General features: G+C 34.4%; 3 protein-coding genes and 1 non-coding gene across 5 annotated transcripts; 2 read left to right on the top strand and 2 right to left on the bottom strand.

The window, feature by feature from the left end:
* Window positions 1–10,375: 10,375 nt before the first annotated feature.
* On the bottom strand, window positions 10,376–10,448 carry Trnar-ucu (transfer RNA arginine (anticodon UCU)). Its single transcript has one exon. It is a non-coding gene; the product is annotated as a tRNA-Arg (tRNA).
* A 15,589-nt stretch (window positions 10,449–26,037) lies between these two features.
* On the top strand, window positions 26,038–30,034 carry LOC138333666 (uncharacterized). Its single transcript, XM_069282194.1, has 2 exons — window positions 26,038–28,986; window positions 29,367–30,034. The coding sequence occupies exon 1, from the start codon at window positions 26,129–26,131 to the stop codon at window positions 26,414–26,416; it is 288 nt and encodes a 95-aa protein (XP_069138295.1). The 5' UTR covers window positions 26,038–26,128; the 3' UTR covers window positions 26,417–28,986; window positions 29,367–30,034.
* A 10,641-nt stretch (window positions 30,035–40,675) lies between these two features.
* LOC138333665 (insulin-like peptide receptor) lies at window positions 40,676–116,614 on the top strand. Of its 2 annotated transcripts, XM_069282192.1 has the most exons (26): window positions 40,676–41,432; window positions 61,159–61,704; window positions 78,213–78,394; window positions 78,966–79,131; window positions 80,626–80,724; window positions 81,526–81,673; window positions 82,384–82,595; window positions 84,099–84,225; window positions 85,325–85,378; window positions 85,820–85,995; window positions 86,275–86,445; window positions 86,946–87,141; window positions 88,251–88,265; window positions 101,974–102,259; window positions 102,737–102,848; window positions 103,200–103,351; window positions 104,046–104,214; window positions 104,692–104,794; window positions 105,074–105,138; window positions 105,597–105,739; window positions 105,974–106,038; window positions 106,342–106,486; window positions 106,688–106,847; window positions 107,167–107,296; window positions 107,876–108,010; window positions 108,302–116,614. In XM_069282192.1, the coding sequence occupies exons 1-26, from the start codon at window positions 41,309–41,311 to the stop codon at window positions 108,864–108,866; spliced, it is 4,446 nt and encodes a 1,481-aa protein (XP_069138293.1). In that variant the 5' UTR covers window positions 40,676–41,308; the 3' UTR covers window positions 108,867–116,614. The 2 variants fall into 2 exon arrangements, with proteins under 2 accessions (XP_069138293.1, XP_069138294.1); XM_069282193.1 differs by lacking the exon at window positions 88,251–88,265.
* A 7,484-nt stretch (window positions 116,615–124,098) lies between these two features.
* LOC138333664 (D-aspartate oxidase-like) lies at window positions 124,099–139,465 on the bottom strand. Its single transcript, XM_069282191.1, has 10 exons — window positions 139,272–139,465; window positions 137,585–137,699; window positions 137,169–137,254; window positions 136,190–136,255; window positions 133,657–133,711; window positions 133,273–133,371; window positions 131,201–131,265; window positions 127,788–127,905; window positions 127,182–127,280; window positions 124,099–126,378 (listed from the first exon to the last, which is right to left on the bottom strand). Exons 1-10 carry the CDS (start codon window positions 139,463–139,465, stop codon window positions 126,265–126,267), a joined length of 1,011 nt encoding a protein of 336 aa, XP_069138292.1. The 3' UTR covers window positions 124,099–126,264.
* Between the last annotated feature and the right edge of the window lie 4,714 nt (window positions 139,466–144,179).

Genomic DNA, 144,179 nt, shown 5'->3' with positions numbered 1-144,179 from the left:
TTTTCTTCAGTTTCATCTACCTATAAAACGAATCAATAAATTGCGCAAAAATCATCACAATAGTGAATAGTTCGATTATCCCCTCGCAAAAAATATACATCTGCACCGAATGTTATCTATGGAAATGCCAAAATATATATACCACTGATTGACAGAGCCTTAAAACAATAGAGTAATATAATATTGTTTACATTCGTCGATATGTAGCCTGTCGTCAGTAAAACAATAAACAAATGACAAAAGGACCTCTCGTGCAGTCGGCTGGAAATCGATTAGAAGCAATCTTGTATCTTTCATATTGTCTATTTACTAACGTGACGTCATGGCTACAGTAAAGACCTTGACATTCAACCGTGCGTGGGGATCCTATGTACTGAACTGACTTGTATTGAATAAATTAACCTATTTGTTCGTCTGCTATCACAACCTGAGTCTGTCTATGGTGTTAAATATAATTTGGGCTGAAGAACCATTTTGTCTGTTATATGATTTCACATGTTACATTTCATCGCCGAATGAAGTTCGAGAAATCTGATAATGAAAACCTTATAAATCTCTTCTACACGAGTAGTGTTAGCATGTGGTTGTCGTATGACAGACACGTGACATTTCCTGACATGAGATCGTGTATAACATGTACGATTAGACGATTTTCAAGAATCCTTAGTTCGACAATGAGATGACAAACAACCATAATGTGTTATGTACTTTAAGTATTATGTGTAGACTGAACTTGTCATTATTGCGAAATGCACATAAACACTGCAAAATATGCTGTAATAGCATGATTTCAAGAATTTTCTTTGATTACCGTATCAGAAACAGATGACATTATATTCTGGTTACTAATTAGACAAAGAAGGTGTAAACCAACATATTTTCGCATGTGATTATTTTTCGCGGGCGATAAAAATCGCGAAATAAATCACTGCGAACTTCATTCAAGCACAAATAAGTAGATTCAGATCGCCGGAATAAATCGTTAGGCTTAAATTCGCGAAATTTAGTATCCACGAAAATACCTTGGTTTACAGTATCGTCAAAGACTATTTGTATCAGAATCTGGGTATTATCCGATTTTTGTTTACTTTTGCTCCAATTCAATCAACATCGACAAGACGAATTTCATATGATAATATTTACTAATATAAACAATACAGAAAGTTGAACATGATTTAAGTATAAAACTGATATAATTTTATATAAAGCAAACAAAAATTAAAACAAACAGGACCACGTTCTCGAATAAGAATTTATTTCATGAATAAAATTATTGATTTGTAATAAACATTCATAGGTTCAATGTAGACTTCAGATGTTAAGTTCAGGAAGACATCAGTATGTGATAATTGTTTAATTTTTTTAGTTGTTGTTGTTATTTGAGTCGTAATGTTACAAACATTGTCAATTGATGCTGCAATAGGAATTTTTTTTATTTCATTTCGATCTATGTTATTGTCATTACAAGGATTGTGCAACGTGTTACGCCTACATAAACTATCTGCTAGAAGTATAGGCATCTATATCAAATCTCTCAAAGAAATATAGGAATCTACTTAAATTTTCTCATAGAAATATAGGAATCAACTTTAATTTTCTCATAGAACTATAGGATTCTACTTATAGATGCTCCATCGCCGACAGACCATAAATGATACACATCATTTGAACAATTGGTGTTTAATCGTGTATATATATATATATGACTATAATGAAATATAGAATAATTTATTTTGCTTTTGGTGCATGCGCAATCAATAATTCATTCCATATAGGATATGGTGCCACGGATTTATTTCGGGGTGCAATTAATTATTTCTGATATTCTTATCTTGAAGCAAAATTAGAAGCTCAAACTTTCCAATGGTGGTAATGGTGTTAAGTAATTAACTTTTGTAACTGATGAAAAATACCAAATCGTCTGCTCCTGTTTTTGATAGTGAAAAAATACCATTTGTCAACGGTGGAGCATCTTTAAATTTTTTCCCATAGAAATATAGGAATCTACTTAAATTTGCTCATAGAAATATAGGAATGTGTTTGTTTATTTGTTTGATTAATTAACGTCCTATTAACAGCTATGGTCATGTAAGGACGGCATCCCATGTATGCGGTGTGTTGCGTATATGCTGTACGAGGTGCGTTTTTTGGTAGAGTGCGGTATATTCATGTAGTGTCTTCTTTCATAGTGGAACTGTTGCCCTTTTTATAGTGCTATATCACCGAAACATGCCGCCGAAGACACCAAGCAACAAACCCCAGCCGGTCACATTATAATAACAACAGGTGAACCAGTCGTCCCACTCCCTGTATGCTGAGCGCTAAGCAGGAGCTGAAACTACCACTTTCATAGTCTTTGGTGTGTCTTGTCCAGGGGACAGAACCCAGAGCCTTTCTCACAGGGGCGAACGCTTAACTCAAGGCCAAAAGTGAGGCGGTGCCAAGGGAGGCATTAGGAAAGACAAAGTCAGTTAGGAAGAAGAGAAAAGATTAGATCCTAAATTTAGTCGCCTTTTACGATCATGCAATAGGGGCAGCCTGTCCGATTTTTACGCCCTACCTGCAGGGCTCGTATATATATAGGAATATACAAAAACTTTCATAGAAATACAGCATTTTACATAAACTTACATAAAAAGCCCATAAATGGCTATAAAATACCGTCTTTTTTAAATAACATAAATCTTGAAATGTTGGTTTTCGTGACACTTTTAAATCAAATTGATCCTTATGCGAAATACAATAACTGTGGATATATGATATCCAATTCTAAAAGCATGGAATAGTTACAAAAGTAAAAGACAGGTGATTTGAATGATGTAGGAATAACGTGATGCTATTGTTCCTTAAACAGGATGTAAATTTCGAACCATGCTGTTTCACAGCGTAAGCTTCCAGTCTATTGGGTATAACGGCGGTGTGCAAGCAGACCAATCACGGTTTTCATTAAAATTGAATAAAAGATTTAAAAATCGTTCCATTATGGTAGGAATTATATAGGCTGTTACAGGCGATGCAACTTTGCTTTTTAACTGCGTAGATATTTGGTAAAGAAAAAAAAAAGCTTAAATACAGAAACGAAAGTAAGTGACAGTTATTACTGCAAACCAAATCACATTTACAAGCAATGTGCTGTGGTGTGTGATTTGGGAGGCTGCGGTATATTCATGTTATGTCTCTTTGTAATAGTGGAAATTTCCTCTTTTTAATAATGCTATCTCACTGAAGCAGTCACACAAAAGCAAAAATGTAAAGCAGTATCAATGTTAGGAAGAAGAAAGGCGGTTAAGAAGAAGAGAAAATACAATATCTAAAGTGGTGTTGAAACTAATTAAAAATCCCATATAAACCGCTAAATCAAAAATACTACAAATTTTCCCTTTAAAATGACACTAGTTTTCCTTTTGTGATTTTAAAAAGGCAGAAGGGCCTGAATTTTTCATATTCATTTTCGTCAAAACTCACTGCTCAAACATACCAAAATACCTTATCCTTCGTTAAATATTCTACATGTTTATTCATAAACCATTTCAGTAGATGGTTTACTTTATATATAAGTCTTTTTTTTCGATTTGTAACAAACAGTTTTGTTTGAAATAAAAAAAAATACGAAAATTAACACTTTTGGAAAAAACTGAGAATGAAACATTGCTCTTTGTCGTCTCATTTCACCCTATTAGGGGTTTTGTCCACAATTTCACCTCTTGTTATTAAAATTAGTTTCCAGATTAACATCCGGGGGAAACAGTTTTTGAATGACTAGAAAATAGAAAGTGCAGATAGCAACGGACCACTTAGCTATACATTTCCAGTTTATGATTCAAGAGTCTGTTGTAAGAGAAAATTAGTGTACAGTAATAATTTTAGATGCTGAATATCATGGTAATGCCTTTGAAAACATTGGTTGCCATGGTAAAAAAATTTAGGCCTGTGATTGGCCAAAATTTTAATGATTTCAAAATTAAGTGAAAATTGGTATAAATGGGTTGTGGGGTAGGCCAAATGAGTAACATTTTACAATAAAGTGTTGTCATTGTATCCATTGTGTTGTTGCTATTATTTTTAGATTAAACATAATTATATTATATTTGAAAATTAAGTGTAACTCTATTCCTCTCAAAATCATTTTAATTTCAATTTAAGATACATGAAGTTTTTATCTACATTGATAGATAATCTTAATTTGTATATTTTGAAATTGAGTTGCTGACGAAAATATATATTTTTACTAAATATTATTTGATTTCTAATATAAAAAAAGAGCTAAGTGGTTTTTTTACAGTTAATGAAAATGCAAGAATAAAAATGCATTAATTGTATAGTATATATGTTAATTTACAAAATTCTATCACTAATTGTTGTTTTATTATGGTGTTTTTGTTTGATTAATTTAACATCCTATTTACATCGGGATTCCATGGTCATGTAAGGACGGCCTCCCTTGTATGCAGTCTATGGTCAATTTTGAATTAACATTCATATGGGGCAAATTAGGGCAAATATTGATTTTTTAAAAATTCTCCTGGCTACACTTCAGCCTATAAATGCCCTTTTCCTGGATTTTTTTTTTTTTTTTTTTTTTTTGGAAAAAATATCCGATATTAAGATTATACCTATAGCATGTTTTAAGATGGTTTAAAAGTGTTAATAACATCGATAACATGCCAAACATTTCGAACAAACCCAATATCCTAAATTTTTATCCTGCCATTTTTTTTTCTAAAATCATTTTGTAGTAAAATAATTAGTAATGTCATTATAAATGAGTATAAAATAATCAAAAGGTGGACACAAAAGGTCCCCTTGCCACATACCTAAAGTATTGTTAGAAAACGTCATTTAAAGATGCTCCAACGCCGATAGAGCATGAATGATATTCATTATTTGAACAATAATTGGTGTTCAATCGTGTGTATGTATGTCTAATTAACACAAAAATAATATTTTTTTTTTTTCATTTTGCCTTTGGTGCATGCGCAATCAGTACTTCATTCCATAAAGGATATAGTGCGTCGGAATTTTTTCGGGATGCAATTAATTATTTTTCATATTTCTAACTTGACGTAGAATTAGAAGCTCCAACTTTTCAATGGTGGTAATGGCAGACATGTTAACCCTACCGATTCAGGCGGAAGTCTACCGCTTTTGAGACTGATATTCCGCCTACCGCTTTACTATCCAAATATTCCGATTTCTTCAAAACATCTTTCTTAAATTTTTTTCTTCCGATATCTGAAATTTATATAGACGGTTGGGGCTGCCATGGCGGCTTCAATATGCATACCAGACAGATAAGGGGGATTGGCTTGATAATTAAGTAAACAAAGGAGGTGTGAACACTCCCTGACCAACACCCACTGGTGCTAATTAGCAGCCTGGGGCTAGTTCCACCTTGGCTTGATGGTGTCACTTATTTCACATGTCTGAGTGTAACGATGTGTATTACGTAGGCCTACCTAAGGAAGCAATCATCTGGCCTTTCAATACATTTTGTGCCTAAAATTAGTTAGCATCATTTCAAAACCAAACACTACTTATAATTGAAATGATTTACTCACGTTTTTAATGTAAAATAGGTGTATAGTGTCTGCTGAAAGTCACAAACTTTGCAATCGTAATGGCCGCCATTTTGGAAATGGGGTGATTCTAATAGAGGAGCCGGATTCGTATAAATTTTCAGGATTTTACTAAAAAAAAAATTTGCAAGGGGATTATTTCTCTAGAATATTTGTGTAAATTTTAGAAACAAATATTTGTATTTTTTCTTGCATAAATTAAAAGAAAATGAGTCCAGTATGTATTACAAAAAAAGTGGGGGGAAAAATAAGTAAAAAAAAAGGTAAAAAGGTGATAGGCTAAATAGCATTGAAATAAAAGTATGTAATATTTTTATTGGCATTTTTCATCTTCTAAATGTAATGTAAGCCTTAATTAACATTAAAAAATGCAAAATGAGCCACCAACGCCTATGGTGATAATCAAAGTTAAAACCACATTTGTTAACAAAATATGTTTTTTGTAATTATTTTGCATATTATTGATATTTACATCTCTCTGACGCGCCGCGAAAAATGCCGCGTGCAATGCTACCGCTTTTGAGTCAAAAATCTACCTCTTTTTGGTCTCCAAAGGTTAACATGTCTGTAATGGTGTATAGTAAGTAAATTTTGTAACTGAAGAAAAATACTAAATCGTCTGCTCCTGTTTTTGATAGTGAAAAAATACTATTTGTCGGCGGTGGAGCATCTTTAAGCCCTTTATGCCTTTTAAAAAAAAATAAAAAATAGATGAAAAGCACATATAAAGAAGTTATGTTCCTAGACCATCAACACTGCAAAATCTGAAGAAAAAAATCAGAGCTTAAGCGGATTTTACAACTCTACCTTTAGTCGTCTTTAACGACATTATGCAAAAGCAGGTACGATTCTAAAGCCCTACCTGCAGGGCTGATGGAATACACGATTGTAAGAGCCTTTGATTGCTAAAAAAGTTTTCGTTGATATGTTAAAAATAAAGAAGCAAAATACTGTATACGCGAAAATAGAGTAGTGAACAGTTTATCACATAAATGTTTTATGTGGATTTATTATATCGTCATCGATATCAGCAGAAATTAAAGATATAAGTTATTACTACTTATCAACTCCATAAATGAATAGGCGTTTACAAAAAAGGGTAACAATATATTTCTCGATTTTCTAGCATATACCTTAAAGCCGGAGAGTTACGCGGATAATGATTTCCGCGATTTTACCCCCTTTCACATCAAAAACTAAAAAAAAATGAACAGAAAATTTAATTCGAGCAGTTTTAAATTTCCGCGATCTGACTTCTTCACCATTTGTTATTAGATTAAAACTTTGATAACAGATTGATAATGTTAGAAAAGGAAAATATGTGGTACAGTGGATGAAGTTGTAATTCAAGGACCAATGAGCCAAAACCAAAGTTGTAAATGCAACTTTTTGAATAATTATGAAATTACTCAGTACAATAAAAAAAATGATCATAACGAACTCTATTTAAACGGAATTTTCAAAATAATGTTGATATCCTGTATTAATTGTTTCCTGTGAATCTATGGCAAAAGTCATCATTTGCCTATAAGAATATTATAAAGTTGATGATTTGTGATACCCTATATTTGAAAGAGAGAGTTCATATTATATCATGCTAAAACATTTCAATACTGATGTCCAATACACAAAATACACCACACAAACACACACAGCTCTCAAAATATACAGACATTCACACCAACATCTCGCATGCAAGTGAGGTCAACCCACCCCGACTGTTTATCAGACGTAAGTTACCAACCAATACATAGCTTCAATTTACTCCAAATATGTTAATAAATCTTATAAATATATCTGATAACATATTAGCATGTTTGTCGCAGTTTATATACATCTCATATCAATGAATGAAAATAAACATGCATCTATAGTACAGACAGGGAATCTTGTTTATAAGGAATGGCAACGAACCTGGAAAAACAATTAGTTAAATAAATAAATCTAATTAAGATAATCAAGCATTTTGATATGGTTATACGTAATTTCGTTCTCAAATTTGACATAATGTTAAAAGAATAGAAAAGATTGTCAACTAGATAGAAACTTAAATTTATTGTCAGATAAGATTGTTTTCATAAAAAATACCTTTTCCTTAAAAACATAGATAAAAATCTAAGATATTTATATTGAAGTTGTCCTCATAAATGTATCTATAATTTTCGCGATTCGTAATAATTACTACTAAAATGAGGTCAATGGACGAGTTAGTTATGAACAAAAAATCGTTACATAAAATTTGTTATACATATGGTTATACTAATGATAGCATATAGTGGTGCAACAAATCAAAAAACGTTTTAATCGAGTTCGTTATATTCGAGTTTTACTGTGAATCTTTTCTGACTCATCAGGTATCATTATCTTCTTTTGCCATCATTATGAAACCTTCATTATAAAAAAGATTCACTTAAAAAGAATAGTCGGGCAAAGAAAACCAGTCTAAATGCGTTCATTGGCCTTCCAAAAGTTCTCATATATTAATACGACGGTCAAGGTCTGCTTACGTTTCCCAGTTCTGACCATTGAAATAAAGAAAAGTTGAAAGCATTGAAAGCGAGGCTGCGTGGAAATGTAACCACGGACATAGTCAGTCGGGAGGACGTTTTAGGATTCCTATACATTAAATTAATTTCTACATACGCAGACAGATTTTGACGAGAAAGTTTATTTTTCTATTCCATAAGAAATTATACTGGATACATTCACACCATTTTTACCGACATTAGCCATTCTTGCCCGACTGTTCACTTTAAATAATAGTTGAAGTCTTCATCAGAAAAAAGATTCACTTTCAAAATAGATTTTTACTCAACCATATTTTTAACTTTTCAATATGGAACGGATGTGTATATATCATTTAAAAATCGTAAAAATAAGTTTTTCATTTCAAATTCATATTTCCTGAAATCATTCATTTAGTAACATGTTTATTAGGAAAGTCAAATTACAATTGGACATAGTACACCCAGAGTACCAAGATTGCATAGCTGCTACATATATACAGATCAATGGGGGACGTTTTTTTTTCTACCAAAAACATCTTATTGTAATGTATTATAAAGTTGATGATTTGTTTACTATATTTGAAATAGAGAGTTCATATTATATCATGCTTAAATATTTTAATACTGATATTCAATACACAAAAAAAAAACTTCCTAAATAGATTTTTACTAAACCATTTTTTTTTAACTTTTCAATATGGAACGGATGTGTATATATCATTTCAAAATCGTAAAATAAGTTTTTCATTTCAAATTTATATTTCCTGAAATCATTTATTTAGTAACATGTTTATTAGGAAAGTCAAATTACAATTGGACATAGTACACCCAGAGTACCAAGATTGCATAGCTGCTACATATATACAGATCAATGAGGGAATTTTTTTTTCTAACAAAAACATCTTATTGTAATGTTTTTAATTTGGTAATTTTTCTATGTTAAACTAACTGTTTAATATCCATGGGCCTTTTAAAAGTCGTTGTTAAATATTGTTTGATTGCAGGAAAAGCAATCATTTCACTTTCAATGATTTGCCTTATTTTCGTCTCCTTTTTTTTTTTTTTTTTGGTTTAGAGGGCAGGAGGTTAACCCAACTTTACTAATTTTTTTACACTTTTGGGAAAGACAGACGGAAGGCCCATATGATAATGATTTATAAAAACAAAACAAAACAAAAAAGAAAAAAAGTATAACAATACAATAATTAATTAGAAAGAAGGTCAAACATTTAGTCGAAAAGAGTGAACAGCAAATCTTGTGCTATACCTATCATTTCATTATGCCGACTCGTTAATTATAAATCATAATTTAAGTATCTTTTGTCCACCACTTTAAACTTAGGGTGCGTATGGTTTTAATGCTGGTTCTATTAGATAACTATGACCTAGTAGATCTTGACCTTTGACTTATATCTCTCTTCGTGTATTATAAGGCACTTGAACCTCTTACTTCATTCTTACGGAATAATAATATCTTTTATGGAATGTATGGTCTATATAGATGCCAGAGCTTTGAAGACATTCTTCATAATGCGCTAGCACGCTTTATTTATTGATTGTCTACAAAACTCTGGCATCGTTAGACCATACATTTTATTAGAAAACAGTAAAATGCTTATATTTACAGTATAAGCTCATTTTGGGGGTCTTTGTATAAACTTTAAAAAGTTAGACCAATAAAACAGTTTATCAACGACGATACACTCCACAAGATTAGACAGCCATTATGAGGGTGATAAATGGACGTTACCATGCCATATTAGTGACGTCAGAATGGTCACTTGTTTGGTGTCTTTTGTACCCACATAGACTTCATTTTAGCTTAGTTTGTTTATATAGTTATTGTGACAATGTAATATTGATATATTGGTCCACCTGGTGTTAGAGCGATGTATCAAAATCTTTAAGGCTCTCCGTTACAACAAGGCACTGGATCTTCATACATGGAAGACAGGTCAACCCAGGTGGGGGAAATGAACCATCCGGTACAGCCTTTAACGATTCTTAAGACCCTATGTTGAAAAGTTTTTTTGAATTCAACCATCCTGAAGTGAACCAGAAGCAAAATTGTAATAGTGTGAAGTTTTAGACATAAATGGGAATAGACATATTATTATCAATGTCTTCCAACATTCGCAATTTCTTCTACTATTTTATATTCCAAAAACATGTTAACAATTACCTTCAATCAATACTAATAGCGGTTAACTTCAGAATTCATATAAGTTCACACTTGTGTATGATCTCAGCAATATGAATTTTATTTTAACCCTAAAAATAAAAAATAATCAGCATCCCCGGCGGGATTCGAACCCGCGACCTCTGGATTAGAAGTCCAGCGCGCTATCCGCTGCGCTACGGGGACCTGTATAACTAGTGACATTTACAGTTAGCGGAAATACGTGGCGCCCTTTACTCGCAATGGATAAGGCTATTGTTGACATTGGTGTTTTAAATGAAGAGTTACAGCCCAGGTTAAAACTGGGCAGTTTTCGATTATACGGTTTCACTGGTTGGACCAAGTTGTTCGTTTATGGATTGTTGTTCGTTCATGGATTAAAGACAGACCTGATGATTTTATATTGTTTTCAGACGAGTCTTGACAAAGCCCTCACAGGTCTGTAAGAAAAACTGCAGGTCGGTCAGGATTTAAACTTCAACAAACGGTCGAACCGGTTGTTCCGACTAAACGAAAACGGCCCTAGAGTTATATACCTACTATATCTAGTCTTATGTAATATTATGGAATATTTATTAATTATTTTTTAGTTACAATGTATAGTATTTTGTATTTTCTTTGACATTCATGATACTTACGTTTTGAGGAACTCGTTAGCTTTGTAACAAGCATGCTCCTCACATACCTTTGTTTGATTAAGTTGACCAGGCTTACAAAAATTTGCAAAGCATGCCTTCCTTACCGAAATGAAAGCCAAGTATACAAAAGTATGGTTATATTTAATGATAGTAAAGTATCATCATCCAACACTAAAATCTGCTTTAAACTTTCACATGATAGAGCCTATCGAGGATAATATTTCATTTCTAGAAAACAAGACCTCAGTAAAAATATATTGGTATAAGTCGTTTCATTGAATGATTATATCGATGTATTGATATATGTAGTGGGTGTTATATTTAAGTTTGTGTGGTAATACATTTATCGAATTCATCTCATATATTATACAGTTGCATGTCCTCTGAAATTCTTCCATAGTACTTTTGATAACTAATTTGACCTACTTTAAGTTTTGATCCTTGATACCTCTTAAAGAGGTTCTGGAAGTCGAAGAATCATTTGACTATCTCATTATTTTCTACATAAGTACATGAATTTTGTACCAACTGGATTACAGCTCGTAGAAACTGCATAAAACCATCAATTTATCAAAAAAGAGTATTAATTTCATTAAATAGTTTGTATTTTTGTTTTCTAAATTTTAGATGATTAGTCATTTCAGTACTAAAATTCATTAAAACTTTTCAAAAAAATAAATGATAGTTATTTTTCCTACCCCTTATCATCACAAATTATAACATATAATATCCATAAACATCTTTTAAATATTTTACATTTGTATTTTAATTAAATTGAGTATAGAAAAAATGAAAAAAAAAAAAAAAAAAAACACTTTTGCAACCAAAAAAATGTCCGGGGTACAAACAAATAATAACGCAATACTATTTTAATATCTTTATTGATGTCATATATATGTAAGGCATGGGAGTTATATTCTGAATCGATTTTTAGCCAAAAATGTATAAATAATCCCAAATGATGTAAAAGTTGATAAAGACTCTTGACAGGGTGTTCACAGGAACAGGAAGGAGTATTGGTGGGGTGTTGGTGTGGGTATGGACTTAAAAAATGAAAAACAGAGGTATATTTTGGTGACAACAATGGAGAAATATGATGCATGAGTGGATCAATGCATTATCATTGAAAAATAATCGTAATCCGAACTCAACAAAATCGATTTTTCAACAGCAATTTAAGTTTTGCATTTAACATTCTTAAAGACAAAGACTTAGAGGTCCCGGAGTAGAAATCATTCTTTTCCTCAAAGATATATGCAGATCGAAGTAAAATCTGGATGAACTCACCACCTCCACTGGGTTGAAATGGATGTAAAATTCATTTCAAGGATATTACGCAACTTCTATTGTAAAAGGCTATAACCATGACTGCAAGGATTGGAGGTAAAACAGGCTATCAAAGAAATATCTCACAACCCAAGTACACCAAAACCCTAACAAATAATGAGATTTACCTACTCTGCACACATTATGCTTATTAAGCCATACGTACATGTTCTATCTTATTTGTATTTGTTTTATTTTATGCTCACCTCGCCCTTTGCTCATGTCATGGCGCGACGTCCGTCGTCCGCCAACTTTTCACAAAAATTCCTGTTAGTTATGAATATCTTTAAGAAAATAAAGAAAAATTCTTTAAAATTCAGTTTCTTCTGTGGGAATGAAGGTATTTAATTCATATGAAAAGTCTTTTTAGTTTGTGTGCTTCACCTGGTGAACTATACATGCCCAATGGACCTCATGTTTATTTCATTGAACAATCAATATAGAAATATACTGTAATAGTTTGTTTGTTCGAAATCGTTATGTAAATTATCTCAAATAAATGCTTTTCTCTATGGATTGTTTCCTTCAAAATCGACTTTCAAAGAGAGAATCAATTTCTAAAATATCATATTTTATCAAAATTTAATGTAATGAAAACTGGGATACCTTTTGTTCGTGCATTTCATATATTCATTTGGTTGATTTACAACGGGAAAACATGTCGTCCCACGTTTTTATTATTATAAACATTGAGCTGGAGTAAATTTTTTATCAGCTGTTGTTTCGTCACAGAGGCGAATGCTCACATCTAGGTCAAAATTGAGTTTGTTTGTTTATTATGTTAACGTCCTATTAACTTTGCCAGGGTTGTTGTAAGGACGGCATCAACATGTATGGTCATGTAAAGGCCTCCCATGTATGTGAAGTGCTGCGTGTATGTTGTGCGAGGTGCGTGTTTGGGAGACTGCGGTATGTTCGTGTTGTGTCTTCTTGTATAGTGGAACTGTTGCCCTTTTTATAGTGTTATATCACTGAAGCATGCCGCCGAAGACACCAAGCAACACACCCCACCCGGTCACATTATACTGACAACGGGCGTACCAGTCGTCCCACTCACTGTTTGCTGAACGCTAAGCAGGAGCAAAAACTTCCACTTTTATAAACTTTGGTGTGTCTCGGCCACGGGACAGAACCCTGAGCTTTCCTCACAGGGGGCGAACGCTCAATTCAAGGCCAAAAGTGAGGCGGTGCCAAGGGAGGCATTAGGAAGGATAATGTCAGGTAGGAAGAATAGAAAAGATAAGATCCTAAATTTAGTCGCCTTTTACGATCATGCAATAGGGGCAGCAGGTACAATTCTAACGCCCTACCTGCAGGGCCAGTCCTATTAACACCCAAGGTTATGTAAGGACGGCCTCAAATGTATGCAGTGTGAAGTGCGGGGTGCGTGTTTTGGGAGACTACGGTATGTTCGTGTTGTGTGTTGTGCCTTCTTGTATTGTGGAACTGTTGCCCTTCTTATAGTGCTATATCACTGAAGCATGCCGCCGATGACACCGGGCAACACAACCCACCCGGTCACATAATACTCATACTGACAACGGGCGAACCAGTCGTCCCACTCCCTGTTTGCTGAGCGCTAAGCAGGAGCAGAAACGTCCACTTTGGTGTGTCTCGGCCAGGGGACAGAGCCAAGAGCCTTCCTCACAGGGGCGAACGCTCAATTCAAGGCCAATATTGTGGCGGTGCAAAGGGAGGCATTGGGAAAGATAAAGTCAGTTTGGAGAAAGAGAAAAGGTAAAATCTTAAATTTAGTCGCCTTTTACGATCATGAAATAGAGGCAGCAGGTACAGTTCTAATGGCCTACCTGCAGGGCCAGTCAAAATTGAAATGGTGTCAAAGTAACCGTTAGGTAAAACAATCTGATTAAAATACACATCCTTAGTCACAACATCCCTTGAGGGGTCACGTTCTGTGACCTTTCGAAAAGACCAACCAGATAGCTGCCTTTAGATTCTTGGAAGTGAATTTCTGGGGACGAAATGGTTGTAAAAGAGACTTATTTTCGTGTGTTGTGATCTCGCCCACAGAACAGAAAAGAACTTAATGTTAATGTATTTTGGGGCGAAATGTCGTTTTTATTTCTCGTAGCTATGTGAAGGAAATGTATCTAATCTGAAGTATAGGTGGTTTATAAAGGTCACCTGAATGTGACTCCTTATGAGATGTTGTGGAATCATTTTTAAAAAGGAGTGTCCTGTAAGGATCTGTATTTCATCAGATTGTAGGAAACAGAAAATCAGTTAGGAAGAAGAGAAAAGATAGATATCCCGAATTTGGTCGCCTACAACGGTATCTAGCAATAGCAACTTTTATTTTGCAGAAAAGTCAATAAATATTTGCTTGTTTGTTTGAATCAATTAATGTCCTATTAACAGGCCAAAAAAAGTGAGGTAATTTGAAGGAAGACGTTAGGAAGAAGAAAGTCAGGTAAGAAGAAAGAAAAGATCCTAAATTTAGTCGCCTTTTACGATCATGTAAGAGGGCCAGCTGGTAAAATTCTTACGCCTTACCTACAGGACTTGTCAATAAATAACATGTTTTGTTGCATATTTGATTTAACGAATTACTAGATATTTTTGTACGTATTTCATTTCGTATTTTACATTTATTAAACTTTCGCTGTTGTGGTATTTTCACGATTAATACACCATCAGGCTTTAAGCTACACAGTTCCTGATTTACAAAAAGACATTACGCGCGGGACAAATGTTCGCGATCAAACGAATTTCGCGTAATTAGCGGAAATGCACAATAAAAGTTTGTATATTTTATATACATCTGTAGACTTAAGCTACATCAAGATATTAATTATCACAAAATTTGCAATTTATTTACACATAGATTAACTGACAAATACATAAAACCATTCGGACGTAGGGAGTGGACATGAACTTTCCAAATGAACACTCGATAAACCTCGCGATTTTTCCGCACCAACACTATATAACTGGTCCTTTGATGCAAACGTATATCATGTCAACTCCAGCTCGGAAAGGTACATGGATGCCAACAGACATACCTTTAAAATGCAACTGCGAATTTTGGATGATTTGGAGTGTGTCTTCGGACAGATCTAGATGGGAAGTATTGTGCATTCCGAGCATTGTCCCTTGACAGTCGGTTCCTGGTAGCCACATACCAGTGAACAAGCAAACAGGTTGTTTACTCTGTATGTAGTGACCTTGGGACGATGAATTGCTATAGGTTGTCCACTCCGTAGGGTTCGCATCGTCGGAATTTCTCAGCTAGCGAGCAACAGTTTTATAATGTATACATGAAACGCTGGTATATACTATTGTTATTATTTTCAGTATCACAATATCCTAAATGATTCATTATATACAGATATTTGAGAAGGTTATCACAAAATGTGTTTTAGTAATGCAAGAAAACTAGTATAGACCCTTGACTATTTCGTTGTTTACAGCACATAATACAAAAAAATGATTTAAAAGATCAAAGATATTTTTCTTATTTTGCTTTTTAGTCGCCGTTTGTAACGTTGCTTCTGATTGGCTGAGATGACGGCGTAATGACTTCATAGACAACAGAGTCCCAAAAAGAATTTTTAATATAGAAGAGATTATCTTTAGTTAATTGAATTATAATGATTAATTTAAATAGGTTTTCATGTTATGGAGATATAACATAAACATCTGAGTGTACTCTCATCATAAACAGCTTCGCGGTTTATTTAGAGCACACTCAGATTTTGTGTTATATCTCCATAACATAAAAATCTATTCAAGTTAATTCTTAAATAATGATTTCAACAAGGATAGTATTGTCTGTGTCCTTTGTAGGTAGGGGATAGAATTGTGTCTGCTCTGCTTCCCCTATTGCATGATCGTAATAGACGACTAAATTCAAGATATTATATTTTCTCTCGTTGTTTACAGCACAAAATACAAAAAAATGTTTAAGAGATTATTGTCTAAAGAATATCACACATATCATGTTACTCATGCAATCAGAAAAACATATATATATTGCGATACTTTATTTACAATAATTAAGGATTAACTTGAATAGATTTTTTTATGTTATGGAGATATAACACAAAAATCTGACTGTATTCAGATTTTTGTGCTATATCTCCATAACATAAAAAATCTAGTCAAATAAACCCATATAATTCAATTTACTAAAGATAATCTCTTCAATACTCAAAGTCATTTTGGGACTCTTTTGTCTGAAATCATTACGCCGTCATCTCAGCCTATCAGAAGCAACGTTACAAACGGCGACACCATTTTTTCCTCTATGGGCTGATAAAGTAATTTTTTAAGCCAATGAAAATGCTCGTAACAAGCAAAATTGAATTATAAAAAAATATTGATACTTAGAAAACGAAAAATACACCAATGTTGGAAATAAGAGTCCAAGCAAATGGTAATTTTGTCCAAATGAAGCAAGGAAATGTAATCAATATGAAAACACAAACAAAATAATTAAGTCATAAAACTACATCATGCGCAAATGAATTATATAATATTAATACTACATTGAAAAATATAATTACATTGCAATTTACGGGAATTTACATTACACTGCGTATTAAATTAAATTACATTGAAAGTATCATATAATGAACTATTCTATACAAAACTACACAATACATAAAAGGCGTAAGAGACTCATTCGATTAGTTCATAGCTGACAAATACAATAATTTATGTTTTGTGTGTTTCTCAAATAGAAATATCATGAACAATATGAAAAAAGGAAATATAAATTTAAGTGTTGCAACACTTTTCCAATAAACTGCCAAAAATACTTCTAACCTATCGAATGACTCATGGTGCAAACAGTCTGATATACTTTTAACAAAAAATTAATTTCAACCCATAAGAATATGATTGTCTGTTTCCTCATTAGGTAGGCGTTATGATCATTAGAGGCTACTAAATTCAGGATATTTTCTTTTCTCTTCATCCTTATGTCTCCCTTACACCACCTCATTTCCGGCCTTCGATTGAGCGTTTGCCCCTGTGCAAAATGTTCTGGGTTCTGTCCCCTGGCCGAGACACACCATAGTCTATAAAAGTGGTAGTTTCTGTTCCTGCTTAGCACTGGTTTGCCAGTTGTCAGCATAATGTGAAATATAAGAAGGGCATGAGTTGTACACGAATATACTACAGCCTCCCAATACACGCACCATACATTTCACAATGTTAGCAACATACCGAAATATTGGAGGCTGTCCTTAAAAGCCCCTTGCTGTTATTAAGACATTACATTTAATGAAACAAACAAATGTTTCAGTTCCGATGATATTACCATGCCTTAGACCAATAAAACTAGACAAAATCAGTAATATCATACAATGTATATCCAGAATATTTCAACGCCATGATATGTCCACATAGGGTTATAGTACAGGCAAGTTATTAAAACAGTAAATAGAGTAAGCATTGTAGTAGCCTGTTGCGGAATTGAACATTTATTATACTTAATAAAACGAGATTTAGTCAGCTTTTCATATGTATTCTGAATATTACAGTCACTACCGTTTTTGCGTAGGTATGCATTGTCACGTCATTTTTTGTGAGCCAATATCACGTTGTCCCTCTGGGTAGCGAGTTCGAATCCCATGTGGGGCAGTTGCCAGTTACTAACCGCTGATCGGTGCTTTTTCTCCGGGTACTCCGGCTTTCCTCAAACAACAAATCTGGCATGTCCTTACATGACCCTGGCTGTTAATAGGACGTTAAACTAATAAAACAAAATTATAACGTTACATTCACAAACGTGTGACGTCACAATCAATACCTACCCGGAAGTGCAGATAACTATGTACTATGAAAATGCAGAATTGAATATGGTTCTCATTTAAAAGGGCATGTGTTCCACTAATACTTCGAATCGTTAAGTTTGGTTTCTGTGACAAGGTATTATCGTCTTATTCGTGGTATTGATTTTGACATCGCATGCTTCAGAAGAAGAATATATTTGATCACTAGCCCGCCCAGCAATTTTCCAGTTGACTAATGTCGGAAATTGTATAAGTAATTGTACCACTTTGTGCCTTTCTTTATATTTTCTGTATTTGTATATTACAGAGGTATGCGTCCTTGCGCGAAGGGTACTGAGTGTTACGTAATTCTTATGAATGTAACGTCATATGTTTTCAGAGAAAACCACGAAAAGTTTGCCCTCAAAGTCCCAATTGATACCTTCCCGCAACAGAGATAACGCAAATATATACAATGATGCACCTTATATTTAGCATGATTATATGATGAAAAGGAAAGAGACACTAGCGCGTATACTACGTATTATTGCTCAATGTAAGTCACCAAATCTAAATATCATACAACTGTAATACACGCGTGTGTGTAGAGCGGTAAAATAAATAATCATTCAGCTACCAACTTCTTAATTAACTCGATAAATATTTCGAAACAATGATGTCTCTCTGTGTCAACTCTATTTTTTTCACAAGGCGCAAATTATTCAAAAGTTTACTATATCATTCATAATTCCTAGATTTTCGCTTGCATGATAGTCCACTACACCGTAATAACACGTTTGTCCCTTCATTTTCATTCACCACTGACAGTACTTCCAGTAATGACGGGATTCCTAACTTTATAAAGTTCACACTAACACACATTTCGATTTTACCTCAATCGTACGTGACTTATCTTAGCTGCTTTGTGGCATTTAACAACGAGTCAATTTACCTGTTGTCATATCCTGCTTGGTAACAACTGTACGCTTAAGTAGGATAACACTGTAAAATAGGAATTTATATATAGGACAGGGTTTCCCAAAGCACACACGTATAAAAAACGTTTACTGGAATTATCGGTCATAAATTACCACAATTTATCATTCATATAAACACTACTTTTATACAGTAATATCAACAGATAGTTCTTAAACAAAATTCTCACTGCTAATACATTTGGTTTGGTTACATGTATTTCCTATTAACAGCCAGAGTCATGTATAAGGTGTGTTGTGTGTATAAGGTCGAATCGCATGTTTTAGGAGCATACCATTTTGTGGTATATTCGTGTTGTGTCTTATTGTATAGTGAAACTCTTGTCATTTTATAGTGTTAAATCACTGAAGCATGCCGCCAAAGGCACCAAGCAATACATTCACCTTGTCACAATATACTGGCAACGGGGGAACCAGTCGTCCCACTTCTTCACTTCATCTTTCGTGTAACAAAATGTTACTAAAAATAATTAAGACCTTATCACGATTAGTTTATATTAAGAATTTTAACTATTCCTGATTTCCAAACGAAGAAAAGCTCCTATACTACATCTTAGCCTCCTCAATACCAGAGGTTAGTGTATTCAAAGAAATTCTGAGCAAATAAATATTATTGTTATTGTCTCAGTTGTCTGCGAAAGAGAAAGAGAGACCACGTGTGGCGTGTGACCTTGTAATCTCTCCTTCACCTGTTGTAGCTATCACTATTTTATCAATAATGCTATATACGAGTTAACTCGGGTTTAAGAACTTTCGATACCAAAAGGTATGTGTTGGTCGAGATGCTATTTAGTTAATCATTGCAGGAATTTATGTCATTCGCTGAATTAATCTTAGATATAAATAAAACCTTGGACCTTTGCCATTTTTCTATTTTTAATATCCAAAGATGTAAATAAACACCAGATAAAATTCTAAAATAGCGTATCTTGATGTTTTTATTTCGATGAATTCGATTTATAAATGTTTTGTCTGCACGTGTGTTGTCGATATATCGATTCTGATAAATACTGAGATTAACGTAGAGCTAGACTATATGAATAACTCCAACACGTGCTGTTTATTTGATCTAAGCTAGGGGAATGAGTACAACCCTTGATATCGAAAGGTGGGATAGTTAAATGCTGTGTCACCCATACGCCAAAGCTCAAGACTGATAAATGCCTGTCAGCGTCTTATCACGTGATTTGGCGGGGGATAAGTCAAGGTGACCCGTTCACAACCACGCACAGGTAATCTACAGGTAAGTTTTAACATAGTATATTGTATCACCGATTTCTAGGTATAACGACGCGTATTAAGATGTAATCTTCTATGTTTATATAATCACTATAATCACTTTAATTTGTTTATATCAGAAATACTCATGGTAATGTATGGGATAGATTACATTGCGCAACTGCGTACATCCTCTATTATATATGATGCATTATTGCATAAAAGGTAAATAAGCATTATAACACGAAATTTCGGAATAAACATTTTTTTTACATAATTACCTGTCATATCGTAAATTATTCAAATAAAAAACAACTTCTTAGCAAACATAAAAATTGATTTTTTTTATTTATTTTCTCCATTACTTATTTCTTTTTTCGTTTCCTATACATTTCAAGACAAGATATAACTTTATTTAAAATAATAATGTCTTGCAAATAATTAAATATGTAAATAATTAAGTAAAATGTCAGTGATGATATAAAATAATTAGTAAATTAAGTGAAATTGTGACGATAATCAATGTTTACATGATAATTGAATAAGACCGAACCATCATTATGTACATCTTATAGTCGTATATTTTTTTCTTATATGTCAGGGTTGAACTGTGCGGTCTTAAACATATTAAAGTATAGTGATGTCATCTGTTCGTGCGCAACCGATACACTGTTCTGTGCTGCCATAAAGTTAAAATAAAATGTTAATTAAAAGAAAGTGCGATTAATTGACATTAACATAAAAAGTAAGTTTAGCATTTCAGGGGAAGTTACTCTTACGAATTAACATTCTTCAGGTACTAAATATAATGATTATGAAGCCGGTTTTCTAGGTAACCTCCAGCTCCCTATTATGCTGAAAGACTACAAATCCATCAAATGTATAATCGCCATCTGAATGCATGGATGATTTTATTCACATTTTCGTAAATAAATCAATATTTAGTCGCCTTTATTACCATTGATACAGGATAATACAATGCAGTGCTATATGTTTACAGTTTCTTGCATCTAGCCAAATTGTGATTATCATATGCCTTAATTTCCCAATCATTTGCTTAATTATTGATTAAAAGATTAGTCATTGAATGTACTATTATCCGTTGTCAGTATAATGTGACCGGGTGGGGTATGTTGCTTGGTGTCTTCGGCGGCATGCTTCAGTGATATAGCACTATAAAAAGGGCAATAGTTCCACTATACAAGAAGACATAACATAAATTTACCGCAGTCTCCCAAAACACGCACCTCGCACAACATACACGCAACACACCGCATACATGGGAGGCCGTCCTTACATTACTATAGCTGTTAATAGGACGTTAATTAATCAAACAAACAAACAAACAAAAAAATACTAGTGGCTTATATCAATTCAGATATTATTTCAATATTGAACTGGATTTGGCTTTGATTGGCACAGTGAAATCTTTTCTATAAGACATTGAACACTCATTCGTTGAAAACGACTAATCATTTTACTTCCTTGAACAATCGTATATATCGAATACCGTAATGTCATTAACGAAACATGTATGAATATAATAAGATGAAGTTGATCTTTTCAGTGACAAAATTAATACAAAGTAAGAAAGTTTGGTGGACATATTATCTTTCTTACCTTGAATATCTGGTGATACGTTAGCCCTGCGAATGTCCTGATGTTTTCTTCTAATAAAGAAAGTCTTATATAGCAAAATAATCATGCAAAAGGAATAAACCATACACATTCTGTAGATAAACAAATTGCATTTTGAAATATCTTCAATCTTTTTTGATTCATTGGTATCCGTGTTTGGTAAAAGAACGGAAGACCCATAATCATGCTACATTCTACTGCAACAGATGCATGATCTTTTCATGTGTTTTTGTGAATCACACTTTTATCTTTAGTATAAATTAATTTTTAGCATTTAACTGCTCATAATACCAGTGTTTGCTTGATTAGAATCTTGACTATGTTACATGAAGAACAAAAATGCTTTTTGCAACTGACAAGTCTACTTCCCAAAATACTACTGATCATGACCTTAGAGTTAAAGTTATCATCTGGTCAAAGTAGTAAATACATCACAATGACCCCCTCTCTTTATTCTATATTTCCCTCTGGTGTCTATTGGAAAAGAAGGAATACTTTTATTCAAATAAAAATGATTTAAATATCAAATATTTAATGGGATTATTAGAGAAGATCAAACAGAATATTTTACCTTTGTGGGGTGGGCGATTTGTTCAATGTTGGTCTCATGGAAAATAATATCTCATATCAATTCATTGAAACATATTTTTTTCAAATGAAGGAATGAATATATTGGCAAAATAGCATATTTTCTTACAGATTGGACAAGTTAAAGATGCTCCACCGCCGACAGAGCATAAATGATATTCATCACTTGAACAATAATTGGTGTTTAAAAGTGTATATATATGGCTAATTAACAGAAAAAGTAATATAAAATAATTTATTTTGTCTTTGGTGCATGCGCAATCAGGACTTCATTCCATATAGGATATAGTGCCGCGGAATTTTTTCGGGATGCAATTAATTATATTTTTGTAATTTTAACTTGAATTAAAATCAGAAGCTCAAACTTTTCAAAAGAGGTAATGGTGTAAAATAAGTAACTTTTGCTACTGAAGAAAAATACTAAATCGTTTGCTCCTGTTTTTGACAGTGAAAAAATACCATTTGTCAGCGGTGGAGCATATTTTTCTTACAGATTGGACAAGTTAAACGAAAATTAGATTCTTGACAAAATGAAAGAAGTACAAAACAAAAATCGTGTATATTTTTTCTCAAATTAACAAACGAATTGCTTAATCGAAAATGCATACTTAAGGAAATGGGCCGTAATTGGTAGGGAGATCTAATAGCGATCGTTGACCCTATAAAAATGTAGTGAATACAAACTCGCACATGTCACAGTGTCTATGTATCGGGCCATAGTATCCTTCTGTACTATCTCGGTAAGCTCTGAGATAACATACGTTCGATACCAGACCGTTCAATATACGTGTGACCTTGACCCCTGATAAAAACTATTTTCATTCATACCTATTTGGTGACTACCCTTTGGTTTGTTTTGCTTGTTATATGATAATACGACAGCGTGGGGTAGATAATTCCAACAGTTTAAATAGAAATACGTGGGCAGCATTTGTTCAATACAAGTTTTAAAGCCATTAATAAAAAAAATCAATCCTTTGTGGATTTGCCAAATTTCCGTGGAATGTAACAAATACGTATGCACCAAACATACAGATAATAAGCTATGTGCCCACCACTGTTGTAGATTGTTTTTGAACAAGTCGAAGTATGTTCTGTCAATTCGTCTGAGGATTAGATGCAAGTTTTTGTTGTAATTTTCCTGAATGCTTTTAAGCTGGATAAAGATCAACGGGAATTATCGGGTTAGCACGTAAAGTCAAAAATGGAACATAACAGTTATCTTCTCCGCCCTTCAAGCAAGCCCTTCCTTCTTCCGGAAATATGTACAGACCATAATTTTCGAAAAGTCAGTCACCCCGCAAACAGCACGGCAGTTGGCGGGATCTCTGTGGTTGAACATATTGCAATACGATACTGGACACAGATATCGGGGTTGCGAACAGAATACATAGCAAATTGCTAAGTTAGTTGATCCAGAACAGTTTTTAAACAGGCTAAAACAATTGTTCCAGTCTCCTTCGAGATAATCATCATGATTTATTATGACGTCAGAATTAGTTTATTTCAAATGAACTCAAACTGAATGTGAATGAACGGAAAAAAAATGTTTAAGATAGTTTTGCAGATTGTCTTTTAATACCGTATAACTGGTCACTTCGCGCGATATTATTGGTCGTAGAAAAGTCATCCTATAAATAAAAGATAATGGCTAATTTATGCACATTATGATTGAAAATTATAATGAATATTAAAACTTTATCGTTTTTAATTCAAAAACCCATTTTCAGTCACGAAAACAACCGGCAATAGCTCTCTATAATGTTCGTTGTTATCTGTTCGTGCAATACAGATATTGCAATAAGACAATTATAGATGGTAATCAGCAGGGTTCGTTTCTAATGGCAATTTTATTTTGAATGTGTTTTGAAACACAGCTTGTATGTTTTAATTACCTGAATAATATAGAAAAAATACAACAACCTAAAGGAAACTCAATCAATTTATTTATTGATTTATTGTTATCCTTTGATTAATAAAAACGCTTTCAATATTTCTAAGCCAATGAAACAGCATGTTAGTTAAATGAATGAACAGTACATATGTATATGTTTAAAACCACAGTTCCCGCGCTAACAATTATCATATTCATATGAATAGACAGTTAAATCTACATTATTATTATATATCCCTATCTCATTACTGACCACAAAAACATTTACGTGACATTTTTAAAGATAGGTATCCATTCATCTCGCCTGACGTTGACCTCGGTGATCCCGGCGTACTTGTTACTGTGCGGTTTGGAGTTCGTTCCGTACGATCTGTTGAGTAGTATTACTTTAATCACATACAGAAAAATTGAAACTCATTGTTTAATGTGTACCCCACAAATTTCTTACTTACAATAGTTCACATTACGTATGTTTTAGGCAATTAAGATTATTCAGTGTTTTCACCTTGATAATATACACGGAACAACAATGCAATGACTACTTTCAAGTACAATATATTTTTTAATTGACATTTTTCAATACCAAACTTTTATAATATATTTATTTGTAACATTAAAACAAGTTTTAGGTAATTAAGATTATTCAGTCTTTTCACCTTGGTAGTATACACGGGACAACAATGCAATAACTACTTTTAAGTACAATAGATTTTTATTGACATTTTCAATTACTTTTATAGAATTATTTGGAACATCAAAACAAATCTTACATTTCCTTTTATGTACACCAAACATTTCTCACTACCAAATAGGCTTGTTTTGAACAATGGAACGATAACGTATAGTATAGTCTTGTTATTGTTATTTGATAAACTTGTATACAACCTCCAAGGCCATATATATATTAACAGGGTTGTTACAGTATTTCATTATAAGGAGGATATAATTATAATGCAGTTTTGTAATATATCCGGTTGCACTAAATATGTCTGTTGACATCAACACTCATTTTGGGTATGCATGAGGATGTAACATATACAGAATTTTTGATAATATAAATGAACATTATTGAAGCATCAATAGACGAAAATAGTATAACCTATGGTAGTGATATAGTGTTGATTGTTGAATGGTGGAAGGTGGTGGCTGTGATGGTTGTGTGGGTGTCCCAATTATTAATGAAGCTTGTGGTGGTGTAGCTAGGTAGTGATGTTGATGTGGTTGTGGTTAATGCGGTGGTAGCGGTCAAGGTGGTGGTCATGGTGGTGTGGTACCGGCGATGATGATGGTAGTGGTGGTGGCTATGGCAGAGGTGATGGTGAAGGTGGCAGACAAGTTTATTGTTGTGATGGTGGTTGTGCCAGCAGTGGTGGCAGCGGTGGTGCCTGTGGTGGTAATGGTGGTGACAGGTGAGCTTATTGTGCTGGAGATGGTGGCCCTTGTCATGGTGGTATTGTTGTTCTTGGTACCGGTGGAGGTAATGGTTTGATTGTATTGGTGGTGCTGATGACAAAAGTAATAGTGGCACTTGCGGTTGTAGTATTGTTGTGAGTGCTGGTGATGGGAATGTATTGGTTGTGTTGACGGTGGTGGTGATGACGGTGTTGACGGTGGTGCTATTGACGGTGTTGACGGTGGTGCTATTGACGTTGGTGCTGTTGACGGTGGTGCTGTTGACGGTGGTGCTATTGACGGTGTTGACGGTGGTGCTATTGACGTGCTGTTGACGGTGGTGCTGTTGACGGTGTTGACGTTGGTGCTGCTGACGGTGGTGCTGTTGACGGTGTTGACGTTGGTGCTGCTGACGGTGGTGCTGTTGACGCTGCTGACGATGGTGCTGTTGACGGTGGTGCTATTGACGGTGTTGACGTTGGTGCTGCTGACGGTGGTGCTGTTGACGGGTGCTGCTGACGTTGGTGCTGCTGACGGTGGTGCTATTGACGGTGTTGACGTTGGTGCTGCTGACGGTGGTGCTGTTGACGTTGGTGCTGCTGACGGTGGTGCTGCTGACGGTGGTGCTGTTGACGGTGGTGGTATTGACGGTGTTGACGGCGGTGCTGCTGACGGTGGTGCTATTGACGGTGTTGACGGCGGTGCTGCTGACGGTGATCGCTTGTGATGGTAGTATTGCCATGACTGGTGGCGATTGCGGTAGAGTTTGTGGTAGTGCCGTCGGTGGTAGAAGTGTTTATTGGGATGTTATTCTTAATGTAACTGATAGAATATTCATCATGAAATTAAGACAAGAAATACTCGCATACACCTGTGTTTTACGTAAGTAAAAAATTGATATATTCAACCTTGTTAAACATTTTTATGTAAAATTGTGGTAATCTTTAATGCATCTCATTATCAATATCCTAAATGGAAAACAACCTAACCACATTTGATCGCAGTTCTCACGTGTCTCTGTTCACAAAGTACAAAAGACATCTGCTACTGTTGTTTACGCAGGAGTGTCTTTCTCAATTATTCAAACGTATATTTTTATTAAAGAGAAATGTGCCATAAATCTAGCTTCAACTGCTCTTTATGTAGTTTTTATTTGTCAGTAAAGATGTGATCTAGTTTGTGTGTTTGTTATGACTTTATTATTGAAAAAATGACTTGACAAAATGCACTTTGCGATAAACCATTAGAACGTTCGATCACTGTATATTTGATGCTTACATCACATGTACACCTTTTACAACAAATCACTTCACATTCAATAAAATCACAAAGTTTTGCCACTACTACAACACGAGTTTATTCGCATCGGTTTTGTAACAAACATTAACATTTGTATCGATACAAGACATTTCTATCCTAATGGGTGAAATAAATATCTGTATCCTCACATTAATTCTGTATTTTTGTCAGTCTTAGACAATTTCGTATGAATATTGTCTAAAGCGAATTTTATGTTAACTGTCGTTTCACCAATAAGTCATAAGTATGGGACCACATAACTGATACACAACATGCTCATTATATTTACGCTGTTTTGCATATATTAATTAATCTAATACATTATGTATCTTTATCACCATTGACATAATTTTAATATAAACCAAAATTGGGGGTATGTTAAAACTGAACATGGCAAAATATCATCGTAATTTTGGTTTGCTTGGAAGGTTTGTTTGTTTGATTAAATCAACGTTAACAGCCAGAGTCATGTAAGGACAGTCTCGATGTTTTGGAAGAGTATAACAAATTCAGGTTGACAATAGTCATCAGATAAAATTCAGAAAGTGATATTAATGGGGGAGGGGGAGTCATAGTAGCTATCGCATTTAAAAAAGAAAGGAAACGTGACCCGACAAATTCACAAAGCATTTACACTGTCAAAGGTTTCAAGAACATAATTAAAGCTTATTTATGGTAAGGGAAAATAAACAACAATGTAAATATTCCGTACAATGTTGAAGTAGTTGTATTGGACTGTAAAAAATATGACTTCATGCAAATAGGATCCAGTGTAAAGGTAAGAGGTGACTAAACTAAGGAGAATTTATTTTCGTTTACCTTATCATCGTTGTTTATGGTACCTGCTTCGACATTGCCGTACCTACCTGATGTTTGATTGAGGTTTCTGCTAATTCAAAGAGTCTGAAAAGGACGAAGCTTTTGGCACTTGTCATTTTTAGATTCGGGTGACTGGTTTTCCTATTTTCATTTTAACTTTGTCGTATAGAAAGACGTTTTCGGTCCGTTTGCTGTACCTCAAACCGATTATTGCAGGTTTGTTTTTGATTCGCGAATTTGTTGAAATCTTAATTATGTTAAGAATATACTTTTCACTGTTTGAGGAAAATATATCTTTGCGATTTACTTGTCGACAAATACTTACATGTATTATATAACATTATATGCAATAGAGTTCTGACATGAAATTAAATTTCTCCCGGTAACTGATTAAGAGAAAAAAACATTTCCAGAAATAGGACGCTTGCCATATCGAGACTCATTGCCATTTTTAACGAAAAAAACTGCGCTTAATTATGTGCTAAGCATTCGATAGATAGCGTTATGAAGTTGTATTGGTGATCTATCCACCTTACGATTTTCTTTGGGAGGGGGTGGTCTTTAAGAAACAAATTTAGGTCAGAAAGAGCAACGACTAGTTTAATGGATTAAGGTCTGAACATTGAATTCCTTGTGATATTAAATGTCATCATATTTTACTTGTTTAAACCCCTGATTCTTTTACCGAATTATGCACCTCCGAAAAGTATCCTTATATCAGCATATTGACGAAAATGTTGTCTGCATATCAAACTCATTCTAGTAGTCTTAAACACATCAGTGCGTCATTGTATTCATAAAAAACTGCAGAGAATTAACATTATGAATACTGTACAATAATGAAGTGTAAATGTACTTTTTTTAAATTTAGACTTAACAGGTATTGCTTCATTTGTTTGAATTTGGCAAATGACATGAAAAGGGTATTTAAATCTTGGGAGAAGTCCCTTAGCTGCATATAAGAAATTTGTTTATGTTTATTCATATAATATACATGGTTCTGTGTGTATACGTTTCATAAAGTGGAAAGTACCAAGCGACCGAGAAATACGATATGCATAATATCCTATGTGTTTTATTTCCCCGGAGAACGACAACATCAGAGCACTGAATCTTTCATACGAACCACGGAGTTTGATTGATCTGAAGAGGAAATTTCTGAATGAAAACTCACAGGCGGTTAATATAATATTTATGAACTTTCCGAAAGATACCATCTAGTATAGCACGAGACATTTCATTCATAAAATGTCGTGTCGAGTTCGTGTGAAATAAAATGTTTTCCATTCCTTTCCTACACCGACACGGTGCCGGTCACAGGGTTCCCACATTGGGGCTCCTAACAGGGGCTTTCACTTTTTTATTTTTGAAAACTATTACTGTAATTTTGTTGTAGATGTGTTATTCATTGCCCAGGGTATCATTTAAGCTTCGTTTTTCTATTTGATTTTTTTTCATTCATAAATGCATGCTATTTTGAATCAGATGATGAATATCTCAGTAAAAGACTTTAAGTAAGATTCTGCATACACATTTTTATTGATTTATCTATGTTTCAGCATTTAAATAATCACCTGCATCAGCTCACATTCAGCTGCGCACAACCGACATGAACTTCCGCGGGAAATTCCTTTCTGGATACGTGCATTTCACAAGGAGGGGATAAATGGGTAAAGCTACAGACTAAAGTCATGGGTGGTATATGTCTGAATTTTATCAATGGAAAAGCTGGTCACCAGTCAGGCGCTTTACATATATCATACCGACAAACAGCAATTTAGTGGATTGTGTTGCAGATCTCGGTGAAAAAAATCGCTCATGCGGAACGAACACTGCGACAGGTTCAAAAAGTACATAACAAAGCTCAGATTTAATGACTTAGTGTAAAAAACAACCCTGACTATACGTGGTTATGTGGTTTATTAATAATTTAGTTTTTTTTAATTTCATTTCGTGTGTTTGAGGTTTGCCGTAGCTATAAGCGACGAAACTCCAGGCGGAAACAAAAAACTATATATACACTATTTCATTGTTTTCAAATGTTGCTTGTGTAAATAGGCTTGTATGAAATTCATTTTAAAGTCATTTTCGCTTCAACATAGATGTAGTAATATGTTATTGAGTTTATATCTTGGCATAACATATGAAATGCGTATATATTTATTGGAAGCCATTTTGGAAGTACATTGTTAAATAATATCCATGTTAGGAAAATTGATGTTTTCTATTTTGATTCTGATTTACTAATTTATTGTATTATTTATGATCTTATTTATCAAGGTAATTAACATTTATTTTTAATATTCCATATTTAACCTTTGAATTTCGATATCGCAAAAGTTTTTTTAATGATTTTACACCATTCGACATTTCACCATCTTCCTGTAATGATTCTTCAAATACTTTGCTAACAACTATCTCTTTTAAAAATTGCAGTCTTATAATTGTTATTGTTTTGTTTGTTTTTTGTTTCTGTTGTTGTTGTTGTTGTTGTTTTTTTATTTACCTTGCGAAATATTTTTTTTTTAATATTTTCAACACATATGTTTATTTTTATGAAATCATTTTATCATTTTATACGTGTATTTCACATAATATATTTTATAACTATCATTTAAATGCATTACATGTACATTTTGCATTTGTTTAATTTCTTTATCGTTATTTATTTATCATATCCTCGATGTAGACTGATTTGATCTCTAAAAATGAATTCATAAATAATTAATTTGATATAGACATTATTTCATACCCTTTCCTTACCTGTCCATATTCTTTTGATGTTATGTTTGTTGCATTTTAATTTTAGCAGTTTGACGCTTATGGACGCTGTATTGGTATTTCTGTATTATCTCCCACTTTCTGTTTAATATCATCCCTACCTTTATACTGCGATATCGTTGTATATCAATCTCTTTGCATTAAAACTAATAATTACAATCATATTGTATTTGTTATTGTATATCTCAATATCATATTTTAAACTCCTTTATTATAGCTTTATCTAATCAGTTGTTTTTGCATTTAGGTTGTATGTATTGATCTATATTGGTTTCCATAATCCGATTGATATGTTGTGCGTTACACTTATTTTTGAAAAGTAAATGTTTTTTTTTATTTTCTTATTTTATTTATTTATTTATTTATTTATTTATTTATTTATTTATTTATTTATTTGTGTGTGTGTGTGTGTGTGTGTGATACACCATGCAAATAATGATACATAAGGAAGCTAATAAAACGGTACATTTTATATCTGAAATAATATATAAGCATGCGATATAAAACTGTAATGAGATGTTGTAAATTTTCATAAGGAGAGGGTAATAAAGAATATGACTGCATGATTTCTTTAAGAATATAAATAATAAAATAAAAGCTTTATAGATTTATGATCCATTTAGCTTCGGCACAACCATAAATCTGTATATAGGTTAGTGATTTCTTATCTTTCAGAAAAAAACTACTTTATTATTTTCTAACTTTGGACTTATTTCAAATGAAGAGTTTTTTTTTTTTTTTTTTATTTTCTGACATAAATATTACTTTGGAGATTATTTCCATTTTCCTTTCAAAAATAATCCATCAGCCGTTTGAATGATTTTGCTTATTATTTCTTCATGAAATTCAAATATCCCAAGCAAAAATACATACATATAAAATTTTGCTTATATGAATATCAAATGCTAAAATCAAATTTTATGCTAAAATGCTTTAATTATTTATCATTGTTTTTATTATCTTATTTTGATATCGATTTCTATTTGATAAACCAAAAACAACACGTGATTAGAACGGTACATTAGACATAAGAGAGCAAAACAAAAAATATAGTTTTCACATATCTTGTATATAATACGTGGTTTTGCTGTCTGTTAAAAATGTGAATTCTTAGTATATGTTAAAAATATAACAAATAGTTACAAAACGACAACTCAAATTTTGTTTCTTTTGCTTTTTAAAATATTTCCTTTTTATTTTATTGACCTGACTTAAATGTTGATGTGTAGTTTATGTTGTCGTTGACCTCTGGAACAAGGATATATAAGATTTATATTCTTGGTTGAAAGGCAATCATAATTAAATCTACCAACAAGTTTCCACAAAGTGAATATTCATATTTAACGGTATTTTCATTTAACACGTATTAAATGTTTATTGATATAACACAAACATTACCGCTATGATTTTATTCAAGACTTCAATTCCACAAATAAACAAATATGCATAAGCAATGATCAATAAAGACAGATAATATCCATCAGGTTTTTCGTCTGTAATGTGAGTGAAGACTAATGGGTCAGGCCGCGTTAAACGGACCGATTTCCAGAAATAATGATAAGACTTGGGAACTCGCTTAATTCGATTTTTTTTTCGCGGTCCCTTCGAGTTCGCAATAACCGAGCTCCACTGTACAATGCTGCATGTGTTCTCTCAATATATGATGAGTACAGGCCTTGGGGTTCACATGTAGATAAATCATTGCATTAAAAATATCACTGTAACTCGTTTATATCGTAGCATTATGTTCATTATTTATTGGTTTTATAACTATTACAAATATCCTTGTAAGATACAGAGATACAAATACGTAGATTTTATGAACTCCATCTGTCACTTGTATCCGTTAAATTGGTTGGTTAGTTGATAACATAGAATAACGTCCTATTAGCAGCCAGGATCATTTAAGGACGGCCTCCCGTGTATGAAATGTGTGCCTGTTTTAGGAGACTGTAGTATGCTCGTCTCTTACCGTTTTGATACGGCACTGAAGGTACTTATATCGTCACATTGTATTACATTGTATCTAGAAATAGATTAACCATTACAGTTTAACATATTCAGCAAAGTCTCGTGCAAATAATCACGTAACTAAGTTGGGTTTTTTTTCTATGAAAACATGTTGTAAGAAGATCAAGTTAAGTGGTAGCAAAAGAAATAGAAAAAAAGAGATAGAAACTTATCTAAAATCGATGTGTTGAGCAATAAATTAGACATTTTGAAATAATTTTAATATTCTAGATGATAAGTTCCCCCATCATGAAATATAAATTAAAATAAATTTAAAAAAAAATAGTATTTGAAACTTTTCTAAAAACTGATGTGGTCGGTCATCAATTAAAACATTTTAAAATAATATTATTTTTTAATTATAAAGTTCCCCATAATGTCTTTCCTGCAAGTCTGTGTCAAAATAAATGTGCTATCAAGCTCGGGAGTTAGTTTATCTCTATTTCTTTCAAACATTTCACACTGTTTCTACAAAATACCTGTCTCACACTGTAACGTTTGCGCTAACACAGATTACTTATTTCTTTTTCAGTCAGAAATTAAAACAAAATTTGTTGTTATTTGTTTTCCGATCTGGAAACAAAACATAAATTGTTATTTTATATTCAATATATTATTAAACCTTTTCCTGTAGTAACTGACGGATCATCAGCTGCCAATCAAACCGCACGTAACTTTGCATTGTATTTCTGTTTGTTTTGACATTGAATGGAAACACGTGCGTGTACAAGCACAAGGCCTGGCTACATACTAACTGTCGATCGGTTAATACAAAAAGTAATATTATTTTCATTTTGGATTTTTTTCGAACGGTTCTATTTGTATTTTTGGCTTTGCTTTTAGAAAACAAGAAATACAACAAGTGGGGTGAGGAAGTATTGTTATCAACAATATCTACGTCACAAAATAAGACAACTGTTTAGAGAACACACCTTGACGTCGTGGTGGGTGTCGTTTAGATGTGATAAATTTGTTTACATAACAACTTAGCATTCAATAGTTTGTCACTATTTACATCGTTGTTTTCTAATTATCAGCACAGAAAGCGACTAGTGGTTTGTGCTTGTTTGTCACAGCATTAGAAATAATGCTCATAAAAATAGCAAAACAAAACCAATACTTAGTACCATTCTTAAAATGAATAATGAAATCATTCGCTTGTTTTTTATTAAAATATCTTTGAGAACCTTTGTTTTGTCGATTGTTCTATATATATAATTAGCACAATCTTCTACACGTGTCTAGGGACAAAAGCATTTTTAAATGTTTCGTTTCATGTATATTTTTTAAATAACATCTTTATAAAATACCATTTTGTATTTAACCAAATATGCAGTTTTCGGAGCAACAAAGTTGAAGTATACGATTAATTGCAACGGAACAACAGCATGTCTTAATCTGCACCAAACAGGATACAAATTACACCAATAATCAACGTTCCAGGTAGTCCATTTAGATATTGTTGCTGTTTTAGTTTGATATGAAAATTGTTTGGGTTTTTTTCTCTGAAATTTCTAAATTGTCTTAAATTTAAACTAGGTATAACCACAAATTGATAAAGTTGACAACTGCATGATATTAATATTTGATTTTTTCGCAATATCCCCATACCTGACAAATTATTATAACCAGAGGGAGAAGTATATAGATTATGGAAATTTCAGTATTAATCACATTTGAAATCAGAAGCATCAGACAAGAGACACTAGAGAATAGACGCCCTTCGTCCCCAAAAGTCGTCCTGCGTTTTCCTATCCGACGACAGCAGTATAGGATTTTTCTACAATATATCGTTATTGTTGCGATCCTCATTATATGTGTTCCGAAAGATTAAACGTTCTGCGCTACATCAGCAACATTCGCCATTCAAATTGTATTAATATTGAAGACGTCTGGATATATTTCGATGATTAAATCTATAAGAAGTATACGCTTTGTTAGTTTACTTCCATACTATACCTAATTTAACATTTAAATCTCCTTTTTGTCAGTAAATTATTTATTTTCCTGCTCTATCATGAGGAATACGCTGTCGAACCCATCCATAGCAACCAGAAAAGATATTTTAAAAAACATTTTCAAGATAAATAAATTGTTTTTCCAATAGAAGTCGCTATTATCTTTTCTTCCGTTGTGTGGTTTGTCTTTTGGGATATGTCATTCGGTATTTCGATCCGGCAGTGTTCTTCTGTGGGGTAGCACTTTAAAAAAGTTATACTTCAAAATTTCCTATGCAACACATACATCTCATACAATAGGGGGGATTTTCCATGAATGCCTTTTAGTTATGGAATGGATGAGGAGAATAACCAACCACAATAGCAGGTGATTAGATTTATGGTGCTACATTTCCAAATCTTCAATGACACCTTTGGTTTGATGTCCGCTATATGGAAGGCACTGAGGCCATCTATCTACTGATCAAGTCTTCTTCTTCTGCTTAGTGCTCCGAAGAAAGGAAGCGCGAACGAATGATTTGCCAGTTTGTGTCTCTTTGCAATAGTGAAAACTCTTGTCCATTTTATAGCGCTATCTCTCTGAAGCACACTATCAGAAATACCAGAAAGGAAGCCTGCTATCCAAAGGAAGCATGCCGACAAAGACACCGAACAAGTCATCTCACTACACCACAACTGCCTGTATACATTGGATTAGTGCAATTATCTAAACTCATTGATGTTTAATTATTAATCTGCATATAGCACAAACTATGCACGATGAATGGGTGATTTTCCTATGACTACCTAAGGTCATTTGAATGGCCTCTCCTACAAGTGCGTGAAGTTCGTATTATATCCGTCTTGTTCAGTTTAGAGAGTAATCTCTGTGACACAGTACATGTAGTTTAAGGAGAGATTAGGAAGATGAAAGTCTTGACGAAAAAGGACACTGCAAAATACTACATTGGTTTGATCCGGATTCATTTCGCTTAGGGGGTCTTATCCAATGGACACCATAAATGGCGTCAACTAAATTTAGGATTTTTAAATGTTTCTGTTCTTTCTTTGAAAATGGTTTTTCTTCTCTTACTTCACAATCAGCATAGCTTCAGTGTCAAAAGTAGAACCATTTGTCAGACCGTTGTCAGTCGGATATGACCGTGTTTCTTGCTAAAATGGGCGGCTGAAGTCTCATGCACACACTTTCCACATGCTGCACATCGCATACTCTCCTCTACGTAGGGCGTTACATGATGTATTGTAAAAGACGACTGCATTTTGGATATTATCGTTAAAATCTTATTAAAATTTAGAGGATCAGACAACGTCCCATATGGGGTCATGGTCGGATGACCTTTTACCACGTGTACTTTAATCTACACGTTGCTACGTCAATTTAAAACGTCATTTCGTCCCAATATACATAAACATTTAGCTTTGTTGTGCACTTTGGGCGAGATGACCACACACACGAAAATAATTCGGACAACTTTTTCAAACTATTTCGTCCCTAGTCAAGATTCTGGCAGTGCAAATTTGATTGGGCATTTCCAAAGGTCATCTTGACGTGACCCTTTATTGGATGTTGTCAGATCCTCTTATCAAACGTAGTGATAATAAGGATCTGTATTTTAATCAGATTGTCTTCTTAACTGACTTTATTCTTCATAACATTTCTCTTGAACCTTTCTCTATTTTGCCTTCGTTATATCCACCTCTAGACTAGGCATACCTCAAAATAAAATTGGAGGCAGTTCACGAGGAAAAAAACAACTGACCAATCATATACCTGTAGAGAAAAAGCATTGCTAAACTTCAAAGCAACACAGTCAGCCACAGTGTACCACTATTCAATTCTATTGATGTACATCAGAGGAAGATCTGCAGGCCTGTTATAGTTCAATTTTTCTTTCTTTCGAATTGTTCTCAGTTTTACAATGAGACCGTCCAGCGGTTGATATAACAACAGTGGTTGTAACCTCAAGAGTATCGAGTATTGTTGAAAATAAAAGCTTGTAAATTTAGTGGATTGACTGGTTCCCCCGTAGTCAGTATAATGTGAACGGGTGCTATATATATCTGTGTGTTGTTCGGTGTTTCTGACGATATGCTTTAGTGATAAACAGTGTAGCATTATTAAAACGACAAGACTTCAACTATAATTACAGGAGACACAACACAAATATACGGAAGCCTTTCAAAACAGTATAAAGAGAGTGGGACGACTAGTTTGTCGTTATCATTAACATGTGACCGTGGTGGGGTGGGGTGTCACTGCTTAGTGCTCAGCATAAAGGGAGTGGAACGACTGGTTTGCCCGTTGTCAGTATAATGTGACAGTGGTGGGTGTCTTGTTTGGTGTCTTCAGTGGCATGCTTCAATGTTTCGCTATGAATACGTAGGGACTGTCCTTACATGTTACTGTTAATAATATAAGACGTTAAACTTAACAAACCAAACCAAGGAGATCGTCCTTAAATAATTCAATCAATTAACTAGAGAAAGTCAACAACAGAATGTGTCTCTTATATCGGACATATTCACGATCAAAGGAGAAATTAAAAAGGAGGAAAAGAACACAGTGTGCTGAAAACAGATAATGATGAATCTTAAAATTGGTCGGCTTTTACGAACACGTACAATGAGGACACCTCAAAAGAAAAAAGATGACTAGACTACATTGCCATGGATACGACACTATTTTAACTAAGGGGGAGGGGGGTGTTCAGAAATGTTTTTTGAAAAACGTTAGTGTGTGGGTTTTTTTTTTTTAACTTGCATTGCCAGTTTTAAACACACTCTATCCCCACAAGACAGTTTCCATAGCAACCAGCTGTTTAGGAGTGTCACACGGGAATAAAGAGGTCATCTACCGCTCCTATACTACCACTATCTAGATTTAGCCTCTAACCCTTCGTTATCTAGAAGATAAAAATAAAAACAAACGAAAAATAACAATAGTGAACAATAAATAAATAACAGCACGATTATTATATGATTAATCATCACTATAACTAATAAATCGGTCATATCTATACCGCTACACTTTATCCAAGGACGTACCCACTTATAATCCATGACTTTATCTAATGTTAATCATAGTTATGTTGTATTATATCATCATTATTTATTTTGTTATATTGTCTGTGTGTGTTTCTTTAGTTAACAAATGGCCATACACGAAAGTGGTCGTTCTACTTGACTTTATTATTTAATTCCGTAAGTATTTACGTGATAATCCGTGTTTTTATTGTCCTGTCACTCATTGCATTAATGATATGTAATTGATCTATTCCTATTTCTTTCTTGCAGGTTTCTCCTCGCTGCTCTTCGTTTTAACGAAAATGGAGGAAGAGAGCTGGCAGTTTGTAAAGAAGGCACTGCCTGTGTGAACATTGTGTTCCCAAAACACAAAAAAGGCAACTATACTGTCCGTGAACTCAAGACAGAGCCAACCTACAGTAAGTATACTGATTATCAAATAAAATTGATTTTCTTGGAGCTTTAATCATTTTATTTGTCTCATCCTAAAAAATGTATATCGAAACTAGGATTCATGATCATGACCGTAGATTTTAAATGTGTTGTCACATATTATATTTATATACAATTGTATAAAAAATTCATGTATTATGGTATAGAATAACAAAGAAAAATATTGAATTTAATGTTAACCCTTGACATTTGTCTTCTTTTAAGTCTTCTGACCCGAAGGGTCAGGATGACCTAATTCATGCACCGTCCGTCGTCGTGCGCCAGATGCGCCGTGCGCCGTCCGCTCCCGTCCGCCCGGTCCGCCGTCTCCACCGTGCGCCGTGGCGTATAACTTTTTATTCAAACGACTTCTTCTCAATAACCGGAAGGCCACTAGGGTACTCATATTTGGCCTGTTGTTGCTGGGATTCACCAAAAATGAATGACACCTTCATTCAAGGTCACAGGGGTCAAAAAAGGCTAAAAAATCTGTAAACAACTTCTTCTCAAGAGCCCCGGGGAAGCGGCCCGGGTTACTGATATTTTGCCCTGTAGGATGCTTGGATGAAGGGCTACCAAGTTTGTTCAAATAAATGACCCTTGATCTTCATTTCATTCAAGGTCACAGGGGACATATAAGGCTAAAATCCTTTAAACAACTTCTTGTGAATAATACTAAGAGGCCTAGAGACCTGATATTAGGCCTGTGGCATGCTGGGATGAAGGGCTACCAAGTTTGTTTCAATGTGACCTTGACCTAGGCTCACGAGGGTCAAAAAGGCTAAAATCTTTAAACAACTTCTTCTCAAGAACCAGAAGGCCCAGGGTACTGATATTTGGCCTGTAGGATGCTGGGATGAAGGGCTACCAAGTTTGTTCAAATAAATGACCTTGACCTTCATTCAAGGTCACGAGGGTCAAAAAGGCTAAAATCTTTAAACAACTTCTTTCTCAAGAACCAGAAGGCCCAGGGTACTGATATTTGGCCTGTAGGATGCTGGGATGAAGGGCTACCAAGTTTGTTCAAATAAATGACCTTGACCTTCATTCAAGGTCACAGGGGTCAAATAGGCTAAAATCCTTTAAACAACTTCTTGTGAATAACTAAGAGGCCTAGAGACCTGATATTAGGCCTGTGGCATGCTGGATGAAGGGCTACCAAGTTTGTTCAAATAAATGATCTTGACCTTCATTCAAGGTCACGAGGGTCAAATAGGCTAAAATCTTTAAACGACTTCTTCTCAAGAACCAGAAGGCCCAGGGTACCTGATATTGGGACTGTGACATGCTTGGATGAAGGGCTACCAAGTTTTGTTCAAATGAATGACCTTAACCTTCATTCAAGGTCACGGGGGTCAAAAAGGCTAAAATATTTAAATGACTTCTTCTCAAGAACCAGAATGCCCAGCGTACTGATATTTGGCCTGTAGGTATGCTGGGATGAAGGGCTACCAAGTTTGTTCAAATAAATGACCTTGACCTTCATTCAAGGTCACAGGGGTCAAATAGGCTAAAATCATTTAAACAAATTCTTGTGAATAACTAAGAGGCCTAGAGTTTCGTTTATTATGTATCGAGTCTCTTTGTCGCTTCTGGAGCGAAATTATTGACATGGCAAAGTAATTTTCATCAAAACATTTTCAAAATCAATTTAGGTTAAATAAAAATGTGTCTCGCAAATTGTTTACATATAATTCTATCGAAACTATTGATAATAAGAATGTTAAACATTGAAATAATTAACCAATGAGGAGTTGTGTAAAAAAACGCAGTTATTCATGAATGATGTTTTACTTTTCGGTATCTGAAATTATCTTGTTGGTTTAATGTAGTTTAATGTTAAAAATAACAAAGGCCTACATTGGTTGAGATTTTAATTTCCTACGGTTGTTGATAAAATTCCTTGCCAACTCTTGTATACACAAAAGTGCTACCTAATTATTTCTGCCTATATAGTTGTACGGGCCCTTGGGGCTATTTTGTCTGAAGAAAAGATCTGGGGCCTACAGCCTCTTAGAATATTATTAATGTTCGTTCAGATTTGTCAAAAGTATTCGTGCAGCTATAGCTTTATAATAAAAAGAGTGAATTAAATCACAGTCTATAGCATTAACAGGTATGAAACATCTATAAATTAATTCTTATGTCCGCATTGACTTCGCATGATCTTGGATGAATGCACGTCTAGGATATGGGTATAGCCTATTTCAGAAAAGTTTACAAACAACTCCATTAATTTAGACGTTATTTGCTTTTTTATAATTAATACGTCATTATAATTGGTATTTTCATAGGTAATTAAAATGTATTAGCAGTAAACACTAAATCATTTATTTCAAATCAACGCCATTTGGTAGTAAACGACAAATGTGTGTCCGAACTGTGGCCATTAGTCATTACTAGCTACATAAAATGGCGTGGGCTGCTTTTGTCGACCGATATATTTGTCATTCGGATATCACGGCATGCTGTTAGAAGTTTCTCGAACATCGTGCTGCCAAAATCTTTACAAAATTAAGTGTACTTGATGTTTTGAACGATAGCCATTCTAATCATTAATACATACTACCAAACAATGAAACGAGTGATAGATATTTGGCCTTGATCACTATGGATTCGAAACTATGGATCATAGGATCTTTCTAGCTCCGACGGTGTAATTGACCAATCATTTTACGAGGTTGTTTACGTCTTGTTTTTCCGCTAGATTGTGTATGCTGTGCGAATCTGTCTGGATTATGGTGACCCTTTTCTTGATTAACTTTGGCAATTTCACATAGGAGTCGACAAAAGTGTAACGGATGGATATTAATCATTTCAGTCATTGTTGAAATGAATGAATTAGACAAACAGAGGAATCGACATGGCTATTTTCTTGGTTCTACTGCGCACAAAGTCTACTGACAGTCTCGCCGAAGTTCAAGGCCTTACTCGGTATTTCTGTACCTACTGAATCAACATTTCAAGTGGATTTGGATATTTTTACCGACTCTGTGGATTATCATCGTGTAATAATGTCTTGATAAATGTTGTTTTTATTACAATTTCCATAATGTGAATTTTTATGATCTCTAAATTTACTGGAACAACATGTCCTAGGCCTGCTGTTATTTGGAATATGGCCGATTGTGTGTGCTGTTCATTGATAAACAATCCACTTGGAATGTATCGTCATAGGCATTGTGACGTGCCATAGTAAAATAAATCTTTGTAATCTTAAACTTAACGCCGAAGTACGGCAATTACTCCACTTGTCAACAAGCAAGTTTTAATATATCTGTGATATTATTATAAATATGTGTAAGTTAACATTGAAGGCTGCGTTATGCATTTCCTGTGTGGCGTTTCTCGCGGCAACAACTGTCCCTTATGTAAACGGGCAAATTGCAGAGACCGGTGTTGGAACTAAACAAGAAATAAGTAAGTATGAATGTTGTTGAGGTGTAAAAATACATGCCGATCTCCACGTTGTATTTCAGTTTTACACAAGCGGTTTGCGCCAATTCTGATGAATGAATTCTTGAGTGACTGTCCAACTTCCGGTGTACACAAGCAGACATGCATAAGGCGTATTTTATTTCACTAGATATGTCTCGACAGTTCACGTTTTGTATACACATCAATTTATAACATTAGCATTTTATCGGATTTTTTCTTGACCAATGTGTTGAATTTTCAGTCTTGTAGCATATACATGCATGCATACATGAGAGTTTTTGGAACATTGTATAATAGCATGTGTATTCAGCCTGACCACATGGGTAAGGTTGACCTCAGCAGATGGGATGGTCTCTTGTCCATGGAGGTCAAGGATGGTCATCAAGTCTAAGTTCAATAGCATGCAGGGGTCATTGGCTGCAGCGACTGACTGACCACAACATATCAGTTATATGAAGAGTGTTTTAATTTTTAATTTCCTACAATAAGCCAGGTGCACCTTAATTTATTACAATTTTTATAAAATTCAATCTTAATTTCAATAGTGCATGCTTTCATAACTTTTTTTTTGTACTTTAATTCCATTACTGCATGGCTGTGACAATTGTGATGAAGAAAAAAATACATATTTATTGCAATGCATATCAGAATATATATCTGAAACTAAAAGATTTTTTTAGATTTTTCTACTATGATAGGTTGGGGAGATACACTAATAATAATATTCATTCATAATGTAATGTTAAATGTTAAAATATTTTGTTGATAATTGTACTATACCGGATTTGTTTGGAGATGGCTAATATAGGCTTTGCCTGTTGCCAAATCCATTTGCACATTATTTGCAATAAAATTTGTTGAAATGAAATGAAATGAATTCCATTACAATTTGGATTTTTTTTTTAATATCAGAGGTTCAAGAGTTACTGCATGAGCATATCACATATCATCTTAATTTTTTTACATGCATGAAATTATTGAATATTCAAACGATTGCTTGTTATCTTTGTTACGGTTTTTTCAGTGTGAAAAGGTATATCATATTTTCGTTTTACTTGATAAAGTACTATTTGCTAAATATAGTTTGGTTTCAGTTGATTTATTTCTAATGGTGATAATATATATTTTAACTGCTTTTTGCATATAGGTTATTATTATAACTCCTAATTTTAAAATAAAACATATAAAAATTAGCATATTCCATATAGAATTAATCATAATGTGCTATATCATGTCAGGTAAAGTTCATTTCCTTTGCATTTTCCATGTAAATATGAGTCCTTAATAGATTTTAATGTGTTTTGAAGTTATGTTTTATTGAACATTTTCATTGATGGAGAGAAATAATTCATGTTAGTGATTGTTTTTCAAAACTAAAATCACTTTTTATATGGTCCTTTCTTTGCACATAGCTTTTGATTATGTTAATATGCAGAAAAACCGTAGATTTGAGATAAAGGAAAAAGTCTTTGACTTATGATGAATATTTATGATTTTCAAATATTTATCAACAGTTATTTATATATATACATGGGTTGTTTATGTAAATTGATATTTTCATCATTTTGTTTATTTTTTATTATATGATTTTTTCCCCCAATTGTTTTGTTTATTTACAGTAGTTTTAGAGACGAAGGGTTAAAACTCCCTACCACTGACAGCAGCAATCAGTCTGTCAATCTGTACATATGCTTATGTTCCCAGAGATGTTTATGACAAAAATGCATTTTATAAATAAGAATTTCATGCAACGTTGATTTCATTTGCACATGTATTGTCTTGTAAGTCTAATCTAAAACAAATTGTGAATTTTGTGAAATTTGTTTAATGTAGTCTGGTGAAAAGTTTCAAAAAATCTGCAATCTATAACAAATGTTTTTTTTTAGTCATTTGTTTTGACTCTTAATTAATAATAAGTTGATTATTATGTGTATTCTCTATATTTTATAATAGAAAGAAGTTTGTAATTCATTCTATATATTGACCTTTGACCTCTATCAGATGCTAGATTTTTTCGTTTCTTGCTGAAGTGTTTATATATTTAGAACTTTAGTATGACATTTTTCCCATTGGATCAATTGAAAGATGTCAGGAAGATTGTGCTTTGCACCAGTAAGCTTTAAAATTGTAATTTCTGTGTTTTACCTGAATATTATTGCAGCTTTAATTAATCATGTTTGAAATTCATTGCAGAAAAAAATGTTTTTTTTCATTTCAATATTCTATTATGTCTGAAATTGAATTTGAATAGGTCTGGCTTCAAGATTTTATTGATGTTATGTTTTGCTGTTAGTGGAAAACTAGCCTGAACACATCATGGAGTCTAGATATGTGCTTTTGTTCTTTAATTTTAACTAATTGACGATTGTACGTGAAGAAGAGCTTTTTCTGTAAGGCATGATTATTTTGTATTCACAGTTAATGTATTCAGAATTAGGGTTTTTTGAAGTCAAAACTTAGAGTTAAAGTACATCTGGCCTTAAGGCTTCTATCATACCTGACTATATATATGACGTCCACACTTTTTTAAGATGCTCCACCGCTGACAAATGGTATTTTTTCACTATCAAAAACAGGAGCAGAGGATTTAGTATTTTTCTTCAGTTACAAAAGTTACTTACTTTACACCATTACCACCATTGGAAAGTTTTAGCTTCTAATTTTTCTTCATGTTTAGATTATGAGATATAATTAATTGCATCCCGAAAAAATTCCGTGGCACTATATCCTATATGAAATGAAGTACTGAATGCGCATGCACCAAAGGCAAAATAAGCTACTGTATATGAATTTTTTTTGTGTTAATTATACATATATATACACAATTAAACATTAATTATTGTTCAAGTGATGAATATCATTTATGCTCTGTCGGCGGTGGAGCATCTTTAAATATATAAATATAGAAATAATGATAAAAAGTAAATAAGTAAAAAATCCGACTGCACATGTGACAGTACACAAGAAACATATTTATTATCATTTTACAGATTATCAAAGGTTTTAGGAAATTGATTGTAGAAATTTGTATCGTGACTGCATATGTACATGCATGTAGCATTTGGTAAGCCTTTAAAAGGACATCTAGCTATAGCATGAGAACTGAAATGTTATAGGTCTGAGTCAAGATGGCTTACAACGATATATGTCAATAAAGTGTCTGGTCAATTCTGAAAGCTAGCTGTTCTGTAAGTGCACTTATATAGAGGCAGTACATGTAGGTTATTGTGAATTGTATTCTGAGCTGTTTAAATTTGGAGTCGGAAACAATCTATCAAACATTTTTAATGGTTTAGTTTTGTAGTGTTAGCAGTTCAGTACTAGTTCTGTGTGCCATGTGTTGGGTGTGTGAATGATGTCTTTTAGGAGGCTACAATATATATTTGTGATGTGTCGCCTTGCAATAGTGAAAGTCTTGCCCATTTTATAGTGCAATCTAACTGAAGAATGCTGTCAGAATCACCAATGAACAGATCTGGATCGCTCCCAGTTGCATTATACTGATCGTGATCGTGATCATGACAATTGGCAAACCGATCATCCCACTCCCTTTCTGCTGGTTCCAAGCAGGAGCAGCACTCCCTTTCTGCTGATTGCAACCAGGAGCAGAATCATAACTTACTACTAATGTTTAAAACTCTGCCAGGGGAGAGAACTCAGAAATTCCCCACAGGGATAGATGGAGCCTCAACCAGAAGACTTATCAGGTAGAGTTATGAACATGTAGTTATACATTGATCACTTAAACATTGAATCAGACTTTCATAGTTTCACACTGAGTATCACAGTTATGCTGCATGGTTTCCTTTATACCATTTGATGTGTTGGTGATGGAAAGTTAACACATGTGTACATACACATGCATAATTTGACCAGACCATAATTTGTAGTGTTGTCGCAATGTTTTATCAAAACAATTACATGGTCAATCTCCCGAAATCAGTGATTTCAGACAAGTTTTTAACTCATTTATCCATTCAATAAATATTTCATTTTCTTTTATTCGCCCACCATCATCAGATGGAGGGCTATTCAAATCGCTTTTCTTCCATGGTACGTCCGTTAACATTTCTTTTTACCTCTATTTCTCAGATAGTTATAATTAGTACTGAAGAGATCTTTCTCATCTTGGATTTTGATAGTTAAAGTTTGTTACTGCTATTTCTCAGAAAGTATGGAAGGGATCTCTCTCAAATTTCACATGTAGGTTCCCCTAGGGCCGTAGTTGTGCATATTGCATATTTGGAACAAATGGTGAACAAGATGGCCGACAGGTAGCCAGCTTGGATTTTGATAATTGAAGTTTGTTATGCTGTTATATATCTCAAAAAGTACTGAAAGGATCTTTCTCAAATTTCATATAAATTATATAGTAAAAGTTCGAAAAGCAGAGAAAAGATCCTCTTTCTATTGTCAGACGTATTTATATCATTCTTTGGTGGGCGCCAAGATCACTCTGGGATCTCTTGTTTAGAAAATAGAATATCCGTACCACTGATGGTCAGCTTGTTACATAGACATTGACACTACATAATAAGACACAAGGGGCCCATGCCTTAGGGCTTAGGCCCTGTAAATAATAATTACCATATTACAAATGCTTTCTCTTTGTTATCAATAGCACATTTACATTGGCGATGAATGATTATCATATTGTTGTATTTAGACTGACTCAAAACCTGACTCCAAAATGTTTAAACAAATCTAAATAACCAATATTAATTATAAATAAAGTAAACATTTTAAAAAGTAATTTGACAAATAGATCACTTATTTGTACTCATTACTGACATTTAGTTCTTGATGGTATATGAACAGTTACATTTGACTTGTATAAAATATTATGTCTCCTGTAAGAAAAGTTCCAACAAAATCATAAACTTTAATGTTTTTGTACATTAAATAACAGAGTTATGTAAGTTACAGTAGTTAATACCTCATAGTACTACATTTTATAACTTCATAGTACCACATTAAGTCAACTACAACTGTTTGGTATAATCTTTTATCATTTTGTGTATTTTTGAAAATTCATTGTTGCATTGCGTTGTCTCCCTATAGATGATACAGCAGCTGATAGAACAACACAGCATTGACCAGCATTACTCGATGATGATCGACTAGTTACCTATCTGATATAGTAATAACTAGCCATTGATTTTTTAAGCTATATATATATATACCTTTGCCACTGTTTGATTATATGTACACAGTAGGCTGGGTGACCTTGTCCTCTACCAGCCTGACTGACTTTAATTTCCAAAACAACTTGAGTAATCAGTGGTCACATGGCCACTTCATGTTTCTAGTTGGTACTGGTGTGGTATTTTTGGATATCTTTTTATACCGGCAACAGGTGGTGTCTGCCATTTTGTCTTTACTTTTATATATATATTGGGCCTAATAGTAACACAAACTTAAAACAGACTATTTCTAGAGGATTAAAATCAAAGTTTATTGTGGAATTTGATTCATTGTTATTAGAATAGAATAAAATTTGTTTTTAATGCTTAAAACATTTATGCCATGCACTGTTACGTTTCTATTGTAAATTTAAAAAGTCATAGTAAATTAATTATATATAAAAGTTAATCAACATTGTGTTATATATATATCTAGAAATGTTGCTCATTTAAATGTCGACTAGTAGTTCATTGTAAATGCAGATATTGGGCTGGCATTATTGAAGCTGTGATAATTAAAAATTAAAATTTATGATTATCTGTATATACATGTTTACTTTTGAGTCCAGTTGTCAATTTATTTTATGCTTAAAACTCTGTAGATGGTTCATTTTAACTCTGTTTGCTAATTGTTGTCGTACCCATTGTTTTGATGGGGAAAAAATCATATAAATTGATCACTGTTATAGGTATTAAATTTTAAATTAAAAAAAAAGATGTTTTATGTCTTATGCAGCTATGGTTATAAGGTTGTCAAAAATTAAAAAATAAAATGAGTGCCTTTGCTAGAATGTCAAACACTTTTGTCCATTTTAAAAATTTGGCCTCTATTTAGTATTTACTTAAAACTACCCATTTTAAAAATCGAAGCTGTCTCAGAAAGCTAGTGGGCTTTAAACATAAAGAGACATCATGCAGAGTCATAAATTAAAACCTGGCACAAAATTTGCAGATTGAAGTCAAATTCTTAAAAATCATATTTAATCAATATGCATATGGTTTTTATTATGAAACGTTGATGCATGACGTTTGGTTTTGTTACTCATTTGACCTCGGTAGCCTCAGTGCACTAAAGCTGATTAGTTTGCTGGTAATGGTACATACAACTTCATTCTCATTACTCGTTGAATGGTGTAAACCTTTTACGTTCGCGATAGGGAATCATATACTGCAATAATATATCATTCTGGATAGGGAATCATATACTGCAATATTATATCATTTTCGAGGGTTGATAACTCACCGTATCCACCTGAAAATAGGTCGATAACTGTTTTATTATATGCCACTTACATGATATTAAGCCGGCTCTTTAAAAAGACTTTTAAAACTACAAAAAACAAGATGATATTTGCAAACTTTCTGTTTACAAAAGCAATTACATGTAGTATATGGTAAATATCCAAATGCTTCTTGCTAACGGTTTAGACTAGTAGAACTGGAATATTGTATCAACTACAGCCCGTCTGGCATTCTTGAACGTTTTCCATAAATTGAAGTTTGCAGTTGTCACTGTTGAATGCAGTAAACTTGCTGCCTTCTGCCATATATGTTGCCGAATATAATATTGACGTCACAATAGATTATCCCGACGTCATTGAATGAGGGAAACTCCTGTTACGCTATATTTGGGTACGACTTGACGTCAAAAGTGATTATGACGTCACATTTCAAGGGAGTTTTCCTCGATCTATTTTTGACACAGGTTACTGGACTCGCGATAGGTATCTGGACTGAGTCTAGTAACCTCGCGTGCTTTTTGCCGCTGATTTCGGGGTTGATATCGCAGTTGATGAATACTTCTGAGAAACGTATTGACCAATCAAAATACAGCAAAAGCACCAGTCATATAATAAACTGCAATAATATATCATTCTGGATAGGGAATCATATACTGCAATAATATATCATTCTGGATAGGGAATTATGTACTGCAATAAAATATCGTTCTCGATAGGGAATTATATACTGCAATAAAATATCGTTCTCGATAGGGAATTATATACTGCAATAAAATATCGTTCTCGATAGGGAATTATATACTGCAATAATATATCATTTTAGATAGGGAATCATATACTGCAATAATATATCGTTCTCGATAGGGAATAGAAGGTATGCAGCAATTATATATATATCGTTCTCGATAGGGAATCATATACTGCAATAATATATCGTTCTCGATAGGGAATCATATACTGCAATAATATATCGTTCTCGATAGGGAATTATATACTGCAATAAAATATCGTTCTCGATAGGGAATTATATACTGCAATAAAATATCGTTCTCGATAGGGAATTATATACTGCAATAATATATCGTTCTCGATAGGGAATAGAAGGTATGCAGCAATTATATATATATCGTTCTCGATAGGGAATCTTGTGCTGCAATAATTTATCGTTCTTGATAGAGTATAACTGCAATGATTAATATATCGTTGAAGATAGCTATAGGGTATAACTTCAATCATATATTGTTCTGGATATAGGAAATCGTTTACTGGTGTAATATAGCATATATATATATAGTACCTGCAATGTTTTACTAGTCAATGCGACCTTGAAAATTCATCATATCAAGGTCGTGGGTAGATTTAGCACAATTAACGTTCTGTTTCTTTGCAAAATGCAGGCAATATCTGCACACATTGATAGCTGCTGTGCACAGGTATCTTCAAAATATTGATCAAGGTCACTTTCAAAAAAGACAATTTCATTTTCTTGCAATAACTTTTAAGTTAAAATCGCCAGAAACCTAGTTATATTCACCTTTGTGGAATTATTGCTTTCAATAAATCTTTAAATGTCTGAAAGTTTTTTAAACTGTTAGAAAATGTAGACCTATAAAATTTGCACGGCTATATAAAACAAACATATACTTCAATGTTGAATAGCTGTAGACTGTAAAAGTGGTTAATATTGTAACCTTGAACCAAAGGTCTGAAAACTGTAAAACAAAAAAAAGGCTCTAGATTTCAAACACTTTAATGTTCTAGGCCACTGTTGCTTTTAAACTATTAAATGTTGATACAAAAAAAACATTGTTTAGTTAAATTCAATATGAAAATCTTATAATAGCTCAATAGAACAATCTTCTTTAAGGTACAATATAATATTGATGGCAGATTTATGAGCTATATACCCGATCAACAAACTTTGTCTTGAGTTGTGGAAGTAATGATATATCAAATTGGGGGGAAAAAGTCCAGAAGGTCATTATTTAATTTGTTTATAAAATATCTTGGATTTTTTTTATCTAAATTGTTATGATTTTATTATATATTAAAACAGGTTTTCAGACTTAATGAATTTAGGAAAAAAAGTCTTGCTATTTGTTAAAGATTTAAATAATTTTTTGCTTTCAAAAAGCTATTTGTTAAAGATTTAAATAATTTTTCCTTTCAAAAAACAGCTGTAAGCCGGTAGAACATAACATTTACCTTATCAGTGATGGTGAAAATATCTCCACCACAATATGAAAAACTCTACTAGCTGTTTTTAGTAGAATAGCAGATATTTTACTTATTGATCTTCTCAAACTACAATGGATATAACAGTTCACATTATTTGCCGGGATAATTCAGATACAATACGACATGTTAGACCACCTGCGGCATTCTGATTGGACATATACACGAGACTGAATATCAGTAATCATCGTTAATAATGTATTATTGCTACCTTTGAACTAAATTGTTGTTGAATTAACACTTTACCTTAGGGTGGCTATAGTTGCTGGAATTTTTTGGGAGTACACCTATAATTCTTTCTGTGATGGATTGATGGTTAAAATTAGAAACTTAGTGAAATTAATGAACACAGGAATAACACTTTGTAAAGTTGTACTTCTGGAATTATATGATCTTGCAGCTGTACTCAGAATTTTCTTTGAGCTTTCTAATTAGTACCAATGAGTACTTGTACTCATAATCATATATATATAAGTTGTACTTCTGGAATTTTATGAACCTGCAGCTGTACAGTACTCAGAATTTTCTTTGAGCTTTCTGATTAGTACCAATGAGTACTTGTACTCATAAATCATATATATATAAGTTGTACTTCTGGAATTTTATGAACTTGCAGCTGTACTCAGAATTTTCTTTGAGTTTTCTTATTAGTACAAATGCTGCACTGGCTCTAAGAAGTTGTACTATTATACTTGAATCACTAACTACACGGAGAGGATCACACTGCACAGAAACATACTTGTGACCTAACCTATGCTGAACCGGCAGCTGTAGTTTAAGAGCTATGCTGAACGGACAGCTGCAACTACATATATATATATACTGTATTTAACTGCTGAAAAGCAGCTGCATACATACATATATATATACTGCACAGGCAGTTTTCTTCTGGGAATTCCAACCAATGCTGAAATGCCAGCAATAAGCATAGGGTGAGCTACATTTTTAGGAACTATATATATGCTGCCAATGCAGCTATCTAGTATAAACTAGAACCTATACTGCTTATATACTTATAAGACAGCTGTATATTTAGGACATATGCTGGTCAAGCAGCTGTGTTATACAAGGAACCCTATATGCTACAAAAAGGCAATTGTATAATTCAGAAGCTACGTATATGTACATGTACATATACTGATTTGTATGGAGTTGTGTAATGGAGACTTGCTGCAAAAGCTGCAGTATACTTAGTACCTATACTGCAATCATCATCAGCAGCAATCAGAACTATTTAGGCTACAAATGATGCCTTATCAAGGTTATAATAAAGTTCAACTTATACAACTTTGAAGTCATTTCCCTATCATTGATACCAAGTACTTAATTATATATATTTTCATGCCTATATTGTTGGGGGTTGTTAGAATTTCTACAGGTAGGATTTTAAGGAGTGTTAAAATTGTTGGTACTTACGGATTACATGTAATAGTGTTATATGTAAATAAAGGCTATATATATATATATATATATATATGGACAGGATTAGATGTATGAATTGATTAAACATTATCAGCATATCCTGTATACAGATTGATACAACACACCTTGAAGTTCCTGGAAAAACATGCCCGCGTGATCAATAGTTCAGAATGTAGTACTCCTATTATTTTGTTGTTTTTACCGACAAGCAGAGCTTAGCTGCACTAAAGGATGTGGACTTATGATTTAACATCAAATGTTAGTTCTTTGCAGAATTTATAGTTCAATCTTAAGGCTACTCTAGTACATAGAGATAGTGGTAAAATAATTAATCCTTTACGTATTGGCTGCAATTCTCCTGTCTGTTGTCAGTATAATGTGACTGGATTAGGCATGGTTCTGTGAGATTGCACTATAAAAAGGGCAACGGAAGCTTTAGAATTTCTTTTGTACAATGAATACATTTTAAGTGATATAAAAAAGTGAATAAATCTCAAGTTCTTTTGAACGTCAAGTTCTAAATGTAAAGAGTTGTGATAAGTTTCATTGCATATAATTTTTAGTTTTAAATCAATAAGTTTTATCATATCAAATGAACTTCTTTTTTTTTTTATTAAATGCTATATATGTATTAGATTTGTATACATAACATAGTTAGATAATTAATTAGTGCTACATTTTGTACTCTTATTAAATGTTAAAATACCTTGGCATACTGAGAAGAATGCTGCATATTTAGATACAGATTGCAAAGAAGGAAGTTTTTTTTTTCCGTGCACAGTTACATGTGCGTTGGCTTCCATTGTTGTGTGTGCAAATGATGGTTTTATCACGTCGCAACATGTATCATATTTCAGAAAACAGCATTAATTTCAAGTCGAGGTCTGCCATTAGATTATTTAACTTTTTTGTGTGAACAACCTTACAACTCAAAGGAATTTTGCATACAGTCGATCTGTACGTCAGAGTTTACATTGTTTTGCAGGCCTATCGTATATCAGCCTGGAAAATCACAAGAAAAATATAACCATTGATAAAACCTAATCGGGCAATGTTTGGTCCGGATAGCTTGTATTTAAAGGGAGAGAAAATGGCTGGTTGCAATTGAGTATATATACTGTTGAGGGTTGTACAGTGATTTGAGGCCCGCTGGAGGTACTCTTCGTGTATGTTGTCAGTTTAAATTCATGTTGTCGTGGTCAGTTTAGCACAAATGCTAGCATGTCTTTGGTATACATTTCTGATTTAAAAATGAATATTTTTTTTATTAATTGGAGTAATTTTGATTTAGAAATTGAAATTTTTATTTCCATCAATTATTATAGATATATTGAAAGAAGTGTAAGATTGGAAATTATTGTTGAAAAATAAGCTGGTAGTTATTTTCATGAAATAAAAAAAAAACGGTCTACATTATCTGCCCATTTAAACTCCACTGCTTTTCTGACATAATTGAATTATTTCTGTTTGGCTTAACAGTTTGTTGTGACATTTTGAACTTCTATAAATAGAAAGTTATGTTTAAACACTGTAATTTGATGATCCATATATAGGCGTTTTTTATTGTTCTCATGATCCAAGTTTAAAATAGATTTTTAAAAACCTCTACCAGTTTTTAGGAGTGAGCATTTTCATTTCTTTTCAAGTCTAACATGCACAATAGATGATTGCTCCTGATTTGGGATTGCTCGTCATTTGGGAATTGGATTTGATCTTGAATGAAGTCATGCTTTTATGTTCTTTGGTCTAACGGAAGGTTTGAGGTGTTTAATTCACTCTTATAATTAAACAGTACAATAGTTGATCTTATATGCTATTTCATCTTTTTGATCCCAGAGGTGCACATGTACAGTATTAGTGTTAGTTCAATGAACCATTATAAATACAGATGTCATTTAAAAAAATATGACTAATGAGTTTGATCTTTTGTAGGTTAAGGTACATGTATTTATAAGATTTAAAAAAAAAAAAAACTTGAAATGACTTGTTAGGTTAATTTTGGATAAGGGTTGATATCCTATTGGGTATAGTGGATATGTTATGGGATTTGATGGTAGCCTTTGGTCGGTATAGACTCTTCATTTTCACACTGGTTATATAATTGTTGCATACATATATATGTTTCACAAGTAACCTGAAAAGAGTGCTTGTGATCTTGAACTACGTCCATGTTGCCTAATTTTACAAAATTACCTTGATGAGAACAACAATGACCCTGATGGAATGACCAATAATCTTGTTTTATCATATGCTAGTTTTAAAGCAGATTGACTTAGCTTTAAGGACAAACCCGTCAATAATTAATTTGTATAACAGCTTGTTGCAGACAAGTTGGTCAGTAAAATATCGGCTGCTGCATGTGTACGCTTTAGTGCAAGGCACCAGGTTACACACCAGTTCTTTCTATAGGCCTACACACTCTTGCTGCATAGCGAGTAGCATTGATTGAGGACAGCATTGTTCTTCCAGCTATAACCTAACCGAGCTGTTGTGTGTGACGTAATGGGTATTACTAGTCATCAATACTGACGACTAAATACAGCTTTGTTTACATACTACAGCACCGGGTTACTGTAACTGGCAAAATGTAATCTATCTTGCTCTTTTGACTTGTCATGGCTGTTCATGTAATCCAGCTGAACTTGCCAAGATCTGAAAAAAAAGATGCAAACATTGGTACTTATAAACATATGGTCACCAATTTGTAATTTATTTCATCTTAGCTACAAAATTGTACTTTTGCTACCAATTTGCAGCTATGACAGTACACATGTAGTCACCATAGCGACCCTCATTGTGAATATCTAGTAACTATATATAACTACTGTCACTGTAAATATTTAGTCAACATATATGTAGCAATCCTCACTGTAAAAATCTTGTCACCATACCAACCCCACTGTAAGCATCTGATCACCATAGCAATTTCCTGAAAACATCTAGTCATCATAAAAACCTCCACTGTAAACATCCAATCACCATAGCAACCCCACTGTAAACATCTAATCACCATAGCAACCTCACTGTAAACATCTAATCACCATAGCTACCCCACTGTAAACATCTAATCACCATAAAAACCCCATTGTAAACATGTAATCACCATAGCAACCCCATTGATATTGTTAACATGTAATCACCAGAACAACCTCCTGTAAACATTTAGTCACCATATCAACCCTAACTGTAAAAATCTAATCACCAGAACAACCCCCACTGTAAACATTTAATCACCATATAAACCCCCACTATAAACATCTAGTCACCATAGCAACCCCCACTGTAAACATCTAATCACATTAACAATCCCAACTGTAAACATCTTATCACCATACTAACCCCACTGTAAACATCTAATCACCATAACAACCCCTACTGTAAACATCTAGTCACCATAGCAACCTCCTCTCAACATCTGGTCACCATAGCAACCCATACTGTAACCATCTAGTCACCATTGCAACATCCACTGTAAACATCTAATCATCATATATAACAACCTCCTGTAAACCATACCAACCACACTGTAAACATTTAATCACCATAGATTCCCACACTATAAACATCTAGTCACCAAAGCAACCCCAGTGTAAACATCTAGTCACCATAGAAACCCCCACTGTAAACATTAAGTCACCATAGCAACCCACACTGTAAACATTTGGTAATCATAGCAACCCACACTGTAAACATCTAGTCACCATAGCAACCCACACTGTACACATTTAATCACCATAGTAACCCTCACTGTAAACATCTAATCACTATAGAAACCCACACTATAAACATCTTGTCACCATAGCATCCTCCGTTGTTAATATCTAGTTACCATAGCAAATTTCATTGTAAACATCTAGTCACCATAGCAACCTCCACTGTAAACATCTAATCACCATAGTACTCCTCAATGTAAAAGCATCTTATCACCATAGAAATCCACACTGTAAACATCTAGTCACCATAGAAACCCCTACTGTAAAAATCTAGTCACCATAGCAACTGCCACTGTAAACATCCTGTTTTAACAACTGGCATTGTATTGTATCCAGTCAATAAAAAGTTACATCATTTTGATATATATATATATATTCACTACAACAACTTTTCCTTTTATCTCTTCTGTTTATTACCTTTGACAATATAGCTTGTGTTTGACAGAAATTGGGTGTGAGTGGGAATGTTACTTCTTGACCCCTTGATAAAATGACATGGGCTTAGGTTGACATTTGACCAAAGTGACCATTACTGTTTATCTTGGTACCCTTGCCAATCCACCAAGATCCGACAGTATCTTCACTTGTGGCCTAAGGTAAACAAACAATTACACCTCCAACTACATGTTCTGTGGCACGTAGACGATCTGACAAATGTATAGCTTCGTGGTGTTTACTCAGCTAGTGTACAGACCAGGTCTAGCAACTGATGGGTCCACATGTGGCTCAAACTTTACAGAAAGTCCATCTGTGGTCCCTTGACTTCCTGTGGGGCTGTTACACAGAAAACAAAAGGACAAGTAAACATGATGTCCACAAAGTATGTTTAGTGTTTTATAGGTTAGTTTAACAAGGAGAGGTTTTTTTATGTGGGTGTAAGGGGGGATTTTCATAGCTCAAACCAGCTTGGCTGTTTATTTCAGCCAGGCTATAAATCAAGTACAGTATGTAGGGTTTGTTTGAAGGTGTAGTGAGCTCTGTATATATATATGTATACACAGAAAATGTATGTTGAGTAGTAGCAAAGATCCGTCCCCCTCCCGCCATGGGTGATAAGGGGAGGCGACTCTGTAGCTTCTGATTATTATTAACCAGAATATTATATTATTTCTACATCAAACTTTGTCTGGTCCATTAATATTTGGAGTCATAAGAGTTGACAAAGATATTTGATATGGTTGATCGGTCTGGACAATACACATAATAACAGTACTAGTATTACAAGGTGTTAGTCAAGTAAAAATGTACCATGTCTTTGTACATTTACCACTGTACAGGTACATACATACCTGTATATCATATGTTCATAGTTTTTCACGCAGTTTTCATGTATTTATAAATAAAAAAAGAATTCATAATGTTGTTTACTGTTGAACTACTTTCATATTCAGCTGAACTGCTACTTAAAATTCCTTTGGTTGTTATGAACAAATGTTTGCTTGCCTCTGGTTAGTGGTTGAAAGCATTTATTCAAGTAAGAATATCTACATATTCATGAACATGCCGGATTGATTATAGACTGACTAACATGATTTATGAATGGGATATGAGAGTGGAAATATGTTGTTTTACATGCATATAGTTGTCATTACATTTACATATATAATCCTGCACTGTAAACTTTTTTTCGCTTGTGATTTACTTTCAGGTATTTCGTGATCACAGTAAATTTGCAAAGGTGTAATGCTTATATTTATAGACATTTCTATTGAATTTTGCAAATTCGTGACAGTTAATCTTCAGACTGTCGTTTTTTGGACAAAATTGCAAAATTTCATAACAAAGAAAGAAAGTTGATTAGAGTAATTCAGGAGGGATTAAAACTGTAGAAGGGAGAATGTCTGTAATTCAGGGGATTAAAGTTATGGAAAGGGGAGATAAACATGTCTGTAATCAGGAGGATTAAACTGTATGAAAGGGAATAAAACATGTCTGTAATTCAGGAGGGATTAAAACTGTTATGGAAAGGGGAGATATAACATGTCTGTAATCAGGATAAAACTGTAGAAAAGTAAAGAAAAACTGTTAGGAAAGGGAGATAATAAATGTCTGTAATTCAGGAGGGATAAAACTGTTATGGAGGGGAGATAATAACATGTCTGTAATTCAGGAGGATTAAAACTGTTATGGAAAGGGAGATAATAACATGTCTGTAATTCAGGAGGGATTAAAACTGTTATGGAAAGGGGAGATAATAACATGTCTGTAATTCAGGAGGGATTAAAACTGTTATGGAAAGGGGAGATAATAACATGTCTGTAATTCAGGAGGGATTAAAACTGTTATGGAAAGGGGAGATAATAACATGTCTGTAATTCAGGAGGGATTAAAACTGTTATGGAAAGGGGAGATAATAACATGTCTGTCCTCCAGCTGTCTGTTCCCTACAAACAGTTGTCCAGGGCTCTTTTCTCACAAAATTTTTAGTATGCATGTACACATCCCAAAGAACCTTCACGCAACTAACAACGTTTATAAGCGGTAACAATGTCAAGATTGTTGTAATCCATTCCTTTAATCGTATGAATTTCTCTTTTGTGATTACATTTATATTAACAATTAATATCTGTCGGTTATAACGAATACTAGGCAGTACAGTGTAGTATAGTAATCGACTGCCGAATAAATAAAATCCGGATCGTAATGATCGATATTCGGTTCACTTCTCCAAACTGAACCCTCTCTTAACCGACCAAAATTCTATGCACCGACCATGATCGGTATAGGGAAGTTCCACTGTATATACCTTTGAAAAACCATCAAATTTTCATGTTTCGTTTTAATGACTGAAAATTACCTGATGGTTAGCTTGTTGGACTTAAAAGACATGCTCTGTCAAGAATATTGATTTTGAATGGTGTCACTTTGTGCCATTTTGTTTTAATGACTCAGTGTTGTAATATCAAGTACATTGGAAAGGCATTTTAAAATGCATCAAGATAATATATATACCTAATAGTACATTTCTTTGATTTGATAGACACCCAGACTTTCAATATTTGATCAATAAGATGTGGTTCATGTCTGCATGTTAAACACTTTAACTAAACTATTAACTCATTTACCCCCGAAGATACATTTAGACTCTTCATAATCAAAGACTGGACCAGTTCATTTTGAAATTTCAGGGGTGGTGCGGTTCAAAGTTGAATCGACCTGTTCAATAATTTAATGTAAATGCCATCCAAGAAATTTGTTGTCATTTATTTAACAAATAGTTATATCATGCTAATGACTGATTTTAAAATGGTGGAACACATTAAATACATGGAATTGAATAAGTGAAAATTACTGATTAAAATTACAATAAGGGGAGATAACTGATTGATGTTCTTGTTGAGTCATTCAGATTCTTTTCATTGTTGTCTTGTATCCATCTTTTCATTATGAATTGATGATCTGATGAATGTTGGTAAAATTAACAAAAAAAATTCACAATGTGGTCAAACAAGACTCTTTATTTCCCAATGACTCAACAGTTTTCGATTTCTATAGCAGAGTTCAGTCAGGATCTGTATACTGTTTTAACTGTCGGAAGATTATTTGCATAAATATTGTGATGTTATGGCAAGTTCAATTACCGGCAAGATTCAATGCTGATCTAAACGTGTCTAACAGATAACTACAAAATAGGACATAATATAGTTTCTCTTGCTTAAATGTAAATAATTCATTTTACTTATTCACCTCTGAAGGCACATTTGAATTCTTCCACTTTAAAGGATAGGACAGTTCATTAAGAATTCTCAGGGGTGGATGAGTTAATTTAGGCAATTAATTCAAGTACATTTATCAACAAAATCTGTCTGATCATATATGACGTTGAAGAATTTCATAGTGGTTGATAATTTTCTTATGAAGAAAATTTTATTGTTATTTTTCTTGAAAATATAAAATTCACAAATGATAATTATAAATGCAGATTTAATAAACCATATGTTTAATACTGACTTAAAAATTGGTTGAGATGAATTATATATACTGCATGTACACAACACTTGAACCTTAAAATTAGCGCACACCAAATGGGACAGCAAGAACTAATCTCGCAAAATGAACCTGGATTCTGAACCTGAGTGTTGAATATGTATACGTAGTAATGATCTTACTCGATCAACATGTATTTTGATTTATTTTGGCTGGTACACATGTGTTCAAAGCTGTACTCTCATTAAATGAACTTTAATTTGTATTTTATGTTATTTATTTATGGCAGACATCACTTTATCAGATATATGCGATTTGTTATTTTAATGTGTCTTAATATGTAATAATTGTGGTTTACAAATGTGAAAATTATTCATATAAGAGTAATGTGGAAAATAGTTTCACTGACATATTATTATAAATATATAATATGCTGTTACATAATGAAGAACCGATGGATTTCATATTTTATCTACTAACAGGTTGAATGAAGCAAATATTGAAACATGCCAGTATATAATTTAATTTAATAGTGTTTGTGGTTGTGAATTTTTTGTGCTTGTTTAAATACATTGAATGAAAAAATATATATTCCCACTGAATTGTTATGCAACTTACAAAATGTAAAGCGGAAAATTATATTATCTGATGAAGCAAATGCTGAAACTGGTATTAATTTGATAATTTGTGTAGTTACCGGTATGGAACAGAGCAAACACTGAATGAAAATGTTATTGATATATTCAAACTGAAATATTATCCATGTTACAAAATGAAAAGCTGAAGAATTATTTATCCATTGAAGCAAATGTCAAAACCAGTTTTACTTTAATTTGATAATGTGTCTTAAATTGTTATGTTAATTTTATGTGTATAAAAACATAATCTATGTATCCTTTCACACATTTCATGTTCACCTATATGTCTTGAGGTTTTCTACAAAACAAGTACGTTTACATATTCCTATAACTGTATATTTATACATTATAATAAACAGAGGAAGGTTAAACTGTGGTGAGAGGTAAAGGTCAAGGTCAAGTAGAGATTCTATACCAGTCAGCCGCAGAAAGCATTCTGCCTTTTTCCCTTATCCTATATTGCGTCAAGTGCTCCCCCTCCTGGGAGGCTGTAGCCTATAGGCCACGCTCATGTGTAGTATTCAGAGGTCTCGCTCCAGCTGTTCAATTTTTCATTCATAAAAGGAACATATGTACTATGTATTACTACCGGTGTACAAAGTCACTGAGACCGAGCCTACAAAAATAAATTGTTTTGTGTTCACAGCTGATAAGAAGTGATGCTTTTTTTATTTATTCGGTTCACCACATTCTTTTTGAATTAGAAATTAAATGCATCTGTTGTAATTCTTATGTACCTACACTTGTTCAACAAAATTAATCATAAGTTGTTGTTTTTTAACACTGAACTATATACACTTAGCTTCAACAGAGCCAATAGGGCCTGTATGTGTAGTGTTTTTGGATGTGAATTGTTTATCCTTGAAAGCTAGTTGAAAAATTTTGTATATAATTATAATAGCATACATATACTGTAAAAACAGCTTCCTTTTGTAGCTATTACATTTCATGATTTTAATTTCAAAACAAGTCCACAAAGATCAACATTCGCAGATTTGAAAATTGAATGGAATTTTCTATCACTATAAACAGTAAACATGCTGATTTGCGGAAAGAAAATTTCATGAAAATATACTTGGATCGTGAAATTCACGGGAGTAAATTGCACGCTAAAGAAATTTGGTTTATATTACCGTGTTCAATTTTGTACATTTGATTGCATGAATGTTAAGTTTTTATTGGACCTATAAATATGCAGGTTCACAATTTTATATATTTATTTAACACTTTTTCTGCTGAAACTTAAATTTGTTGTTCAGATGAATTAAAGGAATGATGAAAATTATTTTAGAGTTATCTATGAAACAAAAAATAAAGATTTAATAATTTAGATTTTTCTGTATTTTCAGTTTGTGAAAGTATTGACATCAGGAACTATGTGGACAATTTCAAAGTGAAGTTAGCCAATTGTACTGTTATTGAAGGTTACCTCCGAATTGTTCTAATTGAGAAACCAAAGCACGGACAATTTGATCAACTAAGTTTTCCTGATCTGGTTGAGGTTACCCATTATGTGTTACTCTACCGAGTGTATGGATTACGCAGCTTGAGCCAAATCTTCCCAAATCTAGCAGTGATACGAGGACAAGACCTGTTTTACTTCTATTCCCTGGTTATTTACGAAACTATAGACATGGAGGATATTGGATTAATTGGTTTGACAACCATTGAACGAGGGGCAGTCCGATTAGAGAAAAATCCAAACTTATGTTATATCGACACGATTGATTGGACAAAAATTGTTCCTTCCATGCAGCTTTCCGATCATTTCTTTAAGGGAAATAAGTTGACTACAGAATGTGTTAATGTACCGCCGGAAAATTGTCCTGTGACAACTGTGAATGGGAAACGAGAACCCCGCAGCTGGAACTTACATCACTGTCAAAAACTTTTAGGTAAGTCAAGTCAGCAGCGACAGTCAAAAACTTATAGATATATAATAATAGTCAGAAGCAACTGTCAAAAACCTATATATAGGTAATATAAGTCAGTGGCAACTGTCAAAAACTTCTTGGTAAGTCGGTGACAACTGTCAAAAACCTGTGTAAGTCAGTGGCAAATTTAACTGGCAAAAACCTCGGAAGTAAGTCATGGGCAACTGTCAAAAACCTCTGGGTAATCAGCGGCAACTGTCAAGAACCTTTGGGTGAGTCAGGGGTAGCTGTCAAAAACCTCTGGGTAAGTTAAGTGACAACTGTCAAAAACCTCTGGGTAAGTTAAGTGACAAAAACCTCTGGGTAAGTCAGTGGAAACTGTCAAAAACCTAGGTAAGACAGGGGCAACTGTCAAAAACAGCTAAGATAAGACAGTGGTAACTGTCAAGAAACGTGTAGGAAATGCAGAGTTGAAGGTCCTTTCAATCTATCCTTGCTTCAAATCAAATTTTAAAAAAAGTTGTCTGGATTGTTCAAAAGCTTTGAATCATCCAAGTTTTCAATTAAATCATTTAGTTATTTTATAATCAAGTTGCCTGATTTTGGAAATTGAACAAATTGATTAATAATTTGGTTTTAATGTTAAAAACATGCATGAAGGCTTTGAGATATAATTTTGCTATCAAGATATGAAATATTATTTATGTGACAATATTTCATCATCCACATTAATTTACATAATTCCCAATCAATTGAATGATAGATATTCTGTATAGGCCTACATGTGTGTACCATTACAGAAGGGGTATTCCCCAATAACTGTTAACATGCGATCTCCACCCAATGGAGGTAAATGCAGCCCATCAGCATTTATTTCTGTAAGGTAATACAAGAGAAATAACTCGCTCTCCTTCATTCCCCTTCTCAAAGTCAGCTGTCACGCTCCAATTTCTCTGCACTTAACGTCAATATGCCATGTAATTAAACTGTTTATTAAAATCAGAATAAAAAATCTCAGACGCAGAAAAACACATCAAATAAAAATGACCCAAACTTCTGATTGTGCCTGTGATTCAGCTGAGAAAAAAACAAGAGTCGAAGCAAGTGTGATAACGCTGTTTGATTGGGAGGGTACAATTGGAAAGTACCAAATGGATCCAAGTGGAAATTGTTTACAGTTAAAAAGGTAGTATGCAGGCATGCATCTCTGGTTGGGATGACAGTGAAGCATGAAGAGAGATGTCTGTTACGTTTAATCCCTTATCTCTATACCTTGGCTGTCTGTGCATCCTTCACTGCTAGGCTGGCTCTGGTATAGGGACCTATGTGCTGAGCTGTGGGACAGACTTGTGATGTGAATGTTGGGAGGATGTCTGCTATTGGTACAGGGATAAACATATGATGTATCAGGACATTTCAAAGTCATGTCCTTAATTCCATGTACCTGGATTCTGAGTGGCCAAAAAACAAGTGTTCAATATGTCCTGACATTCTACCAGTTGCCCTCCACCTCAAGGTCAAAATGGTTGGGTGGTCAAGGTGTCCTGACATTCTACCAGTTGCCCTCCACCTCAAGGTCACAATGGCTGTGTGGTCAAGGTGTCCTGACACTATACCAGTACAGCCCTCCACCTCAAGGTCACAATGGTTGAGTGGTCAAGGTGTCCTGACATTCTACCAGTAGCCCTCCACCTCATAATGGCTGGGTGGTTATATATAAGGTTATATATTTTACCACTTAGCTCCAGTGCCTTGTCCTTAAGGTCACGATTGCGGAGTGGTCAAGGTGTTCTGACTTTGTATCACTACTCTCTGTCTCAAGGTCACAATGGCTGAATGGTCGATGTGCCCTGGCATTGTATCACTACTCTCCATCTCAAGATCACGATGGCTGGGGGTCAAAGTGTCCTAACCACGATGGCTGGGGGTCAAGGTGTCCTGACATCCTTAAATCATAGAATTCAAGAATTAAGTTATAGTGGATGGCAGCATGATTGAACTTTGATGGGAAGTATCCTCAAGTGGTCAGTCCCTGTATAGTAGGTGAGTTAGTGTGGTCAGTTCCCCCTTACCATTTCTAGGAGACAATTAGCCTCTGGTGGTCATTCTTGAAAGTCAGTCCCAATATTGATTATTGTCACTGTTTCTCAACAGGTCAAACTTTCATGGTCAGCTAGTGGTCAATTCCTGTGGTGGTCACTTCCTGTTGATCCTCAGTTCCTAGTACTATATATATAATCCTGATGTTAAGTCACTGATGGTCAGTCCCTAAAGCGATATACACACACAAACTTAATACCCTAATTTTGAGTTGATCAGTTCCTTAAAGTTATATGTGCCGTAACTGGCCGAAAATTTTGACATGTTATTTTTTCTTCAATTATCTATTTAAAACCATAAGTTTTAATGAATAAAGCTGTGAAAATCATTCAAATGATAACGTTAGTTAGAACACACAGGTTATGCACTGTGAAATTCTTGTTTTTAAGCCTTATACATGTTTTGATGAAAACATACCTTCTGAAATTATTAAGAATACTGTACAAATGTGAAATGAAATATAACTTTAAGTAGTAATTCTTTGATGGTCAGCAGCACAATTTTGTTGTCAGTCCCTTTTTTCAGTGGTCACTCCATATTGGTGACTAAAATGTGATACAAATACTGGTTTGGCATTTTGTCCTTAGACTCTGATATAAGAGTAGAATGATGTTCGCATCATAGTTGTAAGACTAGACTGCTCTGATAAAAAATCTGGTCCTATTTCTGGTTCTATAATTAATAAGCTTTTAGATTAAGACCCTGATAAAAGAGGTGTTTGGGCCATTGTCCCAAGACTCAATCTGGTCCATGATGCTAAAGACTCTGATATGAGTGTTGAGTGAACTCTCTAACACTTGAAGACACATTTAGTATCTTTTAAATTAAAGACTAGACCAGGTTCAATGTCCTGAAACAAACTGAAGTCAAAAACTGACTTCAGTCATAATGTTTGTCATAAGTTATATAAGGTTAAAAACATTACTTTTGATTTAAGTCTCAAGAAATCAGAGCTAGTCCATTATGAAATTTCAAGGGTGAATAAGTTGATACAGTATGTTTGAGATGTGGTTCATAGAGAGTTGCATTAGTGGTATAAGTGGCGTTTTTATCCCATACCTTTGACTCTCTAACACATTAAAGTGTTGTATATGTGTGTGTAGGATACCAGTGAGTGATTCACAGTAGCAGTCGCTGTCCAAGGTTAAGGAGATAGGGATGATACAGAATTCACTCCCAAATAGCAGCTGCACAAGCATGCAACTTATCTGGTATGTCCCCTTTGTATTGAGGAAACAATACACAATTACTGAACCAGCTGGTCAGGCCCACAGCTGTGTACTTGTAGCAGTGAGAGACATTTGAGGATATTAAAATATGTTTGAGATATATAGGTAACGATAAGTTAGGTCATGATTATAAATTTATAATTAAACTAATTGAATCACCATAACCCTGGCACCCTTCTAATTTGCTGGGGAATAAAATCAATTTGAAACCTGAAGAAAAAAACATATTCGGCCCTTTCCACTTTTCCTTTTAAAATAATGTATACTCTGGACCCTCTATAATTCGGATGCCAATATTTTGAAAATTTTGCAATTGGGCAGAAATATCAGGGAACAGATTTTATTGACTTTGTGTCAGTCTGGAATATGCATAATCTGGACTGGATGCAGCCAAGTGTATGCATCAATTATCAAGGGTCCACTGTATTGAAATTAAACATTCAACTAACCTTTATTAATTAATTATCATAATCAGCCAGTTAACTTTGTGTATAGATCATAAAGCTAACTTTGTGTATAGATCATAAAGCAAGGAAATGTTTTGAAAAACAGGAATTGGGTTCGTCATTTCCATGCCTAGTGTATAAGAACATGTAAATGAATGAATGAATTAAAGATATATGTTTTCAAAAAAAAGCAAAGCGTTAAATGAAATACTGACAGCCATATAATCATGCAGAACGATGCTATATATAACTAGTCAATATACCAAAAACTAGAACCACTTGGATGTGTAGAGTTTAATTCAGTCTTTTACAATTACAGCACAGTCAGATGTGGTGTTGGTATCATTGAAGATTTATTAATAATACATAAAGCGTTTAGGATCAACGATGTAGGTGCATACAGATACTGTATAACTATTGATATAATAATCGAGTCTGTATAACCATTTTACCAATATGCAATCTGAGAATGAAAAGCAACGGGAGTGGCGTGTTTAGCTGGAGTTTTCATACGCCTGGCACAATCGGAAGATGTCGCACCTTTTGTTGTTTAACAAACAAATACTTGTGTAGGACTTATAGTATAGTGTGTACTTCAAGGATACGTATTCACAGCTTTGTACTTTGTGGCTGATTATGATGCTGCTGTACACGTTTGGCCAAAGATCAGATATTTAGTGAGTGTGTGTGTGGCTCGTCTTTGATATATGGAACTGAATCATGAGACTTGTGAAATAAAAACCTATCAGATATATGTATCTTAGACAGTTCTAGCTGGTAATTATAATGTAACAGAGCTTTCAACACTATGTCTTCAGTAATGTAAATCTGAAAGTTACTACAAATGATATATATGTATTTAGATTTATAGAAATTCACATGAATTCCATGCTATTGATGCTATTTACCACACTTTTTATTCAGGATAAAATTGAAAATATATAAAATTTTGTATGAATAAACATGATATCGGAATATTATTGAAATAATATTAACACAGTCTTAAATTTTAAATGTGTTGGTTATTATGCATCTCTTGGAATATAATGTTATTGCATAAATGCAATAGCTATATATATGGTATTACTTTAGATTGCATGCAGGCATATTGTTACAACAGTAAACATTTACAGGGACATTATTTGTCTATTAGATGTTTCCTGTCCATTCAAACTCATGATTAGACCAAGATGGATGACTGCTTCCAGCAACTTTTGCTGGCCCGTGTCTGTCAGCCAAATCACCTTACTTGTTGACTTTATTGGTAATATTCTACCTGTAGTTCACACCTTTGCTACACCTGAACACCTGATGATAGATTGTTTTCCATCTGTTAGCCTGCAGCTAAATCTGAAGTGATTGGGGCCCAGCCAGGTCTTAACCAGGACCATGCCGTGTCCAGTGCGACGTCCAGTTAGCCGATCAGGTCATCTCTGTACGAAGTGACCAGCATATATAGCTATCTTGTCGGCTCATACCTTTTAATGTAACTGAAAGGAATGTGATGAAAAAGTGTTTTTTTTTTTTCATTTTATGAGATTGAATATCAATTTATGAAACCTCAAGCGTGTGAAAAAAATTTCAAGCACAAATTCACTTGACTAAACATAACTTCTACTTATCCCATGAAAATAAAATATCCAAAACATTATTGCAGTATTGTACTGTTATTTTCCATTTTGTGAAAATTGAGTTTTATTATAATCATTTATTTTAAATGATAATTTTTTATGCGTTAAACCTTGTATACCATGAAACTTGCTGCACCAACATCAAAAGGAAATTATGTTAAGAATTCACTTAGTTGTCGCTTGCCCAGGGCAAGTGCACCAACATTTTTCACTTGCCCCGTGAACTGAAAAGTTCCCTACGGGTGTTCGGCAAGTGGATTTTTATACCCCTGAACCTTCGATAGCGACCACCTTTGTATAATGACCATCTGCTGAATAAGACAACTTTCTTACAGTCACAGATGGTCATTTATAATTAACACATATCAAGATTATTTGGTTATAGAGACCACTAGTCTCTTGTCCCTTGTGTGGTCTTTATAGACAGGTATGACAATTATTTATATATAGATATATAAGATCAAACCTGCCTTATAGCCACCCCCTGTATAAAGGCCAACCTCCTAAATATGACCACTTTCTCATAGTCCTAAATAGCAATTTGAACACAATTTACCTGTACATAAAGTTTACTGTGTGGCAATTGTAACTAACAGTAACATTTTGCTTCTCAAAATATCTCTATGCAGCTGTCTCCACTTTGAACTGAAGGGGAAAAAATGTTCAGACATGGAAAAACAACAGAACAAAAGAATATCCTTATTTTATTTTATCAGTATATTTTCTGTTATTAATGCTTTTAAAAAGTATTTTTGTTGAGTTCTTAAAAGAAAATGATAAAAATTTCTATACCTGGTACCAAACCATTTGCTAACTGTGAATGTGACGTTTATTAAGTTTGCTATCTATTTAGACTGTCTCTGATATGTCATGGTACTACCATCTGTACAGTTTGTTTGTTCCAAACAGTTGACTGATTACCAGGAATGTGATTCGATGAGTTGATGAGTCCGTCATATATATATACATATACCATTGACACCCACACATCAGTTCAGTACCAATCTAATTGCATTTCCCCATTATGTTTAAAAAAAGAAGTCCTGGTAACAAGCATTTAGTTATGTGTTGGTAAATTATTTTATTAACTTATGTGGAGAAAACATCAATAGACTGTGGTTTGTATTGATTTATTTCAATTACCACCAAAAAAATCTGACATTCCCTCCATTTACATCTCCTGCATGTAATCGTGGGTATAAAGTATTTTATTACCTGGACATGAAAGCCCCTATCTACTAACAACATGGCTTTACAAAGAATTTAAATGGGTTTTCACAAAAACCAAGGTCATTTAAAGATGCAGTTTAAACTGTTTAATTTGTAGGCATTTTTATTTTAGTTTGAATGCTTCAAGCAAGCTATTACTATGCAAGAGATAAAAAAAAGGTGCTTTCTGATTACCAGGACATGTTTACTTTAAAATATAGCTTATAGATATATTTTAACGAACTTTTCTAAAGATTTTCATGTCATACCGTTTGATTGAAGAAAAGAAATCAATTAAGTAATTACTAATTTTAGTAAATCATTTCATAAAAAAAAAAGCAGATATTGAATTTATTTATATATGTCGCAGGTATACCTCCCTTATTCGAGACCAAAATCCCTTAAAATGGTTATCAATCTCCCTTACCACCCCTAGAAAAACATGGCATGTATGTAAATGCAGCATTAGATTGAATATGTTATTATAGTGAAATAGATATATTATGAACATGTTTACAAAAAATGAATGATTATATCTCATAACGTACCAGAGAAATTTTCATATCCCTCAAGTTTCCTGTAAGATGTTTGTAATACATATTCATATATATTAGGAAGCAATTTCATTGGTCCCCTGAGATGTGATTATTATAACCAATTACCATGCATATTTTAGTGTATATGTATGTAAAAATTTGCATATTGATTTAATCACAAATGTACCCTATCTACTGTATATCCAACTGTAAAAACTTCGCCTGTAACATTGAAATGGTTCACGATCAATATGCTAGTATTTATACATAAAATCAAGGAAATGTGCTGCGAAGAATTTGTTTAGTGGTCTTATATAATATCATTAGCTTGTTGTTGACTGTCATTTATGTACTTTCCCTAGACGGGACAAGATAATGTGATTTTCTTTGTGTGGGTTGAATCCCTTGCTATTTCAGGAATGTGTGACTATAAATGTTGAATTTACAATGGGCTGCCTTCCTTTATTACATTACAATAACACTATTACACATACATGTATTGTAAATATGGGGAACAAATATATTTAACCATTGCAAGAACACATATCATATTATACTGTTTTCAATAATTTAATATCATTGTTTTAGAATTTTTCTATAAACGTGATTCAGGGAGAGAAAAAAAAGTTTCTTTTATTATTTGATGGTAAAATTAATAAAGAAATGTGTAGTCAAACAATAGGAGTATAAAAAAGGAATATAGGTATAATTATATGAACGGTGGAATTTTTATTTGGTCACTGTTATATGTACCAGTGTGTAAAGTCCCTGGCTAAATACTTTTTAGAGTTATAATTAATACACATACCAACTGTGATTATCTTAAAAGTATACACTGTAGTAGTTGTTGTGTTGGCCAGTGTGTTTGGTGTTATGTTCTCACAGGCTGAACCCCTACAAACATCTCGCCCAATCATCAGCTTATAATATCTCTAACACAGCTCCCAGTTTGTTTTGATACATGTCTAGCTCTCTATACACCTAATACACACACCTACATTTTTTCTGCATACCTGTACTACTGTATACCAGGTTTATATATATATATATATAACTAGAGGAAGTCTGTGTATTCTCTGTCCAGGTAAACTTCACGCTTGACTGGCTTTTGGAAAAACATGTACAGGGGACCGGAGTGTGACCTTGATCTAGGCTTTGTTTATAATCATAAAATGTGACTTTATGATAGCCTAGTACTGTTGGCTGATAGCTTATGGTGCATCTGTTTACCTGGAGATTCCAGGGGTGTTAAACAAACAGGTGTTATGTTACCTGTGTATTGTAAGGGAGGGGTTTATAATACAGGTGTGATGTTACCTGTGTATTGTAAGGGAGGGGTTTATAATACAGGTGTGATGTTACCTGTCTATTGTAAGGGAGGGGTTTATAATACAGGTGTGATGTTACCTGTCTATTGTAAGGGAGGGGTTTATAATACAGGTGTGATGTTACCTGTGTATTGTAAGGGAGGGGTTTATAATACAGGTGTGATGTTACCTGTCTATTGTAAGGGAGAGGTTTATAATACAGGTGTGATGTTACCTGTGTATTGTAAGGGAGAGGTTTATAATACAGGTGTGATGTTACCTGTCTATTGTAAGGGAGGGGTTTATAATACAGGTGTGATGTTACCTGTCTATTGTAAGGGAGAGGTTTATAATACAGGTGTGATGTTACCTGTCTATTGTAAGGGAGAGGTTTATAATACAGGTGTGATGTTACCTGTGTATTGTAAGGGAGAGGTTTATAATACAGGTGTGATGTTACCTGTCTATTGTAAGGGAGAGGTTTATAATACAGGTGTGATGTTACCTGTCTATTGTAAGGGAGGGTTTATAATACAGGTGTGATGTTACCTGTGTATTGTAAGGGAGGGTTTATAGAGGGAGAGGTTTATAATACAGGTGTGATGTTACCTGTCTATTGTAAGGGAGAGGTTTATAATACAGGTGTGATGTTACCTGTCTATTGTAAGGGAGGGGTTTATAATACAGGTGTGATGTTACCTGTCTATTGTAAGGGAGAGGTTTATAATACAGGTGTGATGTTACCTGTGTATTGTAAGGGAGGGGTTTATAATACAGGTGTGTGATGTTACCTGTCTATTGTAAGGGAGAGGTTTATAATACAGGTGTGATGTTACCTGTCTATTGTAAGGGAGGGGTTTATAATACAGGTGTGATGTTACCTGTCTATTGTAAGGGAGAGGTTTATAATACAGGTGTGATGTTACCTGTGTATTGTAAGGGAGGGGTTTTATAAATACAGGTGTGATGTTACCTGTGTATTGTAAGGGAGAGGTTTATAATACAGGTGTGATGTTACGTGTCTATTGTAAGGGAGAGGTTTATAATACAGGTGTGATGTTACCTGTCTATTGTAAGGGAGAGGGTTTATAATACAGGTGTGATGTTACCTGTGTATTGTAAGGGAGGGGTTTATAATACAGGTGTGATGTTACCTGTCTATTGTAAGGGAGAGGTTTATAATACAGGTGTGATGTTACCTGTCTATTGTAAGGGAGAGGTTTATAATACAGGTGTGATGTTACCTGTGTATTGTAAGGGAGAGGTTTATAATACAGGTGTGATGTTACCTGTGTATTGTAAGGGAGAGGTTTATAATACAGGTGTGATGTTACCTGTCTATTGTAAGGGAGAGGTTTATAATACAGGTGTTATGTTACCTGTCTATTTGTAAGGGAGAGGTTTATAATACAGGTGTGATGTTACCTGTCTATTGTAAGGGAGAGGTTTATAATACAGGTGTGATGTTACCTGTCTATTGTAAGGGAGAGGTTTATAATACAGGTGTGATGTTACCTGTGTATTGTAAGGGAGGGGTTTATAATACAGGTGTGATGTTACCTGTCTATTGTAAGGGAGGGGTTTATAGAGGTTTATAATACAGGTGTGATGTTACCTGTCTATTGTAAGGGAGGGGTTTATAATACAGGTGTGATGTTACCTGTCTATTGTAAGGGAGAGGTTTATAGAGGTTTATAATACAGGTGTGATGTTACCTGTGTATTGTAAGGGAGAGGTTTATAATACAGGTGTGATGTTACCTGTGTATTGTAAGGGAGAGGTTTATAATACAGGTGTGATGTTACCTGTCTATTGTAAGGGAGAGGTTTATAGAGGTTTATAATACAGGTGTGATGTTACCTGTCTATTGTAAGGGAGAGGTTTATAATACAGGTGTGATGTTACCTGTCTATTGTAAGGGAGAGGTTTATAATACAGGTGTGATGTTACCTGTCTATTGTAAGGGAGAGGTTTATAATACAGGTGTGATGTTACCTGTCTATTGTAAGGGAGAGGTTTAGTTACTAGAGGTCTGTAAATACATACAGGTGTGATTGTTACCTGTCTATTGTAAGGGAGAGGTTTATAGAGGTTTATAATACAGGTGTGATGTTACCTGTCTATTGTAAGGGAGGGGTTTATAATACAGGTGTGATGTTACCTGTCTATTGTAAGGGAGGGGTTTATAGAGGTTTATAATACAGGTGTGATGTTACCTGTCTATTGTAAGGGAGAGGTTTATAGAGTTTATAATACAGGTGTGATGTTACCTGTCTATTGTAAGGGAGGGTTAAGGGGTTTATAATACAGGTGTGATGTTACCTGTCTTTGTAAGGAGAGGTTATAAATACAGGTGTGATGTTACCTGTCTATTGTAAGGGAGAGGTTTATAGAGGTTTATAATTACAGGTGTGATGTTACCTGTCTATTGTAAGGGAGGGGTTTATAGAGGGTTTATAATAATACAGGTGTGATGTTACCTGTCTATTGTGTATTACAGGTGTGATGTTACCTGTCTATTGAAGGGAGAGGTTTAATAGAGGTTTACCTAATACAGGTGTGATGTTACCTGTCTATTGTAAGGGAGGGGTTTATAATACAGGTGTGATGTTACCTGTCTATTGTAAGGGAGAGTTTATAGAGGTTTATAATACAGGTGTGATGTTTACCTGTCTATTGTAAGGGAGAGGTTTATAATACAGGTGTGATGTTACCTGTCTATTGTAAGGGAGAGGTTTTTATAATACAGGTGTGATGTTACCTTTTATTATACAGTGTATTTACTGTAAGGGAGGTTTAGGGGTTTATAATACAGGTGTGATGTTACCTGTCTATTGTAAGGGAGAGGTTTATAATACAGGTGTGATGTTACCTGTGTATTGTAAGGGAGAGGTTTATAATACAGGTGTGATGTTACCTGTCTATTGTAAGGGAGGGTTTAGAGGTTTATAATGTACAGGTGTGATGTTACCTGTCTATTGTAAGGGAGGTTTATAATACAGGTGTGATGTTACCTGTCTATTGTAAGGGAGAGGTTTATAAGGTTATATACAGGTGTGATGTTACCTGTGTATTGTAAGGGAGAGGTTTATAATACAGGTGTGATGTTTACATGTCTATTGTAGGAGAGGTTTATAAGGTTTATAATACAGGTGTGATGTTACCTGTCTATTGTAAGGGAGAGGAGGTTTTTGTGATGTTACCTGTCCTCTTGTATGGGAGAGGTTTATAATACAGGTGTGATGTTACCTGTCTATTGTAAGGGAGGGGTTTATAGAGGTTTATAATACAGGTGTGATGTTACCTGTCTATTGTAAGGGAGAGGTTTATTGTAATATGAGGGAGAGGTTTATAGAGGTTTATAATATCAGGTGTGATTTATAGTAAGGGAGGGGATTTATAATTTACAGGTGTGATGTTACCTGTGTATTGTAAGGGAGGGTTTATAATACAGGTGTGATGTTACCTGTGTCTTGTAAGGGAGAGGTTTATATTGCAGGTTGTGCAATATACCAAACTTTATGATACCTATGAAGATGGGAGGGTAGATACATTTATTGTGTATAGGGAGATAGTATACAGTTATATATAGGTGTAAAGTTAAATATTTAATACAGTATTTAGGTACAGGGGTATCAAGTTACCTGCTATTGTAAGGGAGAGGTATAGTACACAGGTGTTAGGTTTGTAATAGACTTGTATTATTACAAGGGTTGGAGACAGCTATGGGACAGTTATACCTTTATAATACAGTTTGATATTTCACTGCTGTAAGGTAAATCACTGGAGTTATCCTAATCTGTTGTAAGGGGAGGGAAATGGGGAGTAACTATAGAGTGTTTAAAACAATCTTACAGCATCTTTAAATGATACCTGTTCAATCTATAGGCTTTACCTGATTTGGGGTTAGGGAAAGGGTAGGCTGTGGTAGAGTTAATTGCAGTTAATTTAAACAGACTAGAACTCTCCATTTATTGAAGGAAGAAGGAGCTGCCCAGTCATAAAAAGTAATTAGGTACCAGAGTCTTGATGGAATCTGAATAGAAACCAATCCTTTTTACCTCTCATTTTGGGGATCAAAATGAATTTTGTATAGGGAATTTCTAGATAAATGTGGCCCATGGTAGGCCCCAAAAAGTCCTAAAGATGTGATTATAAAGCTGTATATATGTTTAATGGAAAAAGAAAGGATCAAAACAAAGATTTAGTCGCCTCATACAATTATAAAACAGGAACAGCTTGCAGGTACATTTCTTTTGCCCTATCAATGAGGCCTTAAGGATATCAATTTAAGCCCTCGTCTGATTTGATATATATGTATATCTAAAACAGAGTGCAGAATGTGGTGAAATTGAAAAGGATTATTTATTCATATTTCTACATTCCTTTCATTTAATCATATCTGTGATGTATTAAATGAATATTTAGAATTAATAAATAATCTACAGGATATAGGTAAAGATCTATAATTTGTTTACATTGATAATGTTACAATTAAATAATGTATGTTGCAATTTATTGTCTGTATAAATTTTCCGGTGTATTATTTTGTCTAGCAGTGACATTGATGGACTATATAGGCGATTGATTTATGTATTATCATTACATTAACATAATTTCATCTAATTGGACGAAAAAAACTATACTAATTCTAGACGCGAGGTGAAGGTGAGGCAAGCCTGGCTGTTGCCGCAGGGCCCAGTGGAATGATTCGTGGGTGTGGCTCGTCGGTTATTTCCTGCATTCATAGGACCAGCATTCTTGATAAACTCCAGACATGTACTGGACTTTCATTCTGTACAGCGAAAAGATTTAGATACATAAAGTAAAACAATAGAATGATTATATTAAACAAAATACAAATGACTATAATCATTGCTGTCAGGTCTCTGTGATAGAATACCGGTATGGGTCGTCCGACCCTAATAAGTGCACAAAGGACGCTTAAAAGGTAAAGATGAGAAGGCAAATGTCACGGGTGCAGCATTAAACAGAAACAAAATTTTTGGTGACTAGCTTTTCCATAAAGTTTACTGGCAGACAAAGTAAACAATAAAGAGTTTATATTATAAAGGGTAAACGAGGAAGCCAACACATGTTTTAAAGATGCACCGGGGAATCCACCGCTGACAAATGGTATGTATTTACTATAATCAAGAACAGAGCGCAGTACGAGTTAGAAGTTTTTCTTCAGTTACAAAAAGTTTACTTTACATTACAAACCCATTTCACCATGGACAAGTTATTGAGCTTCTAAGAATCATTCCCAAGGAAAACATCTGTAAAACTAATTTAATAGCATCCCGGAAAAACTCGTTACGACTATATCCCTAAATGACAATGAACCTACTTGAAATGAGCATGAACTAAACAGAACTAATCAGGTCACACATATAACAAATGGACATAAAAAGAATAAACACCATTACTTGGTTCAAATGATGCATATGCATTTTCGGTTGTCACGGGCACTCACGGTAGTGAGCCCATACTTAGTATATTATCTACCTTATGACAAATAAATTTGAAGTAAAGAAAGAGCACTGAAGCCTGAAAAAAAGGTCTGTATAAATTTTCCGGTGTATTGTCAGCAGTGACAGTTTGCACTACTTACATTGTTGTTAGATTTTATGGAACGGTGACCACAGTGAAAATAAAATAGCATCTCGATATTGTAAAATTCGAAATGAATAGGGATTAACTATTTCACTGATGGACTATATAGGCGATTGATTTATGATTCATTTACATAATTTTCATCTATTGACGAAAAAAACTATAAGCTTACCAGTTGGGGGCAAGCCTGGCTGTTGCCCCAGACGATATGGGCGTATTAATTCCTGCATTCATATCCCACATACTTGTGACTTTTCATTCTGTACACTAGAAGATTTAATCATAAATAAAACAATAGAATGATTATATTAACAAATAAAAGCTATAATCATTGCTTCAGTTCTGTGATAGAAGTACCGTATTCGCCCCAATAAGTGCCAAGGACGCTTAAAAAAGTTGAAGCAAATCACGGGGCGCTTAACAGAAACAAATTTTGGACTAGCTTTTCATAAAGTTACTGCTACAAAGTAAACAATAAAGATATATATAAGGGTAAACTAGGAAGCCAACACAGTTTTAAAGATGCTCCGGGGGATCCACCGCTGACAAATGGTATGTTTTTACTATTAAAAACAGAGGCAGACGATTTAGTATTTTTCTTCAGTTACAAAAGTTACTTACTTTACACCATTACCACCATTGAAAAGTTTGAGCTTCTAATTTCACTTCAAGGTAAAAATATGAAAAATAATTAATTGCATCCCGGGAAAAATCCGTACCACTATATCCTATATGAAATGAACTACTGAATGCGCATGTACTAATCAGACTATCATATACACGATTAAACACCAATTATTGTTCAAATGATGAATATCATTTTTGGTCTGTCGGCGGTGGAGCATCTTAGATATTTTCAATCTGCATTTAATTTGAAGTTAGGAAAACTGAAGCCTGAAAAAAGGGGGAGAGGCGCTTATACGGATAGGGGGCGCTTATTGGGTAGAATACAGATTGTTTTAATATTTTGCTAAAAAAGCTATAGTTATGCTTTAGTTTTGTGACAGAAGTATCTTTTGATATTCTAATGAATATAAAAAATAGTGATGGATGTTTATTTTAATATCTTGTTGAATAATAGCTGTAATTATACATATGTTGTACCATGTTCAGTGTACCAAATGCATATAGGATGTACAAAAACTACAAGTGAATATATGGAAGGCGTTGCCTCTAATTACATTGTGTTAATTTGATGAACTTCCACATGATAATAAATACATCTCATATGGTATAATTCAAATAGAAGATTTAACATTTCTCTTAATTAATAAAGAAAATTAAAAATATTCTATTTGAGCCAATTTTATTTGAATTTGAAATTCAAATAATTACGAAGTAGTACTTAAATAATATGTACTGATTTAATTGTGAGAAAAGCAGTAAATCTATTGAGGTTAGTTAAAACATTTGCCAGTGCAAGTTGCAGCATAACATGGTAATTCTGAACTCTTATTAACTTAGAAGTCTGGCAAGGCATATATAGGTAAGATACAGGTGTATTCCAAAGTATTGTCACTTTGTTTTTGAGGATAACATACGATAACTAAATAGGGAACACATGTCATAACTTGTGATTCTAATTCATTGGAATACATACATTTACAATGGTAGTTAATCTCAGGATATTTTATCGTTGAAATTATTATTGAGTTTGACACAATAAAAATTTATTAACAATAAACATATTGAAGCCATTTATTTCCCAGGTAATGTAGTAAATTAAGTTTCTGTAGTAATAAGGAATGATTTTACTCATTCAACCCTGCTGACACATTTTCTTGAACAGATCATTATAAAATTCCAAGTGTGAATAAGTTAATATAGAGAGAATAAAACTTATAATATATATAGCTCATCAATGTTTAAGATGCAGGTTTTCTTAGCTTCAATATGTCTATGATGCTTTAAAAGGTGTTCTAAATTTTAAAAAAAAAAAATGTTTCCTGGAAATTTCCACACACACAAAAAAAACCTTAAAAAAAAAAAAAAAACCAGGATTGCATGATTTAATCTGATATTAATTGATGACATCAAGTCTGTTAATGTTTTAGAACACCTGTTGAAGCATCAGAGAAAATGAACAATTTGTTGCACCTGGTTAAAGTAATATCCCTATTCATCGAAATATTTAACTTACATACTTACCTCAATTGACCAAATAAGCGCCCAGAACCAAATTTGGACTAGAGCCTTTCATAGAATTATTAAACAAAGCAAGCCATAAATCAAATGGCAAAAGAAATAAAATAAAGAGGTCTTAAAGTTTTTTTATATTTTTGGTCTACATTTGATTTAAGGTCTCAAAAAGGGGGTGGGGCATTTATAGGGATTATTTTGTCGAAAAGGGTTTTTAGATCAAGGTGTATTGATCACATAAATGCTGAATATTTTGAAATTTATTTTGAAAATGTTTTTATGCCACTAGAGAGTAATTCTATCATTTATTCCACAGACTGTCCCAAGGGAAATAACTGTCCAAGCGGAATGTGTTTTGAAGGCCAGTGCTGTGACCCCAAATGTCTCGGAGGTTGTTACGGACCGAAGCCCTCGCAGTGTATAGCATGTAAAAATGTAATCGACAGCACCCAAGGATACCCTCACTGTATCGACCACTGTTCTCCGGGTACCTACAAGGTAAACACAAAAACAAGCAAAAAAGTGGATGCTCTATTATCTGTTATATCCAAAAGTAACTATCAACAAATAGTACAGTATTGGATATTTGGCTAGTTAAACTCTTTGACCCCTGTAAGTTCATAATGAACTCTTCTAGCCTTTTAATTAGAAGAGTTCAGATGTGTCTTCAGACGTGAATGCAGAATGTATGCGCAACTTATAATGCAATACATATTTAAATATCAAAAATATAAACTTCTTGATTACACCCATGCTTCATCATCTATGACAGTTAGGGATTGACATCTAGCAATTGTCATTGCACTTGACCGTCGCTAAAAACCTGAAATTTTAAAATAAAGCTAAAAAGGTAAGTTAACAACTGTCAAACTTGTCTATAAAGACCACCCGAGGGACTGAAGGAAACTGGTCTCTCTAGCCAAGTGGTCTTAATACACAGGTTGGATTGTATTGAAAGTGGTCAATTGGGACCATAGAAAAGTGATGGTATTAAGCAGGCCGTCATACAGAGTTGGTCGCTAAGGCAAGTTGAATTGTATGTATATTGTTGGTACTGTCTCTATTTTAGGTTCACAATCGGCGGTGTCTCCTGGACAAGGAATGTGTGGAAATGGGCAAGTTTCTGGTCCCATTTACTAACACTACGGAGGCCGAGTGTGCTCCAGACTGTCCGGCTGGAATGAGCGAAAACAACGTCTCCAAGTGTGAAAAATGTCCAGGAAGATGTCCAAAAGGTGAGTGATGATGGAGGCATTGTCCTAGTATTATAGGTCTGTATCAGACCTTATATGGAAGTAGCTGTGGGTTTAGATGATCTAACAAACATGGCTGTAAAATATTCATTAACGGAGGTTAATTAATTTGAAAAGCAACATTGAATCTGATTGGGGTTTTATTGAAAGAAGATTGCTAGACTTAGGTGGCAAGTAATGTCAAATGCCATGTGTTATTTGTACAGCAGATAATCTGCAGCATTCAGTTTAGTACAGGAAGGTTACATTAAGTCCATATTGATTGTTTTTCTGCACTGCATAAGCTTCATTTTAGATGGATATTCAATCAAATCCGAAATCCTATAGTTGTATGTATAGATATGCCTTTAGCATATTTCATGCTGCTAGATCAAGGTCAAGCCTCAATTATAAGATTACATCATTGCTGAAAGGAATTTTAATCAAAATTTCACACAGATCATGTACTCTACGATTAATGGGAAATCAATATTGGTAGTTTCCAGCACATAGTTACCACCACTTACTGGAAATCTCATTATTCCTATCAGTAGACATAATTATTTTATTCAGGATTACTTGACGATAAATATATTGTAAACAAATTTATTTTGATGGAATCAAATTTAACTGCAAAGCTAATTTTGGTCTGCCGGTTACATTAACAAAATGATGAATTTACATAATTGTAAAAATGGTCATATATAAACAATATACAGATATACAACACGGAATCAAATTTTAGTGCAAAACTAATTTGGAACTGCAGGTTAAATTAACAAAATGATGAATTTGCACAATTGTGGTAATGGTCATATATAATGATATACAAAAATACAACACAGAACCATATTTTAGCGTGGCATTGCTTGAGCCAAAAGTGCTAAAATATATTTGCTAAGCATACACTCTATAAAGGGACTTAATAACTATACCTCTCTAACTACACATTTTTTTACTAGATTATTTTTTCTTATCTAAACTTCTTTCACCTTTTTAGCTCGCCTATTCGAAGAATAGGGGGAGCTAATGTTGTCACCCCGGCGTCGGCATCCCATTTCACGTTAAAGTTTTTGAGCAAGTTTCTGATTCGTCAATTGTTTAAGCTTAAGTCATCATAAATGTTTATGGTTTTATTTTCCTAATGTGTATGGATGCTGAACGTGATAATACAACCAATTTGGGGCCCTTTAGGGGGTTTTTGAGTTAATTTGTCATATTTCCATGTTTAAATAGTAAATACTTGAACATCAACTTCTTCTGAATAGGCGAGCTTTGCTGTTCTCCAACAGCTCTTGTTTTATATCAAACTCAGAGGATTTGAAGATACTACTAAATTCCATTGAAAAACTTATTTCTGAGATAAAAACTTATTCTTATATCCCTGACTTACTTGGTTCTAGTTCTTTTTGGTTGTGCTTCTCTCTATGTATATAATGACAGTATATTTTTGACGTTAGATGTAAAAGATGTAAATGTATGATTTTTTATTGCCAGTTTGCCCGCCAATGAGAGTGGATAGTGTGGATGCAGCCCAGTCACTAAAGGGATGCACATACATCAAGGGAGCCCTGGAAATTCGTATCAGCTCAGGAAGTAAGTTTAGTACACACACATTCTATATAAGAATCTACAATTCATTGGTGATTTTGAGCTACCACTTAAACTAAATGGAAGGTTTCGGAATTTTTAATTTGTTACCTTTATGTGGTTTCTAAATATTAACTTCAGAAAATAATTTTTATATCATTATTTACTAACTGAAATAATATTGGTATGTTTATTCATTGACTGAAATATCGGTAGGTTTTGAAGTATCGGTAGGTTTTCAAATATTGGTAGGTTTTCAAATACCTGTAGGTTTATTCATTGACTGAAATATTGGTAGGTTTTAAAATATCGGTAGGTTTATTCAGAGACTGAAATGTTGGTAGGTTTATTCAGTGACTGAAATGTTGGTAGGTTTATTCAGTGACTGAAATGTTGGTAGGTTTATTCAGTGACTGAAATGTTGGTAGGTTTATTCAGTGACTGAAATGTTGGTAGGTTTATTCAGTGACTGAAATGTTGGTAGGTTTATTCAGTGACTGAAATGTTGGTAGGTTTATTCAGTGACTGAAATGTTGGTAGGTTTATTCAGTGACTGAAATGTTGGTAGGTTTATTCAGTGACTGAAATGTTGGTAGGTTTATTCAGTGACTGAAATGTTGACTGAAATGTTGGTAGGTTTATTCAGTGACTGAAATGTTGGTAGGTTTATTCAGTGACTGAAATGTTGGTAGGTTTATTCAGTGACTGAAATGTTGGTAGGTTTATTCAGTGACTGAAATGTTGGTAGGTTTATTCAGTGACTGAAATGTTGTTAGGTTAGTTCAGTATTTATTTGATACTCCCTAGGTAACATTGCGGTGGAACTGGAAGAGAATCTGGGACAGATTGAGGAAGTTAGCACATACATCTGGATCCATGCCTCCCATGCACTGCTATCTCTGAACTTCTTCAGGAGCCTGCGGAGGATTGGGGGCATGACACTCTACAATGCCAAGTAAGTAGTCTAACATGGTAAACTGGACACGGCTCATCAACATTACTTAAGGTCCCCCGTAACTTCTCTAATGCTTTTCTATGAAGAATTTTAAATTCAGGAATGGGACTAATTCATGTACCACATGATACCTTATAACGTTTGTTGTTTCTGTTGGTGATGGAATGACGTCAAAAGATGATATCCGGTGCTAAGGTAATTTCAGATTACAAATAAAGTTAGGTTCCATCTCCACTGGAGATACTAATCCCGCACAATCATTGTCGGGTATCAGGTGGTACATGAATTATTCCTATTCCTTAATGTGAAGACATGTTGATGAAACTGAGATCAGATAGGATGGTCAGGCAGTATTGTGGTTACACACTTGCCCATAGACAATACTGCTGAGATTCTAGTCCCCAAATGAGGTAACCTGGGCAGCCATGTGGATTTTCCCCAGGTATTCTATTTTTCTTCTGCTCTTCAGATTTTCACACTACTATATGGGCCAACAAGAGTATTTAATGATGGGCTCCAAAATCTCTATGGGAACTCATGTCTTGAAGAATGACATGTAAGGATTCAAAATTATTTGCACAAACAAGAGGGCGCATTACAATATTTTAAACCGAGGATCACATCTGTGAATGGGGTATTCTTTCTCTCATTTACATGCTGGTTGAAAGTAGCATACAAACAATTTAAAAAAAAATCTTTTTCTATTTCAGGTATGCTCTAATGGTTGACGACAACAGCAATCTTGAGAACTTGTTTCCTGAAAACACCAAAAACAACCTAGAAATTCTCAATGGTAGCATGTTCTTTCATTTCAATCGGAAGCTCTGCTACAACAAGATCACGGATCTCCTAAGCTCAGTGAAAATGAATGCAAAGGCTGAAAATGACATCTCGGAAACAAACAATGGAGATCAAATGCCATGTACGTCACTTCATTCATTAAGTCTGTCTGAACATTTTTCTATTAAAAAAAATATATATATACTATTTAAAAGGATATTTATTGGCCATTTTACTTGCATAATGGCTTTTGATTTATGTGGATTTAGGGTGTTTAATTTGAAATCTATAGATGCACAAAGGGAAAAAAGTATGTGAATGAAATCTTTTATTTCTATTTTAGATGAATAGTTTAAATAACTGTTATTTTCATTTACTAGATACGTGTCTTTCTAAATCAAACTTTTGTAACTTTCACTTTTCACTTCTTAATTTCTGTGCCATGATTATCGTTCTAAAATGACTTCATCCATCTTATTACATCATGTCAGGATTTACATAATTTGCATATTTTCTTTGTGAAAATGTTTTGGACAATTTTTCCATCAGAATATATATACATATTATTATTGATCATATTTGACCTGTGAATGGATTTGCTTTCCCATATGCTTTCTAGGCCCTAGAACCACTATATATATCAACATGTCATCTTGTAACTGGGTCGCTTCTATTTATAGCATTCAAATTAAGGCTTTGATATCTTGTCAAGGTATCGTTTTAACCATTTCCATGCCAAGGTTTAGCAGTGAAAGAATGGTTGGAAACTCTTTGAGTGTGCTTTCCTCATTATACCTACTGACTGACCCATACTTGATAATTGATGGACCCTCGTGATATAAAATAAAGTTTTGAGGTTCATATAAAAAATCATATTTATAAAGAAATTAGTGGAGTAAAATTTTAATCCGAAGTCAATGAACATATGAAATTAGTTAGAACATATGTTAAACTCTCGCCTTTGGGATCATGGTACAGTCTTATAGATGTATCATGTAAGGTCTTTATTTGTCAATCACAAACAAATTTTAAATAAAGAAAACATGGTTAGTATCTTACAATACAAGGTTTATTTTAGTGCGAGGCTTAGGTAAGAAAAAGTTCGGTCAGATGTGGAACAAATTCATGTGATCGTATTGACGGATAAAGCATTTTGTATTTACAGATGAAGCACTAGTTTATCCGGCAGTAGTTATCCATCAGTATGTGGGACCGTTGCAGGATAAAACACTATCTGTGATTGGCAAATTCTAAGCTTGAGACTGCTTCATGATATTGAGGGCTGATCAGTATTACTTTGTTTCTAGTTGAACTTCACTCTCCTTTCACTTACTCGTAAATTTATAATAGTCATGATGACTTAGGTGTTTGACTGTTCATAGTCATGGTGACTTAGGTGTTTGACTGTTCATAGTCATGGTGACTTAGGTGTTTGACTGTACTGGCCAATATAGCTATATCTGGAATCCTAAACCTTCAGCAATATAAAACTTAGTGGCATTTATTTTGAAGCTTTTAATGGTGCATGTGTTATATATTAGATAACTTATAACATGATATATGTCCTCCTGCCTGTTAATGAACTTTGACTTGCATCATTAGCATGTGACCCCTAGGTAACATTAGCCTCTCCCTGATTTTGTAGGTGTGTATGCTACGCTCAACTTGACCATATTTCAAGTTGGACCCAGAGTCGCATTCTTTAGGTGGGAAAACTTCAAAATTGCCGACCAGCGGAACCTGCTCAGCTATGTAATTCACTACAAAGAAGCGTAAGTAGTCAGTCTGAATGGGAACCACCTTCGCTGGAAGGCTGTGCAAAATCTATTCTATTCTGAATTTGCATATTACAGAGTTACCTGCCCGTGTCCGGTGGGCATTGATTGTCACATCATGTGATTGTGAGTGTAACGTCATCTTTCAGAGAAGACGACGTAATTTTTACTCATGATCTAAAGACATCACAATCAATACCTACCTGTAAGGACAGACAACTCAGTAATATACAAAGATGGAATAGGAATAGAAGGTGAACATCTGATATACAATACTGCTGAACCAGCCAGGTAGTGATGACAATGAATTACGATATAGATAAACCAGGTATATAATCACTGGATACCCAGATCCCAGCCATTGTATATTCATGCAATGTTTGCTACTATGAAACATACCATGCTTTCCATTACCCCCCTCCCCCCCAAAGTACACATTGTATATAGTCACACATACCTGCTACAGAAGGCCAGCATCTCGGGATAGAATTTGACCAATTGATGTATACGGTATACTATCGTACCAATTTGTTTAATGTAAATCACTTTTATATTATTTTTGCTTATACTTTATTTTGGCGTAGTCATTGATTTCAACATATTCAGGAATACACAAACAAAGGATCAACGGCTGTTCAGTATGTTTACATTTTGTAATTTTGTTTTATACAGTTACAGTAGTCCCTCTATATAAGACCACTCCAACAAGAGACCACTCTCCCTCATAAGATCAGTCTCTTATGTGCATTAAGATAGATAATTTTACCTCCCAAGAGAGACCACTTCTATTATCCCACCACTTTTTCATTCCCCAAGGATGATCTTATTATGGAGGGACCACTGTATTAGCAAAACATGTGTATGCTTTTGAGCTCTCTCATGAAATTACATCTAAATTTTATCGCGCAAAAGAAAGTGGTATGCTGTATGTGACAAGTTGTGGAACAGAAAATTAGGATCGATGAAAACAATTTACTTATATATCTCCAATAGTTTGTCAGGCAAGTTCAATTTTCTGACTCTGTTAAAATAGGCAAATTGCTATTTTCTTGGTGTTCAGATTAACAGTAAGAGTATCTGTTGTTTGATTTTCTAGCCCTGTCAAGAATGTATCTTCCTATGACGGACGCCACGCTTGTAGTGAGGACTTGTAAGTGATTTTTATATGTTTCTCCAAATAGTTACGAACTATTGACAGAAGCACTGTGATCAGTAATTTCAAAGAACTGCTAAACACAGAAGGATTATATATATCATCGAAATTCATAGTAAATTCATTTGTACTTTTAGTGTACGTTTTACGCCTTCGTTAGTATAGGAAACATTCTTGTTGTTCGCTTCTTAAGCGTTGCTCTTTTTGTTATACATTTGTTATTGGTATGTAAAGATTTTAGATAGCAAGCAAAATATGAATTTACAATTTTATTGACAATAATTTTTATTACTACCTGTTTTTAAGATTTTGCTGACAAATGCTTTGATTTTATGTTTTAAAGTTTGGTATTTTCATGTGTTTTCTAAGATGGTAACATTTTGAAGTCAAATGAACCTCAGTGTATTACTGTACTAATATGATATGATGATGTCGCAGCTGGAATACCAAAGATGTCCTGAACAGCAAAAGTACCAATGAGGCCTATCTGTACGAAATACTTCTGAAGTTAAAACCCTGGACACAATATGCCATGTATATAGAAACCTACACCACAGCACTAGCCAAGGTCGGCGCCATAAGCAAGGTCAAATATTTCCGGACAGCTGCCACTGGTACGGCCCCATATAAAACACACTTGGACTTTGAAAGATCTACATGTCTCTGGTCACTGCTGGTGTAAATTTGTGAAAGTTTATGTCGACAATTTGCAAAAGATCATCTCCACAAATTAACATCTACACTATTTATATTGATATGAACTGCCATTCAACTTTAAATTCCGAGAAAGTTAATCTTTGCAAAGTTCAAATCTCAAAATTAAGTATCTGTGAAAGAAAGTTGGTTTGCTGTACTAGAGATTGTAGTACTTACATATGTTGTTGTCTTTTCAGCTCCCACAGCGCCCATGAATCTGAATGTGCGAGCCCTCAAACCAAACCAGCTACACCTTACATGGGATCCTCCAGAGTTACCGAACGGTAACGTCACTCACTATGAAGTTTACTGGCGTAAAGGCTTGCTTGACCCCAAGAAATACGATGTCAGAAACTATTGTAAATCTCGTAAGTATGAAAGAAAATCTATAACGTTTGGAAGGAAATATCTACTTTTAATTACTTCTATTTTAAATCATTTTCACAACTTTTAATTGCTTGTAATTCCTTATAAATTCTTATTTCTTGTAATTCCTTATAAATTCTTATTTCTTATCAATTATTTCAAATGCTTTGATAATTAATTCAGTTGATTATTGATGGTAATTTCTTATCTCTATTAAGGTACCAAATTCAATTAATTATGTAGATTTTCTGTTATTTAAGCATTGGTTGTCATATTTTTGACATGCATTAGTTTGTAACATGTATTAGCATATTCAATGGTGCGCATTAGAAAATTTTATTTTCAGGTGTTTAAAGATTTATTGTCATTATTTCTTTACAATTCTTTTGACATGCAATATTTCTGCTTCATACGAAAGACAAATGTTTTATCTTGGAACAACAAACACTGAGGCAATCTAATATGTTGATATTGAAATTATAAATCTCGTCTTTTTCTGTAGCTGTACAGCGTGCAGATCAGAAACAGCTTGAGGAGGCAGAGAGAGATAAAATGGAAGCTGAAAAGAAGAAATACCAAGGAGAGGAGTGCTGTGAGTGCGCAAGCACTAGTCGCCGAAAGAAAGAAGAAGAACAGAGGGAAAGAGAAATGCAGATCAACTTTCAGAATTTTTTACAAACAGCAATTTACATCAAGAGGTAAAATCAAGCTTACTAATGCCCTGAAATACTAACATAGTACAGCCAAAAAGAGCTCTTAGCTGGTTGGAAGGTATACGTAGAATAATATTAACTTCATCGTTGCATCGGCTTCAGTTGTACTGGAGAGTCTGTGGCAAGTCCATTGGATCATGTTAAGTACTTATACCCATGTAAAAAGTTGGATTCTACCAGACAATAACAGCCAATATAATGGTAGAGCAAGAATTTTAATTTATAGTATCGCACATTAAAAAAGAAATAATTTAGTATAATGTATATTATTTAAGCAGAGAATTAAAAAAAGCCTCTCTTGCTCTTTGTGTTTGTAGATGAATAATGCTAAAGATAATTTTCTGTATTTGTGCAGATTTTCTGTAATATAGGCCTTTGGCAAAAACTATCACTTTATATTGTGCACTTTGCAAATCTAGTTTGCAAACAGTAGTGTTAATAATGCTACATGTTGTGTGCAAGGGGGGATAACCCTGTGTAAATGAAGAATAATGTCAGATAACGATGGTTTTAATGGATGGCGACATCCAGATAAGTCTTGTGTTCTTAAAAACAAGGAAATAATGCTGTTTCTGGATTAAAGCAATACCAATATCAGATTCTGGACAAAGGCAGCCTAATAGTATTAACGTGCTTCGTTGAATTTGCCTTTATCCAGTAGAGTTTTGTATTGCTCCTGGAGATTTTCTATATTTAAATAGAAATCTTCAGATGGATAAAATGTTTGGGGAAAAAAATAGATAACTTATTAAGGTCCATACAAAATTTGTCTCAAAAAGGAAGTTGATTAAAAAGCATTGTTTGCAGAGCTTAAAGAACACAAGCAAACCTTATCTGGATGCGTAAATTTTATTATGACTTCAAACATATCATATGAAAGGGGAATACAATCTTTTTTTGGAGGAACCTAAAAGTTATAAAAATTGTGTTTTTCTTTGTACTGAACTGTCATTTGGCAAATGTCTCTAAAGTATGGAAAAATGATGAACAGAAAGATATGTCAAATCACCTAACAAATTAAAATGGAAAGACATTTTGAGAATACACATTTTTTTTCAAATTTTTATTGCAATATATCTTATCCTTCACCACAGGGAAAAAATGCGAGGGTGAGTAATGTTCAGCGAGTGATATGACACAGAAAACTGCCAGAGTAGCTAAATACACAAACCTTCGTCCAATATCTATCCTCTCTTTCTCTTTAATCTTTCTATCTATGTCACCGCCAGCTACATATAGTGATTTTTATTCTTTTTAAGACAACTAAAACAGTTTTATCAACAGATAAACAAATTTAGTTCACTTGGCTTTTCATCCCTGAAGTTACATTGGATTGGTCCATTTTGAATTGAATGGGTTATTCAATGTGTCATTACAGGGGTGAAAGGTTTAACTGCAAAGTAGTTAATAGACTTTTCATCCCTGAAGTTACAGTTGATCAAGCAGTCTGGATCAATCCACTTTATATTTATAAGGGGTTGTTAAGAAGTTTGATTGTGAACCTCAATTTTCCACCCCTATATTTGAAGTTGACTGATCCATTGTTAAATTGACAGCATCAACCATTGTATTAATCATAGGGATGAAAGGTTGATCTGTTAACCACTTTAAAGTAAATTTATCTTTAAAAGCACTGCTCATCATTAATGTTTTCATTTTGCTGAGATTTAATTCAATTGATTAACATCACAACCTGCCGGATAACATACCTGTCCTAATGTGTGGAAATAACCCAAACTCAAAAATTGGGAAACCTCAAAACAGCTACCATATTCAAACATCTTCTAATCATTTGAATTTGGACTATACATTAATAGCTTTATAGGAATTTTTTTTATCTTTTTGGGTGATTTGTAGGGTCTGGAGCTTGAAAGGGCTAATCTTAACCTGAACGCATGCTTGCCGAATTCCCCAGATTTGAACATATATACAGTGTTTGCATTGAAATTGTTCATTTGCTGAGTCAGAATTTAAAAAAAATGCCCGGCAAGATAACTTTTCTTTGGCTTCTAATCTGTTGAATTTGGTCTGCTGAGACTTTGTTCTGCTTTTCTTAATGGTTATGCATAAAGAATTTAATTTCAAATCTTACCCTTAAAACAAATGTGCAGGATGTTTATCTGGACTTTAGTTTACACCAAAATTGTTTATGTTTATAGATTTTTCAATAAGTTGATACAGGTGTTTGCTAGAGTCTGGACAATTGTAAGGTTTTAAGTTAGAGTATTAATTTACATTATACTTTGTTTTTACAAGCTGCATTAGTAAATCATTAGTACGGCAAAGATACAGTTAGTCGTTTTTGATGTTCGCCGCCGCCATTGGTAGCGGTTTGTAGAATTTACGGAACGGTAAATAGCGAGCGACATTATTAGTAACTCATACTCAAAACTGTTACATTGCACAACTTTGGCATAAATACTGGAGCAAATCGATCATTCTAAATCGAAGTATTTTGAAGGTGTTGTAGCGCTTTCGGTTCCTCCTGTTAAGTTTCGTTTTTACAACTTGTCTTCGTTTTTATATTCATTCCGTAATATTAACCATCGCTTAAATAGTCACCAAACGAACACTTGTACATGGGTTAGGCCTAGTACACGTAAGTCTTGTTTATAATATACGTATGTATTGCTAACGATAGCAATACATGTGATTAATTGCATACTTCGTTTTTATTTTGTTTTGCTTGTGGTAAACACAATAATTATAAAGTTTACGGAACGGAGACGACATGTACACAACTACCACAGTTGGTCATGGGGTAAAAAAAAAAATCGGTCTAATTTCAACCACGAATAATTCGAAGTCTCAATGTTTCAAAGTTTTTCTGACGGTCCCTTGAACTTCGATACATCGAGGTTTGACTGTAATTACAAATTCATCATTGTAAACTGAAGTAATTTACATACAATTATATATTCATCAGTTAATGATTTTGCATTTTCCTTTTGTAAATTGCTATATTATCAAAACAATAATTTAAATTCAATATTGAAGGAAATAGGATCTCTATCTATTGAAAAACCTTTTTCTGTACACTCTGGTTTTTGTTTACTGATAAAAAACTCTTGTCTCCAAATTACCCTTTTTAATATCAATTTTTTTTATTCATTTTCACCAAGACAAGCCCACAATATTGAAGATAAAGAAGTTATATTTTTATTTTTAAACAAAACAATTCCTGAAAACTTAATTTTCCTGTTTTCTTTACCGATGATTAGAAGATTTTTCCATAGGCAAAATTGTTCTGAGGTTATCCCAATTAAAACCCAATGCCGTCAATGTTTGTGCCATCAATGTCTTCAGTACTGACTACCAGATGTTTCAGTAAATCTGTTTTCTGTCTGTACTCATCTGACAGTACATTGCATGCTGTTTTATTGTTAGACATGTGAGTGCTTTGTCTTCCCCTTGATGTCAAGAACATCGGATCTTTTACGCTTTAAAACATCCTCATCGTGAAATTCTTTTTGGGTTATTATTGATTTATCCTAATTTTGAAGCACCTGTCATTGACTTTAGATTAATCTTGTAATGGCTTTCAATTTTGTAGGTAGGTTTTACAATATAGAGTAGATATATTTCTTTTATCTGGGATTATAGGTAGCAGTGAATTTTGCTTTAAATTGATCCTGCCTTAAGTCAAAATGATTTATTATGTTTATAATTTGTATTAATGGTCAATGGCGCTTCTATTGTGTTGTATTATAAATGTCGTCAATTTCTTTGTCTATTTATTTTTTCTTTAGTTTTCCTATGTCAATCATGTTATTTCATTCTCAAATAAATATTATCTGATATAAATGAAACAAAAAAAAATTTGAAGAAGGTAATCAATTGAAAATAAAACAATGTAAAATACAAGGACTTTCTTTCTTTATTGTCCTTGCTCTGTTTTTTTTTATTAATGAAAACATTAAAAAAAAAGAAATAAGTGATAATTACCATGTGAATTTATGCTTACAAGTTTGTTTTTGAATTTTCAAAATTTTATCCAGTGAGCATATGGCACACTCGAATATGTCACCAACATATTTGTTTTACATTCATCGACATCTGATGTTTGCTTTGATGTGAATTTTCTTGTTTTCAAATTTTGTGATGACAAAATCTTTTTGTTTTTGTTGCTCTTTTGTTTGTTCACCTCCTCTTTCATTTAAGGTAAATGTTTTCTCTCCTGATGAGATCAAGATTAGCTACGATTTTCTGTTTTTCATTTCTTTTAGGAAACCTTTGTAAATCATATATCGTACCTAATGTATTTAATGTTTCCTTTTCAAATTACCTCATTCCGTTGCTTTATTTTATTTAGTAATTTTTTATCATCAAAAGTATGCCATAGTTAATGGCTTCCAGTGCTTGTTTGTAGAGTAGACGTTGCTTATAGAGAATTAGTTTTAAAATAGGGCAATTTATTAGGATATTTATGTTTCATGCTACTTATTTCATTTTTAAGGAGTTTTACTTACCCACTTGACATTTGTCATTCTGTGTACAAGTTTTCTTTTATTAGTTTTTTACTTATTATATTGTCTCTTGTTGGTCACTTGTTGTAGACAAGGAGAGAAAATTGTTACAATGTAATTGTTTTAAATTGCTATATAGTTGGTCCTCTGTCAATGACAAAGGGAGATAATGCACTCCTGCTATCAACAGCAAAGGGAGATAATGCACTCCTGCTGTCAGAGGTAAAGGGAGATAATGCACTAGCAGATAGTACAGACAACAGTTTGACTTTGGTAGAAAGTTGTAACTTTTATGTACATGCTTGTATCTAGAGCAAGATTGGCGATACCAATACAAAATTTTAAATATCAAATGATGATGGAGACGTAAAATCAAATCCTTGTTTTGTGAATTCTCTGCCACTACAAATAAGTGTAAATAAACAATCAGCAACTTATTTGTACACCTACTATTATTGTTTGGAATCACATGGAAAAAGAATTGTAGATCATCCCAGAAAGATGACTGCCCGGATATAACTTGATTGGATGAAATTTAGTTAGGACATGTTTTCAAGGTCAGGACATGTTTTCAAGGTCAATAGCAATGGTCTTAATCTTAATATTATTATCATTTTAATTGCATTAAGTACATTGTCTAAGAATACCATTTATCAAAGCTTGGAACCCAAAATGTAAGAATATCAACCAGATGATTACAAACAGAAACTAGTTCAATGGCTGCTGGTGTTTATTTTATTTCTAGCAATATATTATGATAAAAACGTGAATGCATACTTTTCATGTGACTATTTAACAGAGTCCATTGCCATATTTGACCTTTATACAGAGGTCAGAAAAATCTGTTACCTCTGTAGGAAAGTCACTTTGTTTATATGGTTCCAGAATGAATATTATATGTTACATTAATCTATGCAGTGAATCGTGGCATTTAGAATTTAGAAAAAGACCAAAAAAAAACAAAACAAAAAAACAACCTTTATATAGAGTTCATTGTTATGTAATGTCCTCCATATAAAAGTTTATGAGCTATTTCATATTAAAACATTCATTCATTTTACAACAATATTCAAGAAAAACAGTTGTTACTGTATTTTTTTTTTTATCATTTTTACAGTTGCTAGTTGCTAAACATTTTATTATCAGCCATAGTATTATGCTTACAATCCAAGGGAGGCGGTCTCTTGTTTTCTCTATCTTTTCTCTGTCTACTGAACATATTTTTTATCTGTCTTCCAAAAAATGAAATATTATTCTATTTTGTTCAAATTCTTCCTCATTTTTTTTTTAAAAAGCTTTTTTCTTTCTATCAATTTCTTCCAAAATCTATTTTTGAAAGCATTTCACTTAACCATTGTTCTAGAGTTACAATTGTTTTAACTAATTACATTCTTTGTTGATAATAATCAATTTGTTGCATTTTGTAGAAGTAACAGTTTATGCATTTTATTTCTGAATAACAATTTCACCAGACATTAATATTTTGAAACATTTTCATAAACAAGACCTATGGTGTGCACTAAAAAACTACGATGAAATATATATAGACACTACTGTCTGAAAATATTTTCAGTAGAGCAACATCTTTCCAACTCCCCAAACACCCTACCAAGCCTTGTAAACAATTTGTTGTTTTTATGGAAACCATTTCAATATGGTGGCAACCTGTTTGTTTCATGTCTAGTTTATATATCAACTTGTACAGTACATATATATCTAAAATATATCTCACTAGGAAGGGGTTTGTTCTCATTATCTTGCATTATTATTACATTGTCCATTATATATTTCTTCCTTTCTTCCTGCAATGATTAATGCATACAAAATACTAGTCATTTTATACTCATCGATAATACCAATAACTCAAGATGACGTCAGTGTACGCTATACAAACTCTATAATTTTGAAAGATCAATTGAAGGAAATTCTGTAAGGTTACAACAACTATAAGCAGTTGTGCATGAAGACGAAGAAGAAACAAATCTCTGAACCCAAGATATTCACGTTGAAACACAGACTGTACAAGTTTTAATCTATTGTATTGTTGTGTTTTGTATGTCCGCGTGTGATGCTGGTGTTCTGCTGTCAATTTTTGTCTTGTGATCACAGTTTTTGTCTGGTTGGTCTCCGTATTCATGGTGTCAGTTCACTTTTGTGTCATTTTGAATTCTATTCTTTTACCATCTTTGTGCTTGTATGGTGAAATATGCAAAGATAGCCTTTTTTTTTTTTTTTTTTTACAAATTTTATTTTTCTAACCAGAATTGCATTGTTGAAGTGCGAAAAATCTTTGAAAAATCTTTGGTAACAGCAAATTTTTACTTCTCAAAACTTTTTGATGTGTCAATTTATCTAATGTACAATGATTGTGATACTAGTATTTCTCACATGTCTCTACATAAAAAGTTATTTTATTCTCATATTTGATGGAATTCTGTTTGATTGGTCATTCTATGTTTCTGTATTGGTTCCGTGTTGAATTACTTATGGGTCTTGGTGTTCTATGTTCTTTGATGATTGGTAGCCTACAGATTCCTGTTTTGCCAAACTTTGACCTTTCCATATTCCTTTGAGAATTGCATCATCATCACCAGCAAAATTTTGTTAGTGCTGTAGTCTACTGAAGCCAGCTACATTTAATGTTGAGATACAGTGAAGGAATGCATCTTGGAAAATCGTCTTCAAAATATTAAAGGAATACCAGAAATTAATGGAACACAAGAAATTAATGGAATACAAGAAATTAAGGAAATACAAAAAATTAATGAATTACAAAATATTGATATAATACAAAATGTGAATGAATATTCACATGGTATAAGCTATAAGCGAATTAATTTTTGAGATCAGTTTCATCATTTTAATAACCTATCACAACTTATAGTAGTAAATGACATACTTTTATTGCTAACAATTTTAGTTTTACAACCTTTTGAGAAAGATATGTATGGTGTACAACCAGACCGACATTTATAGATATTATAATATAAGGGGATAATTTAGAGGAAAACTTTATCCTAATCCCAATCTGAAAATAATTGCCCGGTATTTGTTTTTGCTAGTTAATTTAACAATAAGGATTGAATAAACATTATACATGCTGTTGAGTATGCAATGTAATTTGCATCAAAATAATTTGCATCTTTACTGGAAAGTATTACTCTTTTGAAATGAGTAATGATAGAAAAAGAAAGAAGAAAAGAAGTTACAATTGATATAAAATACAAAAACATAATTGTGTTTGAATTCAGCATTGATTGTGACAACAGAAAATATGCTGTATTTTTCCTGTTGTGTGGTAGTGTTCATTTGACTACTTATCTCAGAGTGATATCAGTTTCATTCACTTTTTATTTTGGCACATCTTGATTGGTGACATTTCACTTTTAACCAAAGCACTTTTAATGCTAAAAATGTATATTTTTATCATTTTTCGCCTGGATAGTTGATTTTTGTTAATCGCACAAATGTATCCCCATTTTCAGTTGGCCTTTAATTGATTCCGGGAAAAAGAAAAAAGAATATGTTTCAGTCTTATGAAAATTGAATTAAAGGTACTGTATTCGACCCAATAAGCGCCCATGTCCCTATCAGTGCCCCTCCCCCTTTAAGAGGCCTCAATTTCAATTGCCCAGGCATAAATAATGACCAAAACTACATAAAACGGTATAAATTTGCAATAATTTTGACTCATTAGCACCTTTTCATTTTTATCAATTTTTTAAGCTCCCTGGGCGCTTATTAGGTCGAATACGGTATTAACAAAAAGATAGAAATGAAAAAAAAGGAAAGACAAAATTTTCTTTTATTGAAATGAAAAAAAAAAAAAATAAAAGTTTTTCAAAAAAAAAATGTAATCTGAGATAAGTAGGTAGATATGGGAGATGGTACTCAGGTGAGGGGAAATACAGGGAAAGTACAGCAGTCTATTTATAGCTGCCAGCTTCCTCTCTGTGTGTTCTATCATTCTCAATGCTTCCGAAAAACAAAACAATATCATCCTCAAGTGACCTTTTATCACTGAAAAGTTCATGGGAAACCACAGATTTGAAAGAGGGGTTAATCAAGCGTAGAGTTAAAAGGTTCCTACAAACGGTAAGCCGGTGGTGTGGTTTTAGTGAGGTGTTGGTTGACTGTAGGATCTATCTTTAAGATTTACTGGATCAGTTACCACGGTAACCTGGTTTTTATCAATAGCAACTTTTTACTAAAATTTAGGTTTTCTCCACAGGTGTTGTCATCTTGGACTTGAAAACTCAAAACTTGGAAAAACAAAAACAAAAATTCCACATTTGTTCTGTAATTTTAACCTAATCTTCTGTTATCTTGAGTTTGAATATAGAATAAAAACTTTCACTATAAGAATTATCTTTATAATTAATTTGATTTGGTTAGTTTAAAACTATGTCAAGGTCAGCAGGTTTGTCAAGGTCAGTAGCGTAATTTCCAAAGGTCAAATTTTAATTGTTAAAAATTAGGTATCATCAATTATTTGTAAGGATGAAGAAAAATAATGAGTAAGCTATATAGCACATGATGACCTTGATGCCATTCTGGTGGTAATATGTCTTCAGTCATTTGAGGTACAATATAATAGAAGACAAAGTTAGGTATGGTAAATTTCACTATAATTCAGTAGTACTAACAGGGCCCAGTTTGATGAACATTCCTTAAATTGAAGGAATACCTTAACATAAATTTTCCCATAGAAAAGCATTACAAAAGTTAAGGGAAAAATCATAAGTTAATGAGCCTTCCTTAAAATATGTAATGCTTTCCAATGGAGAATTTTAAGTTAAGGAATTACTTGAATTTAAGGAATGTTAATGGAACTGGGCCCTCTGATGTATAATTGTTGCTTCAAACCAAACTGGTGACTGTCATTCACGTAGCATTTTTCCTAATGTCCATGACCATATTTGTCATGTCGTATTGTGTGAATAATATATAAATAATTGATTTACATCCATTTTCATAAGTTCATCTGAGCTTTCATGTGCTATCACATCTTGTATTAAAAACATCAAACGCTCTATTGAGTTAATCAAAGTCATCAACTTCATCTGCTTTAGTCTGGTACAGGCAGGGTCATCTACCTATGCTAATTGTCTAGACATACCTGGAAATTGAAAGATTCTGTGTAAAAAAATTATAGCTCGGATTTAGTTTTTGCAATTAAAATATTTTCATTTTTCACAAATTACGACAAAACTTTGAAATCTGACCTGGTATCATTTAGACAAGCTGAAAAGTGCTACCTCCAACTGTTTTCTTAATTCCTTTAAATCTCAAGCATCAAGATTATAATGCAAGCAAGCAAGCAAGCAAGCAAGGGCAGGCTGAATATCAGTTTTTCATCAGAAATGAATTTACATGGAGATCACAGACTTACAATGATAAGACAAAAAAAAAATATGTAAATTTTATGAAGCTTTCCTACAACACATACATTCATTGACTTGGTTACAAATTCTACTTTTCTCCTATCTGGCTTTACAGCACATTTCTTGCACCTCCTAAACTCCTTAGTTTGCTTCTATTAACAATCTCGACACAAAGCACCCTACTTTCAATAAACCATTTCTTAGTATCTAACAAAATCTACCATGGACAAACAAAATTTACGCATCTCATTCCACCGTAACTTTAGATTGGAAAAAAAGAAATAGAAAACATTTTTTTTCCTAGTGCATTTTAACTGTCCATTGTAGATTTTGTTATATGAAGAACTGGAGTACTAACTATTGGACTCAATACTAACTTGCATGCTTTCATTTACATTTTATTCTAACAAAGGCGATATTCAAGAAATCAAAACTATTTAATATAAAAAATTGCTTAAACTATTCTGAACAATGCATGATCTAGTGTATTTTAGTCCAAAAAGCACTGGAATGCTACAACAATATTTTCATAAGATTTTTATTTTAAAATTAATTGAAATGTTAAACAATAAAAAGTTTTGATTTGAATATAACCTATGGTGGAAGTTTCCATTTTGTGTAAGAATTCACACACAATCAAATGTGTTTTGATAAAAAAAAATGGATCAAATGTTACTATCAGTCGTAAACATATTCTTTGTTCAATTTTAAGTTAATATGTTTATGAAGGATATTCAAAACTTTAATATCAATTAACAAAACTTAATTAATGATAATGTTACAACTTGTAAACATTGTTGTTGGGTTAATTAGCTAGGATTTGTTGTATAAATGTAGAATATCTAATAGTTTATGTTGTAACACCATAAAGATAGGTATAAGCTAGTGTTCATGTTGTTTCTGTAACCTGAAGATTTACCGATTTGTTGAGCATTTTGTCTCTTGTTAAAAGTTCTCTGTTAGCCCATAACTTTTGAAGGGAATACCAACTGCAACTGTTAGTTTGTTCTGTATCAAGTTCTCAATGTGGTAGGTTAGTGGCATTTTTAGCCCACCATCATAAGATGGTGGGCTATTCAAATCGCCTTTCGTCCGTGGTCCGTCGTCCGTCCGTCCTTCCGTCCGTCCGTCCTTCCGTCCGTCCGTCCGTCCGTTAACAATTCTTGTTACCGCTATTTCTCTAAAAGTACTGAAGGGATCTTTCTCAAATTTCATATGTAGGTTCCCCTAGGACCCTAGTTGTGCATATTGTATTTTGGGACTGATCAGTCAACAAGATGGCCGCCAGGCAGCCATCTTGGATTTTGATAGTTAAAGTTTGTTACCGCTATTTCTCAGAAAGTGCTGAAGGGATCTTTCTCAAATTTCATATGTAGGTTCCCCTAGGACCCTAGTTGTGCATATTGCATTTTGGGACTGATCGGTCAACAAGATGGCCGACCAGCCGCCATCTTGGATTTTGATAGTTAAAGTTTGTTACGGCTAATTCTCAGAAAGTACTGAAGGGATCTTTCTCAAATTTCATATGTAGGTTCCCCTAGGACCCTAGTAGTGCATATTGCATTTTGGGACTGATCGGTCAACAAGATGGCCGCCAGGTAGCCATCTTGGATTTTGATAGTTAAAGTTTGTTACCGCTATTTCTCAGAAAGCACTGAAGGGATCTTTCTCAAATTTCATATGTAGGTTCCCCTAGGACCCTAGTTGTGCATATTGCATTTTGGGACTGATCGGTCAACAAGATGGCCGACCAGCCGCCATCTTGGATTTTGATAGTTAAAGTTTGTTACGGCTAATTCTCAGAAAGTACTGAAGGGATCTTTCTCAAATTTCATATGTAGGTTCCCCTAGGACCCTAGTAGTGCATATTGCATTTTGGGACTGATCGGTCAACAAGATGGCCGCCAGGTAGCCATCTTGGATTTTGATAGTTAAAGTTTGTTACCCGCTATTTCTCAGAAAGCACTGAAGGGATCTTTCTCAAATTTCATATGTAGGTTCCCCTAGGACCCTAGTTGTGCATATTGCATTTTGGGACTGATCGGTCAACAAGATGGCCGACCAGCCGCCATCTTGGATTTTGATAGTTAAAGTTTGTTACGGCTAATTCTCAGAAAGTACTGAAGGGATCTTTCTCAAATTTCATATGTAGGTTCCCCTAGGACCCTAGTAGTGCATATTGCATTTTGGGACTGATCGGTCAACAAGATGGCCGCCAGGTAGCCATCTTGGATTTTGATAGTTAAAGTTTGTTACCGCTATTTCTCAGAAAGCACTGAAGGGATTGTTCTCAAATTTCATATGTAGGTTCCCCTAGGACCCTAGTTGTGCATATTGTATTTTGGGACTGATCGGTCAACAAGATGGCCGCCAGGCAGCCATCTTGGATTTTGATAGTTAAAGTTTGTTACCGCTATTTCTCATAAAGTATTGAAGGGATCTTTCTCAAATTTCATATGTAGGTTCCCGTAGGACCCTAGTTGTGCATATTGCAGTTTGGGACTGATCGGTCAACAAGATGGCCGACCAGCCGCCATCTTGGATTTTGATAGTTAAAGTTTGTTACGGCTAATTCTCAGAAAGTACTGAAGGGATCTTTCTCAAATTTCATATGTAGGTTCCCCTAGGACCCCAGTTGTGCATATTGCATTTTGGGACTGATCGGTCAACAAGATGGCTGACCGGTGGCCATCTTGGATTTTGATAGTTAAAAGTTTGTTACCGCTATTTTCTCAGAAAGTATTGAAGGGATTGTTCTCAAATTTCATATGTAGGTTCCCCTAGGACCCTAGTTCTGCATATTACATTTTGGGACTGTTCGGTCAACAAGATGGCCGACAAGCAGCCATCTTGGATTTTGATAGTTAAAGTTTGTTACGGCTATTTCTTAGAAAGTATTGAAGGGATTGTTCTCAAATTTCATATGTAGGTTCCCCTAGGACCCTTGTAGTGCATATTGCATTTTGGGACTGATCAGTCAACAAGATGGCCGCCAGGTAGCCATCTTGGATTTTGATAGTTAAAGTTTGTTACCGCTATTTCTCAAAAAGCACTAAAGGGATCTTTCTCAAATTTCATATGTAGGTTCCCCTAGGACCCCAGTTGTGCATATTGCATTTTGGGACTGATCAGTCAACAAGATGTCCGCCAGGTAGCCATCTTGGATTTTGATAGTTAAAGTTTGTTACCGCTATTTCTCAGAAAGCACTGAAGGGATCTTTCTCAAATTTCATATGTAGGTTCCCCTAGGACCCCAGTTGTGCATATTGCATTTTGGGACTGATCGGTCAACAAGATGGCCGACCGGTGGCCAACTTGGATTTTGATAGTTAAAGTTTGTTACCGCTATTTCTCAGAAAGTACTGAAGGGATTTTTCTCAAATTTCATATGTAGGTTCCCCTAGGACCCCAGTTGTGCATATTGCATTTTGGGACTGATCGGTCAACAAGATGGCCGCCAGGTAGCCATCTTGGATTTTGATAGTTAAAGTTTGTTACCGCTATTTCTCAAAAAGCACTAAAGGGATCTTTCTCAAATTTCATATGTAGGTTCCCCTAGGACCCCAGTTGTGCATATTGCATTTTGGGACTGATCGGTCAACAAGATGTCCGCCAGGTAGCCATCTTGGATTTTGATAGTTAAAGTTTGTTACCGCTATTTCTCAGAAAGCACTGAAGGGATCTTTCTCAAATTTCATATGTAGGTTCCCCTAGGACCCCAGTTGTGCATATTGCATTTTGGGACTGATCGGTCAACAAGATGGCCGACCGGTGGCCATCTTGGATTTTGATAGTTAAAGTTTGTTACCGCTATTTCTCAGAAAGTACTGAAGGGATTTTTCTCAAATTTCATATGTAGGTTCCCCTAGGACCCCAGTTGTGCATATTGCATTTTGGGACTGATCGGTCAACAAGATGGCCGACCGGTGGCCATCTTGGATTTTGATAGTTAAAGTTTGTTACCGCTATTTCTCAGAAAGCACTGAAGGGATCTTTCTCAAATTTCATATGTAGGTTCCCCTAGGACCCCAGTTGTGCATATTGCATTTTGGGACTGATCGGTCAACAAGATGGCCGACCGGTGGCCATCTTGGATTTTGATAGTTAAAGTTTGTTACCGCTATTTCTCAGAAAGTATTGAAGGGATTGTTCTCAAATATCATATGTAGGTTCCTCTAGGACCCTAGTTCTGCTTATTGCATTTTGCGACCACCAACTTGGATTTTGATAGTTTAAAGTTTGAAAAGCAGAAAAAAGAATTGTAAGTTTGAAAAGCAGAGAAAAGATCCCTCTTTCATTTGTCAGACATAGATCAATCTTTGGTGGGCGCCAAGATCTCAATGTGGTAGGTTAGCGGCATATTAATAACCTGCGATGAATTTTGTCTTGGATAATTTACATAGAGATCTATCAATGATTAGTATTGATGATTAGTAAAGAATCATCATTTCTTTTCATAAGGTTAAAGCGAAATACAGCATTATCATGTGACAATTTGAGTATGCCAAAAATTACAGTGGGATTTAGGCTTGAAAAAATGAAATATACAAGAAACCTACGATAGATAAATGTACAAAAAAACCTAAGATAGAATAGCACTATTGGAGTGTAAAGTAAAAGTACATATTATAGTCATCAACAAATCAATCAAAAATATGTTTTCTAGTATCATTTAGGATATTTGGTTGATTTTTTGAGGAATGGAAGACTGTTTGATAAATAGATGAATTTCAAATTCTTTAACAATCATTCACTGTTACATGAATAGATTAATTGCAAAGTTAACAATCATTCATGGCTTTGTAATGTTCTATACACATCTTTTATGTAATGTGTTATGTTTTCATCATGTTATTGAGATTTCTGTGTTGATAATGTCATCATTATTGCATATAATCATCATATTTCACCAATGTTTTATGAATCGTCTTTATCCATTTTTCATTCTTGACCGTTTCTTTTCACAGAAACAGTGACCGTAAACAAAATATAGAGACTTATTACCAGATGAACGGAAACACAAACTCTAGTACCGCCAAACCTAGAAAATCTAGAGCTCGACGCTCGCCGTTATTTTTAGACACCTCGATAGCCAATGAGTCGCTAGGAAATGAAACAGAATATAACACTACCAATGTTGAGGAAACTAGTGATGCTCTTGGAGAGGAGACGAACCCTTACTATAGAGCTGTCGTGTACAAGAGAGAGTTTATCATCCCGAATCTGATGCACTACCGAGACTATAACATAGAGGTAGGTTCCTATTCCCCCAGGCCAGGGAAATATCTTACTTAGACAGTGCTCCTGATAATTTTTGGAGAGGTGGGTAATTGCATGTACTCACACTTTTGAAAAGGGAGGCGTAGAACGTACCCGTTCATGAAATTTTTAGATTTAATTGACAGATTTTAATGATTATTTTATCTATGTACTCGTCTTAACTGGAGCACTGCAGTTAGAGGTCCTATTTTATAGAATCTCAAGGTATCTTTGCCAAGTTCTTAAGTGAGTCTGACATTCTACCACGTGATCTCTATCTCTTGGTTGTCATTTCAAAATCCATGTTAGGCCTGGTATCATTGCTGGTGCTTTACTAAACTCGAAATATGAAAGTCAATAAACAAAAATAAATGATAATGTGACAACTCCAATACCGCATTTACTGAAGAAGAGATAAATACTGAGATGTTGTAATAAATACTGTTTAACAATAATTTTTACCAAATGTAGGTCATAGCATGTCAGGAACGGGACCCTCGGGAACCCAAAGTAAAAAATCGGTCCAAAGAAGAAAAGTTGTGCAGCAGTCGTGCACTGGCTCTTCAGCGTACCATGACGTCTAGTAAGTATATTGTAACGCTTGGTTCTGAGATATCGTAGAACACTGGCCCTTAAGTGTAACCTGAGATCTAGTACCCCATTTTAAATCACAAAAAATAAATGACAATTGTTATTTAAAGGATGTTCAGCAAAATATTTTATTCATTTATTCAAATGCATTTCTTCAACAAATTGGTGATATTTGTTCATAAGTTTATTCTTTACTCCTCTTTGTGTGAATAAATTTTCCTTACCTTCGCGAAAATGGTGTTTTTCTAAAATTCTTTTTAGAAGATTAGGAATATCATAACATTGAATATGATTGTTTAAAGAAATTCTGTAAGCATAGAATTAAATTTGTTATGATCTACAGAAGTGGCAGACAATATCAACAGTTCATCCATCAGTATCGGCGTCATGAAGAACAAGACAGGGGAGGTAATGCTCAAGTGGGCACCACCTCCCAACCCTAATGGAATCATCATTACCTACGAAATCAAGTACAGCGACTCCAACATCAATAACGTAAGTAAACTGTAAATGTGGTTAGGTGCAAAATACTGGGGCCTATGGGAGGGTGGAGAAAGGGGCGGGCAGGGGGCGGAACTGACCGGACCTGCCTTGACCTAGAGACTAAGTGTTTCGGGGCAGTGGAAGCTGGGTAAGGTGTTCTAAAATAGGATTACTACTATCCCTCCATTTCTCAGTTGAAATTTCAAAACCCACACTGTTTTCTTCTGGGTACTTCAACTTTCATAAACCTGAAGATTACACAAAATAAAATCTTGGTCTAGTTTATCTACAGAGCCTGTAAATATTTATTAGCCAGAAGAGACTCATATCCTTATATACAGGGACTATTGATGCCTCTCTGGCCTATAGAGACTGACATTCTCCCTTACAATATTTAACATATTCAATAATGGAATCTTCAACAGGTCAGGCAATTAACCATTGCGTCTCTGATGTAGTGTTAAAATTTGGCCTTCCTGCTTGAAATTACCCATATGATCACAATGATCAAGATATCTTTGTTTTTGGAGATAGAAAACTTGTTGATCTTTCTTCCATAGAGAAAAATATTAATTTGTTAGCTTATTGTTAACATATTTATTTTTCATCATCTTTGTGATTTTCAGCCCTTGAATTATGCAGGAAATATATGTAACTTTTGGAAGAAGATAGCATATAACTGTTCAGTTCCAATTCTGTATTTCAGGTTCAACCTATTACTGTGTGCATATCTCAGAAAATGTACAAAGCTCAAGGGGGCCACAAACTGATTAACTTGGGACCAGGCAACTACACCTTCAAGATTCGTGCAAATTCACTCGCAGGCAACGGGTCATGGACGGAGGGTCGATACTTCATCATCGATTCCAATGATAGTATGGTCTTTTTATATGCAATTACTAATCATAGAATATATTAGAAGTAAAGTTATTGCCAATTTAATGTCCACTCTTAGTAGGTTTATCCTCAGATATTGCTGAAATTTTCACACGTTTAAAGGAAAGCCACTAAAATTTGTACAGATAAACCTGTCTATAAAAACCTTGAAAGGACAATGAAAAAATGGTCTTTACAACAAAGTGACCTTCATATACATGTTAAATTGTGTTAAAATTGATTATATAGGACCCTCATAGAAAGTGGTCTTATTATACAGATGTTCTTTATACAGAGGTGGTCGCTAAGGCAGGTTTGACTAGATATGTATATGTGTTTCTTAGAATTAAGAGAGCGGTGGAGAATAGGTTTGATAAGATTCATTAGACATTAAAGGTGAACTTCATTGAGTCAAATAGTGTTGCAGTGCGGCTGTACATGAACTATACTTGATGTATCATGTATTGTTGTTTTAGGCAAAGTGATGCCACAGGAACTGATCATTGTCGTTTGTGTTGTCGTTGGTATCTTCGTCGTCGTCGTCACTGGGATCATTGTGTGGTGTATGGCTCGCCGAAAGTAAGTTCAATCTTTTTTTATTCATCAAAGTCCAAGTCAACATTCTTTCTCATGAAATTAATTGCCATGAACATGAGATACATGTGTGTGTATTCGATAATTTCTGTACCACAGGATACAATTGTCTGCACATAAATGTTATCTTTGGTATTGTATTGATTGTTACCTTATAAGCTTTGTATGTGAAAAGTCATTGTTTCTATTTTTCTGCTGTTTTTTTCTTTCTTTTTTTCATAATGTTAAACAAAATATTCTAATATTTGTCTTGGTCTATTTCAGGTTCCGTGAATATCCAGACATCCAGAACATATCGGCCAATCCTGAATACATGTCAAACTATGATAGTAAGGACTATTTTCCTTTTATCAGTGCAGAAATTATGTATTGTTTTAAACAACAGAGATTTCACTTTATCCATTCACCCCTGAATACACATTTAGATTCTTTTAGGTCAATGGCTGGAATAGTCCAACTGGGAATTTCAGGGGTGAATCATTCAAATGAGGTGTAGATAATATTGCAAAAATAGTTCTGGTAATGTTAGGAAGTGAATTGTGATCTCAGACTTTTTAGTAAATTTCAAACAAAAATTTTTGGTGCTATGCTACTTTTCACACATACTTGGTGATTCTATAGGAAGGCATTTTGACTCTCATTTAGAATATGGTCATGGTTTCAGAAATAAACAGAAGTTTATATAAATATCACAGTGAATTTCATGCCCTAGAGGATTGCTTTAACAAGGTAATCTCTGATAGAAAAGCATTTCATAGTAATAATGATAACATTTCTTCTTCTCCAGCATATAAAGCAGATGACTGGGAAGTGTATCGGGACAACGTTAAACTTATCCGTGAGCTGGGTCAAGGGTCATTCGGGATGGTGTATGAAGGCCTTGCAAGCGGATTAAAGGAAGTGGACGGAGAGATCCGTGTGGCTGTCAAAGTAAGACCATTGTTTTATAGTCAATGAGCTTAACCAACAGTACATTCACTGGGTTCTTAGAACATTCACTGTCAAAATCTTCTCTTTTTTTTTGTAAAAAATCTAAAATGGTGTCAAAAGAGTGATTTTGTAGTTTATATCTATTACAGATACTTGTGTAAGTTCTCGGATCCAGCAATATTCATTTTGATCAAGCTGAAATCTATATCAATGATTTTATCATTTACTTTACAGACTGTAAACTCCAGCGCTACATTTCCTGAACGGATGAGTTTCTTGAATGAAGCTTCTATAATGAAGTAAGTTCTTTGCAGAATCTGATACTTTTTTATTTTTTTTATTTTTTTTTTTTTTTTACTTTGAAAATTTTTCATATTGAATGTATTGATATATTTAGGTTGTATTTTTCAAATTACCATATTGAATAGAACATAATCAAAAGATACAATTGAACCTTATAAACTTTGCCTCATAAATTCAAAGTATTTTTTTTATTGCATATCAATAATAAATCAACATTTCTGCTTTGGACTATAACTATTTTTTGACAAGCTTCTTGATAATTTCAACAACTACTTTGATGATAACTATTTTGTTTTCAGAGCGTTTGTATGTTCCCATGTGGTGCGACTGTTGGGAGTCGTGTCTGAAGGCGTAGCACAAGGAAAGCCTGCTTACGTTATCATGGAACTTATGTCAAATGGAGATTTGAAAAATTTCCTTCGCATGCATCGGCCAGATGAAGAGGTACAAACTTTTGTTTTGCAAAGAAAAAAGATTACAAGAAACACAAAAAAATAATAATAATGCCATTTGACTTCAACAAAGGAAGAAGTTATTGAAATAATCTATGCATTGTTTTACACATGCTTTTAAAAGAACAAGGCATTGATATACTAGTTAAGATTTGTGAATATATATTCATCATTGATGTTTTGTGTTGTACAGGATAACGCGGGTCGTACACCTCCGAATCTCCATCGTATAATGCAAATGGCAGGAGAAATTGCAGATGGAATGGCTTATCTAGCTGACAAGAAATTTGTACATCGTGATTTAGCTGCCAGAAATTGTATGGTAGCAGATAATCTAACTGTAAAGATAGGAGGTAGGAGTTATTTCCCTTTGGTCTATATAAAGATTGGTAGAAAAGAGAAATTATAATTATTTGGCTTATGGTCCTTCTCCCAGATATTGTAAATCTGCTTTTCACAACGACTTTATGTTGCAGTTAATGTGTAATGAATTTTTCACATCGATTTAATTTTGCAATTTAGAAATTCAGTGTGTAAAAATTTCTGTGGCAATTAATTTTCATTTTCTAGTTCCTCACGAATTCAGATCGCATGTGAAAAAGAAATCAGTTTCAACTCTATTGTTCAGAAACATTGTACAAATGGTAGATCTGATTGTCGGTTATTTTACAGATTTTGGAATGACGAGAGATATTTATGAAACTGATTACTATAGAAAAGGTGGGAAAGGACTTCTGCCTGTTAGGTGGATGGCACCTGAGTCATTAAAGGATGGTATATTTACAAGCATGTCTGATGTGTGGTAAGTATGATAACAGTTTACTGATAAAAGAGATAAGAAAGTCCTCAAAAATCTACAATTTTCAGCAAATACACCAAAAAAATCACACAGAAATTTCATGTGATGTTATTTGATTGGTTGATGTATGTATGCTTGTAAATATTGCAATACTGTTTCAATTTGTAATTGTTGCATATCTGGTAGTGGGCTATGTTTTGTTTATTTTATTAGGCTATGGTCATATTATTTATGGATGGTGGTAGTGGGGACTAATTCCATAAATTTTAGTCTTCTTTTGGGGTCCTTAGAAAGAAATATATGTATATGAATTTCATTCAGATGTAGACTGGGTTGTTTGGACATTCGCCTAATAGCTTAGGTCTAATAGCATTTGTGGCTATTTGTAAGAGAACCTGACACCAATTAGGTTTGTTTGATGTTATATTCTTACAGTAGTTAAACAGTTTTATTATTTTGTGATTTCGGGGGGAAAAGATACACTATTAAATAGTGTGGGGGGGGGGGGTCAATTCAGTTTACAGTTGATGTTCAATTTTGAAAAGTTCAGAGATGAAGGATGTTCTTTTCTTGACATTGTAGGTCATATGGAGTGGTAATATGGGAAATGACAACCTTAGCTGCACAGCCGTACCAGGGCCTCTCAAACGAAGAGGTCCTTAAATATGTCATCAATGCAAAAACTATGGACACACCTGAAGGATGTCCAGAAATTTTGTAAGTATATCAGGAGTGGTAGATGTTCTTTGCAAGTATATCGGGAGTGGTAGATGTTCTTGGTCCCTGGATGTGCAGGGCCCCTTGAAGAAGTTAAATATGCTAATAAATAATACATATTAGGATTAACATAAATTTGTACTCCAGTGAATTTCTAAACTACATGTGTATCAAATATTTGCAAAATTTGTCCCAACTGCAAATTTCTTCTTCAAGTCTATCATTTGAGGTACTTTGTCAGCATATCTTTTATTTTGAATCTGATACATTCCTATTTTCTCTGTTTTACAGATATCAAATGATGCTACAATGCTGGCAGTATCGACCAAAAACAAGGCCGACATTCAAACAAATAATAGAATTACTAGTACCTGAACTTGACCCAGAATTTAAGGAAACATCATATTTCTTTAACGATGGAAAAGTAGACAGTATTGACTATGATGATGAGTACTGTGAGGAACTGGGACAAGATGATTCACATATGCCCTTTATCTCGGGCGAGGGGTCAAGTGGAAGTGGGGCATGTTTAAAGCATGACGATGACCTAGACTTTGTAGATCATACGGACACACAATATTCAGGTTACCCCCATAGAGGGACATCTGAACAATGTGATTGTATACTGTTACAAGAGACCAAGGGGGGAGGGGGTGGTATGGTGCAGCTTCATAATGACAATAATTACCAGTTCAACGCGGGCTCTAATAGTGCAATAGACTCGTCCAATGATGGGAGTAAAGAGAGCAGCAAGAGCTCAAATCATAGTTATAATCCCATAAACGGTGTCAACCTCCCGCCTAACTTAGCGAATGGACATGTACCACTGCAAATGCGGACAACCACATCATGCTGATACAGTGGGGAAATTCATGGGTCCATTTTTTATTGTAGTGTATTCATCATCATGCAGAACAACCTTCATCATTTACAGAAACACTACCGTCGCACAGCGTTCACGTACACACCTTCATACATAATGGTGGACAACAAAATATTTGATAAGAATGACGTACCACACATGGAATCGTGTTATGTGTGTGACTTGTATTAATCGTACATGTGATCGTTGTACATACTTTGACACACACAACCTACTTTGATGTTGTATATTAAGGATCTCTTGGATCTGTCCCCAACCTTAGTACCTTCGCCCTGCATTGTTTACTGATCTCTGCTGCCAGTCCAAAGGGAAATCTACTGTGTCTGGATGTTTGTGGCCGTGTGATTTTGTGTAAATCTCCTCCATATCATATCTTATAAGGATCGTCAAGGAAAATCACTCATCTACAATGATGATGGTGTAAATATCAATCAACTCGTCACAGGGAGGGCAAGGAATACAACACGCTTTATAATATCAATTAGTAATGGTGTAATATTCATGTTGTACCATGTGTTCTGCAGCTTTTAGTTCATTCATTATTGTTTTGAAACATTTTTTGAAGCAAATGTTTTAATGAGCATAAAAATCATGTTATGTTTTTTTTAATTTAAACATATTTTAAGATTGTTTTGTACAGGAAAGAAAAACAAAGTAATTGATTCCTGACTACATGAAATTTTGCCATATTGAATCGATTGCAACACAAAATATTTCAAGACTTAATGAGTCATCTGTTTTTAATTACAATTACTGTTTAAAATATTCGGTATTTTATGGAACCATATCATTTTAGCTATTTGTTTTTAAAAAAATATTTTATATTTCGGAAAACAAAATGAAAAAACTTGCGGATAATATTTTGAAACTTTAGGGCAAACTAAGCCATTGTTTGGAAGGATAAACCTTTGATGCATGTTGAGTTTAAAAAAGTTGTATTTTGTTGAATCTCACCAGCAGGATTTTTATATTGATATTTTTGTGATTAGTGACTCATTTTTATTTAATCAATTGCAAAAACACTTTCTTTTGTTAATAAACCATTTTAAGATAATGTAAATTTAACACTTTTTAGAAAAGATACTCTTATCATTTCAGTAAAACTACAGGATTTCAAAAAAATCATTTATGTATATTTATATTCAGAGAACTTGGAGATAAGCTATTACGTTTGAATTCTTAACAACAACAAAAAGTTTATATATGCTCTCATTAATGTATGCACTTGATATTTACTACAAGTTTACATTTTATCTCAGGAAGCCATTTGATACCGGTATTACATAATTTCTGTTTCCCATTTATGGGCAAATTGATACGGGCAAAATATGTTTTTGAAAAAGCTGAAATATTTTTTTCTGATTCACATAAGTCATAACAATTTCTGTTCAATTTTGACTGTGGTACCTCAGGATGGCTAAAGTTGATGAAGAGATTAAAAATGGTGGCTCCTCAGCCAGTGCTGCAAATCATTTAATGATGCGTTCATGGAATCAATTCTTGCATACAAACTTGACGTTTTCAATATGCTGTTTCCTGCGTTCAACATGAAATTACTATTTCACTGTACTATTTCACTGAAATGACTGTTCAAGACCATCTACCAATTTGTTTTAGATAATAGATTTCTTATCAGTCACACTATGTTAAACTAAGGTCGTTATAGATCTCCCGACAAACTTCCGGACTAAATTACCACGGAGAAAAGAACACAATGATCAAAGAAATGTGTCAGTTGTAAGTTATGATGTCGTGGGACAAGTATGATGATACAAACTCCTAAGATGTTGTAGCTATCTATACCCTCGCCTTTTGTGTCACCTATATATGTCAACAGATACACGGCTGTATATCTTATTGATATTGTCACCAAATCATCATAGTTTAGGTTGAATTTGCCACCCTTTAAACAATTAATGTGATCATGTGTTTGTTAGTATTGTACATGCCATGTGGTTTTCCGATTTTAATGATAATCATATATTAGAATTTATGTTAAACTTGAGGAAGGACTGCTGATCTTCTACATGTATTGTTGGAAATTGTAAAACATTCATTTCCTGAGAGAGACATATTGCTGATACACGAAAATGTTATAAAGTTTGAGAAACGTGATAAATCACATTGAAAGATATGTAATGATTTCTAAATGAGTAACATGGGTTTTGTTTTTGCTTTCTGTAAATAAGTGTTGGTATTTCTACCTGTTACTGACACAGTCTTACATGAAACCATCAAGTTTGAAGTAAATCTAATTAAGTTATATACTGAAAGAGGATTTCAGAATTCATGGATTTAGCTGATATAGAAGGTAACGTTCATGAGAAATGTAATAGGCAATAGAAGTGTCATACAGGTCATTACTTCAAATACACTCTAATGTCGGGATAAAGACTTCGAAGAAACAATCAATATGCACTTTCACCATGCAAAATGCACCAGTAAATTTCTAAAAAGGTGACGTTTTATATAGCCTATGTTTTCATGTAATAAGCCAAAAGAAACTTTTAACATTGTAGTTAATACAGATATTGGTATTTTGAAGGATACTGTAGTTAATACAGATATTGGTATTTTGAAGGGATACATAAAGTTCTTCCTTCCTTGGTAATAATTCAACTGAAACGCACTAAGCAATGCAATTCATCTGTTCATATGGCCATGCCTGTCGTTGTAGATGTAGGGCACGTTGACTGATGGAAGATAGAGAGACTGGGTGTGTTAGTGTGGTATGGATGAGGAGGTAGCATGTATCTGGAGGACGGGTTAGGATTAAGGTGGCAAGTTTCTGAATAACAGCATGAAATTGATTAATGACATTCACATTTTCAGTTTCCTCTTTTTTATTTTTTAAATGTTGAAATATTGGATATGGGGAACAATAAGTAGTTGAGAATTATCAGAAAGATAAAAACGAAAAAAGATTTACAGTCATTTAATATAAATTAATTGTCTAATTCTCCCCTAGATATGTACGTACACATTCCCAATCAGAGAGTGCATGGACTGTTGTGGCATGGATGGTGTGTGCTAGGACAAACATGATTGATTCAAGGTCAAGTTGCTTTTGATAAATTTCTATAAAGGTCACAGGAGAAAAACAAATCAAGAAAACTGAAATATTGCACACAAATTAATGAGGTTTTGAGATATTTGTACAAATTCTTTTTACTACCTGATCAGAAATCTACCTCAAACGGATCTGTTGTTTTATCAAATAGCATTCAATTTATTTTAATGTAATAGATTACATTATATAGAATCTAAAAGGTCTGAAACATTGATTTCTATGCTAATTAACAGCAAAATATAATAAAGATAGGATCTCTATTGTAGTTAATTGATAATTAGGCAGATGAACTTGTTTTTGGAATTGTTCGATATTTTAATCTTTAGGATTGGTATATAGAATTGCTTTAGAATAATTACTTTTGAAACTGAAAATCATATATGAAAACTTTGATGTTGCCACTTGAGTAGATTCTACCTTAGGATAAGAGATATCTTGTGATCTAAAGGCTGTGATCGGGTTGTCAGTTAAATACATTGTAGAGTTTATGGAGATGTGTATGTTGATTATTTTATATTTCCCATGATTTATGTTTTAAGAAGAAAAATGATTTCAAGATTGTTTTAACTATGAATTTTCTGTGTATGGTTTCCTGTGTTGTTATTATGTTGCCCTCCTTGTGTTTTACCTTCAGTCCAGAGTGGTATTACAAGCAAGGATGTATATCATTAAAGATGCGCCACCGCCGACAAATGGTATATTTTCTCTTAAAATGAGGAGTAGACGGTTTAGTATTTTTCTTCAGTTACAAAAGTTACTTTACAACATTACCACCATTGAAAAGTTTGAGCTTCTAGTTTTACTTAAAGATAAAAATATTAAAAAAGTAATTGAGTCCTGAAAAAATTCTGTGGCACTATGTCCTATATGAAGTGGAGTACTGATTGTGCATGCACCAAAAGAAAAATTGATAATTTTATGTTGCATTATCATGTACACAATTAAACAGCAATTATTGTTCAAATGATGAGTATTGTTTATGCTCTGTCGGCGGTGGAGCATGTTTAAGTTTCTTCTGGCTATGGGATGAGAGAGAACAAAAATAAACTTTCTCACTTATTTTTAAATTTTTAACATTTTGCATTGAAATATAAAAATTGAATTGTTATGAATAATTATACCTCATTAAAGTCTTTTTATCTAGTTTTTATTTTATCTGACAGAATGTCGTCAATGAACACTGATCAGTCTCTTAATGACCACTTTGTTTTAAACACCTCATTGTATTTAAGAGCGCCGATAATTGAAGGAAAACTTTTTTTTAAATATTATGTAGCATAAACAGATTTAATACTAAGCAGTAGACACAATTTGATTAAATAAGAAATGCTCGGATTCCAAAGCCTTTTAAGCATTAATCTCAATTTTGTGGAATTCATGTTTGATAACACGTTAATTGTACATGTGTCGTTAGACTGCTATGAAATTGCCATTAGGTATGTAGACTTTCTGTGGTGAAGTTAAGGTTTTAAATGTACGTGTTTGTGAAATGTCGCCTACCTCTTTATTTCTGTTTCAGTTGATCATTTATTTACCAAGCATTAATGAAAATTTGCCTATCGCTCAAGTTTGTGATAGAAAAAAATCAGTTGATAATCTCGCACAATGTCTACCTAGATAATCTAAATTAACTGGAATGGAGCTAGACCTACGATAACCTGATGTCGTGTATCTTGACAAAAAGTTATTTTGGAGAGTTATTGTATTTTCAGAGTAGCTGTTCAGAGAGGGCAACAGTGCATCTTAACTTGTTTAGTTAAAATTTCATCATTATGCTGCTATATTCATGCCTGAAAACCAAAGAATTAAAATAATTTTCCTGATTGAACGAGAATTAATGTTTAACCAAGTATTAGGAGGTTATTTTAATTTCTAGGGTAAAGTCTAATTATCCACAAATGATCGTTTACAATTTACCACTATTTCACATCATTTACTACAATGCCTTCTCAAGCTTTTGAATTTGTGTAGATTTTGCTTGAAGGGTTACAAATCTCTGGGGAAAAAATTAAACGACTGATCCTCTAAGGTTTCAGACCACATTATGTGGCAAGCTGTTCTGGTAGTAATACTTTTCTAATGATAATTTACTTGAAGCTTTGCTTTCATTATAAACGGTTATATCAAAAGACATAGATTTTCATTTTTATCAAGTTTTTAAATTGATTGATTGTGAAATGAACCATTGTTTTCTGAGTGTATGTGAATATGTGTTAAAAAGAGTTAATAAGACATTGTTGTGTGTGTATAAAAGAAGTTAGTTCGGTGCCTGTACAATTTCCCTGTCGGACTTGTTATATTCATTGTTTAATTCATATTTAATATCAGACGTATGTGTGTAACTTCCTAGATGGGAAAGCAAGGTGTATTTATTTAAATCCCGTTTCTTGTTCAATTCATGTTAATAAGTTCCAGTGTAGATTATAATGTAGTATCTGGAAAGTATTGATTGGAATTGATCAGAAAACGGGAGTGTATGGTGTAAATAGTATAAAATATATCTATATATACATATATAAAATCTTGATGGTTGAAGTGTGGCCAGCTAAAATCATACGTCAGTGCTCAATGTTATTCATATTGTATAACCTTAATCTTCCACGACTTGATTTTAACTTCAGTAAAGACCATAACCTACTCTTAGAATGGTAAAGAATACCGAGTATTTCCCCAGTTACATTCAGTAAACGGTTAATACTTTGAACTCTCTGCAACTTTCATTATTAAGAAAAATCACGTTCTTCTTAAAAATGTAGTGTAAAAGGCTATGAATGCGATGAATTTGTGATATTTTAGGACAAAGTAAACCTATAGATATGTTTAGAAATTGCATACTTTTAATATCACTGTTTTCTAAATAGTTTCATCTACTTTAAAAAAATCACTGCTGGCAGTGGTTCTCTAGCTTTCATATGTTTCCATGAAAAATAGCATCCTTTGATGAAATTTTCTGCTCAAATAAGATTAACGTTTAAAACCATAGAGCTGCTATTTTTATCTTTAGGAATTACGATCTTCTGTACCTGCGTATTTCTGAATTGTTTGAAACCGCTCCTAATTATCTGAAGAGTACACCTCATCAATGTATAGAGCCATTCAGGTTCAAGTAACTTCATTAACATGTAGATGATTTATGGCCGAACACAATTAAAATTGGTTCGAGAGTGTTCGTTATTATGAGATTTTTTATTTTCGATGTATTAGACAGGCTATTCATATTACGTTGTATTAGTTTAAATTCTTTCATTTATGATATTTAAACTAAAGTGTGTCTCCGGTGAAATATGACTTTGTGGTTTAGGAAAAGACATTGTTTTGTTACTATTTATTGCTACCGAATCAAAGAATGAATGGATGTAAACAAATGTGTGTAGACAACTGGAAACCCCTGTTCTATAACATTGGTATGGTCTATAGACGTTTTTGGACAGTACCAGTTCTATAAGACAGGATTGGGTTTCCTGTGAGAAAATGTCGCCTCTTATAAAGTGTACATGTGGGAAAAATGAGTTGATCTTCTCATTGATGGAGTCTTATTCAGTTTTCTTGCCCTCAGTAGGTCTAATTTCATACATACTTTCATCATCATCATCTGTGAATAATCATTAATCACAAATGGACTTTTGAATGCTGCCTTGGAAATTACATTGTAGCAAGCAAAGCAACTCTTCAATGTCACATGATATAACATACCAAAAGTTATCCACCCTTCCACCCCTACACTTGGTAGAATCGTTAATGTCGATTCTATTAAAACTGAAGGGTTGGTAGGGTGTTGTATTGATTTACAATGGATGTACGTCGAAATTAATTGATATATTCATATATATAGTAAATATATATAAGTGTGTGTGCGTGTGAGTGTGAATTTCTCTCTTTATTATTTTTTTTTTTGTTTTTCATTTATTTATTGAATCAATGACTCCATCTTGTACATAGAAAGCTATGTCATTGTGTACAATTAGGAGATAAATATAAGATATATCAATAAATGGAATAGGAGAAAAGTCAGGAGGATGATAAGAGGGACAAAGTACTTACAGGATGAAGCCAATTAATACAACTCAGTATGTTACGCTAGTCTTAAAATGGGACAGTAATATTGACTTTGTCAAATCAATGTGTATTAGTACCGAATTTCTTTGTCTTTGGTTTTGGTCATTAACAGCAACCTCTTGTGAGAATTGATTCATTAGGAGTAATTGCAAGACATTATTTGCCCCTCGGTTGCCCTGGTCCTTTGTTGTGTGGGGGAAAAGGTTTTCAATTCCGATAGTTTTAAAGGTTCCGAAGCGGTCAAAAGGTCAATGTTGTTAACTTGTTAATGTATTGATGAAGCATTACATAGTATAAGTAATCACACAACATGGTTATTTTCAGAGGGAAATACAACACTGCAGCCCAATTTGTTAGTTATATTAGGATACGGGGTGGGGTTTTACTGGAGAAACGATAGTATTATCATGTTATATGTGACTTTGTTATGCTACTCAGAAGGTTTGTAAATATGTCCAGTGTACAGGTCCATTTCATTGTTGTCATTGTTTTGGCTGTAACAGATATGCTGTATATGAAAGCCACCATTTTGTAGCTGTTGCCTACCAAACCAAAGTAAAATGATAAAAAAATAAATGTAAATATGAATGAACAACTGTTTTAGTTATTTGTGTCCACTTCAATGAAGTGATGTGTCCCATTATAACACTCTTGGCATCTGGACGGTGGTAGTTTTTGCTCCTGCTTAGCGCTCAGCATAAAGAAAGTGGGAAGAGAGGTTCGCCCGTTGTCAGTATTACGTGAGCGGGCTGGGTGTGTTGCTTGGTGTTTTCGGCATCATGCTTCATTGGCCCACAGTGTAGCACTGTAGAAAGGGTAAGAGTTCCACTATACAAGACAAAACACATATATACCGCAGTCTCCCAAAACACGCACCTCGCACTGCATACACACCGCATACATGGGAGGCCGTCCTTACATGACCCTTGCTGTTAATTAATCAAACAGTCGCCAATGTATAAAAAGTTATCATACCTTACTGTTTTCGCTATACGTTTACACTCTACTATACCAATTCTTGATATAATCAGTCGTATTAAAATATTAAAGATGCCCCATCGCCGACAGAGCATAAACGATACCCATCATTTGAACAACAACTGATGTTTAGTCGTGTATATATATATATATGTCTTATTAACACAATATACATGTAAAATAATTAATTTGCTTTTGGTACATGCACAATCGGTACTTCATTTATATAGGACATAGTGCCATGGAAGTTTTAAGTAAAATAAGAAGCTCAAACTTTCATAGTGCCATGGAAGTTTTAAGTAAAATAAGAAGCTCAAACTTTCCAATAGTGGTAATCGTGTAAAGTAAGTAAATTTTATAACCGAAGAAAAATACGAATTCGTCTGATCCAGTTTTTTAGAGAGAAAAATAGCATTCGTAGGCGGTGGAGCATCTTTTACAATTTCAATAAATTCATTCTTATCTCAAATTTGATGATCCAAGACTATTTTTAAACATATAATAATGATAAGTAAACACAATAACGGTTGATTAAAAAACGATAGGACATTTCATGGACGGACCCATCTGACAGTCCTGTAAAAAGTGAGGTAACTCCAGGAACGTCATTTGAAATCTGTTATGAGTTATGTTCCTTGAAACTTCGAAAATAACTTTGTATTCTCTAGAATGCAATTTCTGAATTATAAGTCAATCGTCCAATATTTCCATGATTATATTTGTTTTTCTTTCATTTAAGATGCCCCACCGCCGACAGAGCATAAATGATATTCATCATTTGAACAATAATTGGTGTTTAATCGTGTGTACTCATAATCGTATGTAATTAACACACAAAAATATTACTTCATTCCATATAAGACATAGTGCCAGGGATTTTTCGGACCCAATTAATTATCTTTAATATTTTATCTTGACGTAAAACTAGCCTAAACTTTTCCATGGTGGTAATGGTGTAAAGTAGGTAACTTTTGTAACTTAAGCAAAATACTTATTCGTCTGCTCCGTCCTGTTTTTGATAGAGAAAGATACAATTTGTCAGCGGTGGAACATCTTTAAATGTCAAAAAATCGATAGGTGATTTTAAAAAAAATAGTTATAATTTGGTCATTTCATCCGATTGCAGTGAGTTCAGAAATATTGTTTCTTGAGAGTGTGGATATATTTGCAAGTTGGAAAACAAACCGAAATGGCTAGCGTGTATAGATGATATGTAAATTTAACAAGCATAACTTTTTGAAATAGGAGAAACAGCAAATAGCGGTTCAATGTAATGCAACTTGAAGTAACGTCTTTTGTCGAGAGCCAGACTATAAAAGAGTGTACACTTATTACACGATGCCAATATAAGGCTATTCGAAAAACATTTCTCTGCGAAATTATGGAGGCGTACATTCACACAGCAACTCTTGTCTTGGACATATAATATCTAAAAAAAAAAAAAACATTTGCAATTTGATCTTCAGTTATGAACCATTGACCTAACCTAGCGTTCATCGATTCCCAAAGTTTCTTTGGAAATGTCATTATTTTCTTATCTTGAAATTATGGTAAAATATTTCATCCTACAAACATTGATGTTGCCAGCTACTAAGACCAAAAGTATTCAGATAGATATTACTTGCAAGTGCCCTTGATTCACCTGAAAATTAATCAGTCCGTTACCTTGACATTCTGACAAAGTAAATTCAGCTATAAACATTGATATTTGTGAAGGTACTGACATGGATAGATATAAAGAGTGTCTTCAGCCAGTACCGTTGTCATGACGTTTGTAAAGGTACTGACATGGATAGATATAAAGAGTGTCTTCAGCCAGTACCGTTGTCATGACGTTTGTAAAGCTACTTACCTTGATATTCAGAGTGTCTTCAGCCAGTAACGTTGTCATGACGTTTGTAAAGCTACTTACCTTGATATTCAGAGTGTCTTCAGCCAGTAACGTTGTCATGACGTTTGTGAAGGTACTTACCTGGATATTCAGAGTGTCTTCAGCCAGTAACGTTGTCATGACGTTTGTAAAGCTACTTACCTTGATATTCAGAGTGTCTTCAGTCAGTAACGTTGTCATGACGTTTGTGAAGGTACTTACCTTGATATTCTGAGTGTCTTCAGCCAGTAACGTTGTCATGACGTTTGTGAAGGTACTTACCTTGATATTCTGAGTGTCTTCAGTCAGTAACGTTGTCATGACGTTTGTGAAGGTACTTACCTGGATATTTCAGAGTGTCTTCAGCCAGTAACGTTGTCATGACGTTTGTGAAGGTACTTACCTTGATATTCAGAGTGTCTTCAGCCAGTAACGTTGTCATGACGTTTGTGAAGGTACTTACCTTGATATTCAGAGCGTCTTTAGCCAGTAACGTTGTCATGACGTTTGTGAAGGTACTTACCTGGATATTCTGAGTGTCTTCAGCCAGTAATGTTGTCATGACGTTTGTGAAGGTACTTACCTGGATATTCAGAGTGTCTTCAGTCAGTAACGTTGTCATGACGTTTGTGAAGGTACTTACCTTGATATTCAGAGTGTCTTCAGCCAGTAACGTTGTCATGACGTTTGTGAAGGTACTTACCTTGATATTCAGAGTGTCTTCAGCCAGTAACGTTGTCATGACGTTTGTGAAGGTACTTACCTTGATATTCAGAGTGTCTTCAGCCAGTAACGTTGTCATGACGTTTGTGAAGGTACTTACCTTGATATTCTGAGTGTCTTCAGTCAGTAATGTTGTCATGACGTTTGTGAAGGTACTTACCTGGATATTCTGAGTGTCTTCAGCCAGTAATGTTGTCATGACGTTTGTGAAGGTACTTACCTGGATATTCAGAGTGTCTTCAGTCAGTAACGTTGTCATGACGTTTGTGAAGGTATTTACCTGGATATTCAGAGTGTCTTCAATCAGTAACGTTGTCATGACGTTTGTGAAGGTACTTACCTTGGTATTCAGAGTGTCTTCAGCCAGTACCGTTGTCATGACGTTTGTGAAGGTACTTACCTTGATATTCTGAGTGTCTTCAGCCAGTAATGTTGTCATGACGTTTGTGAAGGTACTTACCTGGATATTCAGAGTGTCTTCAGCCAGTAACGTTGTCATGACGTTTGTGAAGGTACTTACCTTGATATTCAGAGTGTCTTCAGTCAGTAACGTTGTCATGACGTTTGTGAAGGTACTTACCTTGATATTCAGAGTGTCTTCAATCAGTAACGTTGTCATGACGTTTGTGAAGGTACTTACCTTGGTATTCAGAGTGTCTTCAGCCAGTACCGTTGTCATGACGTTTGTGAAGGTACTTACCTTGATATTCAGAGTGTCTTCAGCCAGTAACGTTGTCATGACGTTTGTGAAGGTACTTACCTTGATATTCAGAGTGTCTTCAGCCAGTAACGTTGTCATGACGTTTGTGAATGTACTTACCTTGATATTCAGAGTGTCTTCAGCCAGTAACGTTGACATTACGTTTGTGAAGGTACTTACCTTGATATTCAGAGTGTCTTCAGCCAGTAACGTTGTCATGACGTTTGTGAAGGTACTTACCTTGATATTCAGAGTGTCTTCAGCCAGTAACGTTGACATGACGTTTGTGAAGGTACTTACCTTGATATTCAGAGTGTCTTCAGCCAGTAACGTTGTCATGACGTTTGTGAAGGTACTTACCTTGATATTCAGAGTGTCTTCAGCCAGTAACGTTGTCATGACGTTTGTGAAGGTACTTACCTTGATATTCAGAGTGTCTTCAGCCAGTAACGTTGTCATGACGTTTGTGAAGGTACTTACCTTGATATTCAGAGTGTCTTCAGCCAGTAACGTTGTCATGACGTTTGTGAAGGTACTTACCTTGATATTCAGAGTGTCTTCAGCCAGTAACGTTGTCATGACGTTTGTGAAGGTACTTACCTTGATATTCAGAGTGTCTTCAGCCAGTAACGTTGTCATGACGTTTGTGAAGGTACTTACCTTGATATTCAGAGTGTCTTCAGCCAGTAACGTTGTCATGACGTTTGTGAATGTACTTACCTTGATATTCAGAGTGTCTTCAGCCAGTAACGTTGACATTACGTTTGTGAAGGTACTTACCTTGATATTTAGAGTGTCTTCAGCCAGTAACGTTGTCATGACGTTTGTGAAGGTACTTACCTTGATATTCAGAGTGTCTTCAGCCAGTAACGTTGACATGACGTTTGTGAAGGTACTTACCTTGATATTCAGAGTGTCTTCAGCCAGTAACGTTGTCATGACGTTTGTGAAGGTACTTACCTTGATATTCAGAGTGTCTTCAGCCAGTAACGTTGTCATGACGTTTGTGAAGGTACTTACCTTGATATTCAGAGTGTCTTCAGCCAGTAACGTTGTCATGACGTTTGTGAAGGTACTTACCTTGGCATTCAGAGTGTCTTCAGCCAGTAACGTTGTCATGACGTTTGTGAAGGTACTTACCTTGTGTTATGTATGACACTAAATACATGTAGTTATGAGATAAGGGAGATAACTCCTATAGCTTTTTTATCAATACATCCTATAAAGGTCATATCATTAATCTAGGTTATAGAACTTTCTAGAATATAATCATGTATAAACAAATATGTTTGTAAACATGTTGATTTTAAGTAGAGATCTAGAATGATCTATTTCCAGAAAGTTATGTGTGTTTATTTGTTTACTGCTTTTAGTTAGATATTTCTAGAAGTAGAAGGCTCTCCAATATTCTTGAATTAGGGTTTAGCTATATATACTCCAACTGTCCAAAGCTAATCAGAACTGTAATGAGACCTGTAATGAGACATATCAAGAATTGTACAGTGCCATATAAGATTCTATTGGGAGAGCTATTGTGACTTTATCTGTGGATTATTACAACACTTTGTGTGGATTTATTCATATTGCCTGGAACTTTACAAATCATCGGTGGACATTCAATTTCCTTGTGGATTTGTGATTATTGTTAATTTGAAACCTGGAAGGATCAAGGATTATACCAGGACATTCGCATACAGATAAGTAACACTTTAAATCATCGTACTACTCTTGTACCACCACCAATTACTTTAGACATTGTAAACCATCTCTGTATAATATTGTATATATAATTAAATTGTGTTTTGAATTTAGCTGCTGGTTTCTCCTTTCTGTTATTCGTTAATGTAACACTTGATATTCAGAATGTCTTCAGCCAGTAACGTTGTCATGACGTTTGTGAAGGTACTTACCTTGATATTCAGAGTGTCTTCAGCCAGTACCGTTGTCATGACGTTTGTGAAGGTACTTACCTTGATATTCAGAGTGTCTTCAGCCAGTAACGTTGTCATGACGTTTGTGAAGGTACTTACCTTGATATTTAGAGTGTCTTCAGCCAGTTAAGTTGTCATGGCGTTTGTGAAGGTACTTACCTTGATATTCAGAGTGTCTTCAGCCAGTAACGTTGTCATGACGTTTGTGAAGGTACTTACCTTGATATTCAGAGTGTCTTCAGCCAGTAACGTTGTCATGACGTTTGTGAAGGTACTTACCTTGATATTCAGAGTGTCTTCAGCCAGTAACGTTGTCATGACGTTTGTGAAGGTACTTACCTTGATATTCAGAGTGTCTTCAGCCAGTAACGTTGTCATGACGTTTTGTGAAGGTACTTACCTTGATATTCAGAGTGTCTTCAGCCAGTAACGTTGTCATGACGTTTGTGAAGGTACTTACCTGGATATTCAGAGTGTCTTCAGCCAGTAACGTTGTCATGACGTTTGTGAAGGTACTTACCTTGATATTTAGAGTGTCTTCAGCCAGTTACGTTGTCATGACGTTTGTGAAGGTACTTACCTTGATATTCAGAGTGTCTTCAGCCAGTAACGTTGTCATGACGTTTGTGAAGGTACCTTGATATTCATAGTGTCTTCAGCCAGTAACGTTGTCATGACGTTTGTGAAGGTACTTACCTTGATATTCAGAGCGTCTTCAGCCAGTAACGTTGTCATGACGTTTGTGAAGGTACCTTGATATTCAGAGTGTCTTCAGCCAGTAACGTTGTCATGACGTTTGTGAAGGTACTTACCTTGATATTCAGAGTGTCTTCAGCCAGTAACGTTGTCATGACGTTTGTGAAGGTACTTACCTTGATATTCAGAGTGTCTTCAGCCAGTAACGTTGTCATGACGTTTGTGAAGGTACTTACCTTGATATTCAGAGCGTCTTCAGCCAGTAACGTTGTCATGACGTTTGTGATGGTATTTACTTTGATATTCAGAGTGTCATCAGTCAGTAATCTCGTCATGACGTTTGTGAATAAAGCAAACAATTTCAGGTCTCATAAGGTTTCATCGCATTGTATTAACTATCAACTTCGCTAACCAATGGTATTAAGTACGATACTCTATCGTACTAAATATAAATACCCTTGGCTAGCGAAGTTGATTGACTATATGATATAAAAATTACATTCGAATGCACGTCAAAATCGATACCTACCTCATGGACAGATTCCTTTTTACGGACTGCACATGGACAGAAATAGTAAATTACTTCAAGCGACAACACGAAGAAAGGCTATAATCGCTTGATACAAGTTTTAAATGGTTTTTCCCTCCAGAGAATTTAACAAATCCGTATGTTAGTTGTAGTGATATTTCGCAAACCCTTAAAACGTTAAAAAAAATCCGTGGCGTGTGCGGCAGCATAAATTAAGGGAGGATAAAGTTACCCATCAGAGGTTTGTGACAAGATTCTTTTTTTTTTATCCGAAACGCAAAATAATATAGCCTAATTTGGACATACTAAAGAAATAATTAAAGATTTGGTCATAAATGACCGGTTATCGATGTTAAAATTAAACAAACACCAAAAATGAAAATAATGACACTAGCATTGTTGAAGTAAGTTCAATCATCCTGGATAAGTTGTACAATTACAAACGCTCATTTTGATGTTCTATTTCATATTTCTAGCCGCAAACACATTTACAGTAAAATAGTCAGATAAAAATAAATAAATGAATAAATGATAATATAAATGAAAACGAGCAACACATTTTATTTCATTCATTTAATGTTTCAGTTTTAGAAGCCCTTTATTAACTTCTTCATCGTCGCTGACTCTAGTTGCATTATTTTGTACTCTAATGGCATTATTTTGTACACTAGTGACATTATTTTGTACTATAGTGGCATTATTTTGCATTATTTTGTACTATAGTGGCATTATTTTGTACTATAGTGGCATTATTTTGTACTCTAATGGCATTATTTTGTACTTTAGTGACATTATTTTGTACTATAGTGGCATTATTTTGTAGTGTTTTGACGGCAGAGATTATGTTTATAGATTGATTTTAAACATATTTTATTTGTATCGAATATATACAATGGGGTCGGGCACTATGTAGATCCATTATTTATTGCAATAAAATCTTTATAGAATATTATGTTAAAAAAGTAATATCAACAGGATTTTTCAGATGACATTGGATCCCATCAATCTTAGGTCTGTAGTATACGAATTACTTAAAATGTTAAATATAGAACAAGAAGTAATTACAACCTTGTGTTTTTGTTATGTTTATACATGTACACAAACAGAGACAGACTCGCAACTTAAAAACATACAAACAATTGCACTTTCATTTTTTGCTACCATCCTTTGCTACCATCTTTGTTATCATCCCAGGATGGTAGCTAGAATCGGTCGCTTTGCCTGCCATTTTTCGTCTTACATAAAAAAAAATGTTTTTCACCATACATAGAAAATATTTCTTGTCTTACACAAACTGTTTTACGTGAGCACGTAAAAGAAAAAAATATTTTCACCCTACATAAAATCTTTTTTTTTTTCCTACATTAAAACAAAATATTTTTCGTGTCACTTCTGTGCCGCCGTAGTTTTACGTGAGAACGTAAAAGAAAAAAAAATTTTTTTTTTCACTCTACATAAAATCTTTTTTTTTTGTCCTACATTAAAAAAATATTCTTCGTGTCACTTCTGTGCCGCCGTAGATATGACCTACTTGCAGTATTACTGTCCGTACATGGGAGATGCTGAAACAAAATGTTAATCTTTATTTGGGGGATATTTGTGGAACTGTATGCGCTTAACAAAAGTGCAGTTTTGACCGAAATATTACGCTTGTATTTCACCAACTCGTTCAAGTATATCCGTACTTCATACATGGTATATTAGACGGAAAACTTGTTAGCATTAGGAAAAGTTCCACCACACCTTCTAAACAACCGTATTAAAATAATCAAAACGTTAATTTTCATCACGCAAGTCGTATCATGTTTCCCGACGTCGCCCTAAATGCCAGGCGTCAGTTAACTATTACTGCGCCAGACGGCAAGGCAGAGACATGTATCTTAACTGTAAATACATCTATATATAGATTTAAATTTGTTTGGTGTTGTAACCTCATTTTGGCCATCGTTATCAATTGTTGTAGTTTTTTAAAAGAAACTTTTAATTTTTGTTTCGGAAAAGTAGCCTAGTGGCCCTTTCATGAATATCATCAAGTTGGTTAACTTTTACATGTGAAAACATTTAAATCATCATTTTTCAAAAATGAATTTTCATAAGAACTATGCCAGCTAACTGTGAACAGAACGATTCGTCAAACTTTCCTATAATTGCTTCCTAATAAATAATGCTGTATGGTAGCCTTCTTAGCTTTTTTGAAACCTAATACTTGTTATCGTTTATATAGATATTGGACAATAAACAACTATATGTTTTCTTTTATAGCGCACCAGACATTCTAACATACGCCATACACATTCTTATACTCACGCGTGTAAACTATCTTTACATAGACATAGCATTACATTAACATATGTATTATTTTATATATATATTCATGGGTTTATTTACCTTCACAGACACACTCGGGTACAAAGTTTATATATTACGTTTCCATGCCGTCATACGTAAACACTTTACCTCTTCCAGCGTTTTCCAGAAGATAATTACAAATTAATTCTGGACTTAACCCCTTCTTTGCAAAGTACAGATTTATCTCCTATGCGAACAGGTATTCAATGTAATGTTATCAATTTGTGAGCGAAATTCACTCGTATTGTCTGAAAAGTATAATGTTGCGTTCGCAAACACGTGACGTCAAAACCAATATCTACTTGCAAGGACAGATAACTCTGAAATAGGAAATTACATATAAATGTCTGTTCAGGACTTATTATTTTCCCTAGTTTGACTCACGCTCTTACAACTCTTACGAACTAAATTAAGATACACAAAGACACGCATTTTCAATGTTTTATGAGATAATCATGAACGATGACCTTCATAACTTTGAAGGCGTAACCTTGATATTAGCCACTGCCATCCTCGCTGCATCTCGTGCCGTTCCCCAGCTAAAACAGACGCCATTAGCACCGTGACCGTAGTTATGGACGACCTGAGGTAACCATAGCAACACATGTGAGAAAATGGAGCGGAGTCAACAAAAGTGCAACATACATCGGATTTTTTTATATTTCTTAATCTTATGTATGCCGTAAGTGAGCAAATGTTTTCTTCAGTAATCTTTCGAAGACAATCAGGTTTGATTGATTCAGTGATTAAGCTGACAAAGTATGATGCTTTATTAACATTAACTACAACATATGTTTTTTGTACTGTTTATTATATAATCCTGTTTGTATGCTTTATTTATGTTTTATTGAAAACAAAATTGCCCTACACCATTTCTAATAAAACTGTAAAATATGAAATGAAATTGAAGAGAATACTCGATTTCATGGTATGACCACATGTACTTATTTCACTGCACTGTAGCTAAAGAGACGTGAAGATAATGAGTTTTGGCAGTACGGCCAAAATTCCTTATGAGCTCTATATATTATAAGTATTGTAACTCTAAAAATATTGGTTACTTTTGGCGGTTTATAGCTTATGAAAAACTCTTCTTGATTCATAACTATCAAAATTACGGCATACATAACTTTAAGTTTGTACACTTCAGTTTGAATTAATCGTTAGCAGGAATATTTAAACTTGTTAAACTGACAATGGCCAATCAACAACAAAAATCAGTAGATAAGTTTCATCAGCAGAATAAATTGGAAAATATCAATGAATTAACCATCAGTTTCATCACAGCGTTATGAAGACACACATGTCATGCAATTAACTGTATTTATTGGCAATGTCTATCATGCAATAGGAAGATTTTTTCTTAATCTGTTATACTGTACATACCTGGATTTTCCTACCGTCTACTTGGAACACTTCCTGTTCCAACCGGATATCGTGTCGGTGGGGCCGGATCCCTACCCAGCGCCGGACCTCAGGGGCGTTCTTGTATTTCATAAAAAATCAATGTAGCATTTAACCAGTAAGTCAGAAGAGACATTTCGAAAGAAAACGTTTTATTCGGGGTTTTTTTCTGTAAAATCTGGACAGTTTCCTTCAGTGATGATGAACTGTATACATGGAACGAAAATATTGTTTACTGAAAACCGGACGCAATAAATATAATTGACGATTTGATTGTCAGTAATGTTTTTGTTTGAAAGTTGTGCGATTTAAAACGTTCCAGCAATACCATATTTGCTAATATTAGATAATTTAAATCCGACAGACTATTATCAAGGGGGTCTAAGAATTAGTCACAGTCCATTGTAGACCTATCCAATTCAAAAATCGGTAAAATTCGTATTCTATATAGTATATACCATACGAATTTTACCGATTTTTTACCCCTTAAATGTCTTAAATGGTGTATGTGCACTCAGGCGGGTCCAAATTGATATAAATTTAACTAATGCTCAGAATCCTATTGCATAGATATATATATTAGTATACCTTGAGGGATGGTATGACCTTGTGACATATCTCACGAATTCTGTTAAACGTTTTGGGATTGTAGTCAAGTTCAGATTTTCCAACCTCCCGCGTGACTCCTAGGGTAACATCGTCCTGTCTGTTAAAATGAAAATAAAATGACAAGTATAAAGATACCCCAACGCCGACAGAACATAAACGATACTCATCCTTTGAACATATATGTGTATTTTACACACAAAACAATATAAATAATTTGTTTTGCTGTTGATGGATGCGCAATCAGTACTTTATCCCATAGATCATAGTGCCGAGGACTTTTTTCAAGATGTAATTAATTATTTTTAATAATTTCATCTTAGTTTAAACAATATTTTATTCAAATATATACATACATATTCACCAATACATACAGACAGCTAGGATGGGAAAACAAGCTAAGAGCTTATATTAATTCCTCTCCTAAAATAAAAGCACGGCGTTTTGACATGGACATATACACAATAACAGAACAACCAGTGAGACAATACATTTATACTTGAGTAGAGATATTTCTCTCTCTCTCTCTCTATATATATATATATTTTTTTTTCTCTGTAGTACATTAAGTGTTTAATATAGAAATATACTGTCAATAGACAATTAATTTTATAGTTACTTTTCAATTAAGTGATAAATCTATATGATTTACGTATACATCTACTGCAGACATTTAAAATAATAATTTTGTGATAGTAAATGTAAAGTTATAATTATGAATTAATTATGTGGTTTGACAAGTTATATTGATTGAAACCCCAGTGAAAAAAACAAGAAAACTATACAAGGTATGAATTACTAAAATCTTTTACTGTAAAAGATGAACTTCTGTACCGAAACAAAAATTTCCTCGTTCATTTTATTTTCAAATGAAGGATCACCCCATCAAAGGATATTTAAATCGTCAACGATATTATATTTTGTGAATATACCAGAAAGATATTGGTGCCTAATGTCAGCATCCTTTGATACAATTGAACAAAAAATGACAGGAATCTTCTATTATAAAACCACATGCACAACGAGGCGAATCTATAAGATTTTTACTGTAAAGATGTTGGTTTAATATCCTGCATTCTAGACGCAACCGAGCATGAAGTATTTGGTCTGATCTATTACCTGTGTTAAAATAGCTAATCGGTGTTCTTGTGATTTCAGTTTCAAAGTAGTTTTTGAGAACCTTAATAGAGGAATTTTCTCTAACATCTAATGGAAGTTCATTCCATGCACGAGTCGATGAAGGTAAAAAAATTCATAATACAAATTTGTTCTTGTGCGAATTGTTTGATGCATATCTGATCGTCTAGTGTTGTATGTATGAATTGCGGTTGGTCTAGGGGGTAATATGGAGGAAAGATATGTTGGAGATGTGTTATGAACCATTTTGTGATATTGTAAAAGTTTATGTTTTCTACATCGTTCGAATAGCTTTTCCCATTGTGTGTCTTTATAAAGTAACTCTATTTTCGAAAGTTTGGTTCCCCCTGTTATAATTCGGGCCGCTTTTGTTTGAATATTTTCTAACCTATCAATTAAGTATTTTGGTATATTGTCCCAGATTACATCCGCATACTCTAAGATGGGTCTAATGAATGACATGTAAATGTGTTGTAAAGTGTCTCTATCAAGTGTAAATTTTAATTTTCTCAGTATGTTTAATCTTTTAAAGGCTGATTCTATAATATGGTCTATATGTATATTCCAAGAAAGATTTGAAGAGAACCAAACTCCAAGATGCTTATGATTGGTAACTTCAGAAACAACACTGTTATTTAGGTAAATGTCTCCATGATCGGGTACTAATAATTTCCGTGATATTATTAAACTTTCTGTTTTGTTTGGGTTAAAGGTCACCAGCCACGTATCAGCCCATTTTTGAATGGTTTCAAGATCATTATTCAACATTGATCTGGCTACATTTGGATTATTAACAATAACATACAGAGACGTGTCATCTGCAAACAGTTTAATTTCATCTTGAAGTAAAATAAGAAGCTCAGACTTTTCAATAGTGGTAATGGTGTAAAGTAAATAACTTCGTCTGAGCCTGCTTTCATAGAGAACAAGAGATCCCAGAGGGATCTTGGCGCCCACCAAAGAATGATCTATATCTGACAAAGGAAAGATGGATCTTTTCTCTACTTTTTAAACTTTTTCAAACATACTACATATAAAATTTGAGACAGATCGCTTCAGTACCTTTTGAGAAATAGCGGTAACAAACTTCAACTATCAAAATCCAAGATGACTCCTTGGCGGCCATCTTGTGGATCAATCGGTCCCAAATCACAATATGCACAACTAGGGCCCTAGGGGAACCTACATGTGAAATTTGAGAAAGATCCATTCAATACTTTCTGAGAAATAGCGATAACAAACTTTGAATAACAAAATCCAAGATGGCTGCCTGGCGGCCATCTTGTTAACCGATCGGTCCCAAAATGCAATATGCACAACTAGGTCCCTAGGGGAACCTACATATGAAATTTGAGACAGATCCCTTCAGTACTATCTGAGAAATAGCCATAACAAACTTTAACTATCGAAATCCAAGATGGCGGCCTGGCGGCTATCTTGTTCACCGATTGGTCCAAAAATGCAATATGCACAACAAGGGCCCTAGGGGAACCTACATATTAAATTTGAGAAAGATCCCTTCAGCACTTTTGAGAAATGGGGATATCAAACCTTAACTATCAAAATCCAAGATGGCCGCCTGGCGGCCATCTTGTTTTTCCCTATCAGCCTCAAAATCTGTATGGCACAAATAGGGACCAAGGGTAACCTCCATGTGAAGTTTGAACAAAATTCCTTCAGTAGTTCTCAAGAAATATCGATAACAAACTTCAACTGCCAAAATCAAAGATGGCTGCCTGGCGGCCATCTTGTTTTTCCGATCAACCTCAAAATCTGTATGGCACAACTAGGGACCAAGGGTAACCTCCATGTGAAGTTTGAACAAAATCCCTTCAGTAGTTCTCAAGAAATATCGATAACAAACTTCAACTGCCAAAATCAAAGATGGCTGCCTGGCGGCCATCTTGTTTTTCCGATCAGCCTCAAAATCTGTATGGCACAAATATGGACCAAGGGGACCCTCCATGTGAAGTTTGAACAAAATCCCTGCAGCAGTTTTTAAGAAATAGTGATAACAAGCATTGTTTACGGACGGACGACGGACCACGGACGCAGGGCGATTTGAATAGACCACCTTCTGGTGATGGTGGGCTAAAACCCAGATGGTGGGCTAAAAATGTCGTTCGTCAACGGTGTGGAATCTAATACAATAACAACTAAAAACATCACTCAAACAAAGGATTTCACGGAGAAGAAAATATACACTAACCGAAATAGATGTTTCCATATAACAGCGTGTTTTAGTTACAGCTACTTACCCAGGGTAGACAAAGTTGTCTCCGTTTCCTAGCACAATGAACTGTTTCACCCAAGGAGCCTTTACCTACAACATATAGACATTGAATTGTAAACTACGATAAAAGAATCAATACATTTTAACTTTATCCTCCATCCAACTGATAGATACATATTTGTGTTGTGACATTTGAAAGAAAGGAAAGATTTTTACTGCTTACACCAACAATGTGGGTAATTTTGTCTGGAGGGCCAATCTGAGTGAGAACCGCATAGCTGAAGCATCGATAATATCATGGTAACACACAGGTATACGCACTGATAACATTTTATCACTGTACAGAAAACAAATCAAGAATGTCATTTCTCCCATAGTTAACAAGGCTATCCCGCGGTTGCTAGGGAAAAGATAACTCTGTTTTTCACCGGGGTAGGGAAAAGACAGCTCACACGCGCTAGACAATGACGTGACGTCATCATTACATGCGGTGTCTTGTCTTGTCGACGACGTCTTTGATTTTGACGCACTGCGACGTTATTATGATGGCGGCGCGTTGGAAATATTCCATATAACTGTATTTTCATAAGGTTTCGTTTAAATATGGGAGAATACGAATCTGATTTGAATCTTAACCCTCGTGAAAGATTTTGGCCTTCAACCCTCGGCAAGCCACGAGTTGATTAGCCAAACTGTTTCACTCGGGTTGAGATACTGTTTCACTCGGGTTGAGATACCCCTGTCCACCTGATAGGCCCATGTAAGATTCTATTAGTCAACGCACGGAGACTGTATCAAAATATAACGCACAAATAACGCATCGAGAGCGCAGTGCCAACACGCAGAAAATGCATCGATAATTCCGTGTAAACGCGCGGCTCTGGTCGCATATGAAATGTCCTGCCAACACAAGGAGAACACATAGAAAAATCTTGTCACCTGACAGGGTTATCCTGCGGTCGCTAGGAAAAAAATAACTCTTTCTACCCAATCGGACAGAGATATTTGCACTTCCGGTGAGGGAAAGAAAGCATTGCACCCGTAGAACAGATTCGCGTGATAAACCGGAAGCTGAAAAACGTCTTATGCAGTCAAATTGGCATCCTCGATATTCCAGGGCTTCCGATCATTTACGATCTCTAGCCCTGGAGTATCGAGGATGTCCAATTGGACAATCAATATCACATTCGAACTCGAGCTCGTGCTTCACGCAGGAGCTGAACTTTGACCTAATGATCATCGTAATCGAAATTCCCCCTATAGTCGCATATTTTCGTTGATGTTTATCCGGTAAAAAGACTTATTTAACTGATTTTCATTAATGCATATGTCTAAGTATGTCTATGACTGCGAATTTTCAAAATTATTTAGAAAGATTTTGACCATCAACCCTCGGCAAGCCAGAAAAATTTCACTCGGGTTAGTTGAGATAACCCTGTCCACTTGACAGACCCATGTATTATTCTATTAATCTCAACCCTCGGAGGAGATTCACGACAGTCTAACCCTCGGGTAGAGATTTCTCTGTCCTACCCTCAAAGTAGGGAAATATTCAATTTGTCTTTTACCGGGATAGGAAAAAAACAGCTCACACGCGCTTGACAATGACGTCATCGATACATGCGGAGATTAATGTCGAGGGCGCCATTAATTGTCAACACTAAATAAATTATTCCTTATCTGATCTTTATTTAGATATGAGAGAAAAATAATCTTACATGGGTCTGTCCAGTGGACAGGGATATTTCAACCCTCGTGAAAGATTTTGGCTATTATTAAAAAATGTCCTGTTAATTGATACAGAACGCACCATTCTCTCTATTATGGATGAGAATTTTAATATCCTGTGTTTACAATGATACAGATGAGCATTCTGAAAAAAAATCGATTTGCGTCCACCACCGGCCTACAATTACATGGCAACTGCCTAAAGTTGAATATCAAACTTGCAATGTACCACTCATAGATAGAGAACTTATGGAGATACAACGAACTTTACTGGAAACAAACTTTATCGCTCGACCACTATGTGCCCATTACCAGACACAAAAAAACAAAGCAGTCGCCATATATTGACATAGTTGATATAATTCTTACTCGTAGTGTGTGACCAGCGACAGGAAACATGTTTTTATCTCCAAACAGCAGCCGACTTCCCCATCCTAAACAGTTGATGGTGACGTCACATTCGGGAACCTACAAAATGTATGTATTTTACATGTAATCTAAACACATATGTATGTATGTTTTTTTATGTATCAAGTACCTTACAAGTGTCGCATGAGGCGTGAAAATAGAAAATTAACCATGAAAATGTTCACCGGTCTACCGGCAATCGTTGGTCTACGATATCTTAAAACAAGTAAATTAAAATTTAAAAATTCTAATAATTTTTTTTAATGTACAACACTTTTTTTTAAATATTAAATTACATAAAATGAAAGTTAATTCTACGTTCAATCGGTCATATGATATACTCACTTCCGATAAAGACGTTATTTTCTGGCAAATAACATACCCTCCATTTTTGCGAAATCTGAAATATTAGCATGTCAGGCAAACCGGCAAAACTGTTCAATAAATACGTTTCCTAATGTACACATGCAGAGCGTAAAACGTCTAAAGCGTTAGTAATATCGAAAGCAGAAACACAAGCGATTAAGGATCTGCTCTGGTGAAAAGTCAAAATTTTCTGAGGACTCATTTTTTTTCTAATACAGGTTTTTGGAAATAAGACTTCATACCAATATTAAAAATATAATAAAAATAATATGGTGGTGTACTTGATTTTACAAATTGAAGATACCTATTTGACCTAAATCCTGATTTTACTGGAACCTTTCCGAGCATGCACACGGCAAACTACAGCAATATTTTGCAAATTAGTTGTCTTACAATTGTATAAGGATGAATATTCTCAACATTGACCAAACTAATGTTTCTATAAGATAATAATATCACACAGTCAACTCATTATTTTTGCCCAGAACGGCTGTATATATTACCCCTACCCCCTATTTTTTGAAGATGAAAATAACTCGTTTTTGACAATTTTTGGCAGATTCAACGCTCCAAAGAAAAAGTTCCAGTGACTTACTTTTTCTAAAATTTTGCAGTTCAAAAGAAAACAAGTTACTGTTTGTAAACCTATCATAAAAAAGAGGGTGAGTGTGCTCGATTTTTTGTCTCGATACTAAATTTGTTATTTACAGCATTTTTGGCTAAAAATGAAAATAACTTTATCTTCACTAAAATGTAAGAAATTAAAACCAATCGGTTATCTTTCCGACTTTAAATGCTTATCATTTTCATCTCAGTGAAACTAAAAAATATTGAAAGCAAAATTAATTTAATATAACCAAAACTGTTGTAGCACCGACAAGTTAAGTAAAAAATTGAAGTTTAAAATCATGAAATTTTAATTAACTCTCTATAAAGAGTAAGTAATGCATTTTTTTAAAATAGCGATCACATTGCTCATTTCTTAAAATTTGTGTATAAAAATAACTCTAGAAGCAATAGAAGTCTATTTTTTAAAACATTATTTTAAAATATTATTCATATGGGAACTTGTTAAAAAATGGGACAATTAGTTTTGGAAAATCATAAATAGTCTTTAATTAACGTTGAAACGAGATTTCAACGAGACTGAAACTTCACCAGAGCCTTAACAGTAGACTCAGCAGTTCAACAATTTGTATAACGCTGAATGTTGTATTATCACTTCTTTATAAAACCTTGATTATAATATGTATTGTTAGAGCTCATTTAGCGTACGCTACAGGGGCATAGGAAGTTCCCCAGGACGGGGTGTGGGTGTGTGTGTGTGGGGGGGGGGGGGGGCAAACATGTCTACTTGCCCCCACCCCCTTTTCATTTTCGCCGAGTAAAATGTTCTATAAATGCACATTTGAAAGAAAAAAAGGGTCCTCCTGCACCTTTTTGTACTTCATTTTAGAAAATTTTCCAACGCGTTTCCTAAAACGTTCAAGCACGTAATGTTCAAACTTTAATAATGAAAATTCAATACACACACACGAACTAGACTAAAAATGTCCATCATATCAGGGATTATACTATTTTTAAAAATGCTTCCTAAAAGATTAATTTGTTTATATGTCTTAGCAAAACAATCAATTCATTATTATTTTTGAGTTACACAACAATGTGCCGATGATGTGAATCCGGTATGATCACATCGAGCTGATACAACAAAATTCATCTAATAAAACTCATCTAAGCTATTCTAAATAGTATTTTTTTTCGGAGTAGAACCCAGGACCTCGCAAACAACGAAAACTCACGCCTTCGGTGCTCACAAATTCATCAAAATACATCGTAAAACTCTTCTCAGCCATTCTAAATCGATTTTTTTCCCCGGGGGAAACCCTCGGACCCCACAAACACCAAAATCTCGCGCCTTCTGTGCGGGAAAAATTCGACAAAATGCATCGTAAAACTCATCTCAGCCATTCTAAATTGTAAATTTTTCCTGTGGGATACCCCCGGCTCCCAAAACACCAAATTCTCGCGTCTACGACGCGAGCAAATTCAACAAAATGCATCGTAAAACTAATCTCTGCCATTCTAAATCGTACAATTTCTTCCCGGGGGAGACCCTCGATCCCACCAAACACCAAAATCTTGCGCCCTCAGCGCTCGAAAAACCATCAAAATACATTGTAAAACTCATCTCAGTCATTCTAAATGGTAATATTTTTCCAGGGGATACCCCGGACCCCCCCAAACTCGCACGCTAATTTGCATATTCTGTCTATAGTCTATATGTGCACAGAAATTATATATGTAATGATATATGAAAAAAGTATATCAAGTATCTCCTGTGGGTGCTGGACGCACGAGGGGGTGGGGGTGTGTTACGAAATATTGAGGACCTTTACCCCATACCCCCCTTCCCCATTACGTTTCAGCTTCCTACGCCACTGTGCTAAATAGCTGGCAAACGATTACATACTGACATGAAAATGTACGAAACTTTGGCGGGAATTATTACCTTTTCATCAACCAAGGGAGATAACGCCGACATTCTACCATTAACGTATCATACCACCAACCGTACCTGAGAACAGAATTAGTTTGTCATTTTATCACTTTGATAAGTTTTTAGTTCAAATCTGACACTCCCTATTTCTTGTTTGCATTACATAAAAATAAAATAAAACTTTCTAGACATCACCATTACATAACATACCGGCATCTATCAAAAAACATGAAGATGATAAAGTATGCATTCATATATGTATGTACACTCTCCATTGTAAATTTGTATGCATATTTATAAATTGTAATAAACACATATATATATGCACAAGGTGACATAAATATAAACCTTAAATCAACGTTCAGACAAGGACAGGTTTTAATTCAGTCATTATATATAGCAACTTATATAATTAGCGTCACAGAATCATAATGGTTTTACTCTTACTTGTTGGCCCTGCAGGTAGGGCGTTAGAATTGTACCTGCTGCCCCTATTGCATGATCGTAAAAGGCGACTAAATTTAGGATCTTATCTTTTCTCTTCTTCCTAACTGACTTTATCTTTCCTAATGCCTTCCTTGGCACCGCCTCACTTTTGGCCTTGAGTTGAGCGTTCGCTCCTGTGAGGAAGGCTCTGGGTTCTATTCCCTGGCCGAGACACACCAAAGTTTATAAAAGTGGTAGTTTCTGCTCCTGCTTAGCGTTCAGCATACAGGGAGTGGGACGACTGGTTCGCCCGTTGTCAGTATAATGTGACCGGGTGGGGTGTGTTGCTTGGTGTCTTCGGCGGCATGCTTCAGTGATGTAGCACTATAAAAAGGGCAACAGTTCCACTATACAAGAAGACACAACACGAACATACCGCAGTCTCCCAGTACACTCAACTCGCACAACATACACGCAACACACCGCATACATGGGAGGCCGTCCTTACATGACCATAGCTGTTAATAGGACGTAAATAAATCAAACAAACAAACAAAACTCTTACTTGTACTGCTTTCCTATAGGTATGCGTTGCATTTGTTCTTGAGATAAAACAGAAAAACCATAATCCATGTGGCGGTGTATTGGTAGCTACAAAATATTAAATTATACATAATAATCGGCATTGTATTTCATTTAAACTACGTGTTGTGTTATATTTCAACAACAACTTGGCTCCGACACTTAATTAGTGTATAGCGGGAAGCGATATCAGCCGACCAGTGGAATGGAAACTCATAAATATTTTTTCCGAAAACAATATTAATTCATTAATTAAATATGTTAGTTTTGTTTGTTACAAATGTAGAATTATACCTTGTTTACGCTAGCATTGGAGTAGTCCGCGAAACCTGCCTATATTGCCAAATTTATGCATTAGGCAAAGGTGTAGCAGACTAGGACGTGATGTATCTAACTTACCGAGACCTTTTCATTCATCAGCTGATAGCCAGATACCCGGATGATGCCAGCTTCCGGTCCTTCTTCCGACTGATATATCTTATCAAACCAATCAAAGGAATCGTGAAGCCACTTCCTGTAGGAATAAATGTTGTCATGATAATAAAAATTGATGTATCAGATTTTAACATTAAACAACGAATATGATGATGAAAAGCCATTTTACTACCATATCGAGTTACCATCATCGATAAAAGATGAAAGGAATGTAGATTTACTAATATATAATCAGCATATATATAACATACTAGCTAGACGTTATTTTGATGTTTACATGGCACTAAATGAAATACGATTTAATATTAGGATTACTATTGATTTAACACTCTTTATCAATAAAAATGTACATGCGTAATTTTATATGCAAACACACAATCATATACATATATGTAACACCCATCATGTACAGACACGCAGCCAACAACAGGTGTTCAGCTAGGATTGAAAACCTCAATGTATTTAATGAAACGAACAAAAACTTGTGGTAATTACAAAGTAAATGTAATTGCAACGTACGTTAAATCGTATATGCTTTATTTTCACAGATCATATACTTTTCTACGGCGCCATAAAATATTCGTTACTCTTGCGGTTCAATGAATATGAATTATGAGTAGATTTCAAGATTTCAAGATTTTAGTTTTAACATTCAGACACATAAGATATATGTATCATGAGGAGACATACAAATATAATTTACAGAATTGACTGATAAATTTGGTAATTAACAGTTATATATACATACATATGTGTATAATAACACCAGCCACACACATACATACAATGTATACGTTCAACCATAATATTCTCATACATTTACGTGTGTACATATATAACCTGCCACACACACACAATGCATATGATCAAAAACCTAATATTCTCACACATGTACATGAGCATGTACTGCCATGTAGTTATAAAATTTAGTCACGCGCTCGCACTGGAATAAGAGTTGCGTTTTTTACATTTGTGAATGTCGCTTCCCTGGCCAAAACTCATGGGTTACTGCAAGGTCGCCCATTAAAACCATGCCACTAACCTTTCGACGGCTCCAAATAATCAGGTATTCAAAAACGACTTCGCTTATATGTGTTTTATGTCTAATTCACACAGTAATGATAATTTGGGTGGTATTAGTTACAGGTTAAAAGGCCAGAGTTCGAAGGAAAAACACCATCGATGCCACAGTAAATGGCAACTGTCTCTATCTTTTAAACCAGATCATCAATACGCTTGTTACAAACGTAGCTCATTGAAGATCTGGTTGAATCAGCATGACAAAGTTGGTTGTGCCCTGGACGTCAAACTACGGTATACGTGACTATTGTATACATACGTCCACTAGTACCATTGGAAATATTTTGTTGTAGTCATACACACGATGATGTTTATATACCATATAGATCTATGTAACAATCGAAGACTGTACGTTTAGAGTACGTTTATATGTATTGGATCATATGGCTTATGGGACACAGATAAAGACGCGTGTCAATGTATAAATTAAGTGAATGGTCATGTAAATAACCTGACTGGTAAACACGTGCCATCGCATGTAAAGCCCCTGTGTATAGTACAATACAGAAGTATTGATATTTTTGGAAATACCTGCGTGTACGTGAGTCACGTGTGTGTAGCAATAACATACCGTGCTTGGCTAGACTTGGATGGCGTCAGCTCAAGATTCGGACGAAATATGCCTGCTGCTCCATCGCTGGTTGTCTCCTGGTCAAACTTCTCAGCAATAATGGTCACTCTGGCGTTAGGAAGCATGGACTGGACATTGATGGCAGTGGACAAGCCGACCACACCAGCACCTAGTATAACTACGTGGTTCTCCATAGTTTACAGTCTGACAGCATTTACACACAGCAGGAACAACCACTGCTGATAACAGTCGAATGATCCCCTGTGTCGACGCACACTCAGTGTAGTCTTAATGACTACACACAGTATTAGTGAGCAGTTCAGAACGGAAAACTATTTAAGTACGTTAAATTTATACCATGGCGGGTAGTACGTCTAAATACAGATTTTTAGTCCCATATATATATTCTTTATATATAAGGGTCAAAGAAGTAATATCAACAGGATTTTCCAGATGTCACGGGATACCATCAAACGTAAGTCTGTAGGATACGAATTACTTCAAATGGTAAATATGGGACAGAGAAGTAATTTCAATCGTGTGGACAAAACAATTGTCAAATAATCAAGGCGATTTGTCCCTTTATCAAGACACACAAAACGAACACGATTAAATAATATGACACGAACAGTAAAACGGGACAATGAAAGAAGACAAATATTTAACAGCACACTATATATATCTATAATACTGTGTCGATAGATAACATATGTAAATAGAGAAATATAAATATAAAAGTGGTTAGCATGGCTGGTATGACAGGAATAAGTACTCCATGTACTTCAACACTAGCTTTGTAGATCGGATTTATTTACCCGGATTTATTTACACACATTTATTTACCCATTAGCATTTACATAGGTATATTATAAATATTTGTAAGTAGTATGTAGCTCAAAGAGCTTTGAGGATTAACCTGAAGACATTTTCTGGTGCGAAGCGGTTTGTGATGAAAGTACATTTATAATTTTGTATTCAAATCAATACTTATAATTTAATCTACTATAATATATATATCATATCTTAAAAATCCCAAATTTATTGATTTATTGATTCACTTTTTCAGCTCCAGAAATCCTTACAACGTTATTTCAGCCAATCAGAAGCGATGTTACAAACGACATTTCCCTTATAAATGGCCGGACTGATTTAGTAAATTTAAGCCAATGAAAATGTTCGTTACTAGCAATATTCACTTTCCAATAGAAATGTAGTTTGAACCAGGACACTTTTAAACGCCATAATTGTGAAAGAAAATAATGAATGAATAAATTCGGTCTTTCTTTAATTAAAATCGTTAACATCTTTCTTTGAACCCGTGCCATCTTTATATAACGTTATATTGATTAGGTGTTGTAGTGTAGACATCATTTAGGAATGGTGGCCCATTAATGCCGTTTAGTAATATCGCAATCTCGCACTGTTAACTAAAGTCGACAACGCGAGATATCGACAACTCGACGGCGATAATATCGCTCTATCGCCATTGAGTTGTCGAGTGTCGCCGTTGTGTTGTCGTGCTTTCGTGATGTCGACCATTAGTTAACAGGGCGATATTGCGATATTACTATTGGGACTAACGGACCACCATATTTAGGATATTTCAAGATGAAAATTGTCATCCAGTGATAATTATAAAATCATATACTTACTCAAGTAGATGAACATTTGGTTCATAGCGACAGAGGTGTAACTGTGGACTGAGCGGCGCAGCCTTACTAGGAAAAGGCTTTATAATGATGCATTCTGTACAGCAAATAAGGCTCATTTACACTATTTACACATACAACTATATAATAGACTCAATAATATACCTATACATTCACTCTCTCTCTCTCGTGCTCCACACACCACTAGATAAGTCTCAAGATCCCCTTCTTAATCACAACAGCAACTCCCCCGGTCGATGATCTGTCCAACGCCTCTGATGGAACAAGACCGTCTACCTCGTCTACTCAAGCACAAGTCTTCTTATATGCTATGGTCACTGCACTACTGACTATCATGCACCGCCACTGTAATCACAGTTATATGACTGGCATATTCACATCAGATGCTGTGCTTGCTCGTCATTATCCCATTCCAAGGATAAGTAGCTGGCAAATACTGAAACACGACAGAGTACGTTAATCTGCTTAATTTCATGTGATTATAATGTCTCTGCCGATTTGTAAAACCTAACAATTACTGCTAACTATTCCAATTTCACGAAATATTCACCTCTCATAACAAAATTACAAAAGGAAAGTACACAAAATTGTACAAATTCCAACCGAAGTTCTGGAAGACTGACGATCTGCAAACTGACGACAGGAACGTCCCACTATACATCCAATATAGATCGCAGCCGGCTGATCCAACATCCGTTCTAACGTTGTTACGACCCTTGATGGCCCGCAAGCGAAACCCGTCAGGCTGCAACAACAAAGCCGATCTCATTAACCTTCCTGATACGTCAGTGGTTGATGGTCCGGTTCCAACACAAACTCCCGTCCGTACAAATAGGGCTCAAACTTCTGGTTGCCCCAAACAACTGCCAGGCACTCCCGTTCAATAATGGCATAATTCTTTTTACGCGAAAGAAGTTTCCTGCTGGCATTTGCTACTAGCATCGCCTTGTCGCTCTCCTCTTGAAGTAACAGCTCCAATACCCGTATCAGATGCGTCAGTACTAAGAATGAACGCCTGAGACATATCTGGTAGCTTCAGTACTGGGCTACCAGTTCACATCTTCTTCATTGACAAAAAAACCGTCTTCTCTTAATTTTCTTTCCACTTCACCTTGTTCGCAAGGCCTTTCTTGGCTAAATCACTCACTGGTAAGGCTTTGGCTGAGATATTCGGAATGAATCTCCGATAGAAACTTGCAAGTCCTAGAACGAACGAATTTGTTTCTTTGTTTCTGGTCTCGGCGCTTCCTCTATAGCATTGATCTTCTCCTGGTCAGGTTGAAGTCGCTGGTCTCCTACCACGTATCCCAGGCACGGTAATGGTTTGAAACTAACCGAACACTTCGTTGGGCGTGCTGTAAGTCTCACTTTCTTCAATCGCCCAAACGATTTCCTCAAAACGCCAAAATGCTGTTCCAAAGTGTCCGCGAAAATACAAATGTCATCGAGGAAATCATCCAGACAATCCTTTCCTGCAAATAGTTTCCTCATTAGTCGACTAAACGTCGCAGGCACGTTTACTAATCAAAACGGCATTATCCGAAATGATTGAAGTCCGTGCGGTGTGGTGAACGTGGTCTTCGGCCTTTCACTTTCTGTCATTAGCACTTGCCAGTACCTTTTGGATAGGTCCAACTTCGAAAAGAAACGTGCTCCTGCCAAACGACCGAAGCTGTAGTTAGTATTGGGCATCGGTCACTGTCTAATACCGTCACACGGTTCAGCGTCCTGAAAGCAATGTAGAATATGTTGCTGCCGTCTATCTTCTCTGCCATAACGACGGGAGCCGCATACGGCGTTTCTAATGGCTCTATGATGTTCATGTCAATCATCTTCTTGACTTCATCCATAATCACTTCCTTGGTGCTCTATGACAATGGATACTATTCCGGTTCTGGTATTGTCGTGTGTGTATGTTGTGTTGGGCTAGGTTAGTGTGTCCATGCATGTTCGTAAGCACATCGGTAAACAAATCAAGTAACTCGTTGACTTCCTTCAACTGCGATGATGTCAGTTCCTTCGCTATGTCGACATCATCCACATCCTCTATACCTGCATCGGATAGAAGTGTCTCCAGCCTGTGTTACCATTACAGTCGTCCTCATCCTGGTGCAAACTGCCGTAGCTATACACATAAGTATCCCGCTAACATCCGCATCTTGGCTATTATTTTGTAGTTCAGCATATTTCTCCAGGAGATTCATAGGGCGTGTGTTGATCTTACCGTCACGATTGATTCAGTAGTCCAACTCTTTCAGCTACTTCAAATGGTCCATGCCACTGTATTAGAATCTTGTTTGCCTTGGTCGGCAAGAGCACCAACACATTGTCTCCCTCATTCAGTTAGTTCTCTTATCCTCGCTTTGCGGTTGAACTAATTCTTCTGCTTACTTTTGGCCTTCTCTAGACGTCCCTTTGCCAAATGCAAACAGTAATGCATTGGTGAACTTGTCTCAGTCCTGTGGTCGTTCTGGGCTCATCCTACGAAGCATCCAGCTTTAGTGTACTACTAAATCTTTCAAACAACCCATTACACATAGGATAAGAGGACGTCGTCAATTGTTTTATTGATAGCAAGTCGGGTTACTTCACGCATGACATCAGAGGTGAACTGCGCCCCTTGATCCAAGAACATTTCCGCTGGAACTCCAACCCTTCTAAATATGTCGACTAACGTTTCCGCCACATGTTTTGTCTCTATTCCTCGTTGAACCACTGCATCCCGGTAATAATAGGCCGGGATCTAGGGGGGTCTACGTGCACCCCCCCCCCCCCCCCCCACACACAACTTAACGAACAAATGTTTTTCTGAAGCCTTATGACCCACTGATAACGAAATTGAGAGGTAACATTGTATAAACTGGGATGTACTTCCGGTTATGACGTCATCAAGATGGCCACCATCTCGAATTTCACTAAAGATTGAAAAATAGTCATAACATTGACATTTTTCAACCGAAGAAGACAAATGAGGCATGAAAATGACCACAATAGAACAGAATAGATAATCCAATATATGTAGTTATTTCTACGCAGGAAATGAAAAAATCGGATTTTAAGCTCAAAAATGGTAATATTTTAGCAAATTTTTCATATTTGGCTTGACGCAGCAAAAATGTTTGCCAACAGCAAACTATTATTTCTAATCAGTTATTTGACCTCTTATCAATCAGTAAAAACGACACCAACAAAAAACAATGTTAACATTGTATAAGCTCCAGTTATGACGTCATCAAGA

The sequence above is a fragment of the Argopecten irradians genome, chromosome 10 (assembly GCF_041381155.1).
Source record: "Argopecten irradians isolate NY chromosome 10, Ai_NY, whole genome shotgun sequence".
NCBI lineage: Eukaryota > Metazoa > Mollusca > Bivalvia > Pectinida > Pectinidae > Argopecten > Argopecten irradians.
The sequence above is the reverse complement of the archived record's forward strand: the minus strand, read 5'-3'. Positions and strand labels throughout refer to the sequence as shown.

Coding starts and splice junctions, on each gene's coding strand:
- LOC138333666 (XM_069282194.1), top strand. CDS start 26,129: ATGGTGCTGTTGACGGTGGTGCTATTGACGGTGTTGACGTTGGTGCTG.
- LOC138333665 (XM_069282192.1), top strand. CDS start 41,309: ATGTGTAAGTTAACATTGAAGGCTGCGTTATGCATTTCCTGTGTGGCG. Junction 85,996..86,274: donor TTTCCGGACAGCTGCCACTG/GTACGGCCCCAT, acceptor TTGTCTTTTCAG/CTCCCACAGCGCCCATGAAT. Junction 104,795..105,073: donor TGGTGTATGGCTCGCCGAAA/GTAAGTTCAATC, acceptor GGTCTATTTCAG/GTTCCGTGAATATCCAGACA.
- LOC138333664 (XM_069282191.1), bottom strand. CDS start 139,465: ATGGAGAACCACGTAGTTATACTAGGTGCTGGTGTGGTCGGCTTGTCC. Junction 137,700..139,271: donor TCCAAGTCTAGCCAAGCACG/GTATGTTATTGC, acceptor TTATTCCTACAG/GAAGTGGCTTCACGATTCCT. Junction 131,266..133,272: donor TCGCTGGTCACACACTACGA/GTAAGAATTATA, acceptor TATATGTTGTAG/GTAAAGGCTCCTTGGGTGAA.